Source organism: Hibiscus syriacus, unplaced genomic scaffold (genome assembly GCF_006381635.1).
Source record: "Hibiscus syriacus cultivar Baekdansim isolate YM2019G1 unplaced genomic scaffold, ASM638163v2 tig00116964_pilon, whole genome shotgun sequence".
NCBI lineage: Eukaryota > Viridiplantae > Streptophyta > Magnoliopsida > Malvales > Malvaceae > Hibiscus > Hibiscus syriacus.
This window is the reverse complement of record NW_024063489.1, coordinates 691,755-835,933: the sequence shown is the minus strand read 5'-3', so window position 1 is coordinate 835,933 and position 144,179 is coordinate 691,755. Positions and strand designations below refer to the sequence as shown.

Below are 144,179 nucleotides of genomic sequence, written 5' to 3'. Positions count from 1 at the left end.
TGTTCCCTTTATTCCCCTATTTCAACCCCTTTGTTTCTTTTCGTTTTTTTAAAACAAATACGAGGGAATCATAAGTCAACCTCACCTCATCATTTGGTCTTTGCTCTCAAAGCACCACCTCATTTCCCACCCATCTTTTATTATTATTATTATTATTATTATTATTATTATTATTATTATTATTATTATTATTATTTTGAAGATGTGTTTGGGATTCCTCTCAATCTTCTATATAATTCACCATTCTCCCCATCATTCACTCCGTCACCATGGGAAACATGAAGGTACATCAGTTGGCACGTGAGTTCGGTGAGTACGAACCATCTCTCTCCCTTGGTTGTAAGCGCTTATGCCCTCTCGCTCCCAAGCTCCACCACCACCAGGCCTCCTCCTCTGATACCGTCTCCTCTTTCGACCTCAAGTGCTTCATTAAACCAGAAAGTGACCCGAGAAAGCTTGGCTCCTCTGATCAGAAGCGCGATTCTCCTAAGGTACCCCTCTTTGTTAATTAATTGTCTCTACCTTCACTCTTATACTATCTTGTCTTACTTCGTTATTGTCAACTTGGCTGCACGTGACAAACGTCCCTTGCGTAGTTTGGTTTCCGTCTTACTGCCTTATTTGTCCTAACGAATCTATAACTAAATCACCTTGTCAGTGACCTACATCTGAGTAGGTAAAAATATATACTACATGTAAAATTATGAAAATGGCACGATGAATCCTTCTTTTTTCATTGCCAATTTGAGGAGAAGGTTTTTTTCTTTAAAGACGTGACGTTATTTATGAGTTTAAGTTGTTAATGGAAACTTAATCAAGCAAAGCATATTGGGGTTCGGAAAGAAGTTTTATGAACCAGAAATTTTATCATGTAGGTGGAAACACAGCCTGGAGGTACGAGGTGGAATCCAACGCAAGAACAGATAGGGATTCTGGAGATGCTGTATAGAGGTGGGATGCGAACTCCAAATGCACAAAAAATAGAACAAATCACAGCGCATCTAGGAAAGTATGGTAAGATTGAAGGCAAAAACGTTTTCTACTGGTTCCAAAACCACAAGGCACGCGAGAGACAAAAGCTGAAGCGCAGCAGCCTTGGCTTTACTCATTCTGCGAGGAACTCAGCTCCCATAACTACCATAACTTTGGATACTAGGGTACGCCCTTTGGTTTAATTATAGTATCTGGTTTAGTTTCCCTTGTAAACATAAGGTTTACCAAATAATCATGCATTTTCTAACAGGTGGAAATAATGGAAAGATCCGATGAGGATAGTCCATATAAGAGGAGGTGCAAAAGCTGGTCGTTTGAGTACTTGGAAGATGAAAGCGGATCACCATGTAAAGAGGAGGAAAACAGAACCCTGGAGCTATTCCCATTGCACCCTGAAGGCAGATGAAAGGCGTTTGAAAGTGGAAAAGAGAGATAGAAACCCAAATACCCAAAAGATAAAAAAACTGCTAGAAATCGAAACCCCGTTCCGATTATGATATTCTTCGAAGATGATGAATGATGATGATGAAATGTGGTAACTTTTTCTTTCTTTTGTTCTTCTTTTGTGTCGGGAAAGAAGAAAGACAAAGTTGTCTCTCCTTAACTCTACTGCTTATTTATTCCTGACTTAAAAGCAAAACAGATTTATGTCAATCTTTAATCGATATTTCTTCCAGCTGGAGAATTGGTTTTTGTTTCTTTTCTTTTGGGGGTGTGATCACTTCGACTAATTGCATCATTCATCCCCTTAAGCTACCCCGTAACTTTTCCCCCTTGAATCTTGGGTTTTATTATCGTAAAAAAATGAGAACAACAAAAGTAGATTGATGGTGGATGTCCTTGTAAATAAATTAAGATGCATGATCTATAATCTTTATGGTACTATTACTTGGAAGGCTTTGTAAAGTTGCTACTATATCTATCTACTTCGCCTCTGGTCAGTTAACTGATGTGTATTTAACTATTTTTATATGCATTTAAAATCAAAAGTTGGTACTATTTGGTGGGACAGATATGAAATTCATGGCAGAAGTACCCCGAAGAATATTTTCTTCAAATGGAAATGGAGGGTACCGAGATTGAATCACTGATTAACATTTAGAAAAAAGGCTGTGAAATCTAAAAGAAAAGTGGGTTTCCTTTTCCCGTTTTGTCGCAAACAACTTGTTTTATAGGAAGAAGAGAAGCTATTTTTTTTATGACGGTTGGTATGTGATTTATTGTTTAACTAATCGGGATGGATATTATAGAGTCAAAAATGACATTCTTAACTGAGTATGTTTCATTAAAAAAGTTATGATTCAAACCATTGATCTTACTTAAAAGTTTTAGTTTCTCATCCGCTAGACCAGTGTTATTAGTAGAAGAGAAGTTATATTATACGAGCCAAATCCACTCTCAATAATATACCTCCGGATGTAAGCTATCTATCTCATGGACACCCAAAATAATATTATATTTAGCATGTTAAAAAAGAGTAAGATGGAAAATTAATAATTAATTTCATTTAAGTTTAAATAAATCTATTAATATTTAAATACAAATATTTCATTATATTATATTTATCCATTAATGAAATGATTTATTGTGATTAATTGGTTATGAATAAATTTTGATGTGATAATAATGCGTCAAATATCATCATTCTATTAAGAGTTAATTGCATCATATGTCTCCAAATTATAATTCTTATTTTAAATTAGTCATTGAGCTTTTGAATATTCTAACTTCATCCTCAAACTACGACTTTCATTCTAAATTATTCTTTAAAAATTTCAACATTCTAATTTCATTCCTAAACTATAACCTCTTTCTTAATTGGTCCACAAACTTTTAAATATTTCAATTTAATCCCAAAATTCATCCAAATATGTAATTAGTTCCAACCATAGTTTAATCTAAATTTTTTTCCAAACATATAATAATATGACTTGACCTAACGATTTTGTTAACCATGGATGTGATTAGTATATATGTATAGTCTGGGATGAAATTCGAATGTTCAAACATTTGAGGACTAATTTAGAATGATAGTCATAATTTAGTGATGAAATTGAAACATTTAAAAATTAATATACCAATTTAAAATGATTCATATTTTCAGCACATGTGATGCAATTAAATCCTCTATTGATGAATAAAAAGTACATTTTTTAGTAATTCTTTTATCAAAGGGCAAACTGAAAAAGGGAATTGTAATACAAGCCCAAATGAGCCAACAGACCCAATACTGAAGGGATCTTAAGTTACGTTATACACAAACATTCTTAAATGGACTGATATAGAATATTGGCCCGTTTCTTAGGTTAGTCCACATCTGACCGCACACCCGCTTTTGAGTGTTTGACCTACTTTCTAGGATAGTTTTGTTGTATGACATCCTTAACATACGGTTAAAGAAAAATTCTATTGAAAATATTAATATTTTTTTAATATTTTCAGTAAAGTATTATTTAAAATATTATTTTTTACCGGAAATGTTATTTTTGCTAACTAATTCTCGATAGAACATAATATTAACATTTTCGGTAGAAAAAAATAATATTTTAGATAGTGTTTTACCAAAAATATTAAATATTTTAAGTAACCTCCATTATTAACATTTCCAATATAATAAATAATATTTTAAGTAAATATTAAAAAAATATTAATATTTTCAATAATATATTTCATTAATCGTATATTAAAACTGTCGTATATTAAATTTCCCTTGAATAAACACTTCGGAACGCAGCTAAAACACAAACACCACCTTTTTATGTTTTCCATACAAAAAGGACCCAGCCCATTAAATTAAATTATAGTGGAAAAACACATTAAATTTCTCGAAAGCATTTGAGTTAGGGGACGTAACCGCTGATACTGACATTTCCACGTGTCATCTAACTGCCCAATTATCACGCGGGGCCTGATTTTGCCACCATAATCAGACCGTTGATCTTTATAGCTTCCAAAGATCCGACGGTATTTGTTAACTTACCGAAACAAAGTAGGGTTTCTTTCAAAACCTCCATGCCTATAAAAACGACACAGATGCTTCTTTACCGGGTGCGGCGCAGTTCGTTCTGCCCTCCCCGTTTTGTCACATTTTAGAAAACCCAAAAAAGAGAGAATCTTAAACTCCTTTTTTGTTCGCCGTCGTCATCTGTCGTTCCGTTCAACTCCGGATCTCTGACGATTTTATCTCCATTTACGCCTCTCCCTCCTCTTCTATCCGAAATACCAGAAAAATTATTTATTTTTAGAATCTGTTTTAATTTTTTCTCGATAGTTTTTTATTCAATAACAAGAGTAGAGGGGGAGAAACTAAAAAAAGAAGAAAAAAAGAGAGCGATCTAGAAGAGTTAGGGTTTCGTGTTTTTTCGATGGCACAGATTCAGGTCCAGTATCAGGCTCCGGTTTCCGGGCCAAACGGCGAGGCTCCCGTAACTGGTGGACCGCAGTTTATGCTGACATCGCTCTATGTTGGGGATCTTGATGTTACCGTTACCGATGAACAACTATACCAAACGTTTAGTCAGGTGGCTCAGGTCGCTTCAGTAAGAGTCTGCCGGGACTTGGCAACTGGCCGCTCTCTCGGCTATGGATATGTCAACTATAACAATCCTCTTGATGGTTAGATTTCTACTTATTTTTTTTTAAATAATAATTTTCGTTCAGTAATTTAATAATTTAAAACTGTTTGTTAGCTTGACTATGAATTTTTTTGGAATGTGAATGTGGATTATTGATTATTGTGAAATTTTGGTTGTGATGATTTGAAAAATCGAGATATTATTGTAAATATAGATTTTATTGGAAGTAATTTATTTGGTATATAATTCACGCTACGTAACAAAATAAATCAATTTAATTGCAAAGTTTAAGTGTAATATAGTATCTACGCCATTTCCGTTGATAGTTAATACTCAATGATTTTTTGAAAGTTTAGATATAGTTGATCCCTATGTTTTTCGTTGAAACTCTCATAAATGAGAATGTATATTTGCAAAATATTTGAAAAGCATTTCAATTCCATGTTTTGCTTTGACACGGATTTACCAAATGAAGCTATAGGACTCATTTCTTTGAAGTTCTTGTTTTAAATAATTATAATTTGGGAGAATGAATTATTTCTTATGGATTGTTCAGTTAACTACTGTTGCCTTTTTTTAAATTCTTGTCCACAGCGGCAAGGGCATTGGATCTACTGAATTTTACTCCACTAAATAACAAGCCCATTCGCATCATGTACTCTCAGCGAGACCCTAGTCTTCGTAAGAGTGGCACTGCAAACATATTTATCAAGGTATTAAGCTCTTTTTGGTTTCTCTGTATTTGCTTTCCCCTTTTTCCTTTCATGGCTATTTTTCCCTCTGAAATCCAAATATATTCATTTTGATTGGAATTTCTTAGGCCTTTTAGTACTTTTTTCTTACCTTTTGAAATATGCCCACTCACGCTCAATATTCATGCAAGTTTATATGCAAAATATCCATTCTTAGACTTCCATCTTTCTATTTCTTGTAATCATTCACATGCAAACATTTTTTCTCCATCTGATATAGTTGGCTTCGAAATCTTTATCTAATGCTTTGAATTTTGTTTTGACTGCAGAACTTGGACAAGTCTGTTGACCACAAAGCTTTACATGATACATTTACTTCATTTGGCAACATTCTTTCTTGCAAGATAGCTACTGATGGTCTCGGACAGTCTAAAGGCTATGGTTTTGTACAATTTGACAGTGAAGAATCTGCTCAAAAAGCAATTGATCAATTAAATGGCATGTTGATTAATGACAAGCAGGTTTATGTTGGGCCTTTTCTTCGTAAGCAGGAAAGAGACTGTTCTTCCGATAAGATCACATTCAATAATGTTTATGTGAAAAATCTTGCTGAGTATACAACAGATGAAGACATAAAAACAATTTTTGGCGAGTATGGTGAAATTACTAGTGCTGTAGTTATGAGGGATCCAGATGGGAAGTCAAAGGGTTTTGGATTTGTCAACTTCGAAAATGCTGATGATGCTGCTAAAGCTGTTGAAGCTCTTAATGGAAAGAAGTTCGATGAAAAAGAGATATATGTTGGAAAAGCCTTGAAAAAGTCTGAAAGAGAGAATGAGCGAAAAGCACGATATGAACAGACGTTAAAGGAAGCTGCTGATAAATTCAAAGGTTTGAATTTATACATTAAAAACTTAGATGATAGCATTGCTGATGAAGCTTTGAAGGAACTGTTTTCAGAATTTGGTACCATTACTTCGTGCAAGGTTTGTGAAATGATTCTGGGTTGGCTAATTGTTGATGGTAGCTAGTGTAATCTTGTTATTGATATTAATGTTATTGTTTTATCCCCTTTGAAAACTTTGCAGGTTATGAGTGATCCTAGTGGAATTAGTAAGGGCTCTGGGTTTGTAGCCTTTTCAACCCCCGAAGAAGCATCTTGTGCTGTAAGTTTGAATTTGTTTTTTCTTTGGGTGGTCATCACAATCTAGTTAATGCATTTATTATGCATCTACAGCTTGCTGAGATGAATGGTAAAATGGTTGCTAGCAAACCACTTTATGTTGCACTTGCGCAAAGGAAAGAAGAGAGAAGAGCAAGGCTACAGGTAACACTATAATGGTTTATTTATTGGGCATCCAGTTCTTTTCTAGCTTGATTATTGTTTATCAGAGTTTTCTTTTTTAGTGTCTTGTTTGTAATTTAGTAAAAGGAAATGTGCTTTGTACTTCTGAAATTCTTGGGTTAATGTTCTTAATCATTTGAGATTGAAGTGTATTTATGTTGTGTTGCTCCATCTCTTCTTTTTTCTTGGAGCATCATTGTCCTACTAATTTATGCATATTTTGACATGGTTCTGTGATATGGTCTTCTAAGGGCTCCCCAAATATATGGAAGTCTTTAAAAAATTGAATATGAATTGCAAAACTGTCTGATTAACTAGTTGTGTGTAACGGTTACGTGAATCATTGTGTATTTCAATTACATTTATCTCATTTATATTTTTCATATTTTTAGGCTCAATTTTCTCAAATGAGGCCATTTGCTATGTCCTCTGTTACCCCTCGTCTTCCAATGTATCCTTCTGGTGCTCCAGGTCTTGGCCAACAGTTTTTATATGGGCAAGCACCTCCAGCTATTATTCCCCCACAAGTAATATATACCCTTACTCTGCAGCATCTTAATTTTACATGCTTCACATAATTGTTTTTACTCTTTGTCCCTCCTTGTATGTTGGCATGCTTGAAAGATTTGGATGTTTGGAAGATTTGATTTTTGTTGACGACATCTGAAATACGAATATGCTTGTTTCCTTATGCCATCTATTCCAGGCTGGTTTTGGTTATCAGCAACAGCTGGTTCCTGGAATGAGGCCTGGTGACCCTCCTGTGCCAAATTTCTTTGTTCCTATGGTACAGCAAGGTCAGCAGGGCCGGCGACCAGGGGGACGGCGAGGAGCAGGTCCAGTGCAACAGACTCAGCAACCAGTGCCATTGATGCAACAGCAGGTAAACTGTATTCATACGTGTGGGAACCTGCTTTTTATGCTTAAACTAATTCATCCTCCTTGTTCCAGATGCTACCCAGGGGACGTGTCTATCGTTATCCCCCAGGTCGTATGTTGCCTGAAGTTCCAATATCAAATGTTCCTGGAGGCATGCTTTCTGCTCCATATGACATGGGTGGCATGCCAGTGCGTGATGCTGGTGTTGGGCAGCCCATGCCTGTACCAGCATTGGCTACAGCTCTTGCAAATGCAACACCTGAACATCAAAGGACGGTAAGTCCATTTGCTGATTTCTTTTACAGTTGGCGGGTTTCTTTTGTTGTTTATTTAGCTTCCTGATCTTTATATCTTCATTGCAACTAATGGCCAGATGCTTGGTGAAAGTTTATACCCCCTTGTGGAAAGGCTGGAGCGTGATTCTGCAGCCAAGATTACAGGCATGCTTCTGGAAATGGACCAAACAGAGGTTTTGCATCTCCTTGAATCACCTGAAGCTTTGAAGGCTAAGGTAGCTGAGGCCATGGAGGTATTGCAGAGTGTCGCTGCTCAGCAACAAGCCAATAGTCCAGCTGACTGATTGGCTTCACTTTCGCTGAATGATAATCTTGTTCCTTGGGTCAAAAATGACTGGAATTTGGGTATGGCATCCTGGCCGAGTATTTGCTGGACCCTTTATCAAAACTGGACTATATTAGTTTACCAGGGTTGGTGTTTGGAACTTTTATATTATGCTGTGCTTTTGGATAGTGTTTTTTTTAATACTAGCTAGAAAATGGGTTTTTTTTTTGCGTGGATTCTCTTGTTTTTATTTACTGGCTTGTTGATGACCGTTGTTTGTTTAATTTCATTGAACCATTATTTTATATCAGTTTATTTTTGTTCTCAAAGCATCTTTTTTAAATATTTAGAGGTTAGGTTTAAGTAATAATTTTATGATAAGTAGCTGCTATTAAGCACTGCTTATGTTTACCTTTTGAGAAAATAACTTCAGTGACAAAAAATACCTTATAATATATGATTTTAACTAATTTGTTTTAGATTTTTCAAAATGACCAATTAAATCGTAATGCGATCGATAATTTGCAACGCGATCTCTGGTATCGCAAATCAGTTTTCAGATTTACAACGCGATTCTGACTATCGTATTGCGATTTTCTAAATTCACGTTGCGATTTTTCGAATTCGCAATGCGAATATGTAAATTGCAACGCGAATATGTAAATCGCAATGCAATTATGACTATCGCAATGCGATTCTGACTATCACAACGCGATTCTGATTATCGCAACACTGAATTTCAAATTCGCAATAGGTTTTAGTTTCGCAACACAAATGTTTTAGGTATATAACTACGCAGCAGAAGCAACTCATAACCTAAATCCTTAAATCGTAACTCATTTCATCTTCATCTATCACTCTCTCCGGCGACATTCGTTCTTATATCCAACAACATCCTTCCCCATCCGACAACAAGTTTTAGTTTCGCAGCTCGTTTGTTTAGTAAATTAATTTACAATAATGAAATCATCTAATGTTGATCATGTTTGGATAGATTTGTGTTTTGGAGGGTCATGAGAGAATGTTCATGGTGTTTTACAATATATGCCTTTACCCATGAATCTTCAACTAAAATTGTCATTAAAAAAGTTAACTTATGAAACTCTAATGTTACGTGTTGTAAATAAATTGAATTTAGAGCCCTTAAGTGGATTTAGATTATCTTATCAGAGAAAAGGTAAAGTTTATTTGTTAGAGAAAATCGCCTCAGTGACCAAAAAAAAGTTATAATATACGATTTTAACCAACTTTTTTTGGATTTGCCAAAATGACCAACAAAATCGCAACGCGAAATAAAAATCGCAACGCGATCCCCAGAATCGCAAATCAGTTTCCAAAATCGCAACGCGATTCTTGAAAATCGCAATGCGATAGTACAAATTCGCATTGCGATTTTCCAAAATCGCAACGCGAATATGAAAATCGCAACGCGAACACATAAATCGCAACGCGTATCCGTAAATCGCAACGTGTATCCGTAAATCGCAACGCGTATCCGTAAATCGCAACGATAATACATAAAATCGCAACGCGTATCCGTAAATCGCAACGCGATATTTAAAGCGCCATTATAATCGCTACGCGTATTTTATTTTCAAATTACAAAAACGAATATTAAGACAAAATCCCGTAATCGCAACTCATAACCTAAAACCTAAAATCACAACTCAGTCCCATCTCCATCTCTCACTCTCTACGGCGAAGAAATCCGTCCCCATCTCCGAAGATTTCCGTCCCCATCTCCGGCGAAATCCCTCACAACCATTCACGGTCAGAAATCCCTCACAATATTCAGAAATGGAAAATCAACCTCCGAGGGTTAGTTTTTTTAATTATTTTATTTTGAAATGTTTGCATATTGTAGGTTTTTCATATTGAAACTGATGATAAGTTTACTGGTCATTTCAATAATAGATTAACCATTTCACTTAGATTTCATTTCGCGTTACGATTCTGTCGTTGCGATTTTCATTTCGCGTTGCTATTCTCTCGTTGCGATTTTCAAGTTAGTATTTGTCTTTGTCTTTGTTCTGTCTTTTGGTTGAAGTAATGCAATCCATTCAAGTTTCAATTTGCAGAAGAGTCGCAACGAGATAAATGAAAATCGCAACGAGAGAATGACTGTCGCAACGAGAGAAATGAAAATCGCAACGAGAGAATCGCAACGCGAAATGAAAATCGCAACGAAAGAATCGCAACGCGAAACCAAAATCGCATTGCGATTTTCATTTCGCGTTGCGATTCTCTCGTTGCGATTTTCATTTCGCGTTGCGATTCTCTCGTTGCGATTTTCATTTCGCGTTGCGATTTTCATTTCAACCAAAAGACAAAACAGTGTTGCAAATTTTAGTTTCAAGAATAAACTACTACTTTTTATGTTTATTGTTTTTGGTATATCTTCACAGTGTAGTTTTTGGTATATCTAACTTGGTATGTTTATTGTTTTTGTAGAAATTTTTTTCGGCTCAATTGACCTTGAGAAATAAAGTCAGCCTGGCCACTACAATTGCTTCGAAGCTTTCACCTGCTCAAAGACAATTGTTTGAGGAAACCTGCTTCGGGCCATGGCTGAGAGTACAGCATCCGGGTGGAGATGCTAATTTGACCCATTTGTGGCTTCAGACCATGACATCAAATCTACCCGACAGTATACAACGTGGTGAGGAAGAGATATGGTTTCATTTTCCATCAGCGTATACTTGTTTTGGGCGGAAGGAGTTCTGCTTAATCACTGGTCTACGATTCGGACACGATGATGTAGGCCGGTACACTCGTCATATCGCCCGCCCATCATGGTTATCCCGGGTTTTTCCGGATGAGTCAATGGAGAAGCCGAACCTACAGGTCGACGACCTGAAGAAATTGTTTAATAAGAAAGCTGGTTTCACTCGGATGGATGACGTCGATGTTGTCCGAGTATGCCTTCTACTACTTGTGTATGCCGGCTTTTTAGGCAGAGAGGCCAGACAACCTATTCATCGGGAGCTAATAATATTGGTAGAGGACCTGAATGCATGGAATCTGTTTCCGTGGGGTTCATATATATGGAAAGCTACCTGGACTAAGTTGTCGTCTGCCTTTGATGACCGCAAAAGTTTGCGGGGCGATGGGTCCAAATACACTTTGTCAGGCTTTGTTTGGGCCTTTAAGGTAAGAATTTCTATATAATGTTTCTAAAATTATAATTAATTATTTAACAATTACTAATTTGGTTATTATTGTTTGTAGATTTGGATATTCGAGGCTTTCCCCAGCATGCATACATATGCAATAAAAACGTCAAATGATATTCCCAGGGCTATTTCCTGGAAGAGGAAAACTCTGTGGATTGGGAAGACTTAATACCATATGCGACAATAAATAATGTAAGTTAACACAAATACTTTCATATAATATATAAACAAGTTATTAATAGTAGACGTTTAACTTTGTTTGAGTTTTTATATTTTAGGAGGCCAACATTCCATTATAAAGACTGACACCCACGGAGGAAGAGCTTGCCACTGATTGGTGGCAAGCTAGTCAGAGTTTTTTGATGGCACGGATGATGAGCAGCATCCACTTCCTCCAATTCGAGAGCCATCACCTCACCTAGAGCCATCACCCGATCGACCCGACTATACACCTCTAGAACGAGAGCCATCACCTATCCCGTCACATCATCGAGCCTCTTCTCCACCATCACCTCATGATAGGCGACCGGCAAAGATGCCACGACTCCTATCTCCTGTTCTCCACCTCCACCTCAACGGGATGAGTCAAGGGAGTTACGTGATGAGGTCAATGCCTTGCGTGAGGAGATCGGTACTCTACGCGATAACGATGGTGCATGGCGTGTGGAGGTGTCAACTTTACGTGGTGAGGTTGCCGCTCTACGTGAGATGATAGTATCGTTGCAGAATGAGGTTCATACTCTACGCAACGAGGTAAGTTTAAGATTTTCCATATTTAACTTAATGATAAATTTACTCGTAATTTCACTTAGATTAGCCATTTCACTTAGATTGCTTAGTAAATTTGTTCGGTTGCTGCCAATTCTGCTAAACTGTATATTCTTTAACACTGTGAAATAGTATTTGTCTTTGTTTTGTCTTTTGGTTGAAAGTAAATTTGTTCGGTTGCTGCCAATTCTGCTAAACTGTGTATTCTTTAACACTGTGAAATAGTATTTGTCTTGTTTTGTCTTTTGGTTGAAAGTAAATTTGTTCGGTTGCTGCCAATTCTGTTAAACTGTGTATTCTTTAACACTGTGAAATAGTATTTGTCTTTGTTTTGTCTTTTGGTTGAAAGTAAATTTGTTCGGTTGCTGCCAATTCTGCTAAACTGTGTATTCTTTAACACTGTGAAATAGTATTTGTCTTTGTTTTGTCTTTTGGTTGAAAGTAAATTTGTTCGGTTGCTGCCAATTCTGCTAAACTGTGTATTCTTTAACACTGTGAAATAGTATTTGTCTTTGTTTTGTCTTTTGGTTGAAGTAATGCAATCCATTCAAGTTTCAATTTGCAGAAGAAGAAATAGTTTACTTTCGAAACACGAAACTTAAAATCGCAACGCGAAACCAAAATCGCAACGCGAAATGAAAATCGCAACGACAGAATCGCAACGCGAAATGAAAATCGCAACTATGATAGAATAATGACTTGGGTGAATACAATGCAAGTTTGAAACATATTTGTCTTTGTTTTCACTGTTTAAATATCATGTCTGTTTATTTACTGATTTTTGTATTTAATTATTTAGCGGCCCGATAGAGTGGATGCTTTACGTCGGGTTATGCTTGCACGACGGAGTTCACGCATCAGACAGCGTGCACGTGCTATTAAGTCTCCGTACACCCCAATAGTGCGAAGACATCGCAAGAAGAAGCCCGACTCGCCTATCATCCCTCAAGAGTCCACTCCTATCGTTGAAGAGGCCCCCCCTATCATTCCTCGAGAGTCCCCTCCCACCGTTCAAGAGGCCACTGTCATCATTGAAGAGGTCCCTCCCACCATTCAAGAGCCCGATTCACATGGCGTCATATGTAGGCTTCTTGAGAAACCCTCTGACGTGCCGGACATGATGGATTCAAGTTGGCTCTCGTATGAGTTACCGGCCAGTACCATACCGGTATCTGAAGAGGAGAGGGAAGAACTACCGGACACAATTCTGGATAACACCCTTTGGGCTAAGACCGCTGTTGATTTTATCTACATGAGCAGAGCCAGGGGTGTTTCACTGACATATGCAAGCTCACCGATGATATCTATTTGTTGCTTGATCGGTCTTGGTGGGGCGTATTATTAGGGGTCGAAGACAATGGCTATTTCGATGGGGGGGTAAGTCTTATATTTTCTTATATTTTAATTTGATTAATTTTTTTTTTAAATTTATGTAAGTCACTAATATATGTCTTTTTTTGTAAAACAGCATATCGATGCGTGGGTGACACGTCTTCTAATAATAAGAAAACTTAAGAAAAATAAAAATATACGATATACAATTATGCCGACGTCTTTTCACGCCGTTCACTTGAAGAATGCACGAGATGAATCATTTGATTTGGGCAATGGACAAGCTAAACTTTATCCTGCATGGTGGGAGGTCGATAAGGTTAGTATTTATTTTAGATTGAGTTTAAAGGTTTTATGAAATAAGTGCGCAAATGAATGAATTATTACTTATGATTACAGGTGTTTATCCCTGTTTTGGAACGTAAACATTAGATTCTCGTCGAGCTTCAGCTCCCATCCCTTAAGACAATAGTGTATGACAGCATGATAAATTACATATCATTGGCTGATTTAAGAGATGTTATTAAGGGATGGAGCTCTCATTTGGCTAAATTCTTGGATGCGATCAATTATTGGACTCGTTCTGGAAACAAGAAGCCAAAGAAGCTCAATATTACAGTTATTAGAGACGAGACCGCGCCACAACAAACGAGCGGAGCCAGAGGAGATTGTGGTCCTCTCGTATGCTTGGCGTTGGAGCGTTTGACAACGGGAAGCATCAAGTATCTACCTCCCACCGATAGAGATAGAGCTGCAGTAGGCTTGTGGTTTCGGCATTATATGGCTAAATCGATATATACGAGACGCTGCCTACCTGCATCCGCGTTATAAAAATGTCCATAAACAATTGGTAAGTATATATACTTTTGGTTTGAAAATGTTTGGTTAAGTACCTAGAATTCAATAATTTGCTGTTTGTAGGTTTTAGATGTGTAGAAAGTGTTGTTTGAGCAAATGTTTGGTTTCTGCAGGTTAATCTCAGAAGTGAACTGCGTGAAAATGATGTATGGCTGCAAAAGTTGATTCAATAGTTTAATTGATTGTTTTTGATTTTTTAATTGATTTGTAAAAGTTGATTCAATAGTAGATGATCGGAAATAAGAATTATTGCTTATTTTTGATTGTTTAATTGATTTGTAAAAGATGATTTGTAAAAGTTGATTTGTGTAATGATGCAAATATAATTCTTATTGTGCTTGTTTAATTGATTGAAATGTAATGGTTGATTTTGTTGATTTCAATCTGCATTATGTTGAAGGCAAAATTGACTATCGCAATGCGAAATGAAAATCGCAATGCGAAATGAAAATCGCAACGAGAGAATCGCAATGCGAAATGAAAATTGCAATGCGGAAATGAAAATCGCAACGGGAGAATCGCAATGCGATTTTAATTTCGCATTGCGATTCTCTCGTTGCGATTTTCATTTCGCATTGCGATTTTCATTTCGCATTGCGATTCTCTCGTTGCGATTTTCATTTCGCATTGCGATTTTCATTTCGCATTGCGATTCTCTCGTTGCCTTTTATGAAAAGCATATGAGCTTTGGATTTTGATGAGGATCCATATTTTGGTAGAGGAAAAGATGATTTTGATGGCACTGGTGATCCACATGTCAACCTTGTATGACCACTTTCCTTGCACCGACTACATGTCGATCTCTTCTTCTCTTCACCCTTAGACGGTATACGATCGTGACTTTTTGGTCGGCCAGGTAGCCTTCTGTCCATGGCTGGTGGCAAAACTGTTTGTAAGTCATCTGGTATGTCCCACTCAGAAGGATGTGGAATAGGGTAGACAATCTCGGCATAAGTCTGTCGATAAACTTCTGTAGTGTAGCAATCCATAGCGTATGCGCTTGAATCATCTTGGTTTAAATGAAGAGCAACTTTTATAACATGGCCACATGGATAACCAGATGTTTGCCATTTCATACAACTACACGTCTTTGCATTTAGATCGACTAGCCCATTTAAGTTATTATCCAGTACTTGAAACAAAGTGTTTGAACATGGTTCAACTCTCCATGACGTTGACTTCACAACACGTTTCGTTATCTTTTTTTCAGTCCATGGTGTAACACGATGTTCCAATGTTCCTGTAAATTTAAATAAACAATACTTAGTAAAATATATAAATATGATAAGTTACGAATTCAAAGAAATAATACCTGCATGGTTTCTTGTAGTACCACTGTTGAATAGAGGCTCGAAAAAAACTCCATTAACATAGTAATGGGTAATTTCCGGGAATGACGACTTAGAGCGTTGATTGATTCTGCACTATTAGACGTCATGAAACCATATCTTGCTCCAAGTTGATGTACTCTTGACCATCTTTCAAACCCGACATCTTCTAGTGTTTGAGCACACTGAGGCAAAACACGTCTTAAACAATTTATATGCTTATTGAAATCCACTTCCCGATAAGCTTTTACAGCCTTCCAGTATGTCCATTTGTGCTTTTTTATACCAGCAGACCTTGATTTTAGATTTCTATACAAATGAACACCACAAAGTCCATGAAAAGCATCTGGGAAACACCTTCTAACAGCGTTGTCAATTGAGTTTGCCCTATCGGATATGATTGTCAGATTGCTAATTGGACCTATGCAATCCCTAAGATGCCCCATAAACCATGTCCATGAATCAGAGGTTTCAGATTTGCCAACCCCGTAAGCTATTGGCAATATCCCATTGTTAGCATCCATGGCTACTGCTAATAAGTTTACTCCAAGGTATCGACCTTTCAAATGTGCTCTGTCAACTATAATAACTGGGCGCATGCAAGTAATAAACGAACGAATCTACAAAATAATATACACAAGAAATATAATCATTTAAATGTGAAATGCATGTAACTAACAAAAATGAGTCAACAAAATTATATTGATTTACTAACCGTAGCACCAATGGCGATAAACAGCAACTCAAAGCGTCCATCTCTATCTGTTTTGATATGAGTTACCGACCCAGGATTTTTCAGCTTTAAATTGTGACAATAAGCCGGCAGTTGGGCAAACGATGCTTCTGGCGACCCCCTCAACAATTCCAAGGCATAATATTTGGCTCTCCAAGCTTGAGAATATGATATACTAATCTTGAACCGAGCATTCATGTCAGTCATAATTTCATGTCCCCGATATACCATGCCATTCAAAAACATTAACTCAGCCAGAAAACCACCCAACACCTTTTTGTTTGCATGTCTATGGTGAGGAAAAACTTGGGTTCTTGAACATGTATGTTTATCAATAAAAGTCCTAACTTAAAACATTTCGCAATCTTTTATTCTCTTTGCAATCATACGCCACATACAGTTTTTGTCAATCATACACCTTGTTTTGAAACGATCTTTGCTTGATTTGTTAACTTTTAGTTGATAGCCATCTTCCACACATTTCGTATACAAAGCTATCTTCAAGTCTTCCTTTGTATTAAAACAATCATCTTTCTTGATACGAATAACTTTTGTGTAACAATCAACTGCTTTCTTTACCAACTCTTCTTCCGGTATCTGAAGTAATTCTGGCATATTCCAGTTATACGCCCGTGGCATTTTCTTTTCTTCGGGGATTTTTTCTTCTTCTTTTCTTCTTCAGGATATATGAATTACAGAATGGATGTTCAACATGTTCATTCACAGTCGTAACTTCCTCCTCATTATCATCAACAATACATTCTTCGGCAACGGTTGTTTCATCATCAAAATTCGGGTATTGACCAATATCAAAATCATTACACGCAGGGTCTGTTTCTTCTTCTGAAACATCATCAAAATCCGTGTATTGACCAATATCAAAGTCCGGATATGACCAAGACCAAATTTCGAATACTGACTAGTACTCACAATTTTTTCTGTTGGCTCATCATCGTCTAACTGGTCAATACGAAAACCGGAATTTGGTGCTGAAAGTTGATTGGGATTTGGATTAGAGAAAGGTTGTGGGTTTTGAGAAAAACTTAGTTGATTACTACCCGCTACTGACCCAACAATACTACTTCTAGGTTCAACAACATACAATGTAACATCATCTTGTGAAACACTAATGTAAGCAATGAATCGTTCAACATCTTCATTGTCGGTTAACAAATAAACTTTACCATTTCTCTGATAAGATAGCCTAAATCCACTTAGGGGCTCTAAATTCAATTATTTGAAACACGTAGCATTAGAGTTTCATAAGTTAACTTTTGTAAAGACAATTTTAGTTGAAGATTCATGGGTAAAGGCATATATTGTAAAACACCATGAACATTATCCCATGACCCTCCAAAACACAAATCTATCCAAACATGATCAACATTAGATGATTTCATGGTTGTAAATTAATTTACTAAACAGACGAGCTGCGAAACTAAAACCTGTTGCCGGATTGGGAAGGATGTCGTTGGATATAGGAACGGATGTCGCCGGAGAGAGTGATAGATGGAGAAGGAATGAGTTGCGATTTAGGGATTTAGTTTATGATTTCAGTGTTATATACCCAAAATTTCAGTGTTGTGATTTACAGATTCTCGTTGCGATTTACGGATTATCGTTGCGATTTACAGATTCTCGTTGCGATTTACGGATTATCGTTGCGATTTACAGATTCTCGTTGCGATTTACGGATTATCGTTGCGATTTACGGATACGCGTTGCGATATACGGATACGCATTGCGATTTACGGATACGCGTTGCGATTTTTACGGATACTCGTTGCGATAGTAAGAATCGCGTTGTGATTTATGTGTTCGCATTGCGATTTTCATATTCGCGTTGCGATTCTAGAAAATCGCAATGCGAATTTGTACTATCGCATTGCGATTTTCAAGAATCGCGTTGCGATTTTGGAAACTGATTTGCGATTCTGGGGATCGCGTTGCGATTTTTATTTCGCGTTGCGATTTTGTTGGTCATTTTGGCAAATCCAAAAAAAGTTGGTTAAAATCGTATATTATAACTTTTTTTTGGTCACTGAGGCGATTTTCTCTATTTGTTAACCGACAATGAAGATATTGAACGATTCATTGCTTACATTAGTGTTTCGCAAGATGATGTTACATTGTATGTTGTTGAACCTAAAAGTAGTGAAGTTGGGTCAGTAGCGGGTAGTAATCAACTAAGTTTTTCAACATCAGTTTATGGTGCTCAAAATTTAATGGTTCCACCACAATTTCATCACCAAGCAAATTTTGTTTCACCACATTTCCAATACCAAACACAATCTCAAAACCCACAACCTTTCCCTAATCCAAATCCCAATCAACTTTCAGCACCAAATTTTGGTTTTCGTATTGACCAGTTAGATGATGATGAGCCAACAGAAAAAATTGTGAGTACTAGTCAGTATTCGAAATTTGATCTTGGTCAATACCCGGACTTTGATCTTGGTCAATACTCGGATTTTGATGATGTTTCAGAAGAAGAAACAGACCTTGCGTGTAATGATTTTGATATTGGTCAATACCCGAATTTTGATGATGAAACAGCCGCTGTCGAGAAAGATGTTGTTGATGATAATGAGGAGGAAGTTACGACTGTGAATGAACATGTTGAACATCCATTCTGTAATTCATATAATCCTGAAGAAGAAAAAGAAGAAGAATAAATCCCCAAAGAAAAGTCCCCGAAGAAAATGCCACGGGAGTATAACTAGAATATGTCATAATTACTTCAGATACTGGAAGAAAAGTTGGTAAAGATAGCAGTTGATTGTTACACAAAAATTATTCGTATCAAGAAAGATGATTGTTTTGATACAAATGAAGACTTGAAGATAGCTTTGTATACGAAATGTGTGGAAGATGGCTATCAACTAAAAGTTAACAAATCAAGCAAAGATCGTTTCGAAACAAGGTGTATGATTGACAAAAACTGTACGTGGCGTATGATTGCAAAGAGGATAAAAGATTGTGAAATGTTTCAAGTTAGGACTTTTATTGATAAACATACATGTTCAAGAACCCAAGTTTTTCCTCACCATAGATAGGCAAACAAAAAGTTGTTGGGTGGTTTTCTGGCTGAGTTAATATTTTTGAATGGCATGGTATATCGGGGACATGAAATTATGACTAACATGAATGCTCGGTTCAAGATTAGTATCTCATATTCTCAAGCTTGGAGAGCCAAATGTTATGCCTTGGAATTATTGAGAGGGTCGCCAGAAGCATCGTTTGCCCAACTGCCGGCTTATTGTCACAATTTAAAGCTGAAAAATCCTGGGTCGGTAACTCATATCAAAACAGATAGAGATTGATGCTTTGAGTTGCTGTTTATCGCCATTGGTGTTGCGGTTAGTAAATCAATATAATTTTGTTGACTCATTTTTGTTAGTTACATGCATTTCACATTTAAATGATTATATTTCTTGTGTATATGATTTTTTAGATTCGTTCGTTTATTACTTGCATGCGCCCAGTTATTATAGTTGACGGAGCACATTTAAAAGGTCGATACCTTGGAGTAAACTTATTAGCAGTAGCCATGGATGCTAACAATGGGATACTGCCAATAGCTTACGAGGTTGGCAAATCTGAAACCTCTGATTCATGGACATGGTTTATGGGGCATCTTAGGGATTGCATAGGTCCTATTAGCAATCTGACAATTATATCCGATAGGGCAAACTCAATTGACAACGCTGTTAGAAGGTGTTTCCCATATGCTTTTCATGGACTTTGTGGTGTTCATTTGTATAGAAATCTAAAATCAAGGTTTGCTGGTATAAAAAATTACAAATGAACATACTAGAAGGCTGTAAAAGCTTATCGGGAAGTGGATTTTAATAAGCATATAAATTGTTTAAGACGTGTTTTACCTCAATGTTCTCAAACACTAGAAGATGTCGGGTTTGAAAGATGGTCAAGAGTACATCAACTTGGAGCAAGATATGGTTTCATGACATCTAATAGTGCAGAATCAATCAACGCTCTAAGTCGTCATTCCCGGAAATTACCCATTACTATGTTAATGGAGTTTTTTCGAGCCTCTATTCAACAGTGGTACTACAAGAAAAGAAACCATGCAGGTATTATTTCTTTAAATTCGTAACTTATCATATATTTTACTAAGTATTATTTATTTAAATTTACAGGAACATTAGAACATCGTGTTACACCATAAACTGAAAAAAAGATAACGAAACGTGTTGTGAAGTCAACGTCATAGAGAGTTGAACCATGTTCAAACACTTTGTTTGAAATACTGGATAATAACTTAAATGGGCTTGTCGATCTAAATGCAAAGACGTGTAGTTGTATGAAATGGCAAACATCTGGTTATCCGTGTGACCATGTTATAAAAGTTGCTCTTCATCTAAACCAAGATGATTCAAGCGCATACGCTATGGATTGCTACACTACAGAAGTATATCGACAGACTTATGCTGATATTATCTACCATATTCTACATCCTTCTGAGTGGGACATATCAGATGACTTACAAACAGTTTTGCCACCAGCCATGGACAGAAGGCTACCTGGCCGACCAAAAAGTCACGATCGTATACCGTCTAAGGGTGAAGAGAAGAAGAGATCGACATGTAGTCGGTGCAAGGAAAGTGGTCATACAAGGTTGACATGTGGATCACCAGTGCTATCACAATCATCTTTTCCTCTACCAAAATATGGATCCTCATCAAAATCCAAAGCTCATATGGTATCAAGAAAAAGGCAATGAAAATCGCAATCAAAATCAAAATCCCAATCACAACCGGCTTCACCTTTTGGGACTATTAACTTAGGTGATTTTTAAATGCAAACGTTGTATTATGTGTATTTTATGTGTAAACTTTTAACATTTTCAGTTAGGCATGTATTAGTAACTTGAGTTTGAACATTGTTATGATATGTTCAGTTGTTATCACTTATTACACATTCATTTGAATATCGCAACGCGAATTTGACTATCGCAACGAGAATTTGATTATTGCAACTCAAAAATCGCAACGCAAATTTGACTATCGCAACGAAAAAATCGCAACGCGAATTTGACTATCGCAACGGGTATTCGACTATCGCAACGAGAAAATCGCAAAGCGTATTAGACTATTGCAACGCGAATTGACTTTCGCGTTGCGATTTTGAGTTTAACATTGCGAAAGTGTACCTTCAACAGGTCTTTTGCCTTCAATATGATGCAGATTGAAATCAACAAATCAACTTTTACATTTCAATCAATTAAACAAGCACAAATAAGAATTATTTACACATCAATATTAAACAAATCAACTTTTACAAATCAATTAAACAAGCAAAAATTGCTAATAATTCTTATTTTTTTCCTCATCGATTAAACAAATCATACTTTTAAGAATCAATTAAACAATAAAAAAGTGTACCCCAGACAGTTGTTTATGCACCCATACATCAATTTCACGCAGCTCACTTCAGGATTAACTTGCAGAAACCAAACATTTGCTCAAACAACACTTTCTACACATCTAAAACCAACAAACAACAAATTATTATTGAATTCTATGTACTTAACAACACTTGCATTTGACTTACAAATTGTTTATGGACACTTTCATAACGCGAATGCAGGTAGGCAGCGTCTCGCATATATCGGTCTAGCCATAAAATGCCAAAACCACAAGCCTACTACACCTCTATCTCTATCGGTGGGAGGTAGAAATTGTGTACTTCCTGTCGTCAAACGCTCCAAGCACATGTATACGAGAGGACCACAATCCTCTCTGGCTTCCTGCGTTTGTTGTGGCGCGGTCTCGTCTCTGATAACTGTAACATTGAACTTCTTTGGCTTCTTGTTTCCAGAATAAGTCCAATAATTAATCGCATCCAAGAATTTAGCCAAATGAGAGCTCCATCCCTTAATAATATCTCCCAAATCAGACAATGATATGTAATTTATCATGCTGTCATATATTATTGTCTTTAGGGATGGGAGATGAAGCTTGACGAGAAGCCAATGAGTACGTTCCAAAACAGGGATAAACACCTGCATTGAAATGTAATAATTCAAATTGCGCACTTATTTATGAACACCTTTAAAATATTTAAACAAATAAATACTAACCTTATCGACCTCTCACCATGCAGGATAAAGTTTAGCTTGTCCATTAGCCAACACATATGATTCTTGTCGTTGATTCTTCAAGCGAACTACGTGAAAAGACATCGACATAATTGTATATCGCGTATTTTTTTTCTTCAATTTCCTTACTATTAGAAGACGTGACACCCATGCATCAATATGTTGTTTTACAAAAAAATACATATATTAGTAAATTACATAAATTTAAAAAAAATTAATCAAAATGAAATATAAGAAGAAATATAAGACTTACCCCCCAATCGAAATAGCCATTGTCTTCAACCCCTAATAACACACCCCACCAAGACCGTTCAATCAACAAATGCATATCATCGTTGAGTTTGTATATGTCAGCATAAAACCCTTGGCTCCGCTCATGTAGATAAAAATCAACTGCGGTCTTAGCCCAAAGGGTATTATCCAGAATTATTTCCGGTAGTTGTTTCCTCTCCATTTCATCTGCCAGAATGGTACTGGCCGATAACTTATACGAAAGCCAACAATCATCCATCATGTCCGACACGTGAGGGGGTTTCTAAATAATTCGATATATTACGCCGTGTGAATCGGGCTCTAGAATATTGGGAGGGACATCTTCAACGATGACAGTGGCCTCTTGAACGGTGGGAAGGGACTCTTGAGGGATGATAGGGGCCTCTTGAACGATAAGGGAGGCCTCTTGAACGATGACAGGTGAGTCGGGCTTTTTCTTACGGATTCTTCGCACTATTGGGGTGAACGGAGATGTAATGGCACGTGCACGCCGTCTGATGCGTGAACTCCATCTTGCAAGAAAAACCCGACGTAGAGCATCCACCTTAGCGGGCCGCTAAAAATAAATTAATAAATAAATCAGTAAATAAACAAACATGATATTAAACAGTGAAAACAAAGACAAATATATTTCAAACTTGCACGGTATTCACCCAAGTCATTATTCTATCATTGTTCACAAAATGCATCAGATAACATTCCAGAAGTAATCACTTATATAAACATTTAAAAGGACAACATATAGGTTTAGTGCAGGTTCAATGACAACATAAAGAGTAGTAGTTTATTCTTAAAACTTAAATTTTCAACACTGTGAAGTTAGTATTTGTCTTTTGGTTAAAGTAATGCAATTCATTCAAGTTTCAATTTGCAGAAGAAGAATATAATCTGAAACTTAAAATCGTAACACGAATTACTATCGCAACGAGAGAATCGCAATGCGATTTTCATTTCGCATTGCGATTCTTTCGTTGTGATAGTCAAATTCGCGTTGCGATAGTCATTTTTGCGTTGCGATAGTCATTTTCGCGTTGCGAAAGTAAACTATTCTTCTTCTGCAAATTAAAACTTGAATGTATTGCATTACTTCAACCAAAAGACAACCAAAAACAAATATTAACTTCACAGGGTTAAAGAATAAACAGTTTAGCAGTATTGGCAGCAACCGAATGAATTTACTAAGCAATCTAAGTGAAATGGTTAATCTAAGTGAAATTACGAGTAAATTTATCATCAAGTTAAATATAAAAAATATTAAACTTATCTCGTTGCGTAGAGTATGAACCTCATTCTGCAACGATGCTACCATCTCACGTAGAGCGGCTACCTCACCACGTAAAGTAGACACCTCAACACGCCATGCACCATTGTCATCGCGTAAAGTACCGACCTCCTCATGCAAAGCATTGACCTCATCACGTAACTCTCCTAACTCATCCCGTGGAGGTGGAGAACAGGGAGATAAACGTCGTGGCATCTTTGCCGGTCGCCTATCATGAGGTGATGGTGGAGAAGAGGCTCGATGATGTGACAGAATAGGTGATGGCTCTCGTTGTGGAGGTGTATAGTCGGGTCGATCAGGTGATGGCTCTCGAAGTGGAGGCTGCTCATCATCCGTGCCATCAAAAAAACGCTTACTAGCTTGCCACCAATCAGTGGCAAGCTCAGCTTCCGTGGGTATCAGCCTCTGTAATGGAGTGTTGGCCTTCTAACAATATAAAAGCTCAAACAAAGTTAAACGTGTACTAGTAATAACTTGTTTATAAACATATGGTAGTATTTGTGTTAACTTACATTATTTATTGTCGTATACGGTAGTAAATCTTCCCATTGCTGCAAGGTCTGTTTCCTCTTCCAAGAAATAGGCCTAGGAATATCATTAGAAGTTTTTAATGCATATGTCTGCATGGCTGGAAAAGCCTCAAATATCCAAATCTACAAACAATATAATAACAAACATTAGTAATTGTTAAATAATTAATTATAATTTTGGAAACATTATATAAAAATTCTTACCTTAAAGGCCCAAATAAAGCCTGACAAAGTGTATTTGGAACCATCGCCACGCAAACTTTTTCGATCATCAAAGGCAGACGACAACTTATTTCATGTAGCTTTCCATAGATACGAACCCCACAGAAACAGGTTCCATGCATTTAGGTCCTCTACCAATTTAATTAGATCATTAGGAATAGGTTGTCTGGCCTCTCTGCCTAAAAAGTCGGCATGCAAAAGTATTAGAAGGCATACTCGGACAACATCGACGTCATCAATCCGAGTAAAACCATATTTCTTATTCAATAATCTCGTCAAGTCTTCCACGTATAAATTCGGCTTCTCCATTGATAGCTCAGGAAAAACCCGAGATAACCATGATAGGCGGGTAATATGTCTAGTGTACCGACCTACATCATCGTGTCCGAAGCGTAGATCGATGATTAAGCAAAACTCCTCCCGCCCAAAACACGTATACGCCGGTGGAAAATCAAACCATATTTCTTCATCACGACGTTGTATAGTCTCTGGTAGATCTCTAGTCATGGATTGAAGAAACAGATGGGTCAACATAGCATCTCCACCCGGATGTTGTACTTTCAGCCATGGCCTGAAGCAAGTATCCTCAAATATTTTTCTTTGTGCAGGTGAAAGCTTTGACGTAATTGTTTTGGCCAGGCTTATAAGGTCAATTGAGCCAAATAAAAGTTCTACAAAAACAATAAACATACCAAGTTAGATATACCAAAAACTACACTATGAAGATATACCAAGAACAATAAACATAAAGAGTAGTGTTTATTCTTCAAACTTAAATTTGCAACACTGTGAATTTTGTATTTGTCTTTGTTTTTTTTTTGTTGAAGTAATGCAATTCATTCAAGTTTCAATTTGCATAAGAAGAATAGTTTCTGAAACTTAAAATCGCAACACGAAAATGACTATCGCAACGTGAATTTGACTATCGCAACGCGAAATGAAAATCGCAACGCGAAACTAAAATCGCGTTGCGATTCTGTTGTTGCGATTTTCATTTCGCGTTGCGATTCTCGGTTTCAAATACTAAAATTGAAACTTGAATGGATTGCATTACTTCAACCAAAATACAAAACAAAGACAAATACTAAATTCACAGGATTTAAACACTAAACAGTTTAACAGTATTGGCAGCAATCGAATGAGTTTAATAAGCAATCTAAATGAAATGGTTAATCTATCATTGAAATTACCAATAAACTTATCATCAATTTCAATATGAAAAACCTAATAATAATGCAAAAAATTCAAAATAAAAATAATTAAAAAAACTAACCATCGGTGGCTGATTTGGTTGATTTTCCATTTTTGACCGTGAATGATTGTGAGGGTGGCTCTGAGAGATGGAGATAGACGGATTTCGCCGGAGATGGGGACTGATTTGGTCGTAGATGGGGACGGATGTCGCCTTAGAGAGTGAGAGATGGAGATGAGACTGAGTTGTGATTTAGGGTTTTAGGTTATGAGTTGCGATTACGGGATATACTGTGGACGGTTCAGTATTCCGATATATTAATATTCGTGTTTGAAATTTGAAAAAAAAAATACGCGTTGCGATAATAATGACGCTTTGAAAATCGCGTTGCGATAGTCAGCATCGCGTTGCGATAGTCAGAATCGCGTTGCGATAGTCAGAATCTCGTTGCGATAGTCATAATCGCGTTGCGATTTACATATTCGCATTGCGAATTCGGAAAATCGCAACGCGAATTTGGAAAATCGTAATGCGATAGTCAGAATCGCGTTGCGAATCTGGAAACTGATTTGCGATACCGAAGATTGCGTTGCGAATTATCGATCGCACTGTGATTTAGTTGGTCATTTTGGCAAATCCAAAAAAAATTGATTAAAATCGTATATTATAAGACATTTTTGTCACTGAGGTTATTTTCTCTTAACTTTTTCACTCATTGTACCTTTTAAAACGCCCTCGCCAATGATAAATTTCGATCCGGAGCGGTATACCCGATTCACTCAGATGGCATACGATTTATCGTCCACCACTGTCAAATAGGCGCTAATGTTGTTTTACTAGTCACGTGTTAGGGAGGGACGTAGTATACGCTTTACTATTCAGCCTCGTATTCAATTGTTGCATCTAACTACCGTTACTAGTAGAACTTGTGTACAATTTTCTAATTAAAAAAAAGCATAAACTACAAAAATAATTATTATTGTTCAAGGAAGTTTTTGTTTTTCCTACTGAAATTTCAAAAGTAATAAATTAATAACTAACGTTATCAATTTGTAACAAATTAATCTCTGAATATTAATAGTCATTAACATGGGTGACGGAAAATTGAGCTGAAACGTTCATCGCTTACCTGGCTCGTTGACCAGTCATTAATAGTCAATCCAGACCAGAATCCATTCTTCTTCATCTTTGCTCGCCGTTGTCGTTGTCGCTGTAACTGTCACTGCCTTCTTCATCCTGCAAAACGCCAAAACCATTAAAAACCAAACCAGATTTGGTAGATGACGGACCCGATAGATTTTGAAAAATCACAAACATGGAAGAAGTAATAAACCGAATGCACCAGATAGGCTAGCACAAAACACCCACTTTATTATCATTCCAGCCATCATAATTATGCAAACATTAAACATAATTTACATACATATCTTAGTAAATAAATTGGCCTCCTTTTATCTACTTGCAAAGCAACAAACCAGAGTAAATAAACTTGATCATTTATCACTTTTTTTCTCCCAAAAATTTACATTCAGAGGGCATTAGCATGCATTCAGTCTTCTCATACAATAACTTCTATAACCTACATGCCTTCTTTCTAATCCTATATGTAGGAATATATACAAATCAATCAAGCTCGATATACAGGCAGCACTGGTACTTCTCTCAAGAAACAAAATTACGAAACTTGGCAAAATATTTCCCAAAGGCAAACAAACAACTTAAACATGAAGACTAAAGGTTCAAAAATTACCCCTGCCCCAGGCATTTGGTAAACCTTGATTTCACAACACTAAACATGTCTCGTACATATCTTCTTCACTAACATCACTAGCAGCTACATCTGCAACGATCCCTTAGGTTCTTTTTTTTTTCTACTCTCTTCAGAAAATTTCTGTACTTCATTTGGTGATACCCAAAAATTAAAAAGATAAACAAAAAGGAACTAGATATGGGGAACGCATTAGTGGAGGAGTTTCATTTTGACTACAGGGATGAAGTTCCGGTAAGGAGTTTTGGCATTTTACATGTTTCAAAGGATGAAGAAGAAGGCGTTTTGATCATTAGTGAACGGTCAACGGTCCAGCTCAGCTTTCTGTCACCCGAGTGATCAATTTGTTACAAATCGATAACGTTAGTATCAATGTGTTACTTTTGAAACTGCAGTGGGGAAAACGAAAATTTACTCAAATATTAATGACCATTTGTATAATTTACCCTTAAAAAACCGAATCTCCTTCAACTGCCATCGAATCTAACGACTAAAAAGGTCGATCTCATGGTAATTTTTCCATTTCCACAGTCACTGATTTCACGCATGACAACCAATGAAAATTTCCCTTACTTTTGCAAACAAATAAATCTGCAAAAACGAAATATAAAAATAAAGGAAAAACAATTGTTTAGCGAGGACAGATTTAACATATTGTTTAACTGCATGAATAGGATACTGACATACTCGCTTGAAGGGAGACTTCAGGTGGACGCTTTCATGTTTGTGTTTCTTACTACAAAGCCCCTAAACCCATCCAAATCCAAGTCCTTCTCTTGTTTTCTTGTTCTGTAAAATCGACTTAGGAAAAATCGTTTCTTTTTCCGATTCGACAAAATGTTTAACTGTCAAGATTCCAAGTTTCCCATAGGAGGAGGAGGAGGAGGGTCATCCACAACAAGTTCGTTATTTCATCTTCCACCTGGTTGTAGATTTTACCCTTCTGACGAGGAGCTTCTAAAACATCTGACTGGGAAAATCATTTCCCACGCCGCCGATCCTGCTGATGCGTACGGATACGATTTGATCTGTGAACTTAATTTGTATGATTACGAGCCGTCTGATTTGCCGGAGGGCGCGTGCTTTGTGCACGTTTATCGGGGGAGGGAAAGGCACTGGTATTGTTATACGGAGAGTGAAGGAGAAGAAGGGCAAATGGAGGGTTTTGGTGGAAAATAGGAAAAGTTAGGAATGTGTTTGATGGAGGAAATGTAGCATTGGGAACTAGAACTAAATTTGTATTTTATGAGGTTAATTCAGTCAAGGCTGCTGTTAGGATTCCTTGGATTATGTATTAATATGCACTTCTTCACCATCCCAAGGTAAATATAAAATAGATTTGTTTGTTTCTTTAATCTTATTCCTCTGAATGGAAGTTTTTATATGGTTAGTATGTTGAGGAATTACTTTTTGTTATTGCTGTTTGGTAGGTAGTGATAAATTGTAGCTTATAAGTTTTGTATCTATTGCAGATTTAATTGTCCTCTCCAACAAAAGCATCCTCGTTTTGTTGTTTTAGTTTGTATTTTATTGCATATCATTTTAGTGCTCTAAAACCACATAGCCCCTACCCTTTTTTGATGCTTAAATTGACTGTGACTTCTTTCACCCGACACTTGCTGTTGGACATATGCAATTTCTATACTAACTTCATGTTTTCCAAAACTTCAGTATGTTAATTGTGCTCCCACTTGGTTGTACGTGGCTCACCATGGGTTCAGTACGTTAATTGTTCATTGTAGTAATCACTTGTGCCTTATGATCTGTTGGTGAGGCAAATATGTGCAAAAGGATTTGGTTTCTAAAGAGCCACATCAGAATGATTTCATTGTTGTTTTTCTTTGTCACTTGTAGTAGAACCAACCTGTGTAGATTGGAATATTCCGAGCCCTCAATCAAGTAAATTTCCGCAAATGTTGTAGTGAAATCTTAGTAAGTTCTCGCTTTTGTGCACCTACTTTTTACAAAATATGAGCTTTGCCATAATCAAATATGCTTGTATTTTGTGAGATTAGCTTCATTGGTGGGGAGGGTCTGGGACTGTTACCTCCATGAAAGTGATGTCTCTACCATCTTCAGGCTACTTTTGTGCTATGCCAAGTATTTGTCAAATCTCGTGCTAGAAATAGCGTATCATAGAATGTTTTTAGTTGTGCAGAAGATACTGTTTCTGCCATACCTCACATTAGTAATCAGCAGGATGAATTTCTTAGGCCTGACATTCTTGAAGTTGAAACCAATGGCGATGACTTCAATAAAGAGCTAGACGACCCAATAGCAACTAGACCTGTTTCTGTTGCTAGTTTTGAGTTTCCTTCAGGCATTCCACCAGATCCGACCAATGATTTGGTAATCTAGATTGAGCATGTTCCTTTCTTTTGTCATGGAAGTCACATTGTGGCAATTTCTTTTCAGTTTAGTACATACTTTTGTTTGTGATACCAAACATGGCTTTTGTGTTTTCCCTTTTCTAACAAAGCTTTTATGTTTTTCAAATAACTACAATTTTTGTCATGCATGTACCAATAAGCCGTCAGTTCTTTTCATAACAATTAAATTGCAGAACTTTATATGATGTAAGCCTTTTCAATCTGTCTTGCCAATGGTAATACATATTCATGATTATAGAGTAATTGTTGCCAACACACTTGTCTCTTTCCTTGAGTTATGGTTGAGCATTAAAAAGAATGTTACTCACCCAATCTTTTGAGTTCTTCACATTACAAAATATATAATCTCTGTTCTGCCCATATTTCTTTGTTGTACATGTATAATAAATTTTTCACCATGTGAAGCCTTTAACTCCACAAATGTTAAGCATGCCTAAACGTTTATCACATGAAGCATTTATTAGACGATGCATTCTTTCCTAAAGTTGAATTACTTTTTCTGTGCAATGGCTTTTATGCAGGTGGGATCTTGGCTAACTACCGATAAGTTACTGTCAATTATAGAAGAAGATTTTATAGAGATGGAAGATCTCAGTTGATGATTGTACATCATATGTACCATAAAGAGAATAGGAACAGTTACCTTCAGAAATATCAAGAGAATGATTTATATGTTGAAGAATCTTTTTGGAAACAAGAAATGTTCTTCAAATCTGAATAGAGAGAAATCTGATGGGAGGTGGTTCACTCACCTCGTAAGGTCATTTTTGTTCTCTTTTATCTCAAATCCTTGGATCAATAACATTCATGAACGTTTTTAGTAAATTTATCTATTGGCTCACCATGATCAGGAATATTACTTGAGAAGAATTTATCAAGAAGCTATGTTGGACATATGGAATTTCTATACTAACTTCATGTTTTCCACATAGCCCCTACCCTTTTTTGATGCTTAAATTGACTGTGACTTCTTTCACCCGACACTTGCTGTTGGACATATGGAATTTCTATACTAACTTCATGTTTTCCAAAACTTCAGTATGTTAATTGTGCTCCCACTTGGTTGTACGTGGCTCACCATGGGTTCAGTACGTTAATTGTTCATTGTAGTAATCACTTGTGCCTTATGATCTGAGGCAAATATGTGCAAAAGGATTTGGTTTCTAAAGAGCCACATCAGAATGATTTCATTGTTGTTTTTCTTTGTCACTTGTAGTAGAACCAACCTGTGTAGATTGGAATATTCCGAGCCCTCAATCAAGTAAATTTCCGCAAATGTTGTAGTGAAATCTTAGTAAGTTCTCGCTTTTGTGCACCTACTTTTTACAAAATATGAGCTTTTCCATAATCAAATATGCTTGTGTTTTGTGAGATTGGCTTCATTGGTGGGGAGGGTCTGGGACTGTTACCTCCATGAAAGTGATGTCTCTACCATCTTCAGGCTACTTTTGTGCTATGCCAAGTATTTGTCAAATCTCGTGCTAGAAATAGCGTATCATAGAATGTTTTTAGTTGTGCAGAAGATACTGTTTCTGCCATACCTCACATTAGTAATCAGCAGGATGAATTTCTTAGGCCTGACATTCTTGAAGTTGAAACCAATGGCGATGACTTCAATAAAGAGCTAGACGACCCAATAGCAACTAGACCTGTTTCTGTTGCTAGTTTTGAGTTTCCTTCAGGCATTCCACCAGATCCGACCAATGATTTGGTAATCTAGATTGAGCATGTTCCTTTCTTTTGTCATGGAAGTCACATTGTGGCAATTTCTTTTCAGTTTAGTACATACTTTGTTTGTGATACCAAACATGGCTTTTGTGTTTTCCCTTTTCTAACAAAGCTTTTATGTTTTTCAAATAACTACAATTTTTGTCATGCATGTACCAATAAGCCGTCAGTTCTTTTCATAACAATTAAATTGCAGAACTTTATATGATGTAACCCTTTTCAATCTGTCTTGCCAATGGTAATACATATTCATGATTATAGAGTAATTGTTGCCAACACACTTGTCTCTTTCCTTGAGTTATGGTTGAGCATTAAAAAGAATGTTACTCACCCAATCTTTTGAGTTCTTCACATTACAAAATATATAATCTCTGTTCTGCCCATATTTCTTTGTTGTACATGTATAATAAATTTTTCACCATGTGAAGCCTTTAACTCCACAAATGTTAAGCATGCCTAAACGTTTATCACATGAAGCATTTATTAGACGATGCATTCTTTCCTAAAGTTGAATTAATTTTTCTGTGCAATGGCTGTTATGCAGGTGGGATCTTGGCTAACTACCAATAAGTTACTGTCAATTATAGAAGAAGATTTTATAGAGATGGAAGATCTCAGTTGATGATTGTACATCATATGTACCATAAAGAGAATAGGAACAGTTACCTTCAGAAATATCAAGAGAATGATTTATATGTTGAAGAATCTTATTGGAAACAAGAAATGTTCTTCAAATCTGAATAGAGAGAAATCTGATGGGTGGTGGTTCACTCACCTCGTAAGGTCATTTTTGTTCTCTTTTATCTCAAATCCTTGGATCAATAACATTCATGAACGTTTTTAGTAAATTTATCTATTGGCTCACCATGATCAGGAATATTACTTGAGAAGAATTTACCAAGAAGCTATGTTTCAGAAGAATTAATCGTGTGGCACATTGGATGAGTCGCCGACAAATTTTAACGTCAGGTGCTTCCACCTGGCTTCAAAGTTCTTTCTATTTCTCTCGTGATGGTGGGTTGAAACATTTTGCCCACTCAGTTCTCAAATGCCTCCACGTTTGTTTTTCTTTTCCTAGCCTGTTCTATATTGTGTTTCTGAACTCTCATTGATGGAGTCCTCAAAACTGTATAACAATGCGGATTTCCTGAAAAACATCCGAATGGTCACCCTGGTAAAGCAATTCTATCTATAACTGTTTGTAAATCTACTTTGAAACCTCCTGCTGTTGTAGATAAATTGAACGATTGAATCTAAATAAATTATGATGAATCTGTTTTAAATTTTTGGTTTGCTGTAACATCATTAGTTGCTTGAAAGCTTTGATATAGTGCTGCTACTAGTGTCATGTCTGAAGCCGCAGCAATAGAAAACAAGGAGCTGGGTTCGTGCAGGTCCATTATGTGGTTAATCCAAGCCAATGCGTTCGTCCCATCTGGATTTAAGTTTGTTGGTAAACACTCGGGATTGGCATTTGCAAGTTGGAAATCACTGCATTCAAGACATCCACCACCTCTCCCATATGCTAATGCCTGCTCCTAGGGGAGGGTCACTTGGTCCTTTTGTGTAGTTTATAGGTCCAAAATTTTAAAAAAAAAAGGAAAATAGGAATACAATTGGGTCATAATAATTCATAAGCTTTACTGATTTTCAATGAATTGATAAGTGAATCATTCACTCCCACCTCCCACCATTCTGAAACAAACAGGCTTTAAAGATAAAAAATGGTCTAGGGTTTAAATCTCACATGATTGCCAACACCTAGCCCCATCGTTCACTGCTTAACCTTTCCTTCAAAGAATTATTACCATCCCATCATTGTAATTACAATGAAAAAAACAAGTATAGGATACTTATTGTGTATGAAATAAAAATACCACAAGGCATAACTGTTGATATCCATGCAGTATAAACACTCATGGAAAACACAAATGATGAAAATACATATATATAATTCCAATCCCAACTTGCAAGCATGTCTCTTTAATAAAATGTCTCTTTAATTTCAAATCTCCTTCCCTCATTTATCTATCTCCAAGTGTTATTTTATTTTTCCTTTTTGGAATTAGTGCATAATGTCCAATCTCATGCGTTGGCATCATATGTAAGGTGGTAGATTTCTCTCTCTCTCTCTACCACTCTCTAAAGCAAATGCTACGTTTATAATATTCTCTTTGGAAAATGGAGAATCGTCAATTCTTATGTAATTAATTAAAATTTTCAAAGAAAAGTTACCGAATGTGGTTGTATAAGCTCAACCCATACGTCCAAATGGACACATTTGTTGAAGAAAAAAAAACTCAGCGAAGTGAACCAAAGCAATCACCTTTGAATGGTTTGAAAGAAGGAAAAAAATCAAATAAAAAAAGGTAGGCAAGCAGTAGAAGGTAAGAGGAAAGAGTCCTCCCACGATTGAAATATGAAAGGCAAGGCAAGGCAAGGACGAAATAATAAAAGGAGGGATCAAGAAACCTGCATAACTACTCATTGGTAGGGAGAGGGAGGGAACTTTTGGGGTCATTGTACTCACACCTCTTTTAAGCTAAGCAATTATATTTGCCGTGCATTCACTGCAACTGCATTTCTCCATTTGATACATTCCACCTACAACTACAGGACACAGAATTCAAGTTCTTACCCCATCACAACATACTGCATAATTTTCTTTCTTTCTTCCCAAATCTCATCTACAGATTTTTTTTTTAAGAAAAAGAAACAAATTCCATTTATGGTTGGTTATAATTCTAAAAGCAATCAAAACTTTTAAGCTTTTAGGGGTGGAAAAAAAGGCAAGAAATCAAGTCATTCAAGTGGGGACAATTCTCTATAAATACTATATACCAAAGCCACGTTTATATTTAGCAGAGTAACATTTTTACCTGTCATGTTCATGTATTTTGGAAAACCATTAGTCTTTTAAATCGGAATATTATTGGGTAAAAAAAGAAAGGTGGACAAGGCTGGCTCCTCATAAAAGGAAAGGGAGAGAGAGAAATTGCATGTGGAGGATTTAAAGAGTTAAAAAAAGACTCCAAGAGCCTGAAGGGTGGGGAAGGCGGGCAGCCAGGTACTTGGCGTGAACGAGATGGTAACAAAACAAACAGAGATCGTTTAGTGTTTGTGGGGCTTTGCTACGGACCGCATTGGAATGGGAGACGTGTCTTAATTATATTATTATTTAATTTCCATTTATACATTTGGTTTTAGAGATAGAGAAGGTGTGAGGTGAAAAGGATTATTTTTTATTTATTTTTTCATATAGAGAGAATGGGAAAGAGGGGGAAAAAAGGTCTTTTCAAGGAAAAGAGAGATCAAAGATGAAGACATGAAAGCTATTCGGTGAGCGGCCCAAGAGGACAGCTTCGCATAGTTATTGTTGTTGTTTGTTTAAGCATATGTTTGGAAACTGCTCTTATGACCATTACTCCATTTTCTTTTTTGTCCGTCTCTCTTTCTGCAGGGTTATTTGGTAAATTACAGGTTAATCTATCTCTTTGTTTCTTGTTTAGAGTATTTCATTTTATCTTTCACAGGCCCTCTCTCTTCCTCCCATTGCTCAAGTTCTGGTTTTCCTTTGTTTTCTTCTCTCTTTCCTTTCTTGAGAAGGGATAGCTTTAAGACAGCCTCTTTTATCTTCCCCCCTTCTCATCCTTTGTTTTCTTGTTTATATTCTTTAGATCGAGCAAGGTCTTTAATTTCTTCACGTTTGGTAAGCTATTTGGTTGTATTTTCGTGTTGTTTGTTCTTCTGCTTGATCGGTTGATGATCAGATTAGATATGGACAATATGGTCTCTGGGTTTTTGTTTGTTCAATTTATTGGTTTTGGCTTAAAGGGTGCCTTTTTCCTCCGAAAGTTTTTATTTTGATGCCTTTCTTTTCATTTTTCAAAATTTGCATATATCGAGGTCTTACCTGTTTGAAGTCTATCCTTTTGCTGTATTTTTACTGGGTTTCTTTATAATTGAGGCCGTCTCTCGTAATAGCTGATTGTAGAGAGATGGTTCTTATAGTTGCCATCTTTGACCTTAGATTCTCTATTGCATTTTGCGGTTGTGTTAGATTTTGTTGTTTTCTGTCTTTTTTCTTTGCTTGCTTTCTGTTGTATGGTGGCTTTGGGTTGGGGTAGGAACGGTGGGGTGCTGACTCTTGAGGGAAAACTATAGAGAAATAACTACAGCTGGAATGACTTGTTTATGCGTTCAGTTTAGGTTTCTTTGTATGTTCTTGCCTCTTTTGTATGGTGAAGCCTGGAATGTTTAACCCATCTTATTGTGTTTTTTCGTTTTGGTCTACATCTCGATATATGCTGCTAGTGGATGCCCATTATTGTTTGATTTTGGATCCCCCTTGAATGCTTTGTAATTTCCAGATTTAGTTGCTTAGTGCCCTTTGGTTCATTGTTTTGTTGTCCAAGTCTAGGATGGTGGTTTCAAACTTTTATGATGTATAGAAATGCCTAGATATCCTGTGTTGATTAAATTTGGGATCACTTCAGATTAGGATTTGTCTGGTTTTGTTACTTTGCTGCTGCTAGCGGAAAATTTGTTCTTTGTTGATGCTATTCCGCACTGGACCATTATGTCTCTCTGTTGATTTGGTTGCATTGTCGTTACCGTATACTACAGTTACTACTGGTTGCAGGTTGAGAGACCGATTGTCTTAATTAGTTAGTGCTTGTTCTTCTCCCTATCGCTGCATTTGCTTGTAACTTCTGGATACTGCTTTACTTCTTCAGCCTCATAGTGTCCTATTATTTCTATTAGATTTTAGATGCAGCTGCTTGCCTTTGATGTTCTCTGTTTGTGTCATTTGTTTCTTCTGTGTTTTTGGAAAACATGCTTGTACTGTCGAACAATGCATTGTTGAAGATTTCAAGCAATATTTGAATGACATTGCTAACCCAAGTGAATAATTTATCTGCAACAATTGGTTTCCTGATGTATGAAGTGGAAAATGTCACTATAAGGAAACCTAGTTCATACCTGACTTACAATTTCTGTTAGTAATACGGGAAGATTGAAACTTATTATAATATTTTTGTGTATTTTTATTATCAAATATTCTCTAAATCATGTTCAATGCCTGCTTATCTTTCTATTGGTGGCTTAAGATTTGTGTTTTAATTTGTTCAGGACTTCACAATCATTTACTCGGAAGTTCATAGAAGGCCTAATGCAGGGCCAAAAGGGTACTGTTGGTTCCTTGCCTGAAACCTTATTAGACCATGGGTCTTCATCAAGTAATGCTGCAATAGAACAGCAAGTATGCTGGAATAATATCCGAAATCCCACTGAAAGCAGACTGTCTGATTGTCTGCTTTCTACTAATAACATGAATATTGGACATGGGAACTCTATTGCTCGAGAGGAGCAGGAACTGGGTCGATGGAGCTTGGGAGAGTCTAGCTCAAGTGGTGCACAGAATGAGGTAAGCCATAATGAGCTGAAAACAAACCATGGGCGGTCATCTTCCATGAACGCTTCTGCAAGTGCTGGTCCTAGGTTAGAAGAGCAGCAGTATGAACAAAAAACTCTTTTTGGCCAAAGTTCCTGTTCTAGTACAGTTCCCCAGGATATCAACTTAAATGCAAGCTTAATGGATAATGATGATGATAGCTGTCAAGTTACAGAACAGTCTAATCTATATAAGCCTAGTGGGTCTGAAAATGAGCGGATGTCAACTATTGCCGGTCCCGAATCTTTTCCACGTTCTTCTGGAAGTGATGGGTATGCCATGGGTGATAATGATATCAGACCTGGTTGCTCGTATGAGGGTCATCGTTCATCCTACAAAAGAAAGGCTTTAGAAGGAAATGTTGGACAGTCTTCATCGAGTGGAAGTTCTAACAACTTTCATCTAGCTGAAAGTAGTGCATGCCGTGGGGTTCCTTCTAGCTATAGTGTTGGAAGCAGTGTGAATACATCTGCCCCTTCAGGACAGGTGCACCCTAGACTTGGACAGGATGTAAGAGGATCAGTTTATGGCAGCGTTCATGAACCAATTGTTTTACCAACTGCAGAGAGTGTTCATAGGAATTTTCGCCGTAGAATAAATCCTTCAAGTATACAAGAACCTATTGCTCCTCCGATGTTTTCTACAGGTGATGCAGCTAGGCAGTCTTTTGTTTTGTCTTCTCAGCAGCCATCAAGACTTATTCCAACTGATCATTCTCTGGATTTAAGGTCTGCACCAGTGTCAGATAATGCAAGTGCACAAAATCCGAATTTCGTAAATCATGTTCCAAATTTACCGCGAAATGTGCAACCATTTAGGTGGAATGGAGGTTCTGGTTCGCGAATTGGTGGTTCATCAAATCCTAACTTATCTGGGGTTAGAGATTCTGTTCCATGTGAAGGGCATCAATCCAGAAGCATGGCTAGAAACCTATTAGATCATCCTATGATTGTTCGTGCACCGGAGTTGAGAACTATGGTTAGAAATCCAACAAATCGAGGTTTAGGCACTGGAAATACAAGTGTTCCTGGAAGTGTTGCTTCTACATATCGTGGTGGCTCAAGTTCTGGTACCAATGCATCATCTGCTCCCACATGGATTCCTCATCCCAACCCCTCATCCCAACAATACCCACGAAGATTGTCAGAACTTGTTCGTCGATCATTGATGTCTTCCCATGGTGCTGAACCTGGAGGTCATGTCAATCATTCTCCTCTTGCTTCAGGACTTCCTACTTCTACTCAAGAGATGCTGCTTTCATCTGGTGTGGCTAATCAGGGCCACCATCGGCAATACCCTAGGCCACTGTCATGGTTAGGAAGACAAGATGCTGGTTTGGTTGGAGTCCCCCATTCATTGCCAACTTTAGCTGCTGCAACTGAAGGAAGAAGCAGGCTTCTAGTGTCTGAGGTTTGCCCTGTAATTGCATTTTTACTTATTTTGTTAGTTTTTGCCATTTTCTTTAAATGGGAACCTCAATTAGTTTTTGCCCCATCCATTCTAACTTTTGTGGAATAGCAAATAACTGTTATAGGTGAAGGAAGAACTTTTATTTCTTGAATGATAATGCAATGCTAATTGCGGAGAACATTTGTATGCTGTTTTTTTTCTTTTAGGTTCTTTTGTTTGAAAGAAATTTCATTGAGCATTGTTATCCAAGATGCTTGCACCAGCACAAGTACTATGAATCACTCATTCGTTTGTGTCACTTCAATTCTTATTTTGATCACACAAAAGTAAATGTTTACCTTGTAAAGTCTTGTTTTAGCTGTGCACAACATATTTTTCCAACATTAAATGTTCTTTTATAAAGTAAGGCCTCAACTAGATTTGACAATTTGTTACGGTGCAGATTCGTCATGTTTTGGATCTCATGCGTAGGGGTGAGAACTTGCGTTTAGAGGTAATGTTTCTGATATTTATGGTGTACTTCACTAATTGAATCATGCAAAAAATATTCCATCTCCTTTTATTGTTCATTGTCACTGTAGTTTAGTAGTTAGATATTCTTCAAATTTGAGCTGTTGTGGACAAAGATTGGCCATGGAATGTTGGACAAGTGTTGTTTTCGGATGAGAATTTACTTCTGACCTAACAGTGGTGTTTTCTTTCTAATACTGCTCTTATGGCAGGATGTTATGATCCTCGATCAATCTGTAGTTTTTGGAGTAGCTGATATTCACGACCGGCATAGGGATATGCGGCTCGATGTTGATAACATGTCATATGAGGTAACATCTATATATATACTTGACATCTAATATCCTTTCCAGGTGTGAAAATTCTCATGTTAGAATTGTTTTGTGGGTAACAGGAGTTGTTGGCTCTCGAAGAGCGCATTGGTAATGTGAGCACAGGGTTGACTGAAGAAACTATATTAAACCGTCTGAAGCAAAGAAAGTACTCTAGTACATCAAGAGCTCAGTTAGAGGCAGAACCATGTTGTATTTGTCAGGTAATGAATTTCCTCGAATGTGGTTTCTTTTCTGATTCTATGAACCCCCTTAAATTATTGTTTACGAATGTGCAGGAAGAATACAATGATGGAGAAAATCTTGGGACACTGGAATGTGGCCACAACTTCCATGCTGATTGCATTAAACAGTGGTTGATGCAAAAGAACTTATGCCCCATTTGTAAAACAACGGGTCTTACTAAATGAGGCAATGCGTTGTTTTAGGGCAATTAGTTCCTCCTCGGGTCTGAGAAAAAAGACGTTGAAGTTTGTGGCTTAGCACCTGTAATTCGGTAAAACTTGATGCCTTCAAATGTTGCCATAACGAAGCCTTCACGAGTCTTCATGCCGAGAAAATCCATTGCAATTTTAATTCAATTGCCAGAGTACTTGCAATTATGTCAAACAAAGCAATCTTCTGGGTGGATGACACATTTGAAGCACTGGAAACTAAAAGCTCATTTCTACATTTTTCATTCCATCATTTGCACTTGCACTATTAGTTTTATGTATGAATTTTCAGCTCAATGGTGACAGATTATTAATTATCTTAATATTTTTATGCACTTTTTCTCTTTCTTTTCAATTTTTGAGTTGGGAAAACAGAGGCGTGGCGTCGTTGGGAATCATTTTCTGTCAAATTCTCATTGGTTGTTCAATGGAAACTCAAGATCTAACCCTCTGTTATCAATAAGCTCATATTCTAGTTTGTTTCAGTCTGGTTCGACATTTCGTTGCACAAACTGGGGTAGGGGAAGTTTGTCAGAGAAATGATGATTTTGACACCAACCCTCAACTTGAAAAAAAGTAATGCTTAGACATTAAAGCAGGTTGGAAAGCAACCTCCATAATTAACATAGCCTCACAAACAAGCTAAAGCCCATACCCTTGATTGTGTTGTTAACCATCATAGCATAGCCGACTTTAACAATATGTTAAGCTGTTGACGTCTCGATGCCGGTGAGACTTATTCGAGGGTTCACGGCTTGATCGGAGCTTTTTTTTTGACTCTATCAACCACCTCTCTTAGTACCTGAACAGTTAAACTTGCAGGTCGGGCACAGAAGATCCGATCTCATGACATATGAATATGATACCATTTGAGCCAAAGCCGAACACCCTACAGGTTTTACTGGCAGGATATATCCCGTGGTCGATTGGTGACAGATCTGCTTGTTTTCTAACACGCAACTAACAATAATGGCCTCGGGAATTGCAGTTTGTTAACTCACTTTTATTTAGTGCTATTTTCGGCGTTTTTACTAAAATATAATCCTTAGACCCAATAATTACTAGTAAGTACTCTCTGCTCTAATATTAACGATGTAGCACTCTTTCTGACACGGTGATAATAGAGCAAGGATCGTCAATCGCGCCTTTGTAGGGTTATGTCTTAGTTGGCGCCACGTAAGGAAAGATATAGATGGCCATCCCCTCCTTCGCTAAACTCTGACACGTACGGAAGGCGCGTATATTTTCTTTAATTCCTCAACCGTACGTCTCTCACATTGATTACTACTCGTCTTTCCTCTCCCCTCTTCCTAGAAATACCACACTCAACACAACCCTCAAATCTCAAATTATCTCATTCTTTCTATTATCAATCTTTCAATTAAGAAGGTAAAATATTTTTATTATATTATAATAATTTATTAGTTTATTAAATTTTATTGTACTAATTTTTTATTACTTTTTGCAGTAATAAAATGGAATGCAAGCTACTACGTTTAGATGAGAATCATATCTCGAGGCATTTTGTCGATATGATAACAATTTTAAATTGTGTTGTTATTTATTAAATTTTATTGTACTAATTTTATTTATTTATTATTTTTTGCAGTTATAAAATGGAAGGCATGTTGCTACGTTTAGATGAGAATCATTTCTCGAGGTATTTTGTCAATATGGTAACAATTTTAAATTGTGTTGTTATTTTAATTATTGTAAATGTTTTATTTATTTAATTTTTTAGTATTAGTTTATATTTTAATTTGTATACTATTTATTAAATTAGGAGAGAGATATCATATATTAGATCCATTCATTAGTAACGTTAAGTTAGAGATACCTACTCGTGTCTGGACGTATTTAGTCGAGGTTGGATTTGGTTACGTAATGAAATATGAAGGGCATTGTAACATTGAACTCAACCTTATTTCTACACTGGTTGAGAGGTGGAGACCAGAGACACACACATTCCATCTTCCGTGTAGAGAGTGCATTATTACGTCGGAAGATGTTTCTATATATTTGGGGCTTCCTGTAGATGGGGATGTGATTTCTAAGGTAGTGAATGGTGACTAGCATTCCTTGTGCGAGGAATATTTTGGAGGTGTCCCGCCTAATTTCAACGATGGTCAAATACCGTTAAATTAGTTGGATACAACTTTTAAAATATGTGAATCGCGATGCCTTTGAGGAACATGTTAAAATGTATGCACGAGCTTGCATATTACAGCTCAAAGGAGGGATCTTGATGCACGACAAATCGTGCAACCAAGTTTATTATTTGTGGTTACGTAACCTCGTAAATTTTCACGTTTTCGACACACTCAGTTGGGGCTCAGTAATTTTGGCATTTTTGTATAGGGAAATGTGTCAAGCAACTGATTATAAAAAATGCTATCGGTAGATATCTCATTCTTCTCCAGTCTTGGGCATGGTATCGCATGCCCTTTTTATGTCTAGTCGTAAAAAATCGTTGGTCTTTTTGCTATTGTTGAGGTAATTTCAATACTGAATTCGTATATAAATAATTTTGTTGAGTATATAATGATTTTTTTCATTGAATAGGTGGTCAAGTACAAGAAAATATCATCGGGATTTACCAGATGAATTGGAATAAATTCAGCTACTCATTTATCAGAAGGCTAGTACATAGATATGTATTTAAATTTTATTATTTACTTTAATTATCGTTATATAATTAGAATATTATTTTGATAAAAATTATAAATATTTGTTTTAGTTCCAATGTGTTCCTTATTCTACTAAAGAAATGAGGATTTGCATCCCACATCACTTGAGAGACCCATTAGATGTCTGGATGGCGGTGATCCCTGTAATATGTTATGCTATTGTCGAGTGACATCTTACTGATTGCGTGCTCCACCAATTTGATTTAATACAATATATTTCAGAAGTATCAAAGAATCTCAATAATATGCATATCATCGATAGATGGGGCAAAAAAGAAGTCGACTGGCTGTTGAAACACATAGAGTGAGTAATGATATGGGAGGATCGATATGGATGCATTCCCCGTACAAAACCCATTTATGTGGATCATTATTCGGTTACAGATGATTATTATGAGTGGTTCAACATAAAAGTGAAATCGTTCATACTTTTTGATGAAGCACGAGGTGGAAGTACTTATCGACGCAGACAAAGATGTCTACCGTTACATCATCATCATCCCCCGACTCATGGATGGAGAGCAGACGCTTTCGGCTCATCCTCAGTTATAGAACTGGAACCATTACAACAGAAACCGTCTAAACCGATACACATTATGTAGTCGTTTCAGATGGTACCACAGCTATATCAAATGACACCGCAACCATTTCATATGCCACCGCAGCTAGGTTAGATGCCACCGCCGCGGGGTTTTATGACCCCTCTTGGCTGATATTATACTTTCATGCTTGTAGATTCAACATGGGGTTCATATGCTTGTTATTTGGCAGGTGAAGGTTCACCACATACACAGACACCTCCGGCGTAATTTTTACACTCATCGATGTTAGTTTTTCAATGTTTTCACAGTTTTCTGTGAGCGGTGGGATAGTCAGTCATTCACCTCCAGGGTCCTTATTCTATGGAAGTTCTACATCGTCATTTGTCCCTTATCAACAAAATGTAGCTGCTCCTGATGATGATAAAAGTGAGGATGAAGAACAAGTTTCTACAATGCTCACAACTTTTGTTTTCTCTAGACCTCTTCCTAATATCCATATCACAATGAATTCAAATGGATTTTGGACGACCGAGCTCCCTTAATAAGGACAAATATGGTGTAATCGGAATCCAATTTTAAACCTCATCAGGTTCTTTCTCATTACCTATGAGGGGAACTCAAATTCATATACGTTAATATGATGATTTTGACACCAACCCTCAACTTGAAAAAAAGTAATGCTTAGACATTAAAGCAGGTTGGAAAGCAACCTCCATAATTAACATAGCCTTACAAACAAGCTAAAGCCCATACCCTTGATTGTGTTGTTAACCATCATAGCATAGCCGACTTTAACAATATGTTAAGCTGTTGACGTCTCGATGCCGGTGAGACTTATTCGAGGGTTCACGGCTTGATCGGAGCTTTTTTTGACTCTATCAACCACATCTCTTAGTACCTGAACAGTTAAACTTGCAGGTCGGGCACAGAAGATCCGATCTCATGACATATGAATATGATACCATTTGAGCCAAAGCCGAACACCCTACAGGTTTTACTGGCAGAAGGATATCCCGTGGTCGATTGGTGACAGATCTGCTTGTTTTCTAACACGCAACTAACAATAATGGCCTCGGGAATTGCAGTTTGTTAACTCACTTTTATTTAGTGCTATTTTCGGCGTTTTTACTAAAATATAACCCTTAGACCCAATAATTACTAGTAAGTACTCTCTGCTCTAACATTAACGATGTAGCACTCTTTCTGACACGGTGATAATAGAGCAAGGATCGTCAATCGCGCCTTTGTAGGGTTATGTCTTAGTTGGCGCCACGTAAGGAAAGATATAGATGGCCATCCCCTCCTTCACTAAACTCTGACATGTACGGAAGGCGTGTATATTTTCTTTAATTCCTCAACCGTACGTCTCTCACATTGATTACTACTCGTCTTTCCCCTCCCCTCTTCCTAGAAATACCACACTCAACACAACCCTCAAATATCAAATTATCTCATTCTTTCTATTATCAATCTTTCAATTAAGAAGGTAAAATATTTTTATTATATTATAATAATTTATTAGTTTATTAAATTTTATTGTACTAATTTTTTTATTACTTTTGCAGTAATAAAATGGAAGGCAAGCTACTACGTTTAGATGAGAATCATATCTCGAGGCATTTTGTCGATATGATAACAATTTTAAATTGTGTTGTTATTTTATTAAATTTTATTGTACTAATTTTATTTATTTATTACTTTTTGCAGTTATAAAATGGAAGGCATGTTGCTACGTTTAGATGAGAATCATTTCTCGAGGCATTTTGTCAATATGGTAATAATTTTAAATTGTGTTGTTATTTTAATTATTGTAATGTTTTATTTATTTAATTTTTTAGTATTAGTTTATATTTTAATTTGTATACTATTTATTAAATTAAGAGAGATACCGTATATTAGATCCATTCATTCGTAACGTTAAGTTAGAGATACCTACTCGTGTCTGGCCGTATTTAGTCGAGGTTGGATTTGGTTACGTAATGAAATATGAAGGGCATTGTAACCTTGAACTCAACCTTATTTCTACACTGGTTGAGAGGTGGAGACCAGAGACACACACATTCCATCTTCCGTGTAGAGAGTGCATTATTACGTCGGAAGATGTTTCTATATATTTGGGGCTTTCTGTAGATGGGGATGTGATTTCTAATGTAGTGAATGGTGACTAGCATTCCTTGTGCGAGGTGTATTTTGGAGGTGTCCCGCCTAATTTCAACGATGATCAAATACCATTGAATTAGTTGGATACAACTTTTAAATATGTGAATCGCGATGCCTTTAAGGAACATGTTAAAATGTATGCACGAGCTTGCATATTACAGCTCAAAGGATGGATCTTGATGCACGACAAATCGTGCAACCAAGTTTATTATTTGTGGTTACGTAACCTCGTAAATTTTCACGTTTCCGACACACTCAGTTGGGGCTCAGTAATTTTGACATTTCTGTATAGGGAAATGTGTCAAGCAACTGATTATAAAAATGCTATCGGTAGATATCTCATTCTTCTCCAGTCTTGGGCATGGTATCGCATGCCCTTTTTATGTCCAGTCGTAAAAAATCGTTGGTCTTTCTGCTATTGTTGAGGTAATTTCAATACTGAATTAGTATATAAATAATTTTGTTGAGTATATAATGATTTTTTTCATTGAATAGGTGGTCAAGTACAAGAAAATATCATCGGGATTTACCAGATGAATTGGAATAAATTCAGCTACTCATTTATCAGAAGGCTAGTACATAGATATGTATTTAAATTTTATTATTTACTTTAATTATCGTTATATAATTAGAATATTATTTTGATAAAAATTATAAATATTTGTTTTAGTTCCAATGTGTTCCTTATTCTACTAAAGAAATGAGGATTTGCATCCTACATCACTTGAGAGACCCATTAGATGTCTGGATGGCGGTGATCCCTGTAATATGTTATGCTATTGTCGAGTGACATCTTACTGATTGCATGCTCCACCAATTTGATTTAATACAATCTATTTCAGAAGTACCAAAGAATCTCAATAATATGCATATCATCGATAGATGGGGCAAAAAAGAAGTCGACTGGTTGTTGAAACACATAGAGTGAGTAATGATATGGGAGGATCGATATGGATGCATTCCCCGTACAAAACCCATTATGTGGATCATTATTTTGTTGCAGATGATTATTATGAGTGGTTCAACATAAAAGTGAAATCGTTCATACTTTTTGATGAAGCACGAGGCAGAAGTATTATTGACGCAGACAAAGATGTCTACCGTTACAGCATCATCATCCCCGACTCGTTGATAGAGAGCAGACGCTTTCGACTCATCCTCAGTTATAGAACTGGAACCATTATAACAGAAACCGTCTAAACCGATATACATTATGTATTCGTTTCAGATGGTACCACAACTATATCAAATGACACCGCAACCATTTCATATGCCACCACAGCTAGGTTAGATGCCACCGGCGCGGGGTTTTATGACCTCTCTTGGCTGATATTATACTTTCATGCTTGTAGATTCAACGTGGGGTTCATATGCTTGTTATTTGGCAGGTGAAGGTTCACCACATACACAGACACCTCCGGCGTAATTTTTACACTCATCGATGTTAGTTTTTCAATGTTTTCACAGTTTTCTGTGAGCGGTGGGATAGTCAGTCATACACCTCTAGGGTCCTTATTCTATGGAGGTGCTACATCCCATTTGTCCCTCATCAACAAAATGTAGCTGCTCCTGATGATGATGAAAGTGAGGATGAAGAACAAGTTTCTACAATGCCCACAACTTTTGTTTTCTCTAAACGTCTTCCTAATATCCATATCACAATGAATTCAAATGGATTTTGGACGACCGAGCTCCCTTAATAAGGACAAATATGGTATAATCGGAAGCCAATTTTGAACCTCATCAGGTTCTTTCTCATTACCTATGAGGGGAACTCAAATTCATATACGTTAAATACTTCTGAAAGTCGGTATACGGGATCCACAAAATGATTATAATCTTGACGGGTATGAGAGCAAACTACTATGATATAGGAGCATTAATACTTCAGAGCTTGAAAAACGCACAATCACACCACCTGTCTCGTAGATTAACTCTGAATGAGTTATCTTGAATTCCTTGAAGAGGTCGCGACATCTCTAGACACGAAGTAATTCATGGGTTCTAGAGAAGATTGTTACATACATTCCATTTGATGAAGTAATTTTTTTTGTAGATCTGCAACTAATCTTGGGTGATAGACATGAATGTTTTGCATCCAAGTTTGAGCTTGTCCCCCGAGCTTGGAAAAAATGTAATATCCCAAATATTAGACTGGTGACTGGAATGTAAATTTTGAAACTTTGAAGACTAAAATATAGAGTTGTAAAAGTTTAAGGACCAAAAATGTAAATTTTTCAAAAGTTAAATTTTGGATTGGTGAATTAGTAGTTTAGCCTAAGAAAATTATTTTAGTGGGTTTCAAAATTTTGATGTTGAGTTTGCATGATATTGGTTTGGTAAAAAGTTGTGATTTTGGATGATGAAGGGGAAATGAGAATTCAAAGAAATAAGGTTGGATTTTGGTTCTAGGAGTGTTATGGAAGCTTGATAAGCATGAAAGTGGATGAAATTTTTTAGAGGGTCTTGTTTAGTAATTTGACCATAATGTAATTCATAAAGGAAATGTTATTTTTGGTTGTTTTGACGTGAGATTGATGGAATCAATTGAGATTCTTTGAGCTAAAGTAATGGGGTTTTATTTATGTTGCTCAGTTACATACGTTTGCAATGGTTATTTCGATTGTATATTTTAGCTTTTGTGATTGGAAGAAAAAAATGCAATGGAAACGTTATTTTTAACATACTAATATTGATCAAAAACGAGAATCACGAATCGATTGGGTAAGTTTGAGTAGATTGGAGATAATGTTTAGTGGTAGAAGCGTTGATGTTTGTGGGATTGAGCTTTTTGTATTCGAGTGTTGTTTGACTAAGTTTGTTGGTGTTGGGTTTTAAGTGAGAATATGGCTCATAACAATGAATTTTCATTGGGTAAGCACATCTTTGTTGTTATTGAGGCAAATTTGTTGATTAAATTGATGAAGTTCAAGTTAGCTTTTAATAGATGATAGAATCTGTAATGAATATGCTTAAATGGTATTTTTGAAATTTTATTCAAATTCAAATCTATTATATTATTTAAAGTACTAATTTGTATTCAAAATTGTTTATGTCGTGTAGATCGGGATCGAAAACAAAAACAAATCAAACCAAAAGAAAAGGATTAAGTTTGAGGGTGCAATGAAAATAGTAATTAAAGTGCAGTGAGGCAACAGGTGAGTGCAACTTACTTATTTAATATTCGATATGAGGATGGCCTGCGATGAGCCAACCTCGAAGGTTTTCGATTAAAAACAATTTGAAATATTTTATGAAATATCTTTATAATGAAATGATTTTTTATATGATTTTGGGTTTGAGTAATCCAAATTATTTTATTCGGTATTTTATATCCTAACATGTGAATATTTTTGGGTATGAATTGCCCAGATCTGGTTTTATAGGAATTTTGTATTCGATTATATGGATGAATTGTTTTAATATGCAAATAGTATATGAATTTTAATAAGCTCACTATATAAGAATGAGGGTTAGTGTTTCAATAGCATGCCATGAGGTGGAGTGTTATCTGATTACTGATATGATCTGGTACATTCATGTACATCTGTTTGGCACTAAACATGCATTATGATAATCATGATGCTTTGACGTAATGAGTTATCATATATGTTTCTGATTTAGTATAATGATATTGTGTTCTACAGTACTTATACTTTTGTTTAGCACTAAAGGTGCTATCTGTTATTGACAGTGGATTTACATATAGCGGGCACCCTCGTTATCTGACTCACGTACCATACATTCTCTTAAAAATACAATGGGTGATAATTTGATCTGAATAGAAAAGTATAAACTTGAAATGGCTCAATATAGTTGACTTATGGAATTTTTATCGTATTGTTCTTATTACGAGCATATGTTTTGTTAGTTATATGTATTTTATTTTAATAATTTTTATATATCATCTATTTTATATGTTAAATATTTATTTAAATTATTTGTTGGCTCACTAAGTAGAAAAACTTAGTGTGTGTTGTTTCACACGTAGGTAAAGAGAAGTCGATAGGGGATAAGGAGCCAGGCCAGACATCCTATATTTTGAGATCTAGTTCAAACAACTAGAATCAGTATGACATCTTTATAATATTTTTGATATTTCTTAGTTGGCATGTACATATTTATATTTTGAAGCTCTGATTCGATATGTCTGAACTGTTTTTTGATTTAAACTATATATGTATATACTAGTTTATTAAATGAACATTATTAGATATGAAATATATTTCATTAAATCGTATTTTATTTTAGTTAAACGAATATCAACTTGACTAGTTATTTTTCTTATTTTATTTATATTAGTGGACTTTAAAAAAATTTATGATTTTCAAACAATATTTGTTTTGTATGACTGATGTGACATCTTTGACTCATATATGGATACATACATGAGTTAAAGGTGTTACAAAAAACGCTCCCAGATAAAAATGTCGTTTTAAACCAAAGTCGTTACTGGTAAATGGAGTGCCCTTTAATGTCGAATTGATAGTCTCAGCTAAGTTGGCCAACATGTGTCTATATCGATATCCACCATCATATGCATTTGTCCATATTTCTTTGTTGACAAGGCTGATGTAATTGTATCCTTGCTCGTTCTTTCCTTGCAAATCTTGAAGCATTGACTCAAATGTTTCAGGTAATAGTTCGTAACATGAATGTCAAATGTAGAACTTAATGTTAAGTTTTCATAAAAAAATGAAAATGATTGAGAAATAAAATTAGACATTTTGACATACCCCTGCGCACAAGTAATTGCGCTCATTCTTCTTGAACTTTCCATGATAGTTAGCAGCAATGTGTCGAATATAGTACCTATGTTGAACATAGGGTGGTTGCCACATTGGACCCAAAGAATCCATTGTTGCTTTGATCCCAGCTCCGCGATCTAAAATAACACATATTTCCTCTCGTGATAACATGTAAGCATAAGTTTCTGAGGAAAAACCCAAGAATATGTTTCTTCTCCTTCAACAATGGCAAAAAACAACTGGAAGAATGTTGTGATTACCATTTTAGACAACTTCCAACAGTAAACTTACTTGTATTTTCCATACAATAATGTCCCATCAATTTGGACCACAGGCTTGCAATATTTCACATCATTAATGTGTTGTGGGTAAATTAAAAAAATCAAAAAAATCGGTGGAATTGACATCGATCGCGAAGCTGTTGAAAACATTTTTGTGTTTCGATATAACAAATTAAGTTTAAATGAATTTTAAGATTTTACAAATGATTTTCTAAGTATAATTCGATTTAATTAATCGAATATCAAATTATTACTCCAAGTCTTTCAAGATCAATTTCAAACCTTACTAAAAGTGTAAATTGTGTTTTTATTAATATATTTTGAAACAATTTTCACAAAGTATTTTGAACCAAAATCAAGCCTAAAATCAATTTTTCAAAGTGATGCACCGATGCACCAATCCATGCATCGATGCACCATGAATTAAATTGAACATCGAATGCATTTCATGCATCGATGCACATACCATGCATCGATGCACTAAGGATTTTATGAAAACATCGAATGCATTTGATGCATCGATGCACTCTGGCTATTTTGAAACATCGAATTCACTTAATGCATCGATGCACTCTTAGTGCACCGATGTACTAAGGGTCCAACGGTCAAAATATTTGAATTTTACACTGATGCACCATGGGTATGCATCGATGCACTGACGCTCCCAAAAGCTTTAATTAATTGTGTTCACACTTAAACGGCTCTATTGACTCTACTAAGCATCCCCAATATTCAGAATCATTTGAAGGTGTATTTAAACAAGCTTAGAAGCCATTGATCAACAACAAGAACAACAATCAACAACAATCAAGAGAGAATCAAGAGAAGGCATCAAACCTTAAGTTTGAGCATTTCAAGCCTATTTTTTCATTCAATATTCATTTTTCTTTCAAGAACATTACTTGTACTCAATTGTATTCATGTTTTAGTGTTCTTTTCTTTGTTGTATAATTGTGCAAACAATCTACATTGTGAGGATTTTCTTGTAAGTTTGTAAATTTGTAATATTCTCTTTGAGAAAGAGTGTTCTCAAGAATTGGGGTATATTCTTGAGGGAGTTGTAAAGTTATCTCTTTGGCCTCAAAAGAAAGAATAAATTAGTGAATTTGTTGGAAAATCCTTAGTGTGGATAGCTAAGGTAGTGGACGTAGACTTTGATTGAGAAAGTCAAACCACTCTAAATCGCTGTGCAATTACTTTCAATTTTCTGCAAAAGCTTCCACCAAAATTTTAATTGCCAATTCACCCCCTCTTGGCCGATTCTTTCAATCAATTAACTCAACAATTGGTATCAGAGCCTCACTCATTTAAAGGTTTAATCGCCTCTTGAGTCGATTCGGAAAGAGTTACATCGATTATCAAGTCATCAATGGCCTCTACTTCAAATGTCGACTCCGGTCTCGATTTGATGCCCGTCAACAAGCCTCTTTTCTTTAATGGAGCTAACTATGCCTATTGGAAGAATATGATGATGTATTTCATTCAAGCAAGTGACATGGGAGCATGGAATGTTTTAGAAGACGGATATATCAAGCCTCTCACTCATCCAAGATTGTGGAGTGAAGGAGAGACAAGAATGTTCTAGCTCAACTCTAACGCAATCCATATTATATTTTGTGCTATTGGACCAGATGAATATGGAAGAGTTTCATCTTGTACAACCGCCAAAGAAATATGGGATAAACTACAAATCACTCATGAAGGCACCGAAGAGGTAAAATAATCTAAAATTAGTCTTCTAACACATAGCTATGAAAATTTCAGTATGAAACCAAATTAAGATATCAAAGCTATGACTGATAGATTCTCAACGATTGTCATTGGTCTTAAATCATATGGAGAGATCATTCCAAACGAAAAGCTTGTGAGGAAGTTAGTTTACTCACTTCCAAAATCGTGGCAATCCAAGAAGACGACAATTATCGAGGCTAAGAACCTAAAATCCTTAACTCTTGAAGAGCTAATTGGTTCCCTCCTAACTCATGAAATGATTCTTGAAGATGAGGTGGACCTCGATAAGATTGATGAGACACCAAAGGAGAAGGAGAAGAAGAAAAACATTGGAGTTGCTATCAAATCCACAAAAGATGAAAGTGATTTAGATGAAGATAACGATGATGAGGAAATGACATTGTTTGCCAAACGGTTCAAAAAAATGATGAGACCTTACAGAGGAAGAAAATTCAAACGAAATGAAGGTCTCAAAAATGAACCAAAAGAGAATGACCCTATCATTTGCTATGAATGCAAAAAGTCGGGCCATGTCAAATATGATTGCCCACAATTGAAAAGAAAGGGTTAATCAAAGAATAAGCACAAGGCTCATGTGGCTACATGGAGAGATGAAGAGGGTTCTGATGAAGAGGAACAAGAAGTATCAAACTTGTGCTTGCTGACATTCGGGGAAGATTCTACGGTAACTTCTAACTAATCTGAATTAGATGATTTATCTTATGATGAGTTATTAGAGGAATATAATGAGTTGGCTTCGGATTATGAGAAATTGTTTTTAAAATATAAAAATGATGTTTCAAAATTAAAAAATGAAAATAAGCTCATATCCAAGACCAACAATGATTTTGAAAGTAAAATCAAAGATTTGCAAATCAAACTATAAGAGTTTGAAAAGAAAAATTCGGATTTGTAAAATTTACTTTCAAAAGTCAATGATGATCATCAAAAGAAAATTGATGATCTTAAAGCTTTTTTTGATAAAGTTGGAACAAAACGTTTTGAAAATGGAGAAAATTCAAGATCCAACTTTGTTAGAAAAAAATTTAAAAACTACAATCATAGAGGTCTCCGAAGAACTTCTAATGGAAAAATCGTTAGAAGTATATGGGTTCCTAAAGGACTTATTACTACTAAAGATAAAGATATCCTACACAAATGGATACCTAAGGGGACTAGGATTTTGGAAACTATGAATATGAACCCAAAAGAATTTGGGTACCAAAAATTAGAAATTAATCTATGTTTGTAGGAAAAAGTGCATTGCTACAAGGCACGGGAAACAAATTCAAACTCATGGTACCTTGATAGTGGATGCTCAAGACACATGACCGGAGACAAAAGCCGGTTCATAGAACTTAACGCCAAAATGGAGGATAAGTGACTTTTGGTGATAATTCAAAAGGTCATCGAAGGTATAAGTACCATAGTAATACCTCTTCCATACAAATTAAAAATGTTTTATATGTGAATGGATTAAAGCATAATCTCTTAAGTATTAGTCAATTATGTGATAAAGGATTCAATGTCATATTTGAAACTAATGGTTGTAAAGTTATTGACATTGCATCAATCGGATTATGCTTGTTGGTCATAGAATAGGAAACATATACATGGTGCATTTAGACTCTATTGATATGACTAATTTATGCCTAGTTGCTAAGGATGAGCATGATAGTTGGTTATGGCATAGGAGACTAGGACATGCTAGTATGAGCGTTTTGCAACGGCTAATTCAAGGTGATTTAGTTCGAGGGTTGCCTAAACTAAAATTTGATAATGATAAAATTTGTGATGCTTGTGCTAAAGGAAAATAGAAGCGAGTTTCTTTTAAATCCATTAACGATGTATCAACTAGTAGAGTATTACAATTGATCCACTTAGATCTTTTTGGGCCATCTAGAACTACTAGCTTGGGTGGAAAACAATATGCATTTGTCTTGGTAGATGACTATTCTAGATATACTTGGGTTATATTTTTAAGTACTAAAGATGAAGCATTAGAAAATTCATCACGTTTTCAAAAGTAATCCAAAATGAAAAAGGTTACTCTATAACTAGTGTTAGGAGTGATCATGGAACTGAATTTGAAAATCTTGGATTTACTGATTTTTGTAATTCAAATGGTATTAGCCATAATTTTTCAGCACCTAGAACCCCTCAACAAAATGGAGTTGTTGAGAGGAAAAATCGAACTTTAGAAGAAAAGGCTAGAACCAGGCTTTGTGAAAATAATTTGCCAAAATATTTTTGGGCGGAAGCCACACATACCGCTTTTTATGTTATTAATCGAGTAATGATTATGCCTATTTTAAAGAAAACTCCATATGAACTTTTTAAAAATAAAAAGCCTAACATTAGCTATTTTCATCCTTTTGGATGTAAATGTTTTGTTTTAAACAACGGTAAATAAAACCTTGGCAAATTTGATGCTAAAAGTGATGAAAGAATTTTTCTGGGTTATTCCTTAAATTCTAAAGCTTATCGAGTATTTAATAAAAGAACTTTAGTTGTAGAAGAGTATATACATGTTGTTTTCGATGATAATCCCCTTCCGAGGAAGGATTCTTGTTTGAATGATGATGTGGGTATTATAAATATAAATGATGTTGAACATGACATTGGAGAACCATCATCAAAGGAAGAAACGAAAGATGAGGAAACTCAAGATCCTCTTGAGAATCCAACCATTGAAGAAAGGGAAGTATCTTACCCAAGAGAGTACAACTATGTCAAGGATGGTGAGATTATAGGTGATCCATCCAAAGGGGTAACAACTCAATCTTCTCTTAGAAATATTTGTAATTATATTGCATTTATCTCATGCATAGAGCCTAAGAATATTAAAGAAGCATTAAAAGATGAACATTGGATTATGGCTATGCAAGAAGAGTTAAATCAATTTGAGATAAGTAAAGTATGAACATTAGTTGAAAGGCCTATATAACTACTGTAGGTTAGATGGGTGTTTAGGAATAAGCTTGATAAAAGTGGTAATATAATGAGAAACAAGGCTAGACTGTTGCTCAAGGGTATACTCAAGAAGAGGGCATAGATTATGATGAAACATACGCTCCCGTAGCTAGGATGGAAGCAATTAGAATGTATTAGCATTACATGTTTTCATGAATTTAAATTATATCAATGGATATTAAAAGTGCATTTTTAAATGGTTTTATAAAGGAAGAAGTGTATGTGGAACAACCTCCAGGTTTTGAAGATTTAAAATTTCCAAATCAGTTCTTAATTGACAAAAGCGCTTTATGGTTTTAAAACAACCTCCTAGAGCTTGGTATGAAAGATTGTCAAACTTTTAATTGAAAAAGGTTTTTTCAAAAGGGAATGTTGACACTACATTGTTTTTAAAGCATAAAGGTAAAGATTTATTAGTGGTTCAAATTTATGTTGATGATATAATATTTGGTTCTACTAATGATGTTCTTTGCCAAGAATTTTCTAAGCTAATGCAAAGGAATTCGAGATGAGCATGATGGGGGGACTCCAAATCAAGCAAAGAAAAGATTACATCTTCATCAATCAAGCTAAGTACGTCAAAGACATGCTCAAGAAGTTTGGACTGGAAAATGGGAAACCGCATGACACTCCAATGAGCTCATCAACAAAGCTTGACATAGATGAAGAAGGTAAATGTGTGGATGTTAAATTATATAGGTCAATGACTGGTTCTTTGCTTTATCTAACTGCAAGTAGATCGGACATTATGTTTAGTGTTTGCTTATGTGCTAGATTTCATGTAACACCCTCAACCCGTATCCGACCCGAATACGAGTCTGGGGTGTCACATTGACTTTTCAAACTTTGACTCTTGACAAAATTCAAAAGAAAATTTAAAACTTTCATTAAAATAAAAGTTGTTTATTTACATAAATTAACCAAAATAACCAAAAATCGATCAGAGGTATACAACTCACTCAATTAGTACATGCCAACTATATTCAGATTAACCATACACATTTAAATCATCTATTTTCTGATCTGAAACTTTGTAAGGAAAATGCTGACCTGTCTTGCTCCTCTTAGCTCTTTACTCTTCTCACTTCTGTAACCTACGTGTGAAACAATCACACGCTAAGTCGTTGACTTAGTGAGGCATAAAACATATAATAAAACTCTAACTCGTAATCATGCTTGAACAATTTCTACTAACATATCATATACAAGCATCACACCCACATATACATATAATAATTCCTACTATGCACCTTTCATATATTCATTTATATATATATATATATATAATCCACGCATACATATAATTATCTTCTTTCCTATCATTATCATATTATCACCTTTCATATTTCTATTCTCTTGTTTATATGATCAATTAAGCTCATATCATATATCTTATAGCATATACAATAATCACTAACACACATATATCATATACATTACATTCAATGTTATCTCTTATTAGCCCATGTGCACCTGTGAGAACTGTAGATATGTGAGTCTATTGAGGTTGTGCATCAATATGCTGTCACCACAGCTCATATAAATGTCCCGAAGGACCTATCCAGAGGTCACAAAGACCCCGGTAACTATCCAGAGGTCACAAAGAACCTCGACAACTGTCCATAGGTCACAAAGAACCTAGGTAAACTAACCATATGTCTCAAAAGACATAGGTAAACCCTCGACTCTTGGCATGCCAACTATACCCCTAGCTCTCATATCACATAACATGGGCATTATCATTTATAACATTTCATATCACTTGTTATTTCTCTTCTATCACATACCACATGTATGTGTAACCATATATCTCATATCACATGTATCACAAGTGCATGTATTCACGTAGATCGTTTCATATGACTTATTGTTTCTCATTTGTTCATGAACTCATATCATATCATAACATATAACACATAATCATATAGGCTTACGGTTTTATCATTTATCATGTTATTTCACTTATACACTTTATATCACATAAACTCATATATATCATGTCACATAACTTATCTCATAACATATTGATATTCCTATATATTCTCATCTTATAACTTATATTACCTATGCATATAACCTTATGACTTATTATCAGTACTCAATTAATGTTCCTATATGGTTTCATCTTTATATAATCTATGAGCTATTCTTATATTACCCTATATCAACCATACTTTATTTATCTCACTTTTCATATCATTCATTCAAAAACATATTAATACATATAATCATGCATACATACAATTTATGTCATGCATATACGTATAATCATATATTCATGCATTCAACATAGGAAATAGATTTGTCACAAGTCTTGTTTTCATTTAGCACCATAAATGAATTAATATGCACTCACCTGAGCCTCACTAAGTTCCAATCCACTTTTATGATTTTTCCTTTCTTTCGATCGAATCTTAACTTGATGATCGTTCCGAAACTTGTTCATGTTCGATATCTACATAATCACATATTGATACATATCAGTATCCAATTGATATACTCTAATCTATCATTTCTTAGACCAAAAGAAATGTCTATTTCAATTTTCCCTTGAAGTGCATCGATGCATTCTACAGTGCATCGATGCATTCTACAGTGCATCGATGCATTCTTTAACATGTGCATCGATGCACTACCCATGCATCGATACACAAATTACCTTCGATGTTTTCATTTTAAGGGGATGCATCGATGCACTCCTTATGCATCGATGCATCAATTGCATTCGATGTTTCTTCTTTAAAGAGTGCATCGATGCACATTGAATATGTATCGATACACCTTGCCCAAAATTTGCATTTAAGCACGAAAATCATCAACTCTTCCCTTAATTCTTCTATTTTAAGCCTCTAATATGTCATTAAACTCAACTACCATTACTTAAACCAACTTATATCCATGTAAATCATCTTTAACCTCAAAATCCTATCTTCCTTATGAAATTCAAGAATCATACTCAATTTCTAACATGTTCCAAATTCCATTCAATTACTTCTAACTTCTTAATTAGACCCTTGACAAGTCAAATCCAGCTTTAGAACTTCAAAAACTTTTATATAACAAAAGTCTATTTCTACACCCTTCATATAATTTCCTTTTTAATTCTCTATTCTTGATGTTTAAAGCTTATAGAAGCTTTCCTTAAGCTTATATAATACTCAAAGAATCAAAACCAACTTATAAATCCAAGAATTAAACAGCTGAAATTAAACTCACCTTTGCTCAGCACGTTGGAGAAGAATGAAGAAGAAGAAAAGAAAAGTTTTCCAGATACTCTTCCCCCCCACACGTGTTTATCTCTTCTTAAAGAGATAAAAATAAAAATATCTTTTATGACAAATGACCATTTTGCCCTTAATTCCTTTAATAAATACTAATACCTTTCTGGAAATATTCCCAAATAAATCATTGAACTCTTTCATTCTTCTACTTTAGTCACTAAATTCTAAAACTTTACAATCTGATCACTAACCCGATATTGAGGATGTTACAAATCTCCCATTCTTTAAAGAAAATTCGTCCTCAAATTTTCGCTGAACAAATCAATAAGAACATATCTTCTATTGTTCTCATGTTACCTCCTTTACTTAATCTTTCATTCCTTTAATTCTTCAAGTATCTTTTTCCCTTATATATTCATCTACTGTCACTTATCATATAAAAAATAACTAGTAACTTTAATCTCTTTCTGTCTTTTCTCTCATTCCATTATACATTTTCCTTTGACCATTTCTACGACTTCATATAACATCACTAATCATATAGACAATAACATCCATTTTCATCACTTAACCTCATAAATCCCTCTTTAATTATATTATAACAATAACCAACTCGTTTTCCAACATCATTTGATCGCGAACTCAACATTAGATCTTTTTTAAATATAATTAACATACACTTTTAAAGAATCTTTCACATCACCTTGCACATTTTTCTTACTTCTATATCAAAATTGTCATCTACACTTCCATATAACCTTTATCGTATCTGATCATTTAACTCTAATTTTATAACTCTATCACCTTTACTCTGACAGCTAGTCAATAACATCTGTTCAATGTAGGTCACAAGCCCTATTCTACCAATCATATACATCCTTTCCAATCGAAATTATCTTAAAATTCGCTTACTCAACTTATCAATTTCACCTCTATTTTCATACAACCTGAAATTTCTTTTGCTCAAACTCAACATTCTGACTTCCTTTGTCTTATAATATGATCATCGATATACACATTCTCAAACTCTTCTTATCAATCCTCAGCTTTACTCAAATATACAAATCCTTATTTCCTTTACTATACCACATTATCATGTTCCAAATATATAACTGTATCCAAATCCATTTTATATTTGGTTATCATATCCTGACAATATCTTATAATCTTATAATTCTAGTACATTTTTATCACGTACTCTGGTTAGCCAACGCTAACTCTTTCCATCTTAACTGCAACCCTTATCACAAACATACTCTTGTTTATGCTCAATGCTATCACTTCGTTTCAAACTCATAAGCTCTGACTTTATACATCTTATACGCTTGTCACTGATGCACTTATCCTTGAGTTCTTCTATAAGTACTCACCACGTCATTCGATCTTTTTAACGTTCTTATGGTGACACTTGTTCACCATATTCTATCTTATCCACATACTAACAAAACTAATCCATATCGCTTTTTCGATTCAAAACAATAAAGATCTTCTTTCACTATTCTAATATGATTTCAACTTTCTGAAATCAACATTTAATCTTATAAGACATTTTCCGAGGTTTTCGCTCTTCATCCTGCCTGGCCAGGGCAGATAAACTGCAATCACCATCAGATTTGTCAACTATCGATTCACTTCGATAATTTCTATAATAAATTTCTACAATATCCTACAAATCTTATTTTATTAGCAAGACAACATACTCCTTACACTATCAAATCAGAAATTTTCACTTTTAGTTGACATGTACACATTTTTAAACCTCATTTGACTTCGGTTTAAGCCTAGAATCGGCTAAACCTTAGCTATGATACCGTTAAATGTAACATCATCAACCCGTATCCGACCCAAATACGAGTCTGGGGTGTCACATTGACTTTTCAAACTTTGACTCTTGACAAAATTCAAAGAAAATTTAAAACTTTCATTAAAATAAAAGTTGTTTATTTACATAAATTGACCAAAATAACCAAAAATCGATCCGAGCCTATACAACTCACTCAATTAGTACATGCCAACTATATTCAGATTAACCATACACATTTAAATCATATATTTTATGATACGAAACTTTGTAAGGAAAATGCTGACCTGTCTTGCTCCTCTTAGCTCTTTACTCTTCTCACTTCTGTAACCTACGTGTGAAACAATCACACGCTAAGTCGTTGACTTAGTGAGGCATAAAACATATAATAAAACTCTAACTCGTAATCATGCTTGAACAATTTCTACTAACATATCATATACAAGCATCACACCCACATATACATATAATAATTCCTACTATGCACCCCATTATATATATATATATATAATATATATATATATATATATATATATATATATATATATATATATATATATATATATATATAATCCACGCATACATATAATTATCTTCTTTCCTATCATTATCATATTATCACCTTTCATATTTCTATTCTCTTGTTATATGATCAATTAAGCTCATATCATATATCTTATAGCATATACATAATCACTAACACACATATATCATATACATTACATTCAATGTTATCTCTTATTAGCCCATGTGCACCTGTGAGAACTGTAGATATGTGAGTCTATTGAGGTTGTGCACCAATATACTGTCACCACAGCTCATATAAATGTCCCGAAGGACCTATCCAGAGGTCACAAAGACCCCGGTAACTATCCAGAGGTCACAAAGAACCTCGACAACTGTCCATAGGTCACGAAGAACCTAGGTAAACTAACCATATATCTCGAAAGACATAGGTAAACCCTCGACTCTTGGCATGCCAACTATACCCCTAGCTCTCATATCACATAACATGGGCATTATCATTTATAACATTTCATATCACTTGTTATTTCTCTTCTATCACATACCACATGTATGTGTAACCATATATCTCATATCACATGTATCACAAGTGCATGTATTCACGTAGATCGTTTCATATGACTTATACCATTTCTCATTTGTTCATGTAGCTCGCATATCATATCATGTAACATATAACACATAATCATATAGGCTTACGGTTTTATCATTTATCATGTTATTTCACTTATACACTTTTATATCACATAAACTCATATATATATCATGTCACATAACTTATCTCATAACTTATTTGATATTCCTATATATTCTCATCTTATAACTTATATTACCTATGCATATAACCTTATGACTTATTATCAAGTACTCAATTAATGTTCCTATATGGTTTCATCTTTATCATATAATCTATGAGCTATTCTTATATTACCCTATATCAACCATACTTTATTTATCTCACTTTTCATATCATTCATTCAAAAACATGTTAATACATATAATTATGCATACATACAATTTATGTCATGCATATACGTATAATCATATATTCATGCATTTAACATAGGAAATAGATTTGTCACAAGTCTTGTTTTCATTTAGCACCATAAATGAATTAATATGCACTCACCTGAGCCTCACTAAGTTCCAATCCACTTTTATGATTTTTCCTTTCTTTCGATCGAATCTTAACTTGATGATCGTTCCGAAACTTGTTCGTGTTCGATATCTACATAATCACATATTGATACATATCAGTATCCAATTGATATACTCTAATCTATCATTTCTTAGACCAAAAGAAATGTCTATTTCAATTTTCCCTTGAAGTGCATCGATGCATTCTACAGTGCATCGATGCATTCTACAGTGCATCGATGCATTCTTTAACATGTGCATCGATACACTACCCATGCATCGATACACAAATTACCTTCGATGTTTTCATTTTAAGGGGGATGCATCGATGCACTCCTTATGCATCGATGCATCAATTGCATTCGATGTTTCTTCTTTAAAGAGTGCATCGATGCACATTGAATTTGTATCGATACACCTTGCCCAAAATTTGCATTTAAGCACGAAAATCATCAACTCTTCCCTTAATTCTTCTATTTTAAGCCTCTAATATGTCATTAAACTCAACTACCATTACTTAAACCAACTTATATCCATGTAAATCATCTTTAACCTCAAAATCCTATCTTCCTTATGAAATTCAAGAATCATACTTAATTTCTAACATGTTCCAAATTCCATTCAATTACTTCTAACTTCTTAATTAGACCCTTGACAAGTCAAATCCAGCTTTAGAACTTCAAAAACTTTTTATATAACAAAAGTCCATTTCTACACCCTTCATATAATTTCCTTTTTAATTCTCTATTTTTGATGTTTAAAGCTTATAGAAGCTTTCCTTAAGCTTATATAATACTCAAAGAATCAAAATCAACTTATAAATCCAAGAATTAAACAGCTGAAATTAAACTCACCTTTGCTCAGCACGTTGGAGAAGAATGAAGAATAAGAAGAATAAGAAGAGTTTTCCAGATACTCTTCCCCCCCACACGTGTTTTTCTCTTCTTAAAGAGATAAAATTAAAAATATCTTTTATGACAAATGACCACTTTGCCCTTAATTCCTTTAATAATTACTAATACCTTTCTGGAAATATTCCCAAATAAATCATTGAACTCTTTCATTCTTCTACTTTAGTCACCAAATTTTGAAACTTTACAATCTGATCACTAACCCGATATTGAGGATGTTACAAATCTCCCCTTCTTTAAAGAAAATTCGTCCTCAAATTTTCGCTGAACAAATCAATAAGAACATATCTTCTATTGTTCTCATGTTACCTCCTTTACTTAATCTTTTATTCCTTTAATTCTTCAACTACCTTTTTCCCTTATATATTCATCTACTGTCACTTATCATATAAACAATAACTAGTAACTTTAATCTCTTTCTGTCTTTTCTCTCCTTCCATTATACATTTTCCTTTGACCATTTCTATGACTTCATGTAGACAGTAACATCAATTTTTATCACTTAACCTCATAAATCCCTCTTTAATTGTATTATAACAATAACCAACTCGTTTTCCAACATCATTTGATCGCGAACTCAACATTAGATCTTCTTTAAATATAATTAACATACACTTTTAAAGAATCTTTCACATCACCTTGCACACTTTTCTTACTTCTATATCAAAATTGTCATCTACACTTCCATATAACCTTTATCGTATCTGATCATTTAACTCCAATTTTATAACTCTATCACCTTTACTCTGACAGCTAGTCAATAACATCTGTTCAATCTAGGGCACAAGCCCTATTCTACCAATCATATACATCCTTTCCAATCGAAATTATCTTAAATTTCGCTTACTCAACTTATTAATTTCACCTCTATTCTCATACAGCCTGAAATTTCTTTTGCTCAAACTCAACATTCTGACTTCCTTTGTCTTATAATCTGATCATCGATATACACATTCTCAAACTCTTCTTATCAATCCTCAGCTTTACTCAAATATACAAATCCTTATTTCCTTTACTATACCACATTATCATGTTCCAAATATATAATTGTATCCAAATCCATTTTATATTTGGTTATCATATCCTGACAATATCTTATAATCTTATAATTCTAGTACATTTTTATCACGTACTCTGGTTAGCCAACGCTAACTTTTTCCATCTTAATTGCAACCCTTATCACAAACATACTCTTGTTTATGCTCAATACTATCACTTCGTTTCAAACTCATAAGCTCTGACTTTATACATCTTATACGCTTGTCACTGATGCACTTATCCTTGAGTTCTTCTATAAGTACTCACCACGTCATTCGATCTTTTTAACGTTCTTATGGTGACACTTGTTCACCATATTCTATCTTATCCACATACTAACAAAACTAATCCATATCGCTTTTTTAATTCAAAACAATAAAGATATTCTTTCACTATTCTAATATGATTTCATCTTTCTGAAATCAACATTTAATCTTATAAGACATTTTCTGAGGTTTCCGCTCTTCATCTTGCCTGGCCAGGGCAGGTAAACTGCTATCACCATCAGATTTGTCAACTATCGATTCACTTCGATAATTTCTATAATAAATTTCTACAATATCCTACAAATCTTATTCTATTAGCAAGACAGCATACTCCTTACACTATCAAATCAGAAATTTTCACTTTTAGTTGACATGTACACATTTTTAAACCTCATTTGACTTCGGTTTAAGCCTAGAATCGGCTAAACCTTAGCTCTGATACCATTAAATGTAACATCCTCAACCCGTATTCGACCCAAATATGAGTCTGGGGTGTCACATTGACTTTTCAAACTTTGACTCTTGACAAAATTCAAAGAAAATTTAAAACTTTCATTAAAATAAAAGTTTTTTATTTACATAAATTGACCAAAATAACCAAAAATCGATCCGAGCCTATACAACTCACTCAATTAGTACATGCCAACTATATTCAGATTAACCATACACATTTAAATCATATATTTTATGATATGAAACTTTGTAAGAAAAATGCTGACCTGTCTTGCTCCTCTTAGCTCTTTACTCTTCTCACTTTTGTAACCTACGTGTGAAACAATCACACGCTAAGTCATTGACTTAGTGAGGTATAAAACATATAATAAAACTCTAACTCGTAATCATGCTTGAACAATTTCTACTAACATATCACATACAAGCATCACACCCACATATACATATAATAATTCATACTATGCACCTTTCATATATTCATATATATATAATTCACGCATACATATAATTATCTTCTTTCCTATCATTATCATATTATCACCTTTCATATTTCTATTCTCTTGTTTATATGATCAATTAAGCTCATATCATATATCTTATAGCATATACAATAATCACTAACATACATATATCATATACATTACATTCAATGTTATCTCTTATTAGCCCATGTATACCTGTGAGAACTGTAGATATGTGAGTCTATTGAGGTTGTGCACCACTATGCTGTCACCACAGATCATATAAATGTCCCGAATGACCTATCCAGAGGTCACAAAGACCCCGATAACTATCCAGAGATCACAAAGAACCTTGGCAACTGTCCATAGGTCTCGAAGAACCTAGGTAAACTGTCCATATGTCTCGAAAGACATAGGTAAACCCTCGACTCTTGGCATGTCAACTATACCCCTAGCTCTCATATCACATAACATGGGCATTATCATTTATAACATTTCATATCACTTGCTATTTCTCTTCTATCACATACCACATGTATGTGTAACCATATATCTCATATCACATGTATCACAAGTGCATGTATTCACGTAGATCGTTTCATATGACTTATATCATTTCTCATTTGTTCATGTAACTCGCATGTCATATCATGTAACATATAACACATAATCATATAGGCTTACGGTTTTATCACCTATCATGTTATTTCACTTATACACTTTTATATCACATAAGCTCATATATATATCATGTCACATAACTTATCTCATAACTTATTTGATATTCCTGTATATTCTCATCTTATTACTTATATTACCTATGCATATAACCTTATGACTTATTATCAAGTACTCAATTAATTTTCATATATGGTTCCATCTTTATCATATAACCTATGAGTTATTCTTATATTACCCTATATCAACCATACTTTGTTTATTTCACTTTTCATATCATTCATTCAAAAGCATGTTAACACATATAATCATGCATACATATAATTTATGTCATGCATATACGTATAATCATATATTCATGCATTCAACATAGAAAATAGACTTGTCACAAGTCTTGTTTCCATTTAGCACCATAAATGAATTAATATGCACTCACCTGAGCCTCACTAAGTTTCAATCCACTTTTGTGATTTTTCCTTTCTTTCGATCGAATCTTAACTTGATGATCATTCCGAAACTTGTTCGTGTTCGATATCTACATAATCACATATTGATACATATCAGTATCCAATTGATATACTCTAATTTATCATTTCTTAGACCAAAAGAAATGTCTATTTCAATTTCCCCTTGAAGTGCATCGATGCATTCTACAGTGCATCGATGCATTCTTTAACATGTGCATCGATGCACTACCCATGCATCGATACACAAATTACCTTCGATGTTTTCATTTTAAGGGGATGCATCGATGCACTCCTTATGCATCGATGCATCAATTGCATTCGATATTTCTTCTTTAATGAGTGCATCGATGCACATTGAATATGCATCGATGCACATTGAATATGCATCGATACACCTTGCCCATAATTTGCATTTAAGCACGAAAATCATCAACTCTTCCCTTAATTCTTCTATTTTAAGCCTCTAATATGTCATTAAATTCAACTACCATTACTTAAACCAACTTATATCCATGTAAATCATCTTTAACCTCAAAATCCTATCTTCCTTATGAAATTTAAGAATCATACTCAATTTCTAACATGTTCCAAATTCCATTCAATTACTTCTATCTTCTTAATTAGACCCTTGACAAGTCAAATAAAGCTTTAGAACTTCAAAAACCTTTATATAACAAAAGTCCATTTCTACACCATTCATATAATTTCCTTTTTAATTCTCTATTCTTGATGTTTAAAGCTTATAGAAGCTTTCCTTAAGCTTATATAATACTCAAAGAATCAAAATCAACTTATAAATCCAAGAATTAAACAGCTGAAATTAAACTCACCTTTGCTCAGCACATTGGAGAAGAAGGAAGAAGAAGAAGATGAAGAAGAGTTTTCCAGATACTCCTCCCCCCCACACGTGTTTATCTCTTCTTAAAGAGATAAAAATAAAAATATCTTTAATGATAAATGACCACTTTGCTCTTAATTCCTTTAATAATTACTAATAATTTTCTGGAAATATTCCCAAATAAATCATTGAACTATTTCATTCTTCTACTTTAGTTACCAAATTCTGAAACTTTACAATCTGATCACTAACCTTGTATTAAGGATGTTACATTTCAATCATGCCCTAAGGAATCACATTTATTAGCTGTTAAGAGGATCTTTAGATACCTTAAGGACACTCCTAGTTTAGGACTTTGGTATCCTAGAGACTCTAGCTTTAGCTTGCATGCCTTCTCTGATGCGGATTATGGAGGATGCAAATTAGATAGGAAAAACACCTCCGTTACTTACCAATTCCTTGGAAATATGTTGATTTCTTGGTTTTCAAAGAAACAAAATTGTGTTACATTATCTACCACTGAATCCGAATACATTTCAGCTGGTAGTTGTTGTGCACAAGTTTTATGGATGAAACAATAACTTTTTTATTATGGAATTGAAGTAGGAACCATTCCTATCAAGTATGACAATACTAGTGTTATTTGTCTCACTAAAATTTCCATCCAACACTCTAGAACTAAGCATATTAAAATTAGACATCACTTCATTAGAGATCATGTCGCTAAAAAAGATGTAGTTCTAGAATTTGTTGATACTTTGCATCAATTAGTGGATATCTTTACAAAACCTTTAGACAAGGAAAGATTTTGGACACTTAGGAGAGAATTAGGTTTAACTGACCTATCTTCACTTAGTGTTTAAAATAACTTTATCACTTTTAAGTATAAATGAAAAATGCTTATAATAATAATTTTTGATTGCATTCTTTGCTATTAGTTAGGGGGAGTTTATGTTCTTTGGTGAAAATTAATTTTATGTTCAAATATAGTTTAAGGATTAATTTGATTGATTGAACATGATTAATTTTCAATATATGAATTGCCAATACCACTAGAACCAATTATTTTAGCATTTTGAGTGTTTAAAACAGATTTTTGACATTTTTGTGCTTAATGCATCGATAAACCTAACAGTGCATCGATGTATCCTTGAATGTGCATCGATACACCATGAAGGTACACCAATGCATGCCTTGAATGTGCATCGATGCACAAGGCCATGCTTCGATGCATCCGTCGGGTTTAAGGTATTAAAACCCTATTTTCTCATTCTATTAAATGTCTAAACCTCAAAACACCCCACCGTTCGTCCCTCTCTCATTCAAAAATATCATTTTGCTCAAAATCAACAAAATATTGTTTGAATCTTCGAGCTTTTCATCTCTATATCCTGCTACTATAATTAAATCGTGCAACACAACATCTCATTCCTCTCAAATCCGAAATTTTCAAGGTAATATTTCAAAAACCTCTATTTTATTGATTTGTGATCTTAGGACTAGTTTTAATTAGTTATAGCATGAAAATTATATCGGGCATTGATTGTTTGATGATTAGAAACTATATTTCACAACTAATTTCATAAAAAAAAACTCACAAATTTTCAATGAATTTTTGAATTTTTGAAATAAAAAAAATAAAAAAACGAAAATATGAACTTAATTTTGATATTTTTGATTTAATTATGTTGTTTTGAAAACTATACATATTATGATTTTACAAAAATTATTTTCAAATAGTTTTCAAAACTTTGCCCATTAGGATTCGGTTTAGAGAACCTTGAATTATTGCGGACTCAATTGAGTTTTGGGATTGATTAAGTTGCATACATATGTTTCAACTTGCAGGTTACTTTCCTTATTCCGATTCCTAAACCATGTCTAATCCCAAATGCCCTAGGACTTCATCGAGTCATTCTCGTTCAATCCAACCTCTTAATCATGTTCCTCCTCCTCCTACATCTCTATTAGGACCTTATTTTAACATGTCTGAGCGTCTTAGAGACGAATTGTACTCTAGGTACAGAAATTCTTTTCAATCTTATAGAATCTGGGAAGAATGTATTTCTTCTCTACAAGCTATGAAGCTTGGAAGTTTGATAAAATGTTTCAGCTCAAACCTATCGTTTATCAACAGTTAGTTTGCATTTTCTATTCCAATGCGATATGTATTCAAAACGAAACTCAATGTGGAACTATAGCCATTAGATCCTATCTTTTAGGCCAATATATTAATATTGACCCCGAGACTATAGCTTTCTGTTTTGGGTTAGATGATGATGGGTCATATAATGAGAATGAAAAGGTGGAATATCCCTATATTCCAAATTACAGTGTTAGTACTCTACGATCTCATCACGATCGTTTTCTTCATTTGATGATCTCTTGGTGGTTTAAACCATCCGGAGGTAGGTACTCCACACTTCGTGCTAGGGATTTATGGTGGATGAACTGTATCAAAAATAAGATCAAAATAAATCTGCCCCACATTATATTTAGTCAACTAGTGGATATCATAAACATTTTTCCTTCAAAACATGTCGAAACATTGATTTATGGATGTATTCTTAGTAACTTGTTTATCAAACTCGGTCTAGACGTCTCTCTCGACAATCCTATCCCACTCCAAAATCAAATCAATCTCACATTTTTGAAGAAAGCAGATTGAAAACAAGACGAGGAAACCAGTCTTTGGGTATTTCAACTCGGTAAGTAAACTCCGGGAGCTAGTTCTTCACGAGCTGCTCCTAGCTTTTCTCGTGCTCCTCCTCCTCCTCCGGTACCGGCTGCTGACGATTATCCTGAGTTTCAACAACTTATGCAAGATATCGATGATCAAGTTCCAGATGATGAGCCTGCACCGGAATCGGCACGGTAAGAAGATCAAATGCCACCATATTTTCGATTCTTCTTGGAGTCGTTTGATCTGAGGTTTGCCTCCATAGAGTCTTAGATTTCTAAGTTTCAGCGGGAGATACGTGAACGTATAGACGCTCTCACTCTTGAAGTTCGAGCTCATTATCCTCCTCCTCCCGATCCTCCTATGGAGTGAATTTGTTTTCATGTTATGTTTTTTTGGATTTTCAAACTTGGATTGATTTTGATGTTTCTGGATGTTTAAATTTGATGGTTGTTGGATGTTTTGAACTTATTTGTTGTTTTATGGACTTTTGAACTTAATATTTATATATATTTGGTTTGAATTTTCATTATGAGCTTAATATTTATTAATTTTATTTTTGCATCATTTACATACTAGTTACATTATGACCAATTATGCCATTTCACATTTGTTTATGAATATTGATTATGAAACTAATGGCTAATCTATCTTTTGATTATGATCTTAGCAGCTTAAGCTATATATATATATTTAAAATCAATTGGCTATGCTTTTCAAAACCTTGTTTAAAACTTTTTAATGTCTTTTTGATTTAACAAAAAGGGGAGAAATGTAAAAGTGTTAAAGGGGAGAAGTGTTATAGTAAGGGGGAGTAATTTTTCAAAATTTTAGAAAATCCTAAAATAACACAAATGTTTTGTTATATCAAAAAGGGGGAGATTGTTGAAAACATTTTTTTGTTTCGATATAACAAATTAAGTTTAAATAAATTTTAAGATTTTACAAATGATTTTCTAAGTATAATTCGATTTAATTAATCGAATATCAAATTATTACTCCAAGTATTTCAAGATCAATTTCAAACCTTACTAAAAGTGTAACATTGTGTTTTATACTTAATATATTTTTGAAACAATTTTCACAAAGTATTTTGAACCAAAATCAAGCCTAAAATCATTTTTTCAAAGTGATGCACCAATCCATGCATCGATGCACCATGAATTAAATTGAACATTGAATGCATTTCATGCATTGATGCACATACCATGCATCGATGCACTGAGGATTTTATGAAAACATCGAATGCATTTGATGCATCGATGCACTCTGGCTATTTTGAAACATCGAATGCACTTGATGCATCGATGCACTCTTAGTGCACTGATGCACTAAGGGTCCAACGGTCAAAATATTTGAATTTTACACTGATGCACCATGGGTATACATCGATGCACTGACGCTCCCAACTGCTTTAATTAATTATTTTCACACTTAAACGACTCTATTGACTCCACTAAGCATCCCCAACATTCAGAATCATTTGAAGGTGTATTTAAACAATCTTAGAAGCCATTGATCAACAACAAGAAACAACAATCAACAAGAATCAAGAGAGAATCAAAGAGAATGCATCAAACCTCAAGTTTGAGCATTTTAAGCCTATTTTTTCATTCAATATTCATTTTGCTTTCAAGAACACTACTTGTACTCAATTGCATTCATTTTTTAGTGTTATTTTCTTTGTTCTAAAATTGTGCAAACAATATACCTTGTGAGGATTTCCTTGTAAGTTTGCAAATTTGTAATCTTCTCTTTGAGAAAGTGTGTTCTCAAGAATTGGAGTATATTCTTGAGGGAGTTGTAAGGTTATCTCTTTGGCCTCAAAAGAAAGAACAAATTAGTGAATTTGTTGGAAAATCCTTAGTGTGGATAGCTAAGGTAGTGGACGTAAACTTTGATTGAGAAAGTCGAACCACTCTAAATCGATGTGCAATTACTTTCAATTTTCTGCAAAAGCTTCCACCAAAATTTTAATTGTCAATTCACCCCCTCTTGGCCGATTCCGTCGATCGATTAACTCAAAAGAAGCACTCGATCATTGTGGTATGCATGGAAAGTTTCGAAGTAGACAATTGTCCCAGGATTCAATCTGCGCACTACCCTAAACCAACTTGGTAGTTCATTATAAGATGCATCTCACTCACCGTGAAGTTTTTTAATGGCATTCTGCTTTGTCTTCCATGTTTTCCTATATGAGACTGTGTACCAATATTGCGACTGTATAGCTAATATCAGCACCACAATAGCTATATGAGAGCATGCTTTGACCATGAGCATGATTGCTTGGTAGATAATGTCGGAGTCCAAGTTGGGTTAATCCATCCAGCACAACATGTGTGAGGACCGTTGTATACTTTAGTTCCCATATATTGTTTTTCCTATTTCTCTTCGATACACAAACCATCCAGTTGTATATGTTATCACGTTGATCATAGTGACATACATATTTTTCATTGGTAGAACGATCGACTTTGGACTTAACAGAATTACGAATGTTGTAATTCTTAATTGCCATCATCGATTCTTCTTTGCATGGAAACTCCATTTCTTTATATAACTCTCCATCATTGATTGATGAGTTAAATCTGTACATTTCACCATCCGCACCTGGCTCACGAAGAGGTTCTTCTGGTGGGGATGAGGGTTTATACATGTGTGCTGGAGGTTTAGTGTATACCGTATTTATGGGAACTTTATCTACATCATTATCATCGGAGTCCACGTTGAACTATGGTGATTCTAGCTGAACTAATAGTCCAGTTTCAGAACCATCTACACCTGGCTCATGAAGAGGTTCTTCTAGTATAGATGAGGGTTCCTCCACGATGTTGACATTTAGGTTGAACAAGCTGGTAGTTGAATGCCTTCCCCTTGAACTTGAAGGTATCTTAACATTGAGGTCAAATAAGCTCGCAGTTGAATGTCTCCCCTAGAACTTGAAGGCATCGTGTCAAATAGGTATTACACAGATTGTTGCGTCGAGGGCATCTCTATATTCAGGTCAAAGAAATTGACAGATGAATGTATTCCTTTGAACTAGAAGCGATGTTGCCATACAGATTGTTTGTGGAGCTACTTGGTACATATCGTAACAAGTTGTTAATGAATGTCTTTCTATTGAACTTGATGGGATGACACCATGATGTGGATTTCCCATTACCGAGTTAAAATCATTACACATTACTTGAATTGGACTGTCAACTTGATCGACTTGTTGAGCCATCCCATAGTGGGAGCATAATGACATACCACGAACCACATACACTACAACAAATGTCGCATACATCTGTGTATCGACATCTGAATATTGATTCTGAGAATCAACCATCATAGCAATATTGTTACCGTATGAGAGTTCGAACTATGTATAAGTTAACAGAAATAATACAGTTGAAAATATGTACTGAAGTGAAAACAATCTTCTAGTACTTCTAACATAAACCTTGCTTGAAATTTTAGTGATCAGCTCCTCAAGAGTGATATTTCTCTTGAAGGATATTCTAACAGAATGATTTGATACGAATACGATGCCAATTTCATCTTCCTAAATTTCTTCATCATGTTAAACAATAGCTAAAATACGTATCATTTTTAGAGTTTAAAAGATTGAGAATCTTATATCTGCAAAAACAATAACTGAAATACGCCTAATTAAATAAATAGTATATGAATTAAAATAAAAACTAATCCAAAAAAAATATAAATAACACAATTTCATATTGTTACCATATCGGTAAAATGTCTCGAGGTATAATCTCACTTTCTAATTTTACAATCGCAAAAAATAATACAAAATAATTAGTACAATAAAATTTATTCAATTAATTAAATATAAAATAAATATAATATAATATAATAAAAATAGTTTTACCTTATAAAAACAATAACAAAAACTACTTAGTTTGATAGAAGTAATTGATATAAGTGAGAATAATCAAGTAATTTTGGTGTGATGATGTTTGCATTCACAGCGGTTGTTATTTATAGGGGAGGGTAAACATTTAAAAGTCGAGTTTTCAGGCTTACGTAATAATGAAGTACCAATAATTCAACGTGCATAGTAAAAGGCGCGGATCATCATATGTTCAACGAAGGAGAAGATGACGATATACGCCTTTCCTTAAATGATGTCAGCTCAGACAGAACCCCGTGAAAGCACGATTAATAATCCGTGCTTTATTACCACCGTTTCAAAAGTGGTGTTAAATCGATAATATTTCGATAAAATAATTATTGAATCTAAGAGTAATATTTATGTTAAAATGTCGCTATTTTTGACGTCTTTGGTTGGATAAGACAAAGGCTGAACCTTGTCTCTTTGACTTTTTCTTCTTCTTTTCAACCTATATTACGTTAATCACACCGGCATCCCTTGAATGTTTCACAATATCATTCCCATACCTCATATGCACTCAAAAAGTATTTTTTAAAATATTGTTAGATTTAATATTATTAATCGTAATTTTACTTAATTATTATTTTAATCGGTGTTTATTTTCCTAGTATTGTAAGTCGTACTTATTTAAAATAATATTTTTCATATAATTGCTCCATGTTTTGTCCTTCATTGAACACTGAAAAAACAATTACGAAACTTGTTGGATCTTTGTACCAATGAGTATATCTAATGGATTTCAGGAGTGGAAAATGATTAGTTCTTGTAAAATAATCAACTTTCTTTAAATATAATAACATAATTAATTATTAAACAATGAATGAATGTTGTTGTCATAAGATTCTTGGAATTTAAGAATCTAACTGATCATTTTTGGACAAATACAAAGAATTAATTTATATAACTTAAATTTAATTGAGTTTTTATTCAATTTATATAATTAATGTTACACTACATTGTAAATAAAATATTTAAAAATATAATATTATATAATTTAAAGATTTAAAATTTGGAATAATTAAAGTATCATAAAAATTAATTTATCTGCAAGATATAAATACTCATAATCTAATTAGAAATGAGCTAAAGTAACAAAAATCCAATATTAAAAGATAATTAAAAGAGAGAAAAGGTTCAATTCTCTTTTGCATTTTGAAGGGGTAAAATGTTAGATGTTATCAAAATTAGGTGGTAAATTCGAGATAAATATAGAAAAGGGGATCCTAAAAGAAAATAATAAAAATATTGGGCGGTCCGTTTTAATTAGGCGGGAGATTAATCAAAATTTGATTATACAATGCAACATTGAGAATAAAAGCTAAAGCTTCAGACTCTGTCATTTCAGTAATCATCTTCAGAATTTTCATATAATTTCTTTTTGAAAAAGGGAACACCCGAAAAGATCCAAACAAAATCAGAACAGAAAAAACTAATTAAGAAAATAAGGAAGAAAGAGGAACCAAGTGGATCAGAAACGTTTTCTCTTTTTATGTTTGCGTTTCGATTATATTTAATTTCTTCTCCGGTTCATTTTCATGGCGGATTTGTACGGTGACGCGCCATATTCGAATCCGGAACCCGAAGAAATCTCCACTATCCTTAACCAACTCCTTCACAATCCTTCTTCTTCGTCATCTTCATCTTCCCGCATGCAATTCAGGGGCAAGAACATTCACTATCTTCCGTCTCAGGTGCCAGGAATTCCGACGCTGGTATCTAATTCCGGTGTTGGGATGGGGATTCCAGTTGTGGATCGGTACCGGCTCGGCGGATTGGCTGTTGGAGCCGAATCAGAGCCTCGAGTCAATTTCTCTGATCCTGAAACGTATTTTGGAGCCAACGTCAAAGATAACGCCGAAAATGCGTTATCTTCTGCCGGCGATTTTAGTTATGACAGCGAGGTAAAAGAATTTGAAATAAATATTGATAAAGTTTCAAAGATCTTTTTCATTTGATAAAAAAAGGAAAAAGGTGAAAGATTTAGATTTTTTTCTCCAACTGGGAAATCTTAGATTAAGATTACTATTTAATATAGAAGGTTCCGGATTCGTCGGAGATTCCATCAAATCAAGAACGGCCACGGAGTTCATCGAAGCGAAGCAGAGCTGCCGAAGTTCATAATTTGTCAGAAAAGGTTTGACTTTCTTAACTTTTTTTTTTAATTTTTTTCAACAGAAGAATCTATAAGAAATTTGATATGTTTTTGTTTGGCAGAGGAGGAGGAGTCGGATTAATGAGAAAATGAAAGCTCTACAGAATCTAATCCCAACTCTAACAAGGTATCTAAAACCATCAATGATCAGAAAAGCCTTTTTTTCTTCTAGTAAACGATTTTTTTTTTATTTTTTTGAGTGATAGACGGATAAGGCTTCGATGCTTGACGAGGCGATCGAGTATTTAAAACAGCTTCAGCTTCAAGTGCAGGTGAGTATTCTCTTCTGCTTCCGCCATATCTGTTTGAGTTCTCTTACAACGTTGTTCTCAGTTTTTAGTGTTAATTATCACGTGTTAGATTTTGTTGTTTATTACTCAAATACTACGACAACCCAGAAGAGCTGAGCTGCTCAATGTTTTTTAAAGACGGGAATTTTAATTAACTATGCCATTCCGGATTTAGAAATGGTAGGAGTAGTCCATATCAACTACATCGATTCCCTTTAATTTCTACTTTTACCTATTTATACTCGGAATTTGATGATGTTGTATTATGTTCTTAGCCTTAAATCCTTGAATACTATAGAAAAGAAGAAAGGGTAACAGCAGACAGAGAAGAAGCAAATCTATGGTAAAACATCTTAAAAATTAAATAATAGTAAAAAATAATGCGTTATCTTATTTCTAAAGAAAATGGAATCTTCCTAAAATCATTTGTATCCATTGTTGTCAAGGTGTGCGCGCCTTGCACCTTAACATTATTCAACAAATGCGCTTCAGATTCAGACCCTTTCACGCCAGACTCATTTGATCAGGCGCTCGCCTAGTGCATTTAAGCATGCTTTTTTTTAAGGTGATAGGTATTAAAAAAATCCATCTGATTGAATTTCTCTTTAACTTCACTTTTTTTTAATTTGATATACATTTTCTTGTAAGAAAAGAAAAATATCAAACTCTATATTTTACTTTTGAGTTTATTATATATCTTATGCTATATATATATATATATATTACAAATACCACAAACATATATGTATTGTGCTTTACTTCGCTCAAGCTAGCGCAGGTTTAAACTCCTAGAGTGTGCCTTTTACCCTTGACAACATCGTTTGTATCCATGAAACTTCATTACCTTTTTAATAACATTGTTAATGAAATAATTCTTTGACGGTTTGGTCAAAGATGATGTGTCATCAACAACATGTTTGTATCCAAATTGAAGGCTGCAATCAAGTCATCGTCAACATTGTTAATGGCACATCATCTTTGACCAAACCATCACATGCCATGTCTTCAATTTGACGGTTAGGTAGGACTTGTTTTAAAAACAGGGAGTGTTCGTGTACTCTCCCGGTTCACCTTGGACCTTGGTCACGATGAACTCCTTCACTAACAACTAACAAGTCTATAGGGTTGTAGGATACATTTCTAGAGCTAACATGTCATGCTCGACTTTCTTAGTGGCCAGCCTATTGAAATTTTTCGTTCCAAAAACTTTGCTGTTTGGCTTCACAGCTGTAGCATGACTAAACCAAATGGTACACATACAAGTTTCCTGAAACATAGAAGAAATTTTTTGTTAAAGATCCTGCAATATTGGCATTTAACAATGTCATGACACTGTAAGTTTGAAAATGCCTACTAATCAGCCTGCATTTGGGAGGAAAAGGGTGGTTAGGCATTAATGTGTTTAGTTTCATGCTTAGACTGTTTTGTTTCTGGTAATGGTCATGGACATGATCCAAAGAGAAAGGCATTTTTTTGTACATTTATAATTTGTTATGCTGATAAGATCATTTGTTTGATTTGTTGCACATGATAATTGATAGCATCGGAAGTTCTTAAACACCGAGTGTAGATGAAAGATCAAATAGTGGACTTGTTTTCTAAGTCTTTAGTTTCATTGCCGCTGCAGATGTTGTCGATGAGAAATGGCTTGATTTTATACCCTGTGTCCTTACCTGGAGTACCACAGCCAATGCAAATGCCTCCTACAGGCATGTGTTACGATGAGAGACATGGATTCTTCAATCCAAACATAGGAGCAGGCACATTTTCTTCAAATGAAGAAAGAACGATGAATACACCTTTTAATCTTTCCGGTCCGTCCACCGTCTCAAATCTGCCTGTTGTTGCACCTTCTACAGCTAATCTGTGTAATTTGGAAGCTTCAATTGGTTTTGAATCATCTGCTGGGGCACACTATGGTTCCTTCGCCCAGTCATCATCTTCCAAGGTAATTCTAGCATTAAGTCAGACTAGGGGTGTAAACGAGCCGAGTCGAGCTCGAGTATTGCTGAGCTCGACTCGACTCGAAAACTCTAAAATTGAGTTCGACTCGACTCGAAAACTCACGAGTTTAAAATTTTTAAGCTCGACTCGAACTCGAAATCCTGAACTGAAGCTCGTGAGCAGCTCGAAAAGGCTCGAAATGAAGAAAAAAATTCTTAAACTTAACTCGATTGAAGCTTTAAACTCTAACCTGAACCTTAAATACATGAAAATCTTAATGTATTCTCTTTAAAAAAATCAATACATAAATATTAATAATTTTAATAATTTTTAAAAAAAAATATAATCTTATATATTATATTTTCGAGCTGCTCACGAGCTTTTCGAGTCGAGTATCAAATAGCTCGTTTCGGCTCGTTAAGAATTCGAGTCGAGCTCGAGCTCGAGTCGAGTCCATTCGATCCGAGTATTTATCGAGCATTGATCAAGTCGATCTCGAGTAGCTCACGATCTGTCTCGTCTCATTTACAGCCATAAGTCAGACAAGTCTCTGAATTAATGCAAAGCATTTATTTATTTTGTTTCCCTTTTGAGCGTGAAGGAAATATGCAAGGAAGGCAGGTCACAGCTGGAATTAGAGTTGAATCATGCTGGGAATAGCTCTTCATCAGGTGTATCTTAGCCAAACAGAAGTAGGATGTATAATAAAACCGAGACCAAACTCTTCCTCTGGTTAAGACACAATAGAATCTATAAATTATATTGAAACTGATAACGTTCCATACTTGTTCAGGTTATTTTATGTTATAAATTGTAACAGGTTGGGCAGTAGGGGATTGATGCCTCATTCCCCTTTGCATAAAGTGATAACTTTAATTACTATTTCTCTTTTCAAGCAGTATGTTCGCTGTTCTTTTCAAGCAGTGTTGAAAATTCTCAAGGAACTTGTTATCTTTTCCTTTTCATGAAAATGCATGTTGCAGCTTATTCATGCCTTTGTCTCTGTACATTAAACTTTATGTTCCACCATTTGCAGTCAGATGGTTAGCTTCATCCAAGAACATGGGAATGCTCTTACGTGTTACTTGTCAGCACACGACATTTTGTACCACAAGCTGTCAGAAATAGTCTGATTATCGTTCAAAATATTTTAGGGGATTTTAATGGTTTTTTTTCTTTCCATAGAAGTAAAAAATGAATAAATCTTAATTGTAATCGATTTACCAAAGAAAAATAGTGTTTTGCAAGTTCGTCGGCTAATTTTGGATCCCTTTCATTACAAAAAAGTTTTTTTATTTAAAAAAAGTGGACATTATTCACTAACTGTAAATATTGTCAGATGATACCTGATGATACCTACTCTCGTTCATTATTCGATCGTGATATCTGTATACAAACTAAGAAGTAACGCCCTTGTCATCATTTCTGAATGATGAAATTCCTTTTCAATTAAGTATTAACTTTAGTATTTGCACATTTCATTATCTAGATTTAAAGAGTAACTTATTCTGATACGAGAGGGCAAGGGCATTCTACTACCCTCGTTCTTGACCATTTGCTGCAAGCTCCGCAGAATAAAGATTTTTCTTCAGAGTTGCTTTAATTCTCTTTCGTCCCTTTGTTTATAGATTCACTTGTTCATATAGTGGTGTTATTTATTGGTCTAAATATACTGCCTGTAATTTCCATTAGGCTTTAATTGGTGACAAAACATAGAGGTCAAATTAATTGAAGATGAAGACCTTGGTCCTAGCTCACCATGACACATTTTGACTGACCTTTAAAGACAGCTTACCATTCAAATTCGAGACGCCGTAAATAAAATAGTCGGTGCAGAAATTGTGCACTTCAATAGCCCGCTCTCTAAAAGAATCTGTAATTGCCAGACAACGTGGGGTTGTGTTTGCTTTTGTTGGGTTAGGCCAGTGGAGCGTTTGAACAACTTCCCAAGGCACTGTCGGTGGAGGAGACATTTAAGCTAGCTGCCGCAGAGATGAACTGCTGGCTCTCGTCATGTTTAATAATATTAACACAGCCTTGCCCAGTACTTTCCATTACAGTAATTAGGGTGGTTATGCTGAATTACTGTGGGATCCCCCATGGGTGAGGCAATTCCATTGCTGTCGGGTGACAAATCTTTTTCAAGCAATAATTGAAACTCAAACCTGAATTTTTGATGATGCAAATAATTTGAAAGACAGAAAATAGGAAATCTAGAGTTTTAGTTGATCAAATGCTATATCGTTGCCTCCTTTCATCTTGCTGCACAATAATGCATATGCCAGAAATTACCCACAAAGCTACAGTTCTTGGCTTTGTTTCGCATTCACTGCTATACCTAACAGTATAGGCATTGAAATCATGAGACGAAGGCTAGTGACAGTTGAGGATGACCCCAAATCGTGGTTTTAATTATTATAGAGTCGATGTGACCGTGGTCAGGGATAATTGCTGTTAGGGAATTGACTATTTGATATATATTTACCGAATATTTATCTTTTTAGAACTGGTTGATATATATTTTTTAAAATGGCACCCTTTCGATTGAGCTGGTAAAAGGCGCGTCCTCGGGGACGTGCTTTACCCGTGTTTTCGCTGAGTTGGATGCCACGTGTGGAAGGCGCATCCCTGGGACGCGCCTTCACTGACTCGACTGCCACGCTGGTATTTTGTTTAATAATAAATATTTTATTTTTATTATTATTATAAATTAGTAATATATTATATAAAGTGTTTCGATTATAATGTAAGAATTATCAAATGTATTTTGTTAATGTGTTAAAGGTGGAGTGAATTATCTACATTAATATGATAGAATAATATATGAAAACCAGTTTTGATTTTATTGTAGTTATAGGAAAAATGTATGAAATTATAATATTATACATATGGTTATATTATTATTTTTTATTTTGATTATCGATCTATTAATTTTATTAGTTAATTATTTAAATGTTATCAATCTAGTCATCTCTTATCAATATTTAACGAAAATATTGATGCATAAGTTAATAAATTAGTATAATTACATATTTAATCTTCAAGACTTATATTTTATGAAATTAGTCTTATTGAAAATTTAATTTAATAAATTTAATCCTCCAATCAGAACATAAAATGTGTCATCGTATACATAAATTTTTTAATAACTTTTAATTTGTTTAATTTAATATTTTTCTCTACTTAGAAGGTGAAATTATTATTATATTTTAAAAAAATTTATAACTAATAATATTAATTATTATATTAAATAAATATATTGAAAATATTTATGTATTTAAAAGTTAAAAAAATTATTTAGGTGTACATACATTGACAAATTATATAAATGCAATAACATTAAATTATTATAAACAAAAACATTCATTTAAATACAATATTAATTACATAAGAGTTAACGGTTATATGATGATAACAGAGCTGGACATTTTTTTCTATTGTGCCCGATGTTTCTACAATGCCCAGATCGTTTTTGTTCTGTTGACTTCTCCCGAATATCCATATCACAATGTATTCTAGTAGATTTTGGACGACCTGCGTCCCTCAATAGCAATGGATCTGGTACAATTGTAAGCCAAGTTTGAATCTCATTTGGGTCTCTTTCGTTTCCTATGGGCGGAAACTCAAATTCATATACCTTGAATACTTGTGAAAGTTGGTATACGGGATCAACATAATTTTTGTAGTCCAAATGCGAATGTGAGCAAGATGCAATGACATGAGAGCATGGATATTTGAGTGCTTGAAAAAAAACCACAATCGCACCACCTCTCTTGCAGATTAACTCTGAAAGAGTTAGCTCCAATCCCTTGCAGCGGACATGGCCTTTCGGTTACATGAAACAATTCACGGGTGCGAGAAAAATTTGTAACTAACATCCCATTTGATGCATCCACTTTTTTATGTAAATCAACTACTAGTCTTGGATGGTAAATATGGTCGTTTTGCATCCAAGTAAGAGCTTGTCCACCGAGTTTTGCAAAGAGTTGACCCAAACGAAAATAAGTAGTTTTAACCAACGTCGTGACTGGTAAATGACGCGCCCCCTTTAAGGTTGAATTTATTGCTTCAGCCAAGTTTGTTGTCATATGACCATAGCGATACCCCCCGTCATATGCATTTGTCCACATTTCTTTGTTGATGTCCATAATGTACTCGCACCCCTTCTTATTTTTGCCAAATAGCTCTTGTAGTATCGACTCAAACCTTTGAGGTAAGAGTTCGTAACCTAAGCCATTAGGAATATGTAATAGTTAATATGAAGTATAAATAAGTAATAAGAAATTGATAGAAAAATTGGGAAAAAGTAACATACCCATCCGCACGACTAACTGACGTTCATCGTTCTTCTTGTATTTTCCGTAATAGTTTGCAGCAATATGACAGACACAATAACGATGTTGAACATGTGGAGGTCTATACATTATACCCAAAGAATCCATTGCTGCTTTTATCTCGGCTCCTCGGTCTGAAATAATGCATACTCGTTCCCTGGTGACAACATGTAAACGTAAATTTTTAAGGAAAAAAGCCCAAGACTCAGTGTCTTCTCCTTGAACGAGGGCAAACACAACAGGAAGAATATTGCGGTTTCCATCTTGGACCACATCCAATAATAAAACTTGCTTGTATTTCCCATATAAGAAAGTACCATCAATTTGGACAACTGGTTTACAGTACTTGACTGTATTAATACACTGAGGGTAAGTCCAAAAGACACGGTAAAATTGGCAACGATCGCGAACCATTCGATCATTCGCGTAATGATGTTGTATTTATCGGAACGTCATCCTCGTCATCATCAGAATGTACGTTAAACTGTGGTGAGTCAGGTTCAACGAATAATCTCGTTTCAGCACCATCTGCACCTGGCTCCCGAAGAGGTTCTTCTGGTGGAGATGAGGGTTCCTCCGATAATCCAATGTTGAGGTCAAATAAGTTCCCGCTTGCGTGTCCTCCCCTTGAACTTGAGGCCATTGTATCATGTGGGATGTGAATAGACTGTCGTCTCGTTGGCATTTCCATATGTAAGTCGAAAACATTGGCAGATGAATGTCTGCCCCTTGAAGTAGAAGAGATGTTGCCATATGGATTATTGGTGAAGCCACGTGGGTTGAGATCATAAGCAGTTGCATATGAATACCTTCATATTGAACTTGATGGCATGGTATCTGGCGTTGGATCCGCCATTAATGATGTGAAATCATTACAGATCAGTTGTGTCGGGCTATCAACTTGATCAGCTTGATATGCAATGCCAAAGTGAGAGGAATATGAGAGACCACGAGTTGCACGAACCTCAATAAAAGTGGCATACATTTCAATAAGAGATTGTGAACTCCCCATATGAGCATCAACCATCATAGAAACATCATCATCGTTTTAAAGCTGAAATGATGTATACGTGAGCGGAAAAAGTTCAGTAGGAAATCTGTACTGAAGTGAAGATAGTATTCTCTGGCCTGCTACACGAATCTTTAACGAAATTTTTGTGATTAACTCCTCAATTGTGATGTTTCTCTTCAAGGTTAAGGGGATATAATGATCTGACTCAAAAATAACCCCCTCTTCAGCTTCCTTAATTTCTCCATCATACAAAATAATAGCAGAAAGATGACTCGTTTTCAGAGAATTTGAGAATTTAGAGTTTGGGAATTTGAGAATTTGAAAGCTTGTGAACTGAAGTTTGTTTTGAAAGTTTATAATGCGTTGCATATAATAGTGTTTATAATCGGAGTACTATTCACATGAAGGCGCGTTCTCGGGTGCGCGCTTTCCATTATTTTGTCAGAGAATATGTTATCATTGCCCTATTATGTCACTCATGTCCCTCGGGGACACTATTTATATCAGTACCTATTATTTCTCAAGGGACTTGAAGACGCGTTCCCGGGGGCGCGCCTTCCATTATTTTGTCAGAGAATATGTTATCATTTCCCTATTATGTCACTCATGTCCCTCGGGGACACTATTTATATCAGTACCTATTATTTCTCAGGGGACTTGAAGGCGCGTTCTCGGGGGGCGCATTCCATTATTTTGTCAGAGAATATGTTATCATTGCCCTATTATGTCACTTATGTCCCTCGGGGACACTAGATGGATTGTGAAATCAGGTAAATTATAACCAAAATTTAACTTCTTTTGAAAGTTCAGCAAGTTAAGAATAAATTATACATATAGATTAATTTAAGTTCATAACTTAAATTAAAACGTTATGTGAAGTTTGAATAAATTAGATAAAATGTTATGGATAAATTGAATAAATATGAAGTGATAAGTTGATTGTGACATTGAAATTGTATGGAATGAGCATCGAGATGTTTTTACGAATAAATGTGAAGTGATAAGTTGATTTTAATGTATACGTTTTAATATATATGTTAATGATAAAATCATATGTATGGATAAATTTAATTTCAGTTTAAGTATTGTGAACTATAATTGTAATATAACTTTTAATTTCGAATACAATTGGAATATTAAGTTGAAATTTAATGTTAAATTTCGAATACTATAATTTATATTTTTATTTTAAATTTCGAATAATATTATTTTTATTTTTATTTTTATTTTAAATTTCGAAGAATATAATTTGTATTTTAAAAACATTTATCAAACATTTAATGTTAAATGTGAATAAAAATAACATTAAAAATATGTATGTAATAACCATGAAACATTTAAATAACATAACCAAATTACATAAAATTCTGAAATATAACTATTTAAATAACATTAAAATATAACTGGATCACTGATGTCGTCTTATCGAATGAGTTCCACATGGCGATGGTTGTCTATTTCGTGGAGGATTTCTTCGTGGAACTTGTTCTTCATTCTCCTCATCTTCACTATCATCATCAGCAGCATTTTCTTCATTTGGTGTAGATGACGCTGAAGGGGCTGAAGGGCCTGTATAAAATAACGAACCTGGAGGAGTGCTAGTAACAATCCCACCGCTCCCCGAGAACTGTGAAAACTGTGGAAACATTGGCATCAATGTCTGTGATCCAGATGGAGATTGAGGTGTCTGAGGAAAAGCACCACCAGCCAAATAAGATGCATATGAACCATATGCTGGATCATTAAACATAGTCGTATATGCACCTCCATATGGTATAAAACCTTTCGGGCTAGGCATGTAACCTGGCGGGCTAGGAATGTAACCCTGTGGGCTCGGAATGTAACCTGGCGGGCTAGGAATGTAACCTGGCGGGATAGGAATATAACCCTGCAGGCTCGGAATATAACCCTGCAGAGATGGCATATGAACTGGTGGGCTTGGCATATGAAGTGGAGGGCTGGGCATGTACCCCTGCGGCATCGACGGATAAGGATGTTGTGGTGGGACTGATGCAAAACCGGTAGCGCATTCTCTCCGTCCACGCGTCGGGGGACGATGATATTGAGACGGTTGACGTCTTTCTCGGTGCCTAGGAATGTTAACCCCTCATGCTTCCGCCGAAAGTAGAAACGGCTTCCCATTTTCATTAAACCAGTCCATATAGTTATCCGTAACCATATGACCAGTTTCAGCGTAATATTGTCGAGGGGCCAACAGTGTATATCGGTTCTCCCAAAGCGCAATCCAATCTCTGTGTCTCACCACCCAGTTAACATCTTTCTTTCATCGTCTATCTATGTTATGCACGTCGTCTAAATTCCTAGGTGCTCCAGGAATATATTGCGTACAACCATACTGACGGAGCACGCGATCAACTGGATGCCACTCAATAATAGCATAACATATAAGAGGTATAACCGATATCCATACCTCTAATGACCCACTAAGGTGGGGTGGGATGCAAGCCTTCACTTCATCGCTCGCATAAGGTATCCATTGAAACTGAAATATAAATATACAATTCAAATAAATAAAATATTCTAATTATATCTAGCATTTTAAATTAAAATATTAATAATTAAACAAATTTAAAAACATACCTCAAACCCAGCTTTCGTATCAATAAGTAAACGAATTTCCTCTAACCCAATAGGTATACTTTTATGGTCATTTCTTTTCATCGACCACCTATGAAATATAATATAAACTAAATATCACCCTATTTAATTGAAAATATTTAAATCAAAATTTAGTTCGAAAATTACCTCAACAATAAGGGGAATACGTACGGTTCATTCACGATCGGGCATAAGAAAGGCATGCGGAACCACACCCATGATTGTAGAAGCATGAGACATCCACCGATAGCAGTTTTTTTATAATTCGTCGCCCGACACATTTCTCTAAAGAGAAATGCCAAAACTGCAGTGCCCCAACTATATCTTCCAGCTTCATAAAAATCGATTAGATGCCGCAACCACATACAATGCACTTGGTTGCGAGATTTGTCGGGCATCAATATTCCTCCAATTATTCGTAGAATATATGCCCGAGCACATGTCTTTGCTTGATCCTCTGAAGCATTTTCATTTAAAACCTCAAAATTAGCTTTCAACCAAGATAAAGCTATTCTACCTCCATTAAACTCTGGCGGAGCAGCTCCAAGATAATCAATGCACATTGACTGCCAATCACCATCCGCCATACCACACATCATATTTCCGTCGACGGGAAGCCCCAGATGCATAGAGACATCCTCCAATGTAATTGTGGCCTCTCCACATGGAAGGTGAAAAGTGTGTGTCTCGGGCCTCCACCTCTCAATCAGTGCAGAAATTAGGACATGTTCGAGTTTGCAACCGCCAATAATTGTTGCAATATACCCGAACCCGGCAGAAGCCAAATATGGCAAAATACGTTCCGTTGTCGGTATACGTGAATTTTTAATAAAAGTCTCTAAAATACGATCAGTATCCTAAATAATATACATTATAAAAAATAAAAATTAATATAATTCATAATAATTTTAAAATAAAAATAAATTTAAATATTAACATTAATTATAAAAAATATTACCATATCGCTAAAATGTTTGGAGATATAATCAATATCCAATCGCAACAACATTTCGTTTTCCATTATAACTGTAGACAAAACAATATAATTAGCACAAAAAAATTAATAATTCTAAATAAATAATAATTATATAAATATTATTTTAATAAAAAAATAATATTTACATAAATATTAATATAAAATATAATACTATTTAAAAAAATACTAACATAAAATAAATTTCTTACCACTAATAACAAATTTAAAACTCAAATAGTTGGAGAATTTGAGTTATTTAAGAGAGGAGAATATGATTTGGTGTGAAGAATGAGGGAGGGTTGAGGGGGTTTATATAGGGGAAGAGGAGGGGTAGTTAGGGAAAACGGATGGGGGCATTTATGGCATTTAATGGAAGGCGCGTCCTCGAGGATGCGCCTTCCACACGTGGCATCCAACTCAGCGAAAACACGGGTAAAAGCGCGTCCCCGGGAACACGTCTTTCGTCAGTTCAGCCGAAAGTGTGCCACTTCAGAAAATATATATCAAACGGTATTAAAAAGATAAATATTCGATAAATATATGATCAAATCGCCTATGAAACTTGACGGACCCTTTAATCATCATCTCGCGTGCATCATAATTAGATGGCATTGTTTACTTTTGCATATCGAATGGCTAAGGGGTGGAGGGATGGCATACGAGCAAACCCAAACTGTGACAAATGGGACCACCTCAAAGGGAAAAGCTGAGGATCGCCTAGCGCTTTTTGCTTTTTTTTTTTTATAAATGTAATAATATTGACAGTTCATGCACATACGAGACAGATATCCCAACAATTTTGGGGCATTTGCCTAACAAGTTTTACGTTGTCTTATGATATTGTAAGACGCGATAGTAATTGTAAGCTATACATGAGTAGAGTTTTCTAATGTATCAATTTGGGATACAGTATAAAGAACCATTTAATAAAAAAAATGAATGAATTGTTTAAATAATATTATATTTTCATAAATTCACACTCTTAACCAACTATTGCACGTATCTACAGAAACAATAGGAGTGTGGAATTTTAATAACACAAAATCCAAATATAGGAAACCTGACCTGATTACCCAGGACAAGACAATCTTGATTTAATTTTAGAAGGAAGCATAATTGAAGGAACCGAGAAGGGCCACCAAACCAAAGTCAAAAGAGTCTCACCTGCCTTAATACTTCCAATTTCTATTTATTTAAACCCTAAATACATTAAACTAAACAATTCTCCTGTCTCAACCACTTAGAGATTTGTCTATATATCACGTGAATTTCCCCAAATATCCAAAGCTATCACCTCTCCTCTAATATATTAATTTCAATATGAAATCCATAACTATTATGTTGAATCATGATCCACCGACAATAACAACAATATAATAGCACAGCATGAATATACATGCTTGACGATGATGAGATTAAGATTAGAGATAATTAAATTAGGCACTAATTCCTGAAGAAGAAACAATAACAATAACTTGAGTGGAGGGTTTGCGCCTATTAAAATTCTAGAAGTCGCATCATGCCAGCTGCTAAGGCTCTCGTTTTCTCTTTTAACTCTCTTCTAAAATCTCTCACTCTTTTGACTCTCACTGTTCCTTTAGACTGATCTCTCTCTCTCTCTCTCTCTCTCTCTCTCTCTCTCTCTCTCTCTCTCATTAATGACCTCATATATCACCATTCCCTCCGGTACTCCCTCACATTCTGTTCGTTTATGACGGAAAAGAAAGGAAATTTACTTTGTAATTTGACAGTTTCTTTTAGATGTTAAAGGAACGAAACCCAAGTAACCAGTGAGAAGAAGAAGAGGAGGAGGAAGAAGACAAGGGAAATAATGTCTGATCATTCCTTCTTAAACGATCAGCTCTCGAAACGTACCTCAATTTTCGGTTTGCGTTTGTGGGTTGTTCTTGGAATCTGCGTTGGAGCTGCTATCGTCATTGTTCTCTTCCTTATCTCCCTTTGGTTCACTTCTAAACGCCAAAAGAAAGCCACCCGTAGCAGCCACAACAGCAGCTTTAAGCCCATTCATAACTCTATTATCCCCAGTGTTTCCAAAGAGATTCAGGAAATACGGGTCGACCCATCTCGTCATTCTAATTCCGACACTAAGCTTCACCAAGCTTCAAACCCCGATCCACTTCAAGAATCGGAGCATGTATTGGTTCTTAATTCAGAAGAAGACAACAGCATCGTCTCCGGGCGCAACAGAATTCACATTGAGATAGGGAAGGATCATCGGATTGCATATCCCGAACGTGAAGCCGGGTCGGGCCATGGATCGGGTGAGTCCGGTCTTGTGATCAGGGATGGCGATTATGGCGGTTCCCGAAGTTTCCCACTTGGGGTGGGGACATTGGTATACTTTGAGAGAGCTCGAGGAGTCTACTAATGATTTTGCTCCTGAGAATGTGATTGGTGAAGGAGGCTATGGAATTGTTTACCGTGGCATTTTGCGAGACAATACTAAAGTTGCCGTGAAGAATCTACAAAATAATAGGTAAAAGAATGTATCTTTGTTTTTGGTGAAATTGCAGGTTATTGGGAGTTTTTGATGCATTTGTTGGATTAGGTGTGACTTCCTCAGAACTGATAGGAAGATTTACTGAATGGATTTTTCTGTTGATAAAATTGAGATTTTATGTACTTTTCTTTAGGGGTCAAGCTGAAAGGAGTTTAAGGTTGAAGTTGAAGCCATTGGACGCGTAAGACACAAGAATTTGGTTAGGTTACTTGGTTATTGTGCGGAAGGAGCTCATAGGTACTTTTACCGACTCATTCTCTGTTTTTTGTTGCATTTGGATGTTGAGTTGCAGCATTTGAAGTTTTGATTTTTATATTAATGCTTTCAACCTTTTCGTATTGTAAAATCTGAGTATCATTGTAACATTTGCTGACATACTGAATCGATGGCTATAGGATGCTTGTTTATGAGTACCTTGACAACGGGAATTTAGAACAATGGCTTCATGGAGATGTTGGGCCTTGCAGTCCTCTTACATGGGATCCGTATGAATATAGTGCTTGGAACCGCGAAAGGGTAAACTTTTTTGGTTGACTGAAAATGGTACACAACTTGTATCCTCCTCCTTATTGCTTACAATGTTGTTTTGCCAAAATTGAAACATTATTTAGATTAACATATCTGCATGAGGGACTTGAACCTAAGGTTGTTCATCGTGATATCAAGTCGAGCAATATTTTGCTTGATAAATGGTGGAATCCAAAGTATCCGACTTTGGCCTAGCAAAGCTCTTGGGTTCGGAGAGGAGCCATGTGACAACTCGTGTGATGGGAACATTTGGGTAAGTTGAACTTCTTTTTGTGGAAATCATTTGGTTATCTAATGATTTGATAGGATCAATTAGTCATGGCTGATCCATTTGTATTGGATTTGTTTGGCAGATATGTGGCTCCTGATTATGCTAGCACTGGCATGTTAAATGAGAGAAGTGATGTGTACGGCTTTGGCATTCTTCTTATGGAAATTATTTCAGGAAGAAATCCAGTGGATTACAGCCGGCCTCCAGGAGAGGTTCGCAGATATTGATTTAGTCGGTTAATAATGTTTTCCTATGATCATTTCTAGATGGCTGTTCTTGGTCTTTTTTAAATTTGGTTTTCAATGTATGATAGTTGCGTTGACCTTTTAGGTAAATTTGTCGAATGGCTTAAAGCAATGGTTAGCAATCAGAATGCGAGGGTGTTTTGGATCCAGGTTACCGGAAAAACCTTCTTCCAGAGCACTGAAACGAGCCCTTTTAGTCGCTTTACGCTGTGTAGACCCGAATGCTCAAAAAAGGCCTAAGATGGGGCATGTGATTCATATGCTTGAGGCTGATGAGTTCCCGTTTAGAGAGGTAAGTTTAATCATTGCTTCCAAGATTCATATTTTGTTTTACACTTACCATGGGCAAGTTTTAACCGTATCTCTCTATGCTCGTGGTTGTTAAAATTTAATGGAGGAGCGCATGCATTTCATAGACAAACAAGATTATATTGATTGTCGTACAATTTTTGCTTCCATATGTTTTCCCTTGATGTTTTCATTTTTAAGGCAATGTGTCTTAAATCAATTTAATACAGCAAATCATATTTTAGAACTGTGTAGATAGAAAAATGTACGTGTATTGTGCATGTTTTGTTTTTCATTATTTCCCTTTTTGATGAAAACCAGGACAAGATTAGCCACTTTGCTTGATTTTAATTGGGAAATGGAAAATTAAAGTATCCATGTGCCTCTAGGATCTATTGAATGATATTTTAGTCCAACCTTGTCAAGATAATGCTTTTGCAAAATCTCATATCTGTAACATATAAATCTGGCTAAAGTGTGTTGGTGTTATTCTGCCACATGGTATTTTATTAGCAGAATTCTGTTTCATCTGTATTTTCTTGCTGCATTTAAATTTCAGGACCGCAAAGCTGGACGGGATAACATGTGCTCCACACGAGATGGCATGAAGGATAAATTGACAGATAAACCCGTGAATGAATCAGGTGACAGTAGTGGATATGAAAGTGGTGCCCAAACTAATAGATCATTATGGAGAAAACCAGAATCTGGAGAGCAATAGCTTTGGAAGCTCAAAGTTAAGCTGAGTTGACACTTCGTTAGCTGATTATGATCTTCCAGAGCCAGCTCAGGCAAACACTACTTTCCCATCTCTGTATATGTATAAATATGATTCATGTTGTCTTTCAATGCAATTTTTTCCCTCTTTTTAGTTTCTTTGTAGATTATGCAGGCATTTCATGTCAATCTCAGTATATTCCATTTGCTATTTAGATGCATGTTATACTGTTTTTTCATATATAGTTTCATCTCGTGATGTAACTTCACTAAGTTATTGGTTTATGATATCAAGTAGTGAGATTTTGCTGTGCTGTGATGCTCTGTAGGCAGGGCATGAATACCATGTTACTATTTTTAATACTAAATACCAACTATTATTTGTTTACTTCATTGGCTGCTAGTTACTCAGGTAGATGATTACGGTGTCAGTATAATCTGGTTATTCCTTATAAATATTGGGATCACTGAATTATTAAGTAAGAACAAGTGCAAAATCCATTTTTGTAATGCTTTCTTTGTAACTCAACTGCCGACAGACACGAGAATACATCAATAGTATTACAAAAGATTCTACTTTTAAGTATTCGGTGACAAACTCCCTTTGATTAAAATGGTTAAATGACAAAATACTTTTTGTACTAAGGTAGGGATGTGGTATTTTCATTATTTCCAAAATCCAGGTTCAAGATAAAGATAAGGTCACAAGGCTCCTGACTAAGGGTTGTGTAGTGGTTGCGAGACACAAGCCTCTCTTGTTGAGACACAGCTTGACTCAACAGGTCAGAAAAGGAGTTGCTCAAACTATAGTTGGCAACACGATAAAGAATTTAGCTCATTATTTCTATCCTATGCTATTCTCTCTCTGAACTTCCCTCAATCTCCTTGCAATACTTCATTAACTTTGACAATTCCATATAACCTTTTCTACTTGGGCAGGGTCAGCTTATTAATCTTCAAACGAGCTCTTTTCCTTAACTCTGATCTCATTGAACAGATGCAACGTTTGGTCCTACAAGTCACATGCATCCCTTAACGAATTGCCCTCCTAGTTTTGAAGGAGCGTGGGCTTTGTTTACTGCATGAGAAAAACATTGACAGCTAAAGGTCTAGAAATGGGCTTGCTATGATTCCTCATTAAGACTTTTGGTTCCCCACAAACAAGACTTATTTCCTGTTTTGGTGGCTTTAAATTTTCTGATACCTCTATTCTTTTTTCCAAATTTTGACTCGTTTTCCTGTGGAATAACTTTATATGAGATTTCGTTTGTCATCTGTTGATCAAGAATCCCTTTCAGAACGTAAAATCTTCATTGCAGATCAATGTTTACCTACATTCCTGGTTTGGAAAATATGACGAGCCTGATTTTGAACAAAGTTGCTTTTGTTGCCGCCATTAATGCCCACTAACTTGTATATATATGTGTATATTTCCCGCTTTGGTATGTTGTTTTTTCCACGTCTCTTTGGGATCGAGACATCTTAAATAATTAACAACATTTACAGGCAATAGCGAAATAGAGCAAAAATGAACTACGACATCTGAAGGCAATCGCAATGGGAAAGTTCATTGGAAAAAAAAATCTTTGGTTAAAAGTAACTTGGATAGCTTCCTGCTCCGAACCGTAAAATTTTTGTGAGGTGTAAATATCTCTGACTTCTCATCTGTTGGGGAAAAAAGTCTTTAAATTTCGAAAACATGTTAAAGGTGACGTAAACCTTACATACTGGAATCTGGAAATAACGAATAAAATTTATGCAGATAACATCATATTCTTTTTTGTCAACTTTCCTTTTGATTTGCTTTCTAGTTTTTCTATTTGAATAGGAATTGTTTGGGTTCATATCATGAAACTGGTTTGTTAAAAAGCAGTTCACTTCTTGTCGATATTATATGTATTGGTCATCGTAGCTGATCAGATGGCTGCCGGGCTCCACTCAGGGTGATGAGCTTTCAACAAAGCTGCCACACCTGCGTGGGGTGCTGCCATTGATATACCTGAGCAGAAAGCATACATAGTCTGTCCCAAACTCATAGTTGCCTGTTTTAGTGAAAGCCCTGTTTGGGGAGTGCCTGGTGAGTAGCCTGCCAAATGATTTCTGATATGTAGCAAAATGAGCTTGAGATTTCTTAATTTCAGATAGCTTAGAGGAAGTGAGTTGTGGCACTGAAGCCATGAATGACTTGGTTTTAAGAGTGGAGCAACATTCCTTCATCATTAACATGGTTGGGAAACGATCTAAGAATAGAATCGATAAGTGTCATAACACGTGGGTTGAGAAAGAACGGGTTTATGTGAATGGTCCTTCTGGACTATGTCTCTTATTCTTCAGGTTCTGACATAATGACATTGCATTGTTGATTTCAAGAGACAACAACAAAAGTAGCTACAAGATAACAGAGAGCAACTGTAGAAATTATCCTTCTAGTCAATGCTTCACAGAGCAAAGACTGGACCGGGAAGATTTAAATTTGAAGCTTTTATAGTATCAACGTTAATTTCAAGTCTGTATTATCTGTTCTTTTGTGTTTCAAATTCCCATGGTATTGTTTGAAAGACAAGTTTGAGGAACCCTTTCTTCGAATATTTTTTTCAAGGTTTTCTAGGTAGCAAAGCGTCACTTTTCAAATGTATCTACTAGGCCTTAGCCTAGATAACAAAGTGGTGATGAACAAGTCTGGTATTGTTATATTTTAAGTTCTATTTGACTTGTTGAACTTATTTATTTATTTTTTATCCTTAGCTAACATCTATCTGTTTTGTGTGCTGTGGAATAATCAAGGAGCCACTAGAAGATGGTGACTGGTGAATAATCCTGGTCATATGTTTAACATTGTTTTGCTGCTTTATTGATTCCAGAAACTATCAGAATTCCAGGTGTAGAGTTATTATCATCATATAGTCCGTTATTTCTGCGCTTTAAGAACCTTGGTGATAGCCTTTATTAGGCAGTTATACTGCGACTATGGCTATGATCTTCACAGATGATTTATAATTTTCATAATCTTCATGGCGTATGGTATTTTTGGTCTGTAGCAAAATACTCTATAGTCAGTCCGGCAACTATGTTGTTCGAAACAGATTTGAAAAAACACATCCTTGTTCACTTTTGTTTCACTCTAGAAAGAAAATTTCCAGAATCATTCTACTTTTAATACATTTGTTGTGATGAATAAGAGATTTTGAAATTCCAATTTGCTTGCTCATACAGAATTAAGAAACTGAAAACATTATTTATCTTCTACAGTGAACATCATTGCCACATGAATATAAAGGACTGATCTATCTTAACCTTTAAATCTTCAAGATAAACAATTACATCATTTTGATGATATTATGCTAAGAGTGTTAGTAATTCAAGACCACTACAGGGCTTGCAACAATATGGCCATTTGATCAACCCACTTTAGATAACCGTAGGCCACCGGAGGAGCTTTTCCGTCCATCTGTACGCTTACAACTACTTTGCTTTTGATATTTATTTGTGAAAGTTAGTTTGGTAGGCTCTACTCTGATTGTCATTCCATTGTTGTTTCTACAATCGCCTGGTAAACAGAGTGCTCATCTCCTACGTTGGTCACAATCCTGGTAAAGTTCTTTATATTTTGGAGAGCCTGCTAAACATGGCAACGAAAGATGGGTAGTTTAAGTCAGTTCCCTCTTGACTGCAGTTCCATTGGCTTTGTCTAAGAATAGCTTTCATCTCGGTGTCATTGTAGCCTAGGCCACATAAGAAATCAACGTAACCTTGCCAATCTATGTCATAGATGAGTCCGGGATCCATAGCCTTGTTTGGACTGATATGACCTGCCCCGTAATCTAGAGGTGTTCCGGGAAGTTTACCGACTTGGATTGTCAAATAGTTCCATTGTTGTCAGTGGTATATGCAGTGGTCATCAAGGCTGATCGGATAGCTGCTGGGCTCCATTCTGGTTGAACAGCTTTAAGCAAAGCTGTCACTCCAGCAACATGAGTGTTGACATTGATGTGCCTGATAATAATGCGTAATCTGAAGCCAAATCATAGTTGCCAAATTGTTGAACTGTAATTGTTGGTTGTGACCCCTGGAGCAATAATATCTGGCTAGGGTTAATCTCGCTTTAGAATGTTAGGGTTAATGGGGTCTGGCCCTCTCGAAGAAAAGTCATTGACCCCTGGAGCAATAATATCTGGCTTTAGAATGTTAGGGTTAATGGGGTCTGGCCCTCTCGAAGAAAGTCAGCCACTTGTGGTGCTGGCTTTGTGCCGAAACTTGTGTGCACAAATCTATGATTTTTACTCTAGCATCATCAGCTGCCTCTGTAGTGTATTTTTTTTATCAAAGCACCAGAAGGTGGTGGTAAAATTAGGCTTGGGATGCTGAGATAACCGATATCTTTAGGGGTCCAATCTGAGATAATTCCTGCCACTGCATTAACTCTAGCAAGCTCGTCCGCTTGCTCAAAAATGCCAGTACTGTCGTTATTATCACAGAAGACCACCTTTCCAAAGACTTCAGTCTCATTCAATGCTTTATATTTGCAGTTTTTTTGTTGGAATCACCTTTCCATAGTACAAAGGTGTGTCCATAACTAAAACACGATATGGGAACTGATATATTCCTTCAAATGTTTTATTGTTTCCTAAAGTCACCGTTGCAGTGAAACTTCGATCAAGTGTCCAGCCCCAACAGTTGTAATCCACGGTGCTGCATTGTGTGTAGTATTACGTGATCCATGATTCCCAGCAGCACAAACGACAGCAATCCCCTTCTGTACCGCTGAAAGAGAAGCAATGGCTATAACATCTTGGAAATAAGGTGTCTGCTTAAAACCTAGAGATAATGACATGACGTCAACACCATCTGCAATTGCTTGATCCATAGCAGCAAGAATATCACTTTCTACATTAAGTTCCCCAGTTGATACTTTGTACATAGCAACATGTGCACTTGGTGCAATGCCGCGGGCTACACCATTTGCATATCCGAATTGACTTGCACCTGATACATGATTACCTGCGGCTGTTGATGATGTGTTCCATGTCCATCGAAGTCTCTTGGTGAATCATCTGACGAGTCTAATTCACCAGCAGCCCGAATTCCTTTGACAAATACTTGCGCACCAATGAGTTTTTTATTGCAAGAAAAGGATTAATTGTACTATTCTGGAACTTTCCCTTCCACCTCGTAGGAACTGGTGGCATTCCTTTTTCGTTGAAACTTTCACTCTCAGGCCAAACTCCTGAATCAATAAGTCCTATAATCACCTTCACCATACGATGCATTCCACACCAGAGAATGTGTTAGCCCCATGAACTGGGGGGAGTGTGTGGTGAACAGTTTGCCAGATTTCTCCTCGTGTACGGTAATATGAACGGGAGATTTCTTGATTTCTGATACTTGCGATGGTGTCAGCCTAGCACTGAATCCATGCATGACATGTTTGTAAGAGTAAAGTAACATGTCTTTGTTAAGAATGGGTTTTGATAACGAACGTAGGATGGCTCGGTGCCAAGTTTCATGGGTCAAAAGGATGAAGGTTTAAGTGAAAGGTCCATATGACTATGTATGTCTTGTATTCTTCAGGTTCTGAAGTTGCATTGTTGTTTCCAAGCAACAAAACCAGTAAAAAAGACAGGCTGAAAAGATAGTAATTGCAGAAAGTCATCTTTCTAGCCTTGCAGATAGGCTAATAGCTAGACTAGGAAGATCTACGTTTGATAATTGTCCTTCATTCTCATATATATATATATATAACATAAACTGCATAAGGTTAAATCCAACTAGGTTTTGGCTCCATGGTTTTGAAGTGTTGATTTCTCCTATGTTCAGATCATCAATGTTAACTTCAATCCTGTATGAGGTCGGCAGAACCTTTGTTTGATGCTCATGTCAACTTTCAAAAGAGGATATACATATATTTCAAGGTTTTCCAGATAACAAAGCGTCACTTCCTCAAGCGCATCTAATCGGCCCCAGCTAGATGACAAGGTGGGTGATGGACATCATGAAATTAGTAGATTCCAAGGTCTATACACTTCTTGTTGAATGTATTTTATTTATTTATTTTGATTCCTTAGCTAACATCAATCTGTTCTGCGTGCCCTGCAACAAATAAAGAGCCAACTAGTAGCTGTTGAGGTGCATTATCGTCTTCCTAAAATATATATCGTGAAACCCAGGTGAAAATATCTTGGAGCTCCCTGTATTGTTCAAAAGTAATCAAACTGATACCTCTAAAAAGAGCTAAGAAATTAGTCCCTATACTATTGGAAAGGGAACAAAAGGGACAACGTAAGACAATGTTATCTATTTCCAGAAATACATATAACAAGTTTCAAGTTACAATTAGTTGTTTTTTTAAATTACATCCTATTAAAAAAAACAAAATAAACTAAGAAAATCTTCACAACAATAAAATTCCAAAAAGTTCTTTAAAATCTAAAATTATATATATTTTAAAATTTTCGTAGCTTTTATCTTGTTTAATTGTTAGAACATTGCTCTTGGTTTCTTTTAATTATTTGAATTATATCATTTTTAGAGATCTCAATGTTTTCTTTATTGGAACTTTGAAATTTTGATTAAGTTTTTTTTTGTAGTAAATTTTAAGATTTTTTTTTTCAAAAGTTTTGGAACTCTTAATTATTTTCTTAAGGGATTTAGTGCCTCCTACTATATTAACTGGTTGTTGGTTTAAATTTTTTCTTCAAAAGTTTTGAAACTCTTATTATATATTTTTTGAATTTTTATATTATATAAAATATTTAAATTTCTTAAAATTAGTAAGAAAATTTTGGATAAGGGATTTCGAAATTCCCATTCAAATTTGCTTGATCATACAGAAATGAATTAAGAAGCCGAAAACATTAATTGTCCTCTAGAGGAACATTATTTCCACATGAAACATCAAGATAAACACAATGATTTATTGATCAGGAACTTTGCTAAGAATGTCTGTTAGGAATTGAGGACCCCCACAGGGCTTGCCACAATGCCATTTTGATCAACCCACTTTAGATAACCCGTAGGCCACCGGAGGAGCTTTTCCGTACGTCTGCACGCTCACAACAAAGCTTTGCTTTTGGTATTTTGTTTGTGAAGGTTAGGGTGGTCGGCTCTACTCTGAATGTCATTCCATAGGTTATTTCCACAACAGCGTGGTAAACTGATTGGTCTTCTCCCACGTTGGTCACCACTCTGGTAAAGTTCTTTACATTCGGAGAGCCTGTACTAAACATGGCTACAAAAGATGGGTAGTTTACGTCGGATCCCTCGTGGCTGCAATTCCATTGGCTTTGTCTAAGAATAGTTTTCATCTCAGTGTCATTGTAGCCTAGGCCGCATAAGAAATCAACGTAACCTTGCCAATCTATGTCATAGATGAGTCCAGGATCCATGGCTTTGTTTGGATTGATATGACCTGCCCCATAATCTAGAGGTGTTCCGGGAAGGTTAGTGGTTGGTCTGTCAAAGTAGTTCCATTGTTGTCAGTGGTATATGCAGTGGTCATCAAGGCTGATCGGATGCTGGGCTCCATTCAGGGTGAACAGCTTTAAGCAAAGCTGTCACTCCAGCAACATGAGGTGCTGACATTGATGTGCCTGATAATAATGCGTAATCTGAAGCCAAATCATAGTTGTCAAATTGTTGAACTGGAATTGTTGGTGGGAATGCAGCCAATACTCGACTCCTGGAGCAATAATATCTGGCTTTAGAATGTTTGGGTTAATGGGGTCTGGTCCTCTCGAAGAAAAGTCAGCCACTTGTGGTGCTGGCTTTGTGCCGAAACTTGTGAGCACAAATCTCATGATTTACTCTTGCATCAGCTGACTCTGTAGCGTACTCTCTGACCGAAGCACCAGAAGAAGTTGGTAAACTAGGCTTGGGATGCTGAGTTCACCGATATCATAAGGGGTCCAATCTGAGATAAGTATTCCTCGGCTGCACCATTTCTTGCAAGCTCTTCCGCTTGCTCAAATATGCCAGTACTGTCATTGTTATCACAGAAGACCACCTTTCCAAAGACTTCACTCATATTGCTCCAGTGCGGCATACTGTTTTGCAAAATCACTTTTGCCATAGTACAAAGATGAATCTATAACTAGAACACGGTTTGGGAACTCTGATCTTCCTTCAAATGTTTGATTGTTTCCTAAAGTCACTGTTGCAGTGAAGTTCCGATCAAGTGTTCCTGCGCCAACCGTAGTAATCCATGGTGCTGCATTGTGTGTATTAGGTTCTCCATCATTCCCAGCAGCACAGACAACAGCAACCCCCTTCTCTATGGCTGAAAGAGAAGCAATGGCTATGACATCACCCGCAGCGGTTGATGATGTGTGTGTTCATGTCCCAAAAAGTCTCTCGGTGTATCGTGGCGAGTCTGATTCACCAGCAGCCTGAGATCCTTTGATAAATACTTGTGCACCAATGAGTTTTTTGTTGCAAGGAAAAGGATTGATTGTACTATTCTGACACTTGCCCTTCCACCTTGTAGGAATTGGTGGCATTCCTTTTTCGTTAAAACTTTCGCTCTCAGGCCAAACCCTGAATCAATCATTCCTATAATCACACCTCACCATAATGATGCATTCCACAATCCAGAAGAATGAGTTAGTCCCATGAACTGAGGGGAGTGTGTGGTGAACAATTTGCCAGATTTCTCTTCATGCACGGCAATATGAGCGGGAGATTTCTTGATCTCTGATGCTTGAGTGATGTGAGCCTGGCACTGAACCCATGAATGACATGGTTGTAAGAGTAAAGTAACATGTCTTTGTCATGAAGGGTTTTGACAACGATCGCAGGATGACTCGGTGCCAAGTTTCATGGGTCAAAAAAGAAAGGTTTAAGTGAATGGTCCAGGTGGATATGTAAGTCTTGTATCTGAATTCGCATTGCTGATTCCTAGCAACAAAACCAGTAAAAAAGATAGAATGAAATGATGTAATTCCAGAAACTCATCTTTCTAGCCTTGCAGATGATAATTGTCTTATCATTCCCACTCACACAGTCACACATATATATGTCAGAACGAAACAAAAGACGACATGAACTGCATAACGTTAATTCCAAGTTGGTTTCGGCTCCATGTTCGGTTTTCTTTTATGTACTGATTTCTCCAAAGTTCTGCTCATCAATGTTAGCTGCAACCTGTGCGAGGCCTGTTGAATATTTGTTTGGCTTTTTTGTCATTTTCTCAGATTTTGTTGGTTACGCTTATTAGTACTTCAAATATTTGTTCATATTCCCATGTCTGAATGTAAAATGTACATTGGATTTTCATTTTATCTATATAACTAGACTAAATGCATTTATATTCAATCCACTAAACGTAAACATCACAAGTTTTCTTATTATAAATATATATAACCATAAAAATTTATCAGATCGTAATTTAAGTAAAGTGATAAAAAATTGTTACGAAAGACAAGATGGATTGCAGAGCGTTAAATCCAACTGGGTTTTGGCTCCACGTTCGATATGTTGATTTCTCCAAAGTTTTGTTCATCGATGTTAGCTTCAACCTTGTACGGCCGGCAGAAGTTTTGCTTCTCTGCATTATTTATCTCAAAATCGGTGTTCCTATTCCCATGTCTGTTAAATGCAAAGTGAAATTAGGGTTTTCATTCTATCCACTCTTTGAGGCATGGTGGTGTTATTTTCAAATATTTAAATTACTATGGCGATGCATTCTAAATGAATATCAATACAAACAAAATGTAAAATAATGGATATCAATATAATTTTGACTAGGCAGTTGGAAACAATGAACTGAACCACCATGCCTGACTGCTTTTCTTGCCGACATGCAATCGATAATGTCATGATTAAGAAATGGTACCGGCCTTCTAATTGTGAGTTTCTTCCACAATTTTTAGGACCTGGTGGCTTTCATCTTTTACCTCTATCAGAAATTCACTTCCATGCATAAATAAAAGCAGAGCATCCATTTTGGTTAAAGAAAAAATGGGTTTCCTTAATGGTTTTTGTCATCTGAAATGTCTGCATTCCTGCTTCTCGCATCCCTTCTGCTCACTCTCCGTATTCATTCCGTGACAGCAAATCCGTTATTGTCCATATGGATAAGTCTTTCATGCCCAAAGTCTTTATAATCATCACAGTTGGTACTCTCCGTTGTTGATTCTTTGAAATCAACAAACAATCTTCAATCCTCACCATCTCTCGTGTACTCTTATGATGGTGCAGCTCATGGTTTTAGTGCCGTTCAATCCGCTGATAAACTAGAAAAGCTGAAAATGTCTCCAAGATTTCTCTCGGCTTATCCTGACAGGAATGTCACAGTTGATACAACTCATACCCCTTAATTCTTGTCTCTCAACACTTACTTTGGGCTATGGCCTGCTTCAAACTATGGTGAAGATGTCATCATTGGTATTATTTACACTGGTGTTTGGCCGGAGAGTGAGAGCTTCAGAGATGATGGCATGAGTCCAGTTCCATCCAAGTCGAAAGGCAAATGCGAGGAAGGCCAGGAGTTCAATTCCTCCATGTGTAACTCCAAGTTAATTGGACATAAGTATTTCAACAAGGGCGTGATTGCAGCACACCCTGGAATTAACATAAGTATGAATTCTGCTAGAGACACTATTGGTCATGGAACACATTACAGGTGGGAATTATGTTAATGGAGTACATTTTTCGGCAAGACGTATTGCCCCACGGTTCAAGGTGGCAATGTACAAGGTCATATAGAATGAGGGCTCTATGCAACTGATGTTCTTGCAGGTATGGATAAAGCTATTCATGTGGGTCGATGTAATATCGATATCTATGGGGTTCGATGGAGTGCCATTCTATGAGGATCCTATCGCAATTGCTTCATTTGCTGCCATGGAGAAAGGTGTGTTGTCTCTTCATCGGCAGGGAACGAAGGGCCACATTTAGGGGCTTTGCACAATGGAATCCCATGGGTTAGCAGCTTATTAGTTGTCATGCAACTAATAATTTGCATAATGCATAATAATGGCTCATAATGCATTGTAAGTTGGCAACAATAATGGTTCATAGTTGGCACTAATAATGGTTGAAAAGTGACATGACAAAATTATACTTTTAGTCATTGTACTTTAGGATATTGACAGATTAATCCTTAAGCTTCAACTATAAATACCCTCATTTAGCTTCAAATCATCCCAAAGCATTCTAGCTTTCTTCCAATACTAGAGAGAATTTAGAGAGTTTCTTGAGAGTTGTTTTCTCATTTTTATCAAAGAGAATTATCATTGTTTTCTTCTTAGTAGATTGAGAGAAGTTGTAATTCCTATTTTCTCATAGTGAAATTCTTCTACCGTTACCCGTGTTTTTACCATATATTATTTAGGAGTTTTTCACGTAAATTTTGTGTCTTCTTTATCTTCTTTTTATTTTCTCAAATTATTAGTTGCGATTTTGCTCTATCCGATATCCGTCTTCCGCAACACAGCTGGCACCATAGATCGTTCTTTTGTTGGAATTGTGTCTCTAGGAGAAGGGAAATCATCACTGATGGACCTGTTTCCAGCTAATGTAGTTCAAAGTCTTACTTTGATTTACAACTAAACTTTATCAGCATGCAATTCAAGCGTATTGTTATCTAACGCCCAGCTGGGATCGTCATATGTGACAATATCGGTTCTTTATACACTTAGATGAGATCAATTCACTTAGAATGATGGTTCCTACCCCTATGAACAGAACCTTATTATAAAAAACAAGAGCAATGTTGAGGGATGCAAGCCTAGAAAAATCATTCTGGCAGAAGCAATCAATACCGCCTGTTATTTGGTGAATCGAGCTCCATCAACTGCAATAGAGATGAAGACACCAATGGAAATGTGGACTGGTAAACCAACTGATTATTCAAACCTCCATATATTTGGAAGTATTGTGTACGTGATGTACAACTCCCAAGAATTTCAAATGTGGATCCAAAATCCAGGAAATGCAAATTCTTGGGGTATGTTGATGGTGTAAAGGGGTATCGCTTGTGGGATCCCACTGCCCGCAAAGTGATCATCAGTAGAGATGTTATATTTGTAGAAGATAAACTACAAAGAAAAGAAGATGATGGTAGCGTTGAAAGTCAGAGACTACACAAATACATGTGGAAAAGGATGTTGACAAGGGATTCTTCTTAAGCAGAACTAGCACATGATGAATAAGAACCAGAGAGTTCTGAAGCTCCAACTCATCAATCAGATCGTGTGAGAAGATGTCCCAATTGGCACTCAGATTATGTTATAGAAGGAAATATTGCATATTTTCTTTTAACAGATGACGGTGAGCCATCAACATACCATGAGGCAATAAACGCTCAGATGCTTCACTATGGATGATGGCGATGCAAGAAGAAATTGAAGCCCTTCATAAAATATATATGGGACCTTGTGCCACTACTACAAAGAATGAAGCCAATTAGTAAAAATGGGTCTTCAAAATCAAGCAAAATGGTGACGATCAAGTTGAGAGTATCGTGCAAGACTGGTGGTCAAAGGATATGCTCAAAAAGAAGGTATTGATTTCAATGAAATCTTTCTCCTGTGTTCGACTAACACAGTTTGAGTAGTTTGGCAATGTGTGCTACATTGAATTACATCTAGAGCAGCTAGATGTTAAAACAACTTTTCTTCATGGAAATCTTGAAGAAGAGATTACATGCTCCAGCCTGAAGGTTTTGAAGAAAAAGAAAAAAAGAACTTGGTTTTCAGGTTGAACAAATCTCTGTACGGTCTAAAGCAAGCGCCGATGGTTGGTATAAGAGATTTGATTCCTCATTATGTGTCTTGGATACACAAACTTAATGCAGATCCTTGTGCTTATTTCAAGAGGTCTGGTGATAAACGATTTTGTTATTTTGCTGTTGTATGTGGATGACATGTTGGTTGCAGGACCCAACAAAGAAGCACAACTAGCTAGGGAATTTGAAATGAAGGACTTGGGATCAGCAAACAAGATTCTAGGGATGCAAATTCACCGAGACAGAAATAATAGGAAGATTTGGCTTTCACAAAAGAATTACTTGAAGAAGATCTTGTCACGATTCAACATGCAAGATTGTAAGCAATTTCTACCCATATTCCTATTAACTTCAAATTATCATCCAGTATGAGTCCTAGCAGTGAAGAAGAGATGATGAAGATGTCTCGAGTACCATATGACTCAGCAGTGGGAAATTTAATGTTCGCTGTGATATGTACAAGACCAGACATTGCACAAGCAGGGAGTGTTGGTCGGTACATGGCGAATCCAGGCAAAGAGCATTGGAATACAGTAAGAGGATCCTGAGATACATCAAAGGGACCTCAATGTTGCATTATGTTACGGAGGATCAAACTTACTTATCAATGAGTATGTCGATTCTGACTATGCAAGGGATTTGGATAAAAGTAAATCTACTACATGATGTGTTCAAAGTTGCTGGTGGAGCTGTAAGCTGGGTTTCAAAATTGCAGTCAGTTGTGGCTATCCACAACAGAGGCAGAATATGTAGCAGCTACACAAGCCAGTAAAGAAGCAATCCGGTTGAAAATGCTATTGGAGGAGCTTGGGCACAATCAAGAGTATGTCTCTTTGTTTTGTGACAGTCAAAGCGCCTTACATTTAGCAAGGAATCCAACATTTCATTCAAGGACAAAGCACATATGAGTTCAGTACTTTCATTCGTGAAAGGTAGAAGAAGGGACGGTAGATATGCAGAAGATCCATACCAAAGACAACATAGCATTTCATGACGAAAACGATCAATGTTGAAATTTACTTGGTGTCGATCCTCTTGTGGCCTGTCAGAGACGTAAGCAACATGATGGTACAAGGTAAAAAGAATGGTGTGAAGCTATGATTATTCCAATCAAATCTTCAAGTGGGAGATTATTAGTTGTCATGCAACTAATAATAGTTGCATAATGCATAATAATGGTTCATAATGCATTGGAAGTTGGCAACAATAATGGTTCATAGTTGGCACTAATAATGGTTGAAAAGTGACATGACAAATTATACATTTTAGTCATTGTACTTTAGGATATTGACAGATTAGTCCTTAAGCTTCAACTATAAATACCCTAGCTCATTTAGCTTCAAAATCATCCCAAAGCATTCTAGCTTTCTTCCAATACTAGAGAGAATTTAGAGAGTTTCTTGAGAGTTGTTTTCCTTTTTATCAAGAGAGAATTATCATTGTTTTCTCCTGTAGATTGAAAGAAGTTGTAATTCCTATTTTCTCATAGTGAATTCTTTCTACCGTTGCCCGTGGTTTTTACCCTATATATTTAGGGGTTTTCCACGTAAATTTTGTGTCTTATTTATCTTCATTTTATTTTCTTAAATATCAGTTGCGATTTTACTCTATCCGATAGCCGTCTTCCGCAACACAGCTGGCACCATAGATCGTTCTTTTGTTGGAATTATGTCTCTAGGAGAATGGAAAACCATCACAGGATGGACCTTGTTTCCAGCTACTGCTTTAGTTCAAAGTCTCACTTTGATTTACAACTAAACTTTATCAGCATGCAATTCAAGCGTATTGTTATCTAATGCCCCAGCTGGGATCGTCATATGTGACAATATCGGTTCTTTATACACTTAGAATGATGGTTCCTACCCATATGTCTCTAAACTGTAAACTGTAGTTTGGGTTTCATCTTATTCTCGTGGAACAACATGCTATGAGACGATTAACATATTGATATTCCACAATCTCTAGCCGGTGGTATGTCCTCTCTTTGGGGATGATGATCTGCAGTAGGGATCAATCGGATGCATGGCCAAAGAGATTATTTCTTTTCTAACCTGATCGGAACAACATATTTTACTGTCAAAAAAATTGACTTTAATCTTCTTAAGGAGCTGCTTAATTACTCAATGCCTACTGAAGCTGCCATTAGTCTTGTCAAAGAACTCAGTGATGAAATCCATAAAGTTGTTCTTAGTCAAGGCAACGAGAAGGCCCCAGGACCCGATGGATTTACTTCCTTTTTTTTCAAGTCCTCTTGGTCCTAGTGGGAGAGGATGTTATTGCAGCAGTAAAATTTTCTTTCATCATGCATCTATCCATCCGGCTTCAACTCAACAATTATTGCTCTTGTTCCGAAAATTCCAAATCCAAGTGTTGTTAAAGACTTCCGGCCATCTCCTGTTGTTCAGTGATTTACAAGATTATCACAAAAATCATCGTAGGAAGATTGATTGATTTCCTTCCTGACATTATCTCTTTAAATCAACAGCATTCATTAGAGGTCGAAGCATTGTTGATAATACTCTCCTTGCACAGGAGATGGTTAGAGGTTATGGAAGGAAATCCATCTCTCCGAGATGCTCTCTAAAAAATTGAAAGCTTTTGACTCCATCATTGGGGCTTTATTTCGGATATTCTCAAAGCTCTTAATCTTCCCCATCTTTTCATTGCTTGGATCGAAGCTTGTATCTCTCAAGCAAGATATTCAATTTCTTTTATGGGACTCTTATCGGTTATTTCAAAGGTGCAAGAGGCCTTAGACAGGTCACCTCCCCTATTTGTTTGTGTTAGCCATGAATTTTATCTAGAATGTTAAATTTGGCTGCCGAAAGAGGTATTTTTGGATTTCATCCAAATGCAGGAAGATTGGTCTGACTTATCTCTCCTTTGCAATGACCTTCTGATTTTTGCAAAGGAAATATTGAATCAGTGGTGGGAGTCCTAAGTATCCTTGCCAGTTCTATGAAGTTTCTGGACTCAATTGAATTCATCCAAATGTGAGATCTTTGTCGCGGGAATTCAGTCTAGAATCATGGAGAATTTAAAGCTCGTCACAGGGTTTCAAACTGGAACTTTACCTGTCCGCTATCTTGGTATTCCCCTTGTTACACGCAAGCTTACCGAGAAAGACTGTCAAGTGCTTATTGACAATATTAAGCGCAAGCTCCATCTCTGGTTTGGAAGAAACATTAGCTACGCAGGACGGTTAAAGCATAAGAACGGTTTATTTAATGTCAGCAATTATTGGTGCAGACAATTGGTCCTTCCTGCTTCAGTTCTTAGAAGATTGATCAAATTTGCTCCAGATTTTTCTGGAAAGGAGCAGAAAATTCTGCAGCAGGTGCAAGAATTAGATGGGACAACATTTGTTGCCCTAAATCGGAAGGAGGACTAGGCCTGAAGAATATAAAAACTTGGAACAAAGCTTGCCTGATGAATCTCATTCGGAAAAATCCTTGCGGGTAGCGGTTCTCTGTGGTTGCTTGGCTTCATGACTATGTTTAAGAACAAGACTTCTGGCAATTCCAAGCTGGTGCAAACGTTAGTTGGACTATTAAACGGATTCTGAAATTGCGATCTGAAGCTCCCCATTACCTCAACCGTTCCTATGCAATTGAAGGATATTTGGGACATGATTCGAATCAAAGGGCAGAAGGTCAATTGGCATAAATTAATTTGGTTTCCATTGCATATTCCTAAGTATAGTTTAATAGCTTGGATGACTCTTCTCAACAGGCTGCCTACTAGAGATCGGCTCATTAAAATGAGAATTTGCTCAGAAGCTCACTGTGTAAACTGCAATTTTAACCAAGAAACAAGGGACCATCTTTTCTTACATTGTCCTATGGCAGCATACCTCTAGAAATCTGTTTTGAACCTTAATGGGATGAAGCCATCGATTATGTCATGGGATGGTATGGTTTCAAGGGCTTCTTCTTCATGGAAAGGGAAGTCTCTCCTTATCACCATTTTGAAAATTTCTTGGACTGCTTGCATCTATTTTCTATGGCAGGAAAGAAATCAGAGGGTCTTCCTAGGACGTCATAGAACGGTTGAAGGTTTGCTCAAAGATGTCAAAGAAGTCGTTGGAATTAGACTAAGGGGAACTAACATAAAGACTTGATATTACTAATCTAAAGCTTGTAATGCTTGGGATATTGTCTAACCAATCTCTTTTGTATTGATTTTCCTTTTGTCGTTTCCTTGATTGGTTGATTGGTTGTATCTTTGACATTGGGTAATAAAATCTGAATTATCCAAAAAAAATATATTAGTTACAAGATGAATATCAATAAAAAAATATCCAACAATTAAATTATGATGACCATGATGTGACTTGATTTTGATTGTCGACACGTTCTTGATAATGCCATGAATGTACTGTTTAATCTTAGAGAGTGACAGAAATTGACATGATTAAATGGAAAACGTCTAACAGCTTCTTGCCTTCTAATTTTGGGTTTCTTCCTCCATTTTTTGGACTCTCTATTACCTCTGTCAGATATAAAAAAAAGCATAGCATCCACTTTGTTTGTCAGGGAAAATATGGGTTTCTTTAATGGTATTTGCCATCTGAACTGTCTGCGTTCGCTTTTTCTTACTTCTCTTTTGGTCACGCTCCGTATTCATGCATTGTCAGCAACTACATATATTGTACATATGGACAAGTCCTGTATGCCCAAAGTCTTTACTAGCCATCTTAGCTGGTACTCCTCCATTGTTGATTCTCCGAAATCGACAAACAATACCCAATCCTCACCATCTCTCATCTACTCTTATGATAGTGGATCTCATGGTTTTAGCGCTTTTCTATCGGCTGATGAACTAGAAAAACTGAAAATGTCTCCAGGATTTCTCTCGGCTTATCCTGACCGGCCTGCCACTGTCGATACAACTCATACTCCTGAATTCTTGTCTCTCAACACTTACTCCGGGCTATGGCCCGCTTCAAACTATGGTGAAAATGTCATCATTGGTGTTATCGACTCTGGCGTTTGGCCGGAGAGTGAGAGCTTCAAAGATGATGGCATGAGTCCAGTTCCATCCAGGTGGAAAGGCAAATGCGAAGAAGGCCAGGAATTCAATTCCTCCATGTGTAACTCCAAGTTAATTGGAGCCAAGTACTTCAACAAAGGTGTGATTGCAGCAAATCATAGAATTACCATTAGCATGAATTCTGCTAGAGACACCGCAGGTCATGGAACACATACTTCCTCCACTGCATGCGGAAACTACGTTGATGGAGTATCATTTTTTGGTTATGCTAAAGGCACAGCTAGAGGTATAGCCCCGCGCTCCAAGGTGGCAATGTACAAGTCCTATGGGACGAGGGACGCTACTCCTCTGATGTTCTTGCAGGTATGGATGAGGCTATTCATGATGGCGTCGATGTGATATCAATATCTATGGGGTTCGATGGAGTACCATTGTATGAGGATCCTATTGCAATTGCTTCATTTGCTGCCATGGAGAAAGGTGTGCTTGTCTCTTCATCGGCAGGGAACGAGGGGCCATATTTAGGGACTTTACACAATGGAATCCCATGGGTCATGACAGTAGCAGCCGGCACCATAGATCGTTCTTTCGCTGGAATTGTGTCTCTAGGAAAAGGGAAAACCATCACCGGATGGACCTTGTTTCCAGCTGCTGCTTTAGTTCAAGATCTTACTTTGATTTACAACAAAACTTTATCCGCATGCAATTCAAGCGTATTGCTATCCAACGCCCCAGGTGGTATCATCATATGCGACAATATCGGTTCTTTATACACTCAAGTCTATGAAATCACGGGTCAAGGGTGCGAGCAGCAATATTTATTTCAGATGAACCTGAAACATCCGGTATGCCATGTCCTGGTGTTGTGATTACCACTGAGGATGCAGCTTCTCTATCAAATATGTCACAAGTAACAAAGATGCTAAGCTAGCATTGAGTTTCAACAGACCATTCTAGGAACCAAGCCTGCACCAACCGTGGCCTCTTACAGTTCAAGAGGTCCATCACCGAGCTATCCTGGCGTCTTAAAACCAGATATAATGGCACCCGGTTCTCTTGTCTTGGCGGCTTATATTCCCAACAATTATGCAGCTTCAATAGGTAATTATATATTCTTATCTACTGACTTCACTATGCTCTCCGGGACATCCATGGCGTGTCCGCATGCATCTGGAATAGCCGCACTCTTAAAAGGGTGCCCACCCTGAGTGGAGTGCAGCGGCTATACGGTCTGCCTTGATGACCACCGCAAATCCATTAGATAACACTGAAACCAATCAGGGGACAATGGTGATGTTAGTTTGTCTTTTGCTTCACCACTAGCAATGGGAGCAGGCCAAATTGATCCAAATCAAGCACTGGATCCGGGTTTGATCTACGATGCAACCCCACAAGACTACGTGAATCTTATGTGCACCATGAACTTCACCCAGAAACAAATCATGACCATCACAAGATCGAAGAGCTACGATTGTTCAAATCCATCTGCTGATCTTAATTACCCATCTTTTATTGCTTTATATGATCCCAATGTGTCAAAAGCTACGGTCAAAGTATTTCGCAGGACAGTGACAAATGTGGGAGAAGGTTCTGCAACTTACAAGGTTAAGATTGTGCAGCCTGAGGGTTCAACCGTTACTGTTTTGCCAAAGACATTGGTCTTCGGAAAACATATGAGAAACAAACCTTTAGTGTAACTATAAATTATAGCAGTACAACAACTGGAATGTTCCATTTGGTGAGGTCGTTTGGATTGAAGAAAATGGGAAACACAAAGTTAGGAGCCTGTTGTGGTGTCACCTGTTGTAAGTTCCTAGGGTGGGACAAGGATTCGCTAGAGGTTTGATTGTTGAGATTATATCCAAGTAGAATAATATAAATATAAATAATCTATTTAAAGTCGGAGTCAAAAATATTTGTATGGTTCATTGAAATAATATAATATAAATAACAAATGGTGTAAATTAGTTCTGCAGTATTTTTTTATTTTCATTACACATTCGGAAACATTCATTTACTTTAAATAAATATTTATTAAAGATTCGCTCATGTTATGGAGGATTATTGACTTATAGTAAAAGTTCAATGTGATTTCTTTCAAAGTAATTTAGAGAATAAATTCATCCGAAAAATAAGTGCAAATTATATTATATTTTTTTATAATTTTTTTAGTTAAAGTTAATGTTTAATTTTATTTTGTTCTCATTTCAAAATTGAATCATCAATAGTAATAAAAAAAGATAAATTCATTTTCTATTTCATATGTATATATATATATTAAGAATGACAAATATTGTTATTTACTATTTTTTATTTTCATAAATATTTAATTAAATTACTATAATTCATGTTTTAGGACTCAAACATGACTAATTTTTTTTATACACATACCTTTTATCATTACAATGACAATTATTTGTTGCAGTAATATTTATAAACATATTTTACCTATAGCTATTTTATATCTATATTGATTAAAAAGTACTGATTAAATTTCGTGATACAAATGGATTAAAAAGCCACCTCAATAAGAAAACTTCAAATTACTAAGAATAAAAAGTATATTGAATGACTTAGTCTTCTTATATTTATAAAAAATATTTAAATAAAAAATATTTTTTGAAGGCAAAATCATGAAGAAGAAAACACGTATATATATTATTACTCTTTATATTTACATAAATATTTAAATAAAATAACTAAATGTATTTTTTTAGGACTCAAACCACGTCCACGATCATGTATATTATTATTAAAATATTAAATTGATATCATACGTTGATTCGAATATAAAAAGTAAAAAAATAATTAAATTACACATTTTAATAATTATTAAAGTAATAGTTAAATAATGTAATGTTTAAAAAGACCTAAAACTATTGAAAGATAAGAGTCTCTATCAAAATTTTATTAAAGCCTCCTAAGTAAAGGGCAAAAGACTTGGAAGATAGAATTGCTATCATATCATTAATTATGGAGAAGTAGACAAAGAGACTATACGTTAAATGCGTGACTAAGGAGGCAATGGAAGAAATATGAACGTCGATAGAAACGTATAGAAAATTAATGCTAATTAGGACCTGGAGCAACCAGTCCATGGTTTACGTGTAATAAAAGCAATGGAAAACGCACACAGTTAGCTTGATGTTCACCTCCCACCGCTCGAGATAAAAATAACTACATAAGCTGTGGCTTTAAAAATGAAAACTTGAGCACATAATATCATGAATATTATTCACATATAATTAGGAAATTATCAAAATATTGATTAATTTTATAAATTTGTGAATTCCTTTTTTAAATAATAATTTAATCCAATTATTGAAGTGAAAATAGATAGTCTCGAAGTCATTCGAGCTATTAAAAGATTTTCAAGTCTTTAAAGGAAAATGTTATTATAAAATTGATAAGGGTATTAAAGCAAAATGAATAGAAAGTGAGAGTGAACCGTGTTACGTTGGATAAACAAATAAGAGTAAACTACAAGTTGGAAAAACAAATAAGAGTAAACTATATGTTTAACATCTCAATTATTATTTTTATTTTGTTTTGATTATTTAATTATTTTAAAAAAAGTATATTTAATGTTAAGTTTTGATTTTACTTTAGTCATCCATCATTAAAAAATTTAAGAAAATTGATAATGTGATATTTTTACTTTTATTTATAACAATGAAGTAGTATTACCTTTATGATGAAACATCAATATCATTATTAATTTTTTAACGATGAATGACTAAAATGAACTAAAAGAATAATTGGGTACACAAAATAAAACAAAAGTGATAATTAGAATACTAAACTTATAATTTATCCTAAGAAAATAAACCATGTTACGTAGAAGGAAATATCAGCGAGGACTTACTATTGACAACAATGACCCGAGGGAAATTAATAGGAGAAAGGTAGGAGTGAATAAAATTTGACTCGACTTAAAATATTAATTTTTTTTAATTTGATTTGATTTGAAAAAACTTGATTTGAATTGATTTTGAGTTGTAATTTCATAAACTCAACTCGAAAAAAATTTAAGTTCAAATCGAGTTATAAAATAAAACTCGAATTTTTTAGTATTTAGTGGATTGATTTTCAAGTTTGAATCGAGTCCCTCAACTCTCTATGATACATGTATATCACATATAAAAGAATGAAGAAATATATATGTATTGTATATGGTTATAAAAAATCATTTACATTAGAATCAAATAAAACTATAATATTATAAATATTTATAATTAAATTTAAACAGAAACTCAATCGACTTGACTCGGAAAAATTTCAAAGCAAGGTCGAGTTATAAAATAGAACTGATAAACTCAAATAACTTGAATTTTTTTTACTCGACTCAAAGGTGTTCTATTGATAGCAACTATGGTATAGCAAGAAGATTGCAATAGTATTTAGTCGTTGATTGGTGTTGTTCAGTAGAATACAAAATCCATAACAATTACCAACCCGCCTATTATGGCGTGAGAAACCCAAGAGATTTGATAAATACAAAATATGAGAGCCAAATTATAAGAATTACGTGTTGCATATGTGCTTGCAAAATCGACCTTTCAATCTTCTGCTTCGAGACAAACGAGTCAATATATTATTATGTTGGGTAAGTGAGGTAGGGTTTCTACGGACGTGTTAGAAAGACAGACTTTAGAGGCGTTTACTTGGAACAAGTTCTGGAAACTTTTATAGTCAATAATTATAACATTTTTTATGATTACAGAAAAAAAATTAAAAACATTTATAGGTATAAAAAAAATGTTGACCAAATTTATTAAAAATAAAACATTTTAAATTTTTCATAATTTTTCTTATAACCACAATTAATGTTGTCAATTATTTATTATTTTAATAATCTCATCAAATTTCTTATGATTACAACAAATATTGTATATCGTTCAACAAATAAGACAAAAATATCAACATTAAGTAGTAAACTACTTAACAAAATTATGATAAGTTAAGAATTTTATGAGTACTATCTAATAAAATTTTCCAATATTTCTTGTGATTGTAATAATTGTTGATTTTTCTTAAATGATGTTTAAGCTTTTTTATAAAAAGTCTATATTTTTTTTATTAATGTGTTACATAGATAGCAGGATGAAATGGAAATTAAAGACTTTTAGAGGCCTTTCCGGATTTGCCTCCAGAATCTTTCAAATTTTTATAATTTTCTTTTGTAACTACTATAAATGTAAATTATTTACGGTTTTTAATTATCTCTTCAATATTCTAAAAGAAATGTTGTACGTCATCTAACAAAAGTACAAAAAAAAATATGAATAATAGCAACAATTATTGAAATGAATTTAATTTTTTAATTGACCACGTCAAACATTGATGTTTTTCTTAATAATCAAACATTGATGTTAATCTAACTTTTTACACGAAGTTTTCGGGGGTTTTCTTCTTCTTCTCAATGCTAAATTCCTCCCCTAGAACTTCCCCAAATCTCTATATAAGCTTACTGAATTAGTAACAATTAGTCTTCAGAAACTATCGGTTGCCAAATTTCGATTCTTTATCATGGCTGCTGATCATACCAAACTCTTGTGTCTTTGGCTTTCTTTTAGCATCTCGTTTGTGTATACGGAGCTAGCATATGCTGATAATTATATCGTCCACATGGACCTATCAGCCATGCCCAAAGCCTTATCGGGGCAGCTAAGCTGGTACTCATCCATCCTTGCATCTTTATCAGACAACTTCGGAGATAAAACCAACATAACAATCCCCTCTTCTAAGCTTATTTATAGCTATAAGAACGTTATTCAAGGCTTAGTAGTCTCACACCGCAGAGCACGAGGCCTTGCAGAACACTCCAGGGTATGTTTCTCTGTTAGAGATAGACTTGTCAAGGTCGATACCACTCATTCCTTCGAATTTCTTGGCCTGAATTCCAACAATGGTGCCTGGCCGGTGTCGGATTTCGGCAAAGATATCATTGTTGGGGTGATTGATTCAGGGGTCTGGCCTGAAAGCCAAAGTTTTAATGATAATGGAATGAGTGAAATTCCATCGAGGTGGAGAGGGGAATGCGAAAGTGGCACCCAATTCAACTCATCAATGTGCAACAAAAAGCTCATTGGTGCGCGGTTTTTCAATAAAGGTGTGATCGCTCACCATCCAAATGTCACCATCTCAGTGAATTCTCCACGAGACACATATGGACACGGGACCCACACTTCAACAACGGCTGCCGGAACTTACGTGGAAGATGCATCGTACTTTGGCTATGCCATGGGAACTGCCAGAGGAATGGCCCCAGGGGCTCGGGTGGCGATGTACAAAGCCCTCTGGGACGAAGGATTTTACGCCAGTGATGTAATTGCTGCAATTGATGCAGCAATCACTGACGGTGTTGATGTTCTTTCCATGTCATTTGGCATAGATCAGCTCGATTTGTATGAAGATCCTATTGCGATTGCCACATTTGCCGCCGTAGAGAAACATTTTCGTCTCAACATCAGCTGGAAATGAAGGGCCATACCTGAAGACCTTACACAACGGCACGCCTTGGGTTTTAACTGTCGCCGCTGTACCATGGATCGAGAAATCGGAGGAACTATAAGTCTTGGAAACAAAGGTTCAATGAACGGTGTGGCCCGCTATGTAGGGAATTTCTCGTCAAGCCAATTCCCGATTTCATGGGCGCATGTGACGATACCAGAGTATTGAAGAAACTTGGGAAAAGATTGTTGTGTGCCAAGATCCGGGCAAGAATGATTCCCTCATTCACCAGTTTACCAACATTCTAGCTGCAGGAAACATAGCTGGTGTGTTCATAACGAATAACAGTGACTTGGATTTCTTCTTCCCTAGCCCTTTCCCAGCACTTGTTTTAGAACAAAAAGACGGTGATTCCGTCGTGGAGTACGTCAAGAGCAACACTGAACCAAAAGCCAGCATTGACTTCAAGAAAACATTCCTTGGCACTAAACCTTCACCAACTGTTGTTAGCTATACCTCTAGGGCATCCTATAGTTGTCCGTTTGTTTTGAAGCCTGACATTATGGCCCCTGGCGACGCAGTGCTTGCTGCATGGCCTTCAAACATCCCAGTGGCTTTTTCAAATAAGGAATTGATCTTTACCGACTTCAATTTACTTTCAGGGACATCCATGGCATGCCCCCATGTGACGGGAGTAGCAGCGCTTCTGAAAGCGGCATATCCCGATTGGAGCCCTGCTGCCATCAGATCAGCTTTGATGACTACATCTGATCATCGACAACGCGGGTAGTCGTATCAAGGATCAGGGGGACAATCTCCAGCCTGCAAGTCCACTAGCCATGGGAGCAGGTCATATCAATCCCAACAAAGCGCTGGACCCGGGGCTCGTATACGATGCTACAGTTGAAGATTACGTGAATCTCCTTTGTGGGCTAAAATTCACAGCACAACAAATTAAAACCATCACAAGATCATCTTCAAACAACTGTTCCAGCCCGTCCCTCGATCTGAATTACCCTTCTTTTATTGCATATTTCAATGACGGGGATGCAAAACCAAATTCAAGAACTGTCAAAGAATTTCAAAGAACGGTGACTAATGTAGGAGAAGGAAGCTCGACTTACAAAGCAACAATGTCACCAATGAAGGAAGTCAAGGTAACTATCGCGCCAGATACGTTGGTTTTCACGGCAAAAAACGAGAAGAAAAGCTTCAAGGTGAGTATGAAGGTCCAGCACAGATGACTGAGGCAGTGTCTTTTGGTCAGCTCACTTGGGAAGATACCGGAGGAAAACATGTTGTGAGAAGTCCCATAGTCGTGGCAGGCTTCAGTATAGAAAAATGACAAACTCGTTTTTCTAAACAAGTGGTCTTTTAAGTTTGGGTTGAATAAGGAATTTACTTTACCTAAAGTAGATTGTCTCTTCTTGTTGTGATTAAACTTGGTAGTTGCAGCCTGTGCAACTGCGTCTGTCGGATAACTAAGGTTTTTGTACCGTTCCATTTCAGCAACTTTCAGTCTTAAACATGCATATCTAATAAACATTAAAGCTTTGACTATTACTATGTTCTTCTTTGCACCCTGCGTTTCAACTCATAGAACAAACCCTTTCTTTTTGTTATCTTATAAAATTTTAAGGACAATAAAAATATTATCGTACACTCATCTATGTCTAATGTTTTTTTTTTCCTTCTAAAAATATTACTTTAAATTAAATGATTTAAAACAATATTAAAGTTTTAAAAATTAATAAAATAAAACGTTGAACCTATTTGAGGGGAAAATAAGAAAACTGAAAGAAAGAAAAATACGGAAACTAAAAATAATATACAAAACATATTGTTTATTGTGGTTAATCTCTGGAAGAGATTCTGGTGTGGATCGCAGTGTTGTGCGCCCTTTGTATTTCAGTAGGTGTCCGATTGAGGGTGCATCAAGTCTAAAGCATTGACGACGAGATCTGGGTCGGTTGCTCCCATTGGGCATTGGCTTCAGCTTTGCTTCGATTACTTGTGCCGGTGTTGTGTTGTTTGTTCTGTGTTGTAGTGTGTGGGTCGCTGATGGGGTTGCCGTTGAAAATTCAATATTAGTCTAAATAAGTTCACACCTAAATTAATTTGATGTCATTCCTTACATCAATTTAGTTTTGATGTCATTGCCTACATCAATTAGTTAGGTGAAAAAGTAGTATTTTCTCATGTTTTAATTTCAATGGTTTAGATTATTTAGTGATTATTTTAATGAGTGGTTTAGATTGTTTCTTGTAACCTATAAATACCCTACTTGTATTTGAGTTTTATTATCCAACAATCAAAGCTTAATTATAAGCATTTGAAAGCTTTCTTAAGAGTTCTTCCCTTTTGCGATTTTGTGAGATTATTCTAAAGAGAGTTTTTCTTCTTCTCGATCAATTAGAGTTTTTACTCTATTTTGATTCTACAATTGGTATCCGAGCCACGTTTTTAAGGTCTCTTGAAATTCCGAGTATGCTCTGTGGCTGTAGTTTTTAACTGATCTTCCACATCAGAAAATATTTCTTGAGTTATTGTCGGGGTTATTACAAACCTTGTGGAGCTTCTTTGTGTTTAGAGTAATTTAGTACTCTGCACGTTTGTTACTCAAGCTTTTTCGGTGTAGTCAAAGTCTTTCCGTTAAGATGGGTGATCTTCAAGTAGTTGGAGGAATCAAGAAGCTCAACAACAAAAACTACAACACGTGGGCAACATGTATGGAGTCATACTTACAAGGTTAAGACCTTTAGGAGGTTGTCGGTGGTGGTGAAGTTACACAACCGGCGGCAGAAGATGTCAATGGCATCTTGCTAAAGTGGAAAATTAAAGCAGGCAAAGCAATGTTTGCTTTAAAGACCACAATTGAAGAAGAAATGTTGGAGCACATCCGGGATGCTAAAATACCAAAAGAAGCATGGGACATTTTTGTTACACTCTTTTCGAAGAGGAACGATACAAAATTGCAACTTCTCGAGAATGAACTTCTATCAATAGCACAACGCGACATGACGGTTGTCCAATACTTTCACAAGGTGAAGTTGATATGCCGCGAAATTTCAGAATTAGATCCGACAGCTGCTATTGGGGAAGCCAGGATAAAAAGAATAATTGTCCATGGTTTGAGACCCGAATATCGAGGGTTTGTTGTCGCTGTACAAGGATGGCCGACACAACCATCGCTTGTTGAGTTCGAAAATTTGCTTGCAGGTCAAGAAGCCATGGCCAAGCAAATGGGAGGAGTCTCGCTGAAAGGTGAAGAGGAAGCGCTCTACACCAACAAAAGCAGAGGTACTTTTCAGCAGTACACTGGCAGTGGATCTAAAATGGATGGTGACAAGGTGAAAAATTACCAAGGAAAGGGAGGCCCTCATTCAGGGGGAGCATCCAAAAATCGCAGTAATAGTAGAAAGTTCGATGGCAAATGTTACAACTGCGGGAAGATGGGTCACATGGCAAAAGACTGTTGGACCAAGAAAAAGCATGTTGAAAGTAATACTGCTACTTCCAGTTCGAAGGAGAATAGTGAAGATGCTTGGGATACTGAAGCATTATTTGCTATGGAGGAAGAAGAATTAGCTCTCACGGTAACAACACCAGAACGAATTGACTACAAGAATGATTGAATCGTAGATTCGGGCTGCTCAAATCATATGAGACATCGACAAACAGAAGTTGTAAAACCTGTCTGAGTATAATGGAGGTCGTGTGGTGGTGACAGCTGACAACTCAAGGTTACCGATAACTCACATCGGTAAGACGATAATTACGCCTCGATATAATACTAACCAGGTGCAACTTCAAGATGTTTACCATGTCCCAGGAATGAAGAAAAATTTGTTATCTGTGGCTCAACTAACATCATCAGGTCATATTGTCTTATTTGGTCCCCAAGACGTGAAGGTTTATCATGACGTCAAAATCTCAGAAACACCAACAATAGAGGGAGGACGTTTGGAGTCAATTTACGTGATGTCAGCAGAGTCTGCATATGTAGACAGGACGAGAAAAATGAGACATCAGATCTATGGCACATGCGGTTAGGTCACGTTAGCTATTCCAAGCTAAGTGTGATGGTGAATAAGTAGATGCTTAAGGGGCTTCCTCAACTAGACGTGAGAACAGACACAGTCTGTGCGGGATGCCAGTATGGTAAAGCACACCAATTACCATATGATGAGTCAAAGTTTAAAGCAAAAGAACCGTTGGAGTTGGTTCACTTTGATGTGTTCGGACCGGTTAAGCAACAGTCAATTAGTGGTATGCGGTACATGGTAACATTCATTGATGACTTCTCCAGGTATGTGTGGGTTTTCTTTATGAAAGAAAATTTTGACACATTCTAAAAGTTTAAAGAGTTTAGAGACTCAGCTGAAGGAGAAGTAGGAAAGAAAATATGTTGTTTGCATACAGATAACGGAGGAGAATATAGATCAAGCGAGTTCTCTCAATACCTAAGGGGGTGTCAAATACGTTATCAGTACACTTGTGCCAACACGCCACAACAGAATGGTGTAGCAGAAAGAAAAAACCGGCATCTTGCAGAAATTTGTCGAAGTATGCTACATGCAAAGAACGTACCTAGAAGGTTTTGGGCTGAAGTAATGAGGACTACAGCCTTTGTGATCAACAGACTTCCTCAACCAAAGTTAGGATTTGTTTGACCCTTTGAGAAACTATGGAATATAAAACCTATAGTTAGCTACTTTCAAGTATTTGACTGTGTATGTTATGTGTTTGTTCTTGATCATTTACGGAGAAAATTTGACAAGAAAGCTGTTAGATGTATCTTTGTGGGATACGACAGCCAGAGAAAGGGGTGGAAATGTTGTGATCCAATTAGTGAAAGATGTTACATGACACAAAATATGGTATTTGAAGAAACATCTTCTTGGTGGTCCTCGGAGAAGGAGGTGTTGCCAGATTCGAGAGAATTTGGAGACAAGTTACTACAAAAGATGAGGGAGCATGTTGTTTAACTCCAAACAAGTTCAGATGAATCAGAAGATCCAAATGGCGATGATTTCGAACAAAGAGTGACTCAGAATCCTTGGCAAACTGGCGTATATCAACAACCAAATGAAGAAGGTGGGCCTAATGAAACAAAAGAATCAATTCCACAATCTCAACTCCGAAGGTCAACAAGAATACGAAGGCCAAATCCTAAATATGCTAATGCAGCTATAATTGAAGAAGTAACAGAGTCTGAGACGTTCGAAGAAGCATCGCAGAGTTCTGAGTGGATGACAGCTATGAAAGAAGAGATCGATGTACTTCAGCAAAATCAAACTTGGTATCTTGTGCCAAAGATAAAATATGTGAAACCCATATCTTGCAAATGGGCTTACAAGATAAAGCACCGTCCAGATGGGTCAATCGAGAGGTACAAGGCACGATTGGTAGCTCATGGTTTCTCTCAACAGTATGGACTAGACTATGATGAAACATTTAGTCCAGTGGAAAAACTTACAATCGTACGAGTCCTACTTGCACTTGCAGCCAACAAAGACTGGAATTTGTGGCAGATGGATGTGAAGAATGTTTTTCTTCATAGAGAGCTAGATCGAGAGATCTACATGACCCAACCAATGGGTTTTCAGAGTCAAGATCATCTTGAGTATGTGTGTAAGTTGTGAAAAACACTTTACGGATTGAAACAAGCACCGAGGGCGTGGTATGGTAAGATTGCTGAATTTCTAACAAAAATTGTCTATTCAGTAACACCTGCAGATTCTAGCTTGTTCGTCAAAGTCAATGAAAGTAAGCTAGCTATCGTGCTAGTCTACGTGGATGACTTAATCATAACCGGTGATGATGAGACAGAAATTCTTTAGACAAAGGAGAATTTATTAGTTCGTTTCCAGATGAAGGAACTTGGACAACTTAAGCACTTCCTTGGAGGTTGATCGCACGCACGAATGAATATTTCTATGTCAACAGAAATATGCTAAAGATTTGTTGAAGAGGTTTGGAATGCTCGAATGCAAGTCAACTTCAATGCCAATGGAACCAAATATCAAAATGTGTGCATATGAAGGAAAAGATTTGGAAGATGCAACAATGTATCGACAATTTGGTAGGTAGTCTGATCTACTTAACCTTGACCCGACCTGACATTTCTTATGCAGTTGGTGTGATGAGTCGGTATATGAAAAATCCAAAGAAGCCTCATTTGGAAGCAGTTCGACGAATACTAAGATATGTGAAGAGTACAATTGACTATGGTCTTTTGTACAAGAAAGGTGAAGACTGCAAGTTAGTTGGTTATTGTGATGCTGATTATGCAGGAGATCATGACACCAGGAGATCAACAACTGGGTATGTGTTTAAGCTTGGCTTTGGAACAATTTCTTGGTGTAGCAAGAGACAACCAACGGTGTCATTGTCAACCACTGAAGCTGAGTATCGAGCAGCAACAATGGCAGCTCAATAGAGTACATTGTTGATACAGTTGATGAATAATCTACATCAACCAGTAGATTATGCAATTCCGTTGTATTATGACAACCAATCGGCAATTCGGCTGGCGGAGAATCCTGTTTTTCATGCAAGAACTAAACATGTGGAAGTACATTACCACTTTGTTAGGGAAAAAGTTTTGCAATAAGAGATTGAGATGAGGCAAATCAAGACAGATGAACAAATTGTTGACTTGTTTACAAAAAGCTTGAGTGTTGGAAAGTTTGAACATTTCCGTCGTTAGCATGGCGTGATTCAAAGAATGAAGTCTAACATTGAGGGGGAGTGTTGAAAATTCAGTATTAGCCTAAATAAGTTCACACTTAAATTAATTTGATGTCATTGCTTACATCAATTTAGTTTTGATGTCATTGCTTACATCAATTTAGTTAGGTGAAAATTAAGTATTTTTCTCATGTTTTAATTTCAATGGTTTAGATTATTTAGTGATTATTTTAATGAGTGGTTTAGATTGTTTTCTTGTAACCTATAAATACCCTACTTGTATTTGAGTTTTATTATCCAACAATCAAACTTAATTATAAGCATTTGAAAGCTTTCTTAAGAGTTATTCCCTTTTGTAATTTTGTGAGATTATTCTAAAGAGAGTTTTTCTTCTTCTCGATCAATTAGAGTTTTTACTCTATTTTGATTCTACAGTTGCCTCCGGTCATTGGTTACTGCTGACTGCTGTGTAAACCAATGTTTAATTGTTGTCTATTGTTACCTTCGTTTGATTTGGCTTAAGAGTGCCTTCGAGTGAGCTAATTGTTGTCTATTGTTACCTTCGTATCATGTAGAGGAACTCTTTTTCCTACATATAAACTTTGGAAGATTTTTTAAGAAGGCTTCTACGGATTGTTTTGTTTTATAATTTTTCGATTTTTGAAAAGTTATAAAACATCCTTTTAAAAGAAAAAAATAACATTTTGGTGCGTGTCAATTTTTTATTACGGGGAACTCAAAATAATACAACTAAAAATCAAATTCGAATGATGCAAAAACTATTATGGGGAATAATTATATCAACTTATTTCTATTTTTTATGCATTTGATTTCAGTTTTATTTTCAATTTTCTGGTTTTTCAGCAATGTACAATTTCGAATTTCTGGTATTTAAAATTGGGCACCAAATTTTGAAAAATGGGTGACGGGCCAGATGATATGTAAGGCTTGTCTAGCATTACGGGTTCAATGGCCCATCAGCTGACAAATTGGATTTGTTTGGAAATTGCTTGTTTTGCATTTAAAAAGAACAATAATAGTTTGGCGGTGCGGTGGCAACAATGAAGAAAGAGCGGCCAAGTGCCAACTGTAATATGGGTGTCTGTAATGACTAATGGGTACCTGGTTCCTTCCTCGCCCCAACTCAAAAACGCACTCACAAAATAACAACTTTCGCTTTTGACTACCTCTCCCACGTTTGTTGTCATATCATTTATTTTTATTATAAGGCAGATTAAAATTATGTTCCTCGCGTTATACAGGTTTACACACAAAATATTTACTTATTTCTCTATCTCCTCTCAGTTGATAAACAAACTCCATAAATTCATCACCAAAAGCTCACGCAAATCCAAACAATAAAACATACCTGCCCCTGCTATATCGACTGTTGCAAAAATAGAAAGTTTTCTTTTGTTTTTTTGTTAGTGTTGGGTGAGACGCCGAGAATGCACGCCAAGACAGACTCAGAGGTAACCAGTCTCGCCCCATCACCGCCAATCCACACCAGTGCTGAGCCCCATGGGGTCACCACCGCACTCCCACGCCTCCGTTGACCACCACTCGCGTGAGTCCTCATCGAGTCGGTTTTCAGGGTCGCTGAAATCCGTATCCCGTAAGGTGTTGCCTTACGACGGGTCGTCTAGGGGAGCACATAAGCAGTGGAAAGAATGGGATGTTATTGAAGAAGAAGGGCTCCTGGATGATGGAGAACGTGAGAAGGGACTTCCTCGGCGTTGCTACTTTTTAGCTTTTGTTCTTGGCTTCTTCATTTTGTTCTCAATGTTTTCTTTGATTCTCTGGGGAGCTAGCAGACCCCAAAATCCCAAGATTACAATGAAGGAAATCTGCCGCCATCTCTCAGTCGTTTCTTTTGAGCTTTTTAGATTGAATTACGAGATGGGTTGTGATTGATTTGCTTTATTTCATCTTTGCAGAGTATAAAATTTGAGCAATTCAAGATCCAAGCTGGTTCGGATTCTACAGTGGTGGCTACAGATATGATCACCATGAACTCCACAGTGAAAATGATTTATCGCAACACTGGAACGTTTTTTGGGGTCCATGTCACCTCAACTCCTATTGATCTCTCATATTCACAAATCAACGTTGCTTCAGGAACCGTAAGTCCAGTTCCAAAAAAAAAACACCAACATTTTCATTAAATTAAAGTGTAAAGTCATTGAATCGCGGAGTTTCAGATGAAGAGGTTTTATCAATCGAGGAAGAGCCAAAGGTCTGTAACTGTAAACGGTTATGGGAAACAAGGTTCCATTGTACGGAAGTGGAGCAAGTTTGAGCAGTTCAACAGGAACGACGGCGCATCCAGTTTTACTGAAACTGAGCTTCGTTGTCCGATCAAGAGCTTATGTGCTGGGGAAACTGGTGAAGCCAAAGTTCACCAAGAAAATCGAATGTGACATAACTTACGATCCCAAGAAACCCAATGCTCCCATTTCACTCAAGAAATCTTGCACATACGATTCATAAAAAGTTGGGATCGCATGGAAAACACGTTGAAGATTCGTTCCTTTCTTTTTTGTTAATTTGTTCTTCTTTAGTAGGAAAGTGGAAATGAACGAGAAATACAGGTACGCGGGCAGGTTCAGACATTCTGAACAGGTAGTGAGGAACGCGGTTGTGGAGTTGTTGACGCTGCCCATGTGCCCATCAACTCAGAAACAGCACATTATTTGAAGAGAAAATCGCCTCAGTGACCAAAAAAAAAGTTATAATATAACGATTTAACCAACTTTTTTGGATTGTCAAAGACCAACAAAATCGCAACGCGAAATAAAAATCGCAACGCGATCCCCAGAATCGCAAATCAGTTTCCAAAATCGCAACGCGATTCTTGAAAATCGCAATGCGATAGTACAAATTCGCATTGCGATTTTCCAAAATCGCAACGCGAATATGAAAATCGCAACGCGAACACATAAATCGCAACGCGTATCCGTAAATCGCAACGTGTATCCGTATATCGCAACGCGTATCCGTAAATCGCAACGATAATACAAAATCGCAACGCGTATCCGTAAATCGCAACGCGATATTTAAGCGCCATTATAATCGCTACGCGTATTTATTTCAAATTACAAAAACGAATATTAAGACAAAATCCCGTAATCGCAACTCATAACCTAAAACCTAAAATCACAACTCAGTCCCATCTCCATCTCTCACTCTCTACGGGCGAAGAAATCCGTCCCCATCTCCGAAGATTTCCGTCCCCATCTCCGGCGAATCCCTCACAACCATTCACGTCAGAAATCCCTCACAATATTCAGAAATGGAAAATCAACCTCCGAGGGTTAGTTTTTTAATTATTTTTATTTTGAAATGTTTGCATTATGTAGGTTTTTCATATTGAAACTGATGATAAGTTTACTGGTCATTTCAATAATAGATTAACCATTTCACTTAGATTTCATTTCGCGTTACGATTCTGTCGTTGCGATTTTCATTTCGCGTTGCTATTCTCTCGTTGCGATTTTCAAGTTAGTATTTGTCTTGTCTTGTTCTGTCTTTTGGTTGAAGTAATGCAATCCATTCAAGTTTCAATTTGCAGAAGAGTCGCAACGAGATAAATGAAAATCGCAACGAGAGAATGACTGTCGCAACGAGAGAAATGAAAATCGCAACGAGAGAATAGCAACGCGAAATGAAAATCGCAACGACAGAATCGCAACGCGAAACCAAATCGCATTGCGTTTTTATTTCGCGTTGCGATTCTCTCGTTGCGATTTTCATTTCGCGTTGCGATTTTCATTTCGCGTTGCGATTCTCTCGTTGCGATTTTCATTTCAACCAAAAGACAAAACAATGTTGCAATTTTAGTTTCAAGAATAACTACTACTTTTTATGTTATTGTTTTGGTATATCTTCACAGTGTAGTTTTGGTATATCTAACTTGGTATGTTTATTGTTTTTGTAGAAATTTTTTCGGCTCAATTGACCTTGAGAAATAAGTCAGCCTGGCCACTACAATTGCTTCGAAGCTTTCACCTGCTCAAAGACAATTGTTTGAGGAAACCTGCTTCGGGCCATGGCTGAGAGTACAGCATCCGGGTGGAGATGCTAATTTGACCCATTTGTGGCTTCAGACCATGACATCAAATCTACCCGACAGTATACAACGGTGAGGAAGAGATATGGTTTCATTTTCCACCAGCGTATACTTGTTTTGGGCGGAAGGAGTTCTGCTTAATCACTGGTCTACGATTCGGACACGATGATGTAGGCCGGTACACTCGTCATATCGCCCGCCCATCATGGTTATCCCGGGTTTTTCCGGATGAGTCAATGGAGAAGCCGAACCTACAGTCGACGACCTGAAGAAATTGTTTAATAGAAAGCTGGTTTCACTCGGATGGATGACGTCGATGTTGTCGAGTATGCCTTCTACTTGTGTATGCCGGCTTTTTAGGCAGAGAGGCCAGACAACCTATCATCGGGAGCTAATAATATTGGTAGAGGACCTGAATGCATGGAATCTGTTTCCGTGGGGTTCGTATATGGAAAGTACCTGGACTAAGTTGTCGTCTGCCTTGATGACCGCAAAAGTTTGCGGGGCGATGGGTCCAATACACTTTGTCAGGCTTTGTTTGGGCCTTTAAGGTAAGAATTTCTATATAATGTTTCTAAAATTATATTAATTATTTAACAATTAATTTTGTTATTATATTGTTTGTAGATTTGGATATTCGAGGCTTTCCCCAGCATGCGTACATATGCAATAAAAACGTCAAATGATATTCCCAGGGCTATTTCCTGGAAGAGGAAAACTCTGTTGGATTGGGAAGACTTAATACCATATGCGACAATAAATAATGTAAGTTAAACACAAATACTTTCATAATATATAAACAAGTTATTAATAGTAGACGTTTAACTTTGTTTGAGTTTATATTTTAGGAGGCCAACATTCCATTACAAAGACTGACACCCATGGAGGAAGAGCTTGCCACTGATTGGTGGCAAGCTAGTCAGAGTTTTTTTGATGGCACGGATGATGAGCAGCATCCATTCCTCCAATTCGAGAGCCATCACCTCACCTAGAGCCATCACCGATCGACCCGACTATACACCTCTAGAACGAGAGCCATCACCTATCCGTCACATCATCGAGCCTCTTCTCCACCATCACCTCATGAGGCGACCGGCAAAGATGCCACGACTCCTATCTCCCTGTTCTCCACCTCACCTCAACGGGATGAGTCAAGGGAGTTACGTGATGAGGTCAATGCCTTGCGTGAGGAGATCGGTACTCTACGCGATAACGATGGTGCATGGCGTGTGGAGGTGTCAACTTTACGTGGTGAGGTTGCCGCTCTACGTGAGATGATAGTATCGTTGCAGAATGAGGTTCATACTCTACGCAACGAGTAAGTTTAAGATTTTCCATATTTAACTTAATGATAAATTTACTCGTAATTTCACTAGATTAGCCATTTCACTTAGATTGCTTAGTAAATTTATTCGGTTGCTGCCAATTCTGCTAAACTGTGTATTCTTTAACACTGTGAAATAGTATTTGTCTTTGTTTTGTCTTTTGGTTGAAGTAATTTGTTCGGTTGCTGCCAATTCTGCTAAACTGTGTATTCTTTAACACTGTGAAATAGTATTTTTTTGTTTTGTATTTTGGTTGAAAGTAAATTTGTTCGGTTGCTGCCAATTCTGCTAAACTGTGTATTTTTAACACTGTGAAATAGTATTTGTCTTTGTTTTGTCTTTTGGTTGAAAGTAAATTTGTTCGGTTGCTGCCAATCTGCTAAATGTGTATTCTTTAACACTGTGAAATAGTATTTGTCTTTGTTTGTCTTTGATTGAAAGTAAATTTGTTCGGTTGCTGCCAATTCTGCTAAACTGTGTATTCTTTAACACTGTGGAAATAGTATTTGTCTTTGTTTTGTCTATTGGTTGAAGTAATGCAATCCATTCAGTTTCAATTTGCAGAAGAAGAAATAGTTTACTTTCGCAACACGAAACTTAAAATCGCAACGCGAAACCAAAATCGCAACGCGAAATGAAAATCGCAACGACAGAATCGCAACGCGAAACCAAAATCGCAACGACAAGATCGCAACGCGAAACCAAAATCGCATTGCGATTCTTTCGTTGCGATTTTCATTTCGCATTGCGATTCTGTCGTTGCGATTTTCATTTCGCGTTGCGATTTGGTTTCGCGTTGCGATTTTAAGTTTCGTGTTGCGAAAGTAAAACTATTTCTTTGCCTGCAAATGAAACTTGAATGTATTGCATTACTTCAACCAATAGACAAAACAAGACAAATACTAACTTCAGGGTATTAGTTTGAAACATATTTTTCTTTGTTATCTGATGCATTTTGTGAACTATGATAGAATAATGACTTGGGTGAATACAATGCAAGTTTGAAACATATTTGTCTTTGTTTTCACTGTTTAAATATCATGTCTGTTTATTTACTGATTTTGTATTTAATTATTTAGCGGCCCGATAGAGTGGATGCTTTACGTCGGGTTATGCTTGCACGACGGAGTTCACGCATCAGACAGCGTGCACGTGCTATTAAGTCTCCGTACACCCCAATAGTGCGAAGACACCGCAAGAAGAAGCCCGACTCGCTTGTCATCCCTCAAGAGTCCACTCCTATCGTTGAAGAGGCCCCCCCTATCATTCCTCGAGAGTCCCCTCCCACCGTTCAAGAGGCACTGTCATCATTGAAGAGGTCCCTCCCACCATTCAAGAGCCCGATTCACATGGCGTCATATGTAGGCTTCTTGAGAAACCCTCTGACGTGCCGGACATGATGGATTCAAGTTGGCTCTCGTATGAGTTACCGGCCAGTACCATACCGGTATCTGAAGAGGAGAGGGAACAACTACCGGACACAATTCTGGATAACACCCTTTGGGCTAAGACCGCTGTTGATTTTTATCTACATGAGCAGAGCCAGGGTGTTTCACTAACATATGCAAGCTCACCGATGATATCTTTTGTTGCTTGATCGTCTTGGTGGGGCGTATTATTAGGGGTCGAAGACAATGGCTATTTCGATGGGGGGGTAAGTCTTATATTTTCTTATATTTCAATTTGATTAATTTTTTTTTAATTATGTAGTCACTAATATGTCTTTTTTTGTAAAACAGCATATCGATGCGTGGGTGACACGTCTTCTAATAATAAGAAAACTTAAAAAAATAAAAATATACGATATACAATTATGCCGACGTCTTTTCACGCCGTTCATTGAAGAATGCACGAGATGAATCATTTGATTTGGGCAATGGACAAGCTAAACTTTATCCTGCATGGGGAGGTCGATAAGGTTAGTATTTATTTTAGATTGAGTTTAAAGGTTTTATGAAATAAGTGCGCAAATGAATGAATTATACTTGATTGCAGGTGTTTATCCCTGTTTTGGAACGTAAACATTGGATTCTCGCGAGCTTCAGCTCCCATCCCTTAAGACAATAGTGTATGACAGCATGATAAATTACATATCATTGGCTGATTAAGAGATGTTATTAAGGGATGGAGCTCTCATTTGGCTAAATTCTTGGATGCGATCAATTATTGGACTCGTTCTGGAAACAAGAAGCCAAAGAAGCTCATATTACAGTTATTAGAGACGAGACCGCGCCACAACAAACGAGCGGAGCCAGAGGAGATTGTGGTCTCTCGTATGCTTGGCGTTGGAGCGTTTGACGACGGGAAGCATCAAGTATCTACCTCCACCGATAGAGATAGAGCTGCAGTAGGCTTGTGGTTTCGACATTATATAGCTAATCGATATATACGAGACGCTGCCTACCTGCATCCGCGTTATAAAAATGTCCAAACAATTGGTAAGTTTATATACTTTGGTTTGAAAATGTTTGGTTAAGTACCTAGAATTCAATAATTTGCTGTTTGTAGGTTTAGATGTGTAGAAAGTGTTGTTGAGCAAATGTTTGGTTCTGCAGGTTAATCTCAGAAGTGAACTGCGTGAAAATGATGTATGGCTGCAAAAGTTGATTCAATAGTTTAATTGATTGTTTTTGATTGTTAATTGATTTGTAAAAGTTGATTCAATAGTAGATGATCGGAAATAAGAATTATTGCTTATTTTTGATTGTTTAATTGATTTGTAAAGATGATTTGTAAAAGTTGATTTGTGTAATTGATGTGAATATAATTCTTATTTGTGCTTGTTTAATTGATTGAAATGTAATGGTGATTTTGTTGATTTCAATCTGCATTATGTTGAAGGCAAAATGACTATCGCAATGCGAAATGAAAATCGCAATGCGAAATGAAAATCGCAACGAGAGAATCGCAATGCGAAATGAAAATCGCAATGCGGAAATGAAAATCGCAACGGGAGAATCGCAATGCGATTTTAATTTCGCATTGCGATTCTCTCGTTGCGATTTTCATTTCGCATTGCGATTTTCATTTCGCATTGCGATTTTCATTTCGCATTGCGATTTTCATTTCGCATTGCGATTCTCTCGTTGCGATTTTCATTTCGCATTGCGATTTTCATTTCGCATTGCGATTCTCTCGTTGCGATTTTCATTTCCGCATTGCGATTTTCATGTTGGGATTTTCATTTCGCATTGCGATTCTCTCGTTGCGATTGTAATTTCCGTGTTGCGATAGTCAAATGCATGCCTAATAGTGATAACAACTGAATAACAAGAGTTGGTTAAGTCAAAATGGTTGGCCTGAGTCATAATTCAACTGAAAATGTTAAAAGTTCATAAATCCATAATACAACATTTGCATTTAAAAATCACCTAAGTTAACAGTCCCAAAAGGTGAAGCCAATTGTGATTGGGATTTAAAGATGATTGCCTTTTGCTTGACACCATATGAGCTTGGATTTTGATGAGGATCCATTTGGTAGAGGAAAAGATGATTTTGATGGCACTGGTGATCCACATGTCAACCTTGTATGACCACTTCCTTGCACCGACTACATGTCGATCTCTTCTTCTCTTCACCTTAGACGGTATACGATCGTGACTTTTGGTCAGCCAGGTAGCCTTCTGTCCATGGCTGGTGGCAAAACTGTTTGTAAGTCATCTGGTATGTCCCACTCAGAAGGATGTGGAATAGGGTAGACAATCTCGGCATAAGTCTGTCGATAAACTTCTGTAGTGTAGCAATCCATAGCGTATGCGCTTGATCATCTTGGTTTAAATGAGAGCAACTTTTATAACATGGCCAACAGATAACCAATGTTTGCCATTTCATACAACTACACATCTTTGCATTTAGATCGACTAGCCCATTTAAGTTATTATCCAGTACTTGAAACAAAGTGTTTGAACATGGTTCAACTCTCCATGACGTTGACTTCACAACACGTTTCGTTATCTTTTTTTCAGTCCATGGTGTAACACGATGTTCCAATGTTCCTAAATTTAAATAAAACAATACTAGTAAAATATATAATATGATAAGTTACGAATTCAAAGAAATAATACCTGCATGGTTTCTTTCTTGTAGTACCACTGTTGAATAGAGGCTCGAAAAAACTCCATTAACATAGTAATGGGTAATTTCCGGGAATGACGATTAGAGCGTTTGATGATTCTGCACTATTAGACGTCATGAAACCATATCTTGCTCCAAGTTTGATGTACTCTTGACCATCTTTCGAAACACTTCCAGTATGTCCATTTGTGCTTTTATACCAGCAGACCTTGATTTTAGATTTCTATACAATGAACACCACAAAGTCCATGAAAGCATCTGGGAAACACCTTCTAACAGCGTTGTCAATTGAGTTTGCCCTATCGGATATGATTGTCAGATTGCTAATAGGACCTATGCAATCCCTAAGATGCCCCATAAACCATGTCCATGAATCAGAGGTTTCAGATTTGCCAACCCCGTAAGCTATTGGCAATATCTCATTGTTAGCATCCATGGCTACTGCTAATAAGTTTACTCCAAGGTATCGACCTTTCAAATGTGCTCCGTCAACTATAATAACTGGGCGCATGCAAGTAATAAACGAACGAATCTACAAAATATATACACAAGAAATATAATCATTTAAATGTGAAATGCATGTAACTAACAAAAATGAGTCAACAAAATTATATGATTTACTAACCGTAGCACCAATGGCGATAAACAGCAACTCAAAGCGTCCATCTCTATCTGTTTGATATGAGTTACCGACCCAGGATTTTTCAGCTTTAAATTGTGACAATAAGCCGGCAGTTGGGCAAACGATGCTTCTGGCGACCCCCTCAACAATTCCAAGGCATAACATTTGGCTCTCCAGCTTGAGAATATGATACTAATCTTGAACCGAGCATTCATGTCAGTCATAATTTCTGTCCCGATATACCCTGCCATTCAAAAACATTAACTCAGCCAGAAAACCACCCAACACCTTTTTGTTTGCCTGTCTATGGTGAGGAAAAACTTGGGTTCTTGAACATGTATGTTTATCAATAAAAGTCCTAACTTGAAACATTTCGCAATCTTTTATTCTCTTTGCAATCATACGCCACATACAGTTTTGTCAATCATACACCTTGTTCGAAACGATCTTTGCTTGATTTGTAACTTTAGTTGATAGCCATCTTCCACACATTTCGTATACAAAGCTATCTTCAAGTCTTCCTTTGTATCAAAACAATCATCTTTCTGATACGAATAACTTTTGTGTAACAATCAACTGCTTTCTTTACCAACTCTTCTTCCGGTATCTGAAGTAATTCTGGCATATTCCAGTTATACGCCCGTGGAATTTCTTTTCTTCGGGGATTTTTTCTTCTTCTTTTTCTTCTTCAGGATTATATGAATTACAGAATGGATGTTCAACATGTTCATTCACAGTCGTAACTTCCTCCTCATATCATCAACAATACATTCTTCGGCAACGGCTGTTTCATCATCAAAATTCGGGTATGACCAATATCAAAATCATTACACGCAGGGTCTGTTTCTTCTTCTGAAACATCATCAAAATCCGGTATTGACAATATCAAAGCCGGATATTGACCAAGACCAAATTTCGAATACTGACTAGTACTCACAATTTTTTCTGTTGGCTCATCATCGTCTAACTGGTCAATACGAAAACCGGAATTTGGTGCTGAAAGTTGATTGGAATTTGGATTAGAGAAAGGTTGTGGGTTTTGAGAAAAACTTAGTTGATTACTACCCGCTACTGACCCAACAATACTACTTCTAGGTTCAACAACATACAATGTAACATCATCTTGTGAAACACTAATGTAAGCAATGAATCGTTCAACATCTTCATTGTCGGTTAACAATAAACTTACCATTTCTCTGATAAGATAGCCTAAATCCACTTAGGGGCTCTAAATTCAATTTATTTGAAACACGTAGCATTAGAGTTTCATAAGTTACTTTTGTAAAGACAATTTTAGTTGAAGATTCATGGGTAAAGGCATATATTGTAAAACACCATGAACATATCCCATGACCCTCCAAAACACAAATCTATCAAACATGATCAACATTAGATGATTCATGGTTGTAAATTAATTTACTAAACAGACGAGCTGCGAAACTAAAACCTGTTGCCGGATTGGGAAGGATGTCGTTGGATATAGGAACGGATGTCGCCGGAGAGAGTGATAGATGGAGATGGAATGAGTTGCGATTTAGGGATTTAGTTTATGATTTCAGTGTTATATACCCAAAATTTCAGTGTTGTGATTTAAGATTCTCGTTGCGATTTACGGATTATCGTTGCGATTTACAGATTCTCGTTGCGATTTACGGATTATCGTTGCGATTTACAGATTCTCGTTGCGATTTACGGATTATCGTTGCGATTTACGGATACGCGTTGCGATTTTATGTATTATCGTTGCGATTTACGGATACGCGTTGCGATTAACGGATACACGTTGCGATTTACGGATACGCGTTGCGATTTATGTGTTCGCGTTGCGATTTTCATATTCGCGTTGCGATTTTGGAAAATCGCAATGCGAATTTGTACTATCGCATTGCGATTTTCAAGAATCGCGTTGCGATTTTGGAAACTGATTTGCGATTCTGGGGATCGCGTTGCGATTTTTATTTCGCGTTGCGATTTTGTTGGTCATTTTGGCAAATCCAAAAAAAGTTGGTTAAAATCGTATATTATAACTTTTTTTTTTGTCACTGAGGCGATTTTCTCTTATTTGAATTCGGTGGTTACTCATTTTTTATTTATTTATGTTTTCTAAAATGAGATTGTTAATGTGAGAAAATATAATTCTTATTTATAAATTATGAATCACGTTAATCATAATTAATTTTAACTTTTTAAATATATTTAACTAATAGAGAATAATTAGATATTTTAATTAAATTAAATTAAATTTAACCAGGTTTATAAAATATGGAAATTATTTAAATATATTGTTAATTATATCATAATTTTTAAATTCATTTTCAAAAGATAGTGGTTTCCCCCCTTTTATTATTGCTGATATAAAGTGGTTAGGAGCCGAAGGTTTGATTTTCCTTTTTCTGTTGCAATAAATAGGAAGCTCTCCCAGGCCATTAATCAGAAAGAGGTGTCTGAGATTAAGACATTCGGATTTTTGTTGCAGTAAAAACCTTGGCATGTGAGTGATGTACTGGGAATGTCTAATGTATATTCCCCATGTTCTTTGGTGCACCTAATGAAGGAACAAGAAAGCAGGCACCAATTTCAAAGCATGAAAATCAAGTGCTTGCTTGTATCAAAATATATGCAAAATCAAACTGAGGAAATGATGCACAATTTTTATTTCTATAGTTTGGCATGACATATCTTAAACTAATTTAAGGGTAAATTATATAAATGGTCACTGAAGTATAAGTAAATTTTTGTTTTCTCCACTGAAGTTTCAAAAATAACGAAACGGTCGCTAACGTTATCATTTAATAACAAATCAGTCATTCAAGTCTGACGTGGTACGTTTGGGCAGCTGAATTGGCATTATTTGGCCACCGCGTTTGCACCTTAGACTATCCACTTCGACTTTAACTTAAAAATATATATAAATCTATTGAAAAGAGAAAACCCATAGAAGTTAGGAAGAGAAGTTCGTGGAACAAGTAAGAAAAATGAATTCTAAGAAAAGACATTTTTAAAGCTTACTGTTGGGATAGTGCTAATACATGAAGCAAAATAGAGCCATCTATGACGAACATAATTCGAGAACAATGAACTCAAAGGCATACTTTTCGATGATGATGTAGAAGATCTTGAAAAGTGGCATGCTTTGGGTGTGATGGTATCTTGCATATTTCATTTACTTGAGTTTATTTTTGAAAGAAGTTCCAGACTCCATATTCAAAATCAAAGTCATATCGTTTTTCTTTTAACGCTTACTTTTGTGCACAAAAATAAGAAGTGTATTGTTGAACTTAGTAGCTCATTTCTTTGTCTTCTTCAAATCCATCCAGACCACTTTTTTCCTTCTTTTAATTTATATTTTTTCAACATTTTCTACTTTTGATCTCCCCAAGATCAAAACCCAACAGTCAAGTTTTTCAAAGGTAAAAAAGAAAAAAAAACAATGACGTTGTCGTTTGGGTGGTGGGCCAAAGGCAGCCACAACGGAACTCCTGTGATTGTCAAAATGGAAAACGCAAACTGGTCAGTGGAAGAGCTCCAATCTCTGTCCGAAGACGATTTCCCCTTTGGTAACACCCCGACTGGTACTCGAGAAAAGAAGCATGTCAAGAACGCCACATGTTCAAATAATGCCACGTCTCTGGTTTAATGTGTTACATCAGCATTTTGTTATCCAGTAATGACGGTTAACGATCGAGTGACTGCTTTATTATAAATTGATGATGTTAGTGATTAAATTATTATTTTTGAAACTTCAATGAGAAAATAAAAAAAATCAAATATCAATGACCATTTGTATAGTTTACCCTTAATTTGATTTATATTATATTATTGTGATTCTTTCGATTAACATTTTAAAATGTAAATTGATCCAAATCATTAAATAATTGGCTAGTCACTCACTCTCTAGGTTTCTTTCTCTACGTTGATCACTCTTTTTTATTTTTGGCCAACTGGATATTAACCTTAATGATGGATATTGATACTTCTTATTTTATTTTATTTTCTTATATTATATCTTTGTTTTGTTTTTATTTTATTTTTTAAAAATTATGCTTTTTTTAGACTCTTCCTTTAATTATGTTTTTCCCCTTTTGGTATGTTTTCGGTCGGTTGATATTCTTTTCGTTTTATCTTTTCCTCAGGAATGGATTTAGTGACGTCTCGATTAATCAATATGACATTTATTTGTTATTTTGGTGATCTTTCTTGTTTTAGACCCTCGTATTGGATTGGGATACGCAATTGTGTTTGTGGATAATTTTCTTTCGTCGCTCGACTCTGATATATTCTTGTCGATGGGTTTTCAGTATTTTTCATCAATTTTGTTGTTCGTTTACTGATACAGTCAGATCTATACGTATCTATCTTTACTCGAGTATTTTAATTTGTTTTAACTTTTTTCTTATATGATATTGTAACATCCCAAACTATGGGGTAGTGACCAAATTGTAAAAAGTTTAAAAGATAGTGATTAAAGTAGAATTTTTGAAAAGTTTAGAATTTTAAAGTGATAAATTCTGATATTGGATTAAATTATGAGGAATAAAAGTTTGAAGGGTAAGGTGGTATTTTCATGAAAAAGATATTTATCTCTTATTTAAGAGATAAACTTGGGGGGTTAAAGGAGCATCTGGGAGCTTATCTTCTTGCCTTCTTCTCCTTCTTCTTCTCCCCGTAGGTCTCTATTATAGGTAAGTTTTCGGTTTAATTAATTATTTGTTAATTTTAAGATTGGGTTTTGATTATTAGATGATAACTAAGCTTAAAGAAAGCTTAAGTTATCTTAAAATCAAAAGATAAAGGAGTTAGGAAAGATTAAAGATTTGGAGTTCTTGCGTGAAATCTTGAAATAGAGCTTATAATAAGAATTGAAAGTTGGATTTGACTTGTCATCTATGAGAATAAGAAGTTATAAGTGTTAGAATTAAGTTTGGATAACATGGAAAATTGGGTATGATTCTTAGCTTTAAGAATTTGGATGAGATATGGGACATAATAAGGTATTGGAATGATAAAAGTTAGTTAAAATGGTTGTAGTTGAGTTTAGTGGTATAAAGGAGTTTTATATAAGGGAATTTAATGAAAAGTTGTGGAATTTTCGGATGAAATAGTCTATTCTGGGCTGGTGCATCGATGCACTATGAGTGTGTACTGATGCACTAAGATAAATTTTGAAGGTGCATCGATGCATGGGAATTTCAAACCTAATTTGTGTACCGATGCATCCATAGTGCATCGGTACACCCCTAAAGGAAAACTGAATTTTTTGGTTCATTAAATTAGCTCAAGTTATTAGTATCGAATTATAAGGTTTAGGCTTCTTATAATTGTCTTGAAAATAATATTTATATAGCTATTGAGCCTAAACAAGTGACAATTAAGATCGATCGAGGAAAAAATAAAGGGATATAGGTGAGTGCATAAATAAGTATGGTACAATAGAATAAGACTTGTGATAAGTCTAATTCCTATGTTGATTTTCATAGTACAATAGTTATGAACATGCATATGATAATTACTATGATACATGCATAAAATATATGTTCGTATGATTTGATAAATGATATATGTGAATAGATTCAAATGCACATATGATATGATAAATGATGAGCTATGTGATCACAAGAGAAATTACATGAATACATGAACATATGAAACATAAGAATAATGCCCTTGGTATACGATATGAGAGCTATAGGTATAGTTGGCATGCCAAGAGTCGAGGGTTCTACGTGGTCCTTCGAGACGTATATGTATCTTTAGAACATTTACAGGGTCTTTTGAGACATATTTGATCCATTGGAATATGTATATGGTTCTTAAGGAGTGGTTCTTCGGGACAAATACAATACATAGGTCATTCGGGACAAAATTTCATAGCCCATAGTGGGACCCCATACGAGCTGTGGTGACAGCAATAGTGCACAACCTCAATGTACTCGAATACCTTGAGTTCTCAAAAATGTACATGGGCCTATAAAAGGTTATCAAAGGTAAGTACATTATTATAGTTATATGTTACCATATTATTATTGTTTATATTGAATTGCATATGACATGATTGAATGGATAGATTGCATGTTCATATTTATACGGAATGCATTATTATTATATTTATATGTCTCTCTAACTCTATGACTTAGCGTGTAAGCGATTTACACATAGGTACCGAGAAGCAAAGAGACCCATTATAAGCTCAACATAACAACACATCTCCACTTAAAGGTCAGATCAGAAGTATATTAGATAGTATGTTTTATGATGTGATAAATAGGTTGGCATGTAAACAAAATAGGTAAATTAAGTATTTATGCTCTGATCGAGTGTTGTAATGTTTTAAACGTATTTATGTAAATGTAAATGCATAGTAATGAACGGTTAAATTTTTACGAGTTTTATGTATATTTTAGGAAAATCACTGTAGCAGTGCATCGATGCGCAATTTGCATTCGATATTTGGTGCATCGATGCACTGTAGCACTGTTAATTACTGTTCACGTCACTGTTCATATCGTATTTTACTGTTCATAAAATGTATATTTTCTTAAATTGGTTATAACGAACACAATTCGACAATGTATGATCGTATTTTCTTATTATAAGTTCAAATGTAATGAATTTTGTAAGAATATCGTTTTTTTTTTAAAGTTAATGTGACATCTCGGATTTGTATCCGGGTCGGGTACGAGTTGGGGTGTTACAGATATTGTATGATCATAAGTAGCTAGTTCTTATGTAAGTGGTGATGGTTATAAAAAATATTAATTATGAATTTAGTTTACGATTATAGTTGTAAAAATTGATCGTAAATTTGAGTATTTTTCTTTCAATAAAACTAGTTGCTTTTATTTAAAAAAAAATTAATCCAACAAATTTGAGGAGAGGAGCTAAGATCCCTTCCACCATATACATAACTATACCCTTATCGCCAAACATTAATATGAAAGCATCTTAAGGAAACATCTCGTCTAAAGGAGTGACCTTGCCAAACATCATAAAATCCAAGTCACTATCCTTTTTACGAATACTATATGCAGTGACGAAACTTAGTGATAGAGTTCGGGACACTTAAAATTTTAAAAAGTTTAGATGTTTAAATTAAGATTTTTAAAAAATTTGAAAGGTTTAGTTTATATTTTTCCCAAACAAAATTAGGATCTAACTATATTTTTTGAAAATTTGAGAGACTTAATGAGAATTTTTAAAAATTATGGGAGGGATTTTAATTTAAAAAATTAAAAGTCAATTAAAATTTTAAAATTTTGGAAAGGCCATGACCCTCTAGTCTTGCATTCCGCCTCTTATTGTATACTTCAATTTTATTAGGAGAACAAACATTTTAATCATATTTATTATACGTGAAAGACTGCAAATGACTTAGGTTACCTTGTATAACTAACCAACCTTAATTTTATAGTACCAGCTTTCAACCTCTGTGTGAATCATATCATATTCTCCACCAACATCAAGAAGATATTTTTCACATTAAAGAAGGTAAATGTGTTTCCACCCAAAATTCATACATATTAAAACATAACGAATATATTTAAAGCCCTCGAAATCGTATATTAGTTTTTAAATTTTCTATATTTTAAAATTTGAGAAGGAATCAAAAAAAAATTCACTTTGGACCTTCCCCCCTGCTCTTCCAAATTGGCCACACAACAATAAGGGGCCTTTCTAAAAGAAATAAAAGAAATATGGCGCGATTCGCAAAATAAATAAATATTGAGGCCGAGCTAGAAATAAAAAGAATATTCTCCATCCCCACGCGCCCACGCCATCGTCTTCTCTTTCTATATGGCAGGAATTATCGTCTCCCAATTCTCTCTATAGGAAGGGGGGGGAAAACTCAACCCTCCCAAAAATGGCTTTTCCTCAGCAACAGTTTCAACAACACTACCAACCTCAACAACAACAACAGCAACAATCTAAAAGTTTCAGGTAAGACCCCAAAAGAAAAAAAGATAGATCTTTTCAATTGCAAAAAACCAATTTTGATTTTCTGCTAAAGAGCAAACAAAACCCTAAAAAGTTATTTGAAGCGGTTTCTTTCTAATATGTTTGGTCTCAGGAACTTATGCGCTATCGACACTCAGATTTCGCCGCCACTTTCTTATTACAATACGCCTAATTTGCAAGATTCGTCTCAACATCCTCCATATATCCCTCCTTGTAACTCCTCTTTCAAATAAACTTATTTTCTTTTTAATCGATGGGTTATATGAAGATAAGTTAAAAACTCAACGTCTTTACTGCTAGCTAGGTGAACTTACGCCATAGTTATCTCTCTCCTTTTACTTTTAAGAATCAATTTGGACCTTTGTTGTTTAATGTCTCTGGGATTCAGTTGCATTATTTTGAAAACGACCTGATAACAACTGGGTGTGTTGGGTTTCATTTATTTACTTGTTTATTCATTCATTGCTTTTATTGCTTCAGTTCATGTTGTAGGGTTTGCATCGGGTCCGATTCCGGTGGCAGATGGGAGTGATGGAGGAGCTGAAATGAAATGGAACAATGGGGGTGAGCCTAAAAGGAAGAAACCAAAGGAACAAGACTTTTTGGAGAACAATTCACAAATATCTTCTGTTGACTTTTTTCAAGCGCGGTCAGTCTCGACAGGGTTAGGTTTGTCACTTGATAATAATAATCGGATGGCTTCTTCAGGTGATTCATCTTTGTTGTCATCATTGGTGATGACATAGATAATGAGTTGCTGCGACAGGATTCAGAGATTGATAGGTTCCTCAAAGTGCAGGTCTGTCTTTGTTGTCTTTAGCATCTTTTTTTGGATATACTTGATTGAAAATAAACATGTTTCATTAGTTTCCATTGTTGCTGTAAGGTTTGAATTATTATTTCAGGACATCATTTAATGCAAGTACATTGTCACACTTTTATGCCTAAATTTTCCTGTTAATGTTTGTTTCGCATTTTCCTTGTAGTTTCTTGATGTGATTAATGATTATTCACTCTGGATAAGGAGCTATTTCATATTTACGCATCTGATTGTATGTCGGGCATATCTTCATTATATTTTCCCTTCAACATTTATCTTTTACTATTGAACTTTTTGTAATAGAAATGTTCTTACCAATGCTATTGTCATTTTTTTGTAGGAAGTGATAGCAACTGAAATATGTCTTAAACCATCTGTATTTTCACCTTATCACTGATTACGGATTTCTTCATCACATGCTTTGTTTTGCAGTTGTTTTGTCAAAATAAACTATGTTATTTATAGAAACGAAGGTAATTATATCTATGTTAGAAATTCAGTGAAATGTCTTTTGTCCTTCGCAGGAACAATACCAACTTCAATTCGTCAATTTTGATGAACTTATCATGCTCAGTTATTCTATGATCAGTGAATTTTTCTGTTCCCCAATTTGAATTAAATCTAACTTGAAGATTTATATGGATTATCCCCCCTCCCTTTTTCCCCCTCTTTTACAAGGTTCTGAATTCTGATGTTAGTTGTGTGTGTATTATTAGTTAATGGTTGTAAGTGAAAGAGAAATAATATAATTGTATCTAGTATGGTTGCTTCATGGTGATGAATCCTACTTTTAGTTTTTTTATTTTGCCATTAACTTCCTATCCTTGTCACACTATAGATATATACATATATAATCTTAGTCAACAAGCAGTTCCGAATTTTACTTTAGGTCAAAGTACTTCTAATCTGATCTTCTTTAATTAGGGTGACCGGTTACGACAATCTGTGTTGGAGAAGGTTCAGGCTAACCAGCTTCAGACAATTTCACTTGTGGAAGACAGGGTTTTTCAGAAACTTCGTGAAAAAGAAGCAGAAGTGGAGAATATAAACAAAAAGAACATGGAACTTGAAGAGCGAATGGAGCAATTGACCATGGAAGCAGGTACCTGGCAGCAACGTGCCAGATACAATGAGAACATGATTACTGCTCTCAAGTTTAATCTTCAACAAGTTCATGCTCAAAGTAGAGATAGTAAGGAAGGATGTGGTGATAGTGAGGTTGATGATACAGCTTCATGTTGCAATGGCCGAGCCATTGATTTCCACCTGCTCTGCAAGGATAATAGCAACAAGGAGTTGATGACTTGTAAAGTTTGTGCAGTGAATGAAGCTTGTATGCTCTTGTTACCTTGTAAGCATCTCTGCCTGTGTAAAAGTTGTGAAAGTAAGCTTAGTTTTTGCCCCCTTTGTCAGTCATCAAAGTTTATTGGTATGGAGGTCTTCATGTGATGATACATGTATCAAAGCTTTAATATTATACTAAAGTTATATCCAGAATTCTTGTGAAATTGGTGGTAGCTAGTTGTTTGTTAGTTAGCTGTTCAAAGGCTCTTTTTAACACCTGTTTTAAAAGAAATGTCTTGCATTGCATATTAAGGATTCAACACCTTTGCTATCTTAAGTTGTTGAATCAGGGTGTTGAATCAGTGTTTGTTGTTACTCTTATTCTTTGTTCGGTTCTAGGTAGTTTTATGTTTGCCTTGCATATGCTACCTGTTTTATGTATTTAAAGAAGCATTTTGTTCGGGAGACCATGTTATGTGATTTATGAGAATGTTATTGAAATGGGAGATTTCTTTAAAATGATTTGATAAGGTTTATGGAGTCTGTCGCGTAGACGGTCATATAGAAGCTGAAACATGCACTGCAGGAGTTTAGAAAGTGTAGGTTGAGGTAAATCCCGGGCTTGTCCACAATGCTTCAAGGATAGTGAGGCAAGGTTTCTCTAGTATTGGGTTATATAAAAGGATGATTATACTTGCTTTTAGTTGGGTTTAATTTTATATAACTACAATGATACTCGGAGGTGGTTGACGGCTTTAATGATGAAGGAATATTGTTTATTTTCCCTTTATGACTTGGTTGATTCATGATAGGCAAGAAAGAAAATGTTGATGAAGCTGGGTTCTGATTTATAGGTTGTAGTTGTAGACATGTAGTTGTAGTAGGAGAGGTAGAAAAGTAACTGAGGCATGGATCCATGGTTTTTGAAGTTGTCCAGAAGCAGTACCAATACCAAAAGCCATGGGTTCATGGTTTGGGGAATGAACTATTGTGGTTTTCTATTGTCTATTGTAGCTTTATTGTTGCATAGATGTTAGTGTCTGAAGTGCCACGCATCCTATTTAGTATTTCAGTTGGGGGTTTCTCCTTAGACTTAAGAGTAAAAAACTCCTATTTTTCTGTAGGAAGACTTATAGTCTGCTGTTTTGCACGATCCTAAAATTTGCATCTTCCCTTTCTTTGGAAACGTGTCTTATTTGGATCTCAGTATACTAAGGTAAAAGGGGAAAGCTATTAAGTTCCAAGAATACGAATCTGTGTTTGAAACTTGTCGGCTTTAGTAACATGGGCCTGTAATCCAGTTCTTTTAGAATAGGTAGCCTTCCGCTCTTCAGTGTTTCGAGGAAATAATATAAGGTTTGTTTTACAACAAAGTGACAAATTCTACTTGAAAATAATCTAACACCATGTTTATCACTCGGACAAGATCGTTGGCTTCCTAGTTTGCAGAAAATCAGAAACTTTTGAAGGCAACCGAGATCAAAAAGTGACAGCGCAAGGGTCATGCTTAATGCACACGCACTGCAACACATTATGAAGAAAATGGTGTGAGAGTGCCAAGGAAATACTAATTGCTGTTACTCAAAAACCAAATATTCGGCTTTATGATTTGTGTTAAAATCTGCGGTAGTACCTACCGAACAAATTCATATAAACTACTCTTTAAGTGGTTGAACTGCCATTGCCAAGCCCATTTCAAGATTTAAAGAGCCATAGAAAGTTTAGATTCCAAGGTCCATGTACATTACAAAATACAAATTACATCTTAAAACCCCATGCTTTTTGCTCCACTAATATTCTAATTAGTATATATGTACAAGTCTATAAGGAAACAAGTTTTAATTATTTGGTTTTAGAATTGAAAAAAAAAAGAGGAGGGGAAAGGAAAAGAGAATG

General features: G+C 35.8%; 4 protein-coding genes and 7 pseudogenes across 8 annotated transcripts; 10 read left to right on the top strand and 1 right to left on the bottom strand.

Moving 5' to 3' along the window:
- Positions 1-831: 831 nt before the first annotated feature.
- Positions 832-1,647, top strand: LOC120190849 (WUSCHEL-related homeobox 4-like). Its single transcript, XM_039193888.1, has 2 exons — positions 832-1,157; positions 1,244-1,647. The coding sequence occupies exons 1-2, from the start codon at positions 939-941 to the stop codon at positions 1,397-1,399; spliced, it is 375 nt and encodes a 124-aa protein (XP_039049819.1). The 5' UTR covers positions 832-938; the 3' UTR covers positions 1,400-1,647.
- Positions 1,648-4,358: 2,711 nt separating this feature from the next.
- Positions 4,359-8,271, top strand: LOC120191029 (polyadenylate-binding protein 2-like). The gene is made up of 9 exons (XM_039194031.1): positions 4,359-4,608; positions 5,163-5,281; positions 5,590-6,246; positions 6,349-6,426; positions 6,498-6,587; positions 6,998-7,132; positions 7,312-7,488; positions 7,557-7,760; positions 7,858-8,271. The coding sequence occupies exons 1-9, from the start codon at positions 4,359-4,361 to the stop codon at positions 8,062-8,064; spliced, it is 1,917 nt and encodes a 638-aa protein (XP_039049962.1). The 3' UTR covers positions 8,065-8,271.
- A 26,356-nt stretch (positions 8,272-34,627) lies between these two features.
- LOC120191052 (probable E3 ubiquitin-protein ligase RHG1A) lies at positions 34,628-40,214 on the top strand. 5 transcript variants are annotated; one of them, XM_039194058.1, is made up of 7 exons: positions 34,628-35,082; positions 35,204-35,212; positions 36,877-38,608; positions 39,051-39,101; positions 39,331-39,429; positions 39,513-39,653; positions 39,729-40,214. In XM_039194058.1, the coding sequence occupies exons 1-7, from the start codon at positions 35,069-35,071 to the stop codon at positions 39,858-39,860; spliced, it is 2,178 nt and encodes a 725-aa protein (XP_039049989.1). In that variant the 5' UTR covers positions 34,628-35,068; the 3' UTR covers positions 39,861-40,214. The 5 variants fall into 5 exon arrangements, with proteins under 5 accessions (XP_039049989.1, XP_039049991.1, XP_039049990.1 ...); XM_039194060.1 differs by having other exon boundaries at positions 34,629-35,082; positions 35,204-35,223; XM_039194057.1 differs by lacking the exon at positions 35,204-35,212 and having other exon boundaries at positions 34,814-34,831; positions 35,006-35,082.
- Positions 40,215-66,816: 26,602 nt separating this feature from the next.
- Positions 66,817-91,671, top strand: LOC120191056 (annotated as a pseudogene).
- Positions 74,663-78,647, top strand: LOC120191057 (annotated as a pseudogene).
- Positions 91,672-94,627: 2,956 nt separating the features above from the next.
- LOC120190989 lies at positions 94,628-96,966 on the bottom strand (annotated as a pseudogene).
- Positions 96,967-100,693: 3,727 nt separating this feature from the next.
- Positions 100,694-106,582, top strand: LOC120190913 (annotated as a pseudogene).
- Positions 106,583-108,540: 1,958 nt separating this feature from the next.
- On the top strand, positions 108,541-110,944 carry LOC120191025 (annotated as a pseudogene).
- A 3,507-nt stretch (positions 110,945-114,451) lies between these two features.
- Positions 114,452-116,969, top strand: LOC120191024 (annotated as a pseudogene).
- A 6,669-nt stretch (positions 116,970-123,638) lies between these two features.
- Positions 123,639-124,681, top strand: LOC120190854. The gene is made up of 3 exons (XM_039193893.1): positions 123,639-123,978; positions 124,074-124,259; positions 124,338-124,681. Exons 1-3 carry the CDS (start codon positions 123,658-123,660, stop codon positions 124,554-124,556), a joined length of 726 nt encoding a protein of 241 aa, XP_039049824.1. The 5' UTR covers positions 123,639-123,657; the 3' UTR covers positions 124,557-124,681.
- Positions 124,682-139,998: 15,317 nt separating this feature from the next.
- Positions 139,999-142,534, top strand: LOC120190818 (annotated as a pseudogene).
- Positions 142,535-144,179: the final 1,645 nt, after the last annotated feature.

Excerpts from the sequence above, each read along its gene's own strand:
- LOC120190849 (XM_039193888.1), top strand. The coding sequence starts at position 939 with ATGCTGTATAGAGGTGGGATGCGAACTCCAAATGCACAAAAAATAGAA. Across the intron at positions 1,158-1,243 it reads CCATAACTTTGGATACTAGG|GTGGAAATAATGGAAAGATC; the intron begins GTACGCCCTTTG and ends ATTTTCTAACAG.
- LOC120191029 (XM_039194031.1), top strand. The coding sequence starts at position 4,359 with ATGGCACAGATTCAGGTCCAGTATCAGGCTCCGGTTTCCGGGCCAAAC. Across the intron at positions 5,282-5,589 it reads CTGCAAACATATTTATCAAG|AACTTGGACAAGTCTGTTGA; the intron begins GTATTAAGCTCT and ends TTTTGACTGCAG. Across the intron at positions 6,427-6,497 it reads CCGAAGAAGCATCTTGTGCT|CTTGCTGAGATGAATGGTAA; the intron begins GTAAGTTTGAAT and ends ATGCATCTACAG.
- LOC120191052 (XM_039194057.1), top strand. Across the intron at positions 35,083-36,876 it reads GAAGACATGAAAGCTATTCG|GACTTCACAATCATTTACTC; the intron begins GTGAGCGGCCCA and ends TAATTTGTTCAG. Across the intron at positions 39,654-39,728 it reads AACCATGTTGTATTTGTCAG|GAAGAATACAATGATGGAGA; the intron begins GTAATGAATTTC and ends ACGAATGTGCAG.
- LOC120190854 (XM_039193893.1), top strand. The coding sequence starts at position 123,658 with ATGGGGTCACCACCGCACTCCCACGCCTCCGTTGACCACCACTCGCGT. Across the intron at positions 123,979-124,073 it reads ATCCCAAGATTACAATGAAG|AGTATAAAATTTGAGCAATT; the intron begins GAAATCTGCCGC and ends TCATCTTTGCAG. Across the intron at positions 124,260-124,337 it reads TCAACGTTGCTTCAGGAACC|ATGAAGAGGTTTTATCAATC; the intron begins GTAAGTCCAGTT and ends GCGGAGTTTCAG.